We start from the raw sequence: 144,179 nt of genomic DNA, 5'->3' as shown, positions 1-144,179 counted from the left end.
CGATTGAAAAATTTGTCATCTACGGTAAGAACTGAGGGTTGGGCTTCTCAAGAATTCTCGTTTCGAGGTCTTCGAAAGCAAAATGAATTTCAAAAAAAAAAAAAAGCAAAGAACAATTTTCAAAAATTGCATGTAGTTAAGCCCTGTCTTGTCTTTTTGATCCCTTTCTTTCATGTTTCAGGACTAATCTCGAGGCATGCGAAGGGACGGGAATCGTGGACCCTCATATATGTGATGCAAGCCAATCCAATGACTCAGATGATTCTAATCCGAATGATGAAGAGATACGACGGAACTTGGAAATCCATGAGAAATCTAAGCCTCTGACCGCCGAAGAAACCGTGGTGATCAACCTTGGCGACACGGAGAATCCTAGAGAGGTGAAGATTGGGGCATGTTTTCCTGAAGATGTGGCCAAACGCTTGACCCAGTTGTTGAAGGATTATCAAGACATCTTTGCCTGGTCTTATGCTGATATGCCGGGTCTTGATCGATCGATCGTCGAACATTGTCTACCGACTGATCCTTCGGTTGAGCCTGTGAAACAAAGGCCGCGAAGAGCTAAGCCAGAACTGGCGAAGAAAATCAAGGAAGAGGTCATGAAGCTTCTTGACATGGGATTTATTGAGACTACCCAATACTCAGAATGGGTCGCTAATATAGTCCCAGTGATAAAGAAAGATGGTCGGGTTCGAGTATGTGTTGACTACCGAGATCTGAACAAAGCTAGTCCTAAAGATGATTTTCCACTCTCGCACATTGATGTGCTTGTGGACAGTACAGCTGGATTCGAACTATTCTCCTTCATTGATGGTTTCTCAGGTTATAATCAGATCTTGATGAATGAGGATGATAAGTTGAAAACTGCATTTACTACTCCTTGGGGGACATTTCATTACAAGGTGATGCCCTTCGGTCTCAAAAATGCTGGGGCAACTTACCAGCGGGCAATGGTCACGTTGTTCCATGACATGATGCATAATGAGATCGAGGTCTATGTTGACGATATGATTGCAAAAACTCGACGTGGAGAAGATCACATAGAAACCTTGACGAAATTATTCGACAGGCTTCGTAAGTTCAAATTGCGCCTCAATCCGGCAAAATGCGTGTTCGGGGCAGCCTCTGGCAAACTACTTGGCTTCATTGTTAGTAACAAAGGGATTGAGATTGACCCGTCAAAAGTGAAAACCATTTGTGAAATAAAATCTCCCTCTTCGGTGAAGGAAGTTCGTAGCTTAATGGGCAGACTAAACTATATTGCCAGATTTATTTCTCAGCTATCTGAGACAGCGAAGCCTTTCTTTAAACTCCTCAAAAAGAATGCGCTGGTTAGATGGGATGAAGAGTGTGAACTGGCATTCGACAAGATTAAACACTACTTGATGAATCCGCCAGTGCTTGTTCCACCAACGCCGGGGCAACCTCTGATCCTGTACCTTACAATCCACAGTGAATCCTTAGGTGCCATGCTTGCTCAGAAAAGTGAAGAGGATGGAAAGGAGCGTGCGATTTATTATTTGAGTAAGAAATTCGCCGCCTCTGAGATGAATTATTCCGAAGCAGAAAGAACGTGCGCAGCATTGGTTTGGGTACTACACAGATTGAGGCAATACACTTTGCACTATCAGATATTGCTTGTGACAGAGTGTGATCCCATCAAATACTTGCTCAATCAACCCGCTTTGGTTGGAAAACTGGCAAAATGGCAGATTCTTATCTCAGAATTTAATGTTCGATTCATGTCCCATAAATCAGTCAAAGGACGAGTAATTGCTGATGTCTTGGCTGAAAATCCTGGGAAAAATGAGGATCTGGATCCGTTAGAGGATAGAGTCATGCCAATTGATGAGTATGTATGGATCATGTATTTTGATGGAGCCGTAAACTTGTCAGGATCAAGTATTAGGGCAGTTTTAATATCTCCAGGCGGACAACATTATCCGGTCGCAGCGAAACTGATATTTCCTTGTACGAACAATATCGCCGAATATGAAGCATGCATCCTCGGGTTACAAGCTTCAATTGAAATGGGAGTAGCTCGATTTAAGGTGTTCGGGGATTCAACCCTCATTATTCTTCAGACCGTTGGTAAATGGCAAACTAGAGATGCTAAGTTGCAGCCCTATCACGTCTATCTGGAGGAGTTGGTGGAAGAGTTTGAAGACATTTCGTTTAAATACTTGTCAAGGACTCAAAACAGTTTTGCCGATGCTCTGGCTACGTTATCAGCAATGCTACGAGTGACAAGTGGTTTAGAAGTTGAACCTTTGAAGATAGAGGTCTTACAGAAACCAGCTTATTGCATGGCCACGACAGAAGAGCCTGACAGCAAGCCGTGGTATCATGATATCAAGGCATATCTTCAAACACAGGAATTTCCTGAGAAAAGTACCGCATCTAACCAAAAGTATATCAGGAAAATGGCGTCGAAGTTCTTCTTGAGCGGGGAATACCTATACAAGCGGTCCTATGATTCGGTTTTATTAAGGTGTGTTGATTCAATCGAGGCTGTTCATTTGATGCTAGAAGTACACGAGGGAGTATGTGGTCCGCACATGAATGGTCATATGCTAGCAAGGAAGATAATGAGGATGGGTTATTACTGGCTCACTTTAGAAAGTGATTGCATTCAGTATGTCCGAAGTTGTCACAAATGTCAGATCCATGGTGACAAGATTAAAACTCCTCCGAATGAATTGCATCAAATGTCTAAACCATGGCCATTTTCTATGTGGGGCATTGATATGATTGGCCCAATTAATCCTAAAGCGTCAAATGGGCATCGGTTTATCCTGGTTGCTATCGATTACTTTTCGAAGTGGATCGAAGCTATGTCCTATACGACAGTGACGGCCCGGATTGTGGTGAAGTTCATTCGTCGAGACATCATTGCTCGATATGGTACACCTGAGACTATAATTACTGACAATGGGTCGAATCTAAATAATAAATTGGTGGATGATCTGTTCAAGGAGTTCAAGATCAAGCATTTGAATTCCTCTCCATATCGTCCGCAGATGAACGGAGCGGTCGAAGAAGCCAACAAGAATATCAAGAAAATTTTGGCTAAAACAGCTGAGAACTACCGTGATTGGCATGAGAGATTACCTTTTGCACTTATGGCATATCGGACTTCTATCCGGACATCTACAGGGGCAACTCCATATTCTCTTGTGTACGGTATGGAAGTAGTTCTACCTGTTGAGGTTGAAATTCCTTCGTTGCATATTCTTTCACAGGTACAATTGTCAGAAGCAGATTGGATCCAGTAGAGATTAGACCAGTTGAACATGATTGATGAGATAAGGCTTAGAGCTCTATGTCATGGCCAGTGCTACCAACAACGAGTTGCTAAATCTTTCAACAAGAAAGTCAAGCCTCGACATTTTCAGGTAGGCGACCTTGTCCTGCGGAAGTTATTGCCGATAGTTCCTCTTGCAAGAGGAAAATTTGCCCCAAATTATGGCGGCCCGTACATTGTGAAGAAAGTCCTTCCACGAGGTGCTTTGATTTTGGCCGAGATGGATGGTCGTATTTTTTCCAGTCCAGTTAATTCTGATTCTGTGAAGAAGTATTATACTTGATTTGTACTTATTCTGACTTTGTTTCTATCAAGTATCAAGTTGAATTTCATGAATCAATTTATGTTACCAAGTTTTGTTTGAGGAAGGCTTTTGATTTGGCAATCTGTTTTTGTCCTAATAAAGCGATCATATTGCATGAGAGACTTCAAGATGACGAAAGGCAAGACATTTCCATACATGTTCTGAATAATAATCCCTAGTGCGAGTTGAGTGAAAATTCCGTGCTGACAAGGTAAAGGATTATCTCACGAAAAGTATGACGACCAAAATGATGAGAGGCGTTCATTTCCTCTATCTAAACACTACATGTTATCATTTGCTTAACCCCTTTAAACGAAGTTTCATTTCTTACCCCTGTCAGGAACAACCCCATACCGGGGCAATTTCTTAGAAAGTTCAAAATGGTTAGAATTTTCTTGCTTTCACTTGCATCAATCTTCAAGTATATTTATTGCATGCAAGTTCTGTGTTAGCTCGAGTGCCTTAGATATGACGAAGAGCATTTCTTTCTATATCCCTACACATTATACCCTTTGCATACCCAATTTGAGCGGTGAATTCATTTCAACCTGATTGGTGATCATTCTGGTGATAAACAAATGAAATCATCTCAAAGCAAGTTCAAGGTGACTTGAGGCAAATGGGAGTTAGAAAGAAAATTCATCAGAAAGGACGCAAAAGGACTCCATTAAATTGAAGTTCTCTCTCTCGGAAAAATCTCTCGAAAAGAAAATCTCTTTAAAAAAAAAGAGAGAGAGAGAGAAAAAGGAGGGAAAGAAAAGCTTCAGCAAGAACTGAGTCGACATACAAGATCAGTCTTCAAGGAAAAGACCGTTTGAAGGTTTATTTGTGGAGTAATTGCTAGAGATAGGTCAATGGTACCAGTAGCATAATTGGATGATCACCAATCTCCATGTTCATAATACCCCCCTTTGATGAAATAAGCCATTCATTTCAAGCCTACCCGAACATACGTTACAACCCTTACCGAAGTCTCTTCAGAATAAGGCACTTGAGTTAACGTAGAGTTTCAAATGCTTATAAATGTTGCTCGAAGAAGTGCGAGCAAGATTTTTCTATCTCATTTTTGCAGCATTCCTGACTTGTAAACCGGAGCAGCTGGTGATATCAATTCTTTCAATAGCCTCGACTCGAAGAGTCCCTTTTGCTAAGCCATTGACCAAACCCACGTTTTAGTCCTTATAAAGACCTCTCAGATTGATCAAGTCATACTGATTTTGAGAATATCTGAACCCTTATTAAGCACGATGAAGAGAGTTTGAGTGATTCTTATACCTGCATCAAAGGTCGGGTCAAAAGCCTTTCATTGAGAGTGAGTAGAAAGTCCTTTCTGATTAAAAGTCTCTCATTTAATGTGATCAAATTGTCAAAAGGACGAAATGGTTGTTCTTATTGATAAATTCCCCAGTAAAGCTTGGTAATGCAAGCAGATTCATGAATTATGTTTTCTCTGCCCCTGCGCATGTGTTGTTTTAGCCTTTTCTCAGGTAAAAACAGGTGCAATGCAATTGGCTTTGCCATTTTTATAACACAAGAAGAAATCAGGTGACATATCATTTGGTGTTGCCAAGTGGAGTACGCGGCACACCCCATTTTATGTTCGCCCAGTAGGACAGGCAGCATAATATCTCATTTGGTGTTGCTAAGTGGAGTACGCGGCACACCCCATTTCATGTTTGCCCAGTAGGACAGGCAGCATAATTTCTCATTTGGTGTTGCTAAGTGGAGTACGCGGCACACCCCATTTCATGTTCATCCAATGGAAGAGGTGACATGATCCTTTTCGTGATTGCCCAGTGGTATGGGCAACACATCCCATTCTTTCTTTATATCATGCGCTATTTCGCATCTATAGGAAACTACAGGTAACAGATAGGCAATCCAGTACCTCGAGAACCTTACTTCCAGTGGACCAGAAGTTTGGAGATCAAGGGAATCCAAAGCATTATAAAGCTTTCCCTCACTTGGACGCTTTTTGTGCGATCCGTATGTAAGGCTCTTTCACCGCTCTACACGAAGTGAGAAGCCTTACATACGTTCTTTATTGTTTGCATATCATGCATCATTGCATTAAAAAAAAAAATCATTCATCATTTTGCTTAGTTTAAATTTAGGTCTAAGTTTTTGAGCGAAACCTCTGCGAGCCTCCACTCAAAGAGGGGCAGCTGTTGACACCTAAATTTCGACGCATCATTTAGTGGTTAATTGCATAGAAAATTAGGGATTAATTTTAACCCCTGAACAAAAATATTACAAATCGCATAGCATAAAGTTTAGGTTCATATAGATTAACTGCATTTCGCATCGGATCGGCGGTGGTAAGCGAGCTTAAAATTCATCACGTAAATCGAGCTCGGGCATCGAACGAGACTCGGCTCACTCGGAAAGCATGGGCCGAAAATCACACGCAAAAGGGCTTGGTTGTCTTAATTTGAGCTTAAATTAGCCCATTATGCTTAATTAAAGAAAAGCCCAAATTAATTCAGTCCACTTAGAATTAAATTAAAGCCTAAACCTAAGCCCATTAGGACTAGAAAGCCCGGCTAATTGACCTAAGTTTACACTATAAATATATGTTCATGTCTCATAATCTGGGGAGGGGGCTCTCATAATTTTTCAGATCGGATTTTTAGAGAGACATACGAGAGAATTTTGAGAAGAGAGAGAGAGAGAGAGAGAGAGAGAGAGAGAGAGAGAGAGAGAGAGAGAGAGAGAGAGAAGGAGACCGCCCGCCGCGCCGCACTGCACGCCTGCCGCGCCACCGCCTGCCGCACTACGCCGGAGCTGCTCCGCCCCTCAGCCACTGCACGCCTGCCGCGCCACCGCCCGCTGCGAAGCCTCGGTCTTCTCCCGCCGCGCGCTGCTGCCCCCGCCGCGTGCCACCGCCGCGCTTGGCCTGCCTCTCTAGCGCGCGCTGCCGTCTCTCGCCGTGTGCCACCGCGCTGCCTCGTCGCACACCACCGCCGCGCCGGTGCCACCGCCGCGCCGGTGCCACCGCCGCCTGGACGTCCCTGCTTCGCCCGCTTGTGTCGCCGCTGCTCGCTGCATAGCCGCTGGAGAGCTGCCCTGCACCGCCGCTTGCTAGCCAGAGCTGCCCTGCACCGCCGCTCGCCAGCCGGAGCCGCCTACACCGCCGTTAGCCCACCGCCTGTGCTGCCGCTGTTCGCTGCACAACCGCCGGAGAGTCGCCCGTCCCCGCCTGTTGGCCGCTGCCCGGAGACACCCGCCGCGCCGCCGTTCCCGTTGTGTCACCGTCGCTCGCCGCCACTGTTCCCGACGTCACGCCGCCGCTCCCGACGCACCGCCGATCCGCAATCCCGATCCGCTACAGATTCAAATTAGGAAAGAAATCTGCAAATCAGGTAATTATCATATCCCGATTTGATTCGAATATTTGGTTGTCTAATTTGTGCTTATTGATATCTAATTTTGCATATTTGGATAATAAGCATTATTTCAATTAGGATTTTATTTCCTTTTTTGAAATCTTGGATATCTATTACTTTTCAAATTTGGATAGAATTTAGAATTTTCAAAATCTTTTGAATATATCCAAGATATTTAAGATATCTAATTTTTTTCAAGATGTGATCGATTAGGAAAATTTCCTAATCCGCAACCGCACACGTGGAAATAAATCTATCTATCAGGCTTTAGATAGAGTTATTTCCATAGCGGGTATTTCGAATTTTAGGATCGATCTGTCAGGCTTCAGATCGAAACTTAATTCGAAAGATTTAGCGGTTATATTTTTTACTTGATTTTAATTTCGAATTTTGATAAAAAATGCCAAAAAGATTACTCTAGAATAGGTTAATTTCTTTAGTTTAAAATTGCATGTTTAGATAATTGGCATTTTTAATTCCGAATTTCATTAAAGAAAAAATACAAAAAAAATAATATGCCCGTCATTAGAAATAGATCACGTCGTCGCATGACATATAGTTTGCATGTTAGGTTGCATTAATCACATGTCAATTTTTGCACGTCATTACATATAGGTTAGCTTTCATTTAAATAAATAAAAAATCAAAAAAGAAAATTTCTGCAGCTCTGATCTCTAAGTCAGGATTTATCAAAATTGTCCAATTGAGTATTTCTCTTAAAATTGGTACCGAAAGGGCGTTAGGGAATCTAGCGTAACCAAGTCCCCGAATTTATAATTTCTGGTTCGCAGAAATAAAATAGTACTCCCGCTATTTTATTTAGGTTTCTAATCAACCTACCTTAAATGATTAGTGGCAACTCCAATTGAAAATATTTGCATGCTCACAATTGGACCTAAGTTGCGATTTGGTAGAGTTTGGGAGAACTCGAGCTAGGTTAGTTAATTTAATTGATCTAGTAATCCATTAGCCTAAGATCGAAAACCCGATTTTTTTAGGTCGCGACACATATGGGCGCACATGTTTATTTTTGAACTAATTGTTGATGACCGTATCTCAAATTATGTTATGTCATCCATATATGTTGTTTTTGATTTCCTTCGATATATCATGATACGAAAGATAATACATTTACTCTTCGACCAGTCATATGTGGTGATTTTGTATTGCTTTGAACTCACGCTGCTTTGCACCATGTTTAGTGGTAAGGTGATTTCCTACCTTATACTTAGAGATTCCATTTGCTGGATTTCGGCTCACTCCTTATTTTCCACCATATGGGTCGACGTGGAGTTTCTAGAGTGGATTCCCCATTGATTTTTTGCTTGGTAATTGAACATCGACGGTTGGTTGAACCGTTGCGGGGTTTTGATGGTGATGGCGACACGTCGATGGGCGAGATTATCGATCCATAATATCGATCTAGACTTTTATACGAGCAATATTTTGGGCATAGGAATGATTTTGGAGATAGGTAACCCTGACCCTTCTCAGGACTTTTGTATTTGGTGTTTTGCTTGGACGCTGTATTAGGATTGTGATGCCAATATTAATATAAAGAAGATGCATAAATACTTTATTTAAAGTCACAAAATTCATTTGGTGAGATGATGTGAATGTTTGCTCATGCTTCCACATGCTAATAATAATGATTACAATATATAATCGGAAACGACACGTTTGCGAGTGACGTTGTGGGGCGTTATAATTACAAAGCTAGCTTCTTCCAGGAATCAATTACAGAAGTAGAAAAGTTTAATCTTGAGTAGATTTGGAATGATGCTTGTGCATGAACACAAGGCAAAAGGATAATTAAGGTTATACATATCCATAAGAATCAACCTCGCCTATATTGGCAAATTCCTGACTGATGGGCTTATTTCGCAATAGATCCGATGGACTCCGCTTTCTAACATGGACAGGGAACCTGTGTATCTCATCCATCCAGGGGTTCTTCTCCTTTGTCGGGTCGATGGTCCTTAGCGCTCGCCAAACGGCGCTGTTGCACTTGAATCCGGCCCCGAAAGCGATCTGCCATGTCCTATTGCGTTTCCTAATCCTTCCTTTGGCCTCCAAATAGGCCAATTCGTACCACAATGAGCTACTCGATGTGTTTCCGAATCGGTATAGAGTCATTCGTGATGGCTCCATGTGCCAATCGGTGAGTTCGAGGTTCTTCTCCATCTCGTTGAGAACAGCTTGGCCTCCCGCATGGATGCAAAAATGCTCAAAGGCCAGCTTGAAGTCGGGGATGTACGGCCTAATTTTTATCTTGAACACCTTCCTCGCGACCAAGGTCATGAAGAACAAGAGCTGCTCTGACATCGGGAGCACTAACGTGCTGAGGGTCGTGATGTTAGTCTTCAGGGCTTCCCCGGCAACCTCTATCAAGTCCTTGGAGAGCAACACGCGGATCTTCTTCTTCTAGTCCTCTTGTTGGAATGCGCAGCTGTAGCTCCTGTCATCCGAGCCTTTGTGGGTGCGCACGGTGTGGATGAGCTGGTACTTGGAGCGGTAGCGGTCAGAGGACCAGTCGGAGAGGAGGATCGCTGCACCACCCATCCGGAAGAGGCAATTCGAGATGAGCAACGACTGGTCATGGCCGAAGTACCAGTTGAGGGTGAGGCTGTCCGTGCTCACCACTAGGGCATAAGAGTTAGGGTGTACCTAGTGATTAATTCATAAGAGAAGTAATAAGATTAGGCCGAAGTTTCATTTTCATGAGATCAAAATTAAATTTCCCTAGTAAGAAGACCTAGAAACTTTTGTACCTAGTAGATAGAAAAAGATAGTAAATTAGAATGAACAAAGCTAATGTTCAATTCCGAGTTCAAACCACACACTAACTCCCACTTCCCAACCAACCAAAGCGTAAACTAGGGAAAGAATTACCTGAAGTCTTACTGTCAGCACAACAAAAATAAAATTGGTTTTGTTTTTTTGTCATGATTCTAATTTTTATGAAATGTTTTTAAATTACATGACACACTATCAACAAAAAATGACCTGCTATTCGCTAGTGAACCTCATAAAATGCCTATTACCCAACTTATATTTAGCATTTCGCTCGTCGATGAAAGTTTTCATTCCTTGTTTGCTTGGATAACAGAGGGTGTTGTTCATAAAAAGTTCCTATTATCAATTCAGCACTGCAAGAAAACAAGAAACCAAACCTGTAATAACTGCTTAGCAAGGTCGATAGAAATCAATCCAGCGCTGCAACCCATACCACCGAGATTGTAGCTCAACACATTCCCTCTGAGCTTGTAGTGGTTCACGATCATCGCCGACAGGGATGGCGTCGGGTTGAACAAGCTACAGTTCACGACGAGGATCCCTATGTCCTTAACCTTGACCCCGGTCTTAGTCAGCAGCTGATCGACGGCCCCGAAAATGACGGTTTCAGCCTCCGCCCGCGCTTCTGCCATGCACGGGTTCGGTGGGACCCGGAGCACGGCCTCGGGTAGGTACGTCCGCTGCCCGAGCCCGGACCGCTCGAGGATCTGCCGCTGGAAAGCGAGGCTCTCCTCAGTGAAGGCGGTCGTGAGCTCCGACCTCTTCATGTAGGTCTCGGGGGTGCATATCTGGGCCGGGTCGGGCTTGCAGCAGGCGAAGTCGACGAGGTAGACTTTTCTGGGTCGGGTCATGAAGTGGAGAGTGACCAGGAACACCATGAGGGTCGAGCAGAGGACAACGGTGACGAGATTGAATCTGAGTTGGTCCCAGAGCTGGGCCACGTCTCGGGCCGTGAGGGTCGACAGGTGGGTGTAGGAGATGCCGAGGAGTGGCACGAGGAGTAGATACATGGCTTTGGAGATGAGGTAGTGGTAGCCGAGCTTCACGTACTTGAGGTTCACTGACAAGAGGAAGTTTGGGAGTTTGTGCTTCGATGGTCTGTTCGAGTCTTGGCTTCGAGGTTCGACTGAGACGGGGACTGTCTGATCTGGGTTTTGTCGACTGATCTCTGTTATTGTGGGTCGGCCATTTCTGCGGAAAAGACAAGATCTTTGCAGCTTGTGTGTCTTCTTCAGAGGGGTTTCCCGAAGAAGCAAAGGACGAGAAGTTGGTGCTTCAAAAGCAAACGGAGGGAAATGGGAGAGAGAGAGAGAGTCTTAACAATGCATGGGGAAGACTGGGGAGTGTTTGGGGTGGATTTAAAGAGAGTGCGTGGGGAGCGTAGAGGAGTTATTAATACGCAGTATAGCCACGATTAATTTAATTATTAGATGATAAAGTGGAAAATGGTTTTTCTTAAATCTTGGTAGATCCTCTCGCGAGGCTTGATGATTTGGAAACCAATAATTGAGGGAAAGAAGGTGTGGGAAATCGGATTGAGAACTCTATCGATGGATGAGGTTGCGACGTGTCCACCATTCCGGGAGGACCCTTAATGTGGAGAGGCTGTCATGGGCTGAAACCTGTGTACCTCCCGAAATTGTTTTGTATACATATACTTGCTATCAAAATACGATGAAAAGAACATGATGCGGTAAAAATGTGGTAAATACTAATTTAGAAGAAAAATAAATTTGCAAACACGAGGAAAAATTTCTCTCTCGAGTGTATATTGATTAATGATGAAGAAGCTATCTATTCTCGATACATATATAGCAGAGAAAAGTATACCCTAAAAAAGACAAAATATCGAATCCGTAGTTCAAAATAGCAGCAAATCAAAATTCTTTTTTGTTAAAAAAATTCCCTAAACTCGATAATCTAGACAAAGAAGATAACGAAAGTATATTTAAATTTCTATTCTAGAATATCCATCATATCACGATATCTTCTTGAAAACTCTCGCCTAAATCTTCATCCAATTCCTCTCCTGGGCTCGTTGACTATGTTTCCAGCTTATCTAAACACTCTAGAAAATTTCTCGGCAATCACGTTCGCATCAGAATATATTGATATTTAAAAACACTTCTTTTCATGAGAAAATTGATTTAATGATGAAGGTGTTAAGATGTATATAAAGAATGAAGCTCACAGGTGGGCGAAAGGTACACAAGAAATCCAATTTGAAACCTCTAAGTCAGATATACCAACTTGAAACTTAGTATTTATTACAGTATGACACGAAATTAACTTCATATTTTAACAATATCGACTGCATATTAAAATTATATTTTAACAGTCCCATAAGAAATCATAACAGGTTTAGTTAACAAATTATTCAAGTGTAGCAATTAAAACTACTGCAAATGATAAAACCGCATATATACACATTTTGAAATTTTGAAACAAACACATTTCAAGAAATCACCTACTTCAAATGTAAAAATTTACATTTCAAAAGTACAATCAAATATCGTTAACATGTGCCCTAGGGCACCTTATTGACATTTTGCAATTTCATAGTAAATTCTCATATAATTTCTTTTTATTGTCATGTAATTCACAAAAGCATAGTATATTTGAGAAAGAGAGAGGAAGCAACTACTCCAACGGACAATTAATTGGTCAGACAAGCAGAGGGCATTGAATAGTTTGACAACGGGGGAAACAGTCACGTCATCACCGGTTTGACATGCAGCCGCGTGAGCCAAAGTGTAATAATTTCATGCAAGACGGCCAGCCGATCCACGTGTTGATTGGCATCGATAGGAATGCTGAACTCCGAGACCCTTGCTTCCCAAGTCGGGTCGACTCTTTAGTAAGGATGAGCAGTTTCAGGTTCCTTACAAGTTCTACTTGAAATCTAAAACCTATCTTCGGGTACAGATTCCTCATTTTTTGAAACTTGGAACCTACCTATTGGAACCTAGAACCTAGAACCTACCCTGTCATAGGTTCCAGGGTAGGTTCCAGAGTCTAACATGTTCTTTTTATTTATTTATTTTATTTTTAGCTAAACAAAACAAAAATAAATGCAATAATATTGAACAAGCTTGTCATTCACCAAAGAGAATACAAAAGACTAGTTTTCTTGGCATTATGATTCAAATAAATACAATTAAAATTTGAAGTCATTACATGATTCGATATTAGAGGTGAGCAGTTCCATGTTCCGTACAGTCCACTTAGAACTCACCATGAGAATATGTTTATCATTTTTTGGAACCTGAAACCTACCCTACCACAGGTTATAGGGTTTACCTAAATTCCGCTTGTATTATTAATGGGTTAATACCACAAAAAACCTCAAACTGGTACACCTGTGACAAATTTACCCCAAACTAATTTTTTGACCACCAAAAACCCCAAATTGGTACACCTGTGATAATTTTACCCTGCGTTAGTTTCCGTTAAATTTTACTGTTAAATTGCTTTGTTAAATGACACTCGGTAGTTGATAGATATACTAATTTTGGGTTTTACCCTCCATTTATCACAAGTATATTAGTTTGTGATTTTTTTTTGCATTAATCCAATTTAATTGAAATTAACGGAGGGTAAGTCACAAATGTGCCAGTTTGGGGTTTTTTTTTGTCAAAAAATTAGTTTGGCGTAAAATTGTCACAAGTGTACCAGTTTGGAATTTTTGGTGGTCAAAAAATTAGTTTGGGGTAAATCTGTCACAGATGTACCAGTTTGGGGTTTTTCGTGGTATTAACCCATTATTAATTGAATAATTGCAATGAACCATCACCTTTAATGACTACCACTTGCTGCTATTATCCACTGACCATAACTTATATTTAGACACAAGAAGAATATGAAATATTAACAAGTCATATAATGAAAGCTCAAACTAATGATTCCAGATTATACACTTATCATCTAACGCCATGAAAAACCGTAGGATCACGTGAAGATATAGACCAAGAAAAAACACAACAAACTTGTTTAGGTTTCAAGTTTCAAGTTCCATGTTTCAAGTTCCACTACTTAGAACCTAGAATCTACCCGTCGAAACAGGTTCCTCAATTTTTGAAACCTGGAACCTACCCTGCATATCTTGAAACCTGGAACCTATAGGTTCCTACAGGTCATGCTCTCAGGTTCCAGGTTCTATCCTGGAACCAAGCTCACCCCTACTCTTTAGAAAGGTGGGCGTACCCTGGTTAGGCCGACCTCTCCAATGATTGAATGAAGAGCCTAAAGCACAATCAGTATCCCATTTTGCGCTACATCTTACCAAAAAATGTGCTAGATGCTGGTGCGAGTCTCCTCTTCCGTCGAACATTTTGAAGTCTAGCTGAGAGAACCTTGGCATATACGGCACAGAATCTATCCAAGCCGGAGTTGGTTTGGTGATCATGTGTTATCCTCACCGGTAGGAATGCTACGATGGGGGTACTATGTCGTGGAACGATGCATGATTACCACCCCCATCGAAATTGATTGAGATTAGAAGTTTGATCACGTAAACTATGGCGATGATGCCTCTCTTGACCGCATCCATCATGCGCTCATGGGTCGTAGTCATGGGACAAGATTGCACAGTTAGGTTTGGGTGGGGACAAGTGTAGAATCGGTTCTTAACGTTTTGGCCATCGGTCAATTCACAACTCAGCTATTATTTTGATCAATTAGTCTTTAATATTTGCAAAAAGATGTTCGATCGAGTCCTAAACTAGATTTCCAACATTGAAAATTGTGGTCAATTTAATGGTTTGCGGCTACATGGCATTAGAGAAAGGCCACGTGAGAGGCGTGAAGGTTTTTCAGCATCGGAGACTCAAAAGCCCATTGAGAATGAGCTCAGGAGTTAGATTATTGCGTTTTTCAAACGTTAAGGACTTAATTAATGAAAATAAGATATTAGGGACTCAATTAATCGCCAACAAAACATTGAGGATCGGAGACGCCCTTATCCCAACTTTAGTAGGCAATGGATGAGCACGGCTTTTTACTTTTGGTTTCGACTTTGGAACAACCTATAGATGGGTTTAGTTTAGACATGCCGGTATAGATTTAAAGACCCTTTTGTTATTTTCCTGTTTTTAGTGCCAGAATCTTGAATTCTTAGATCAGGGAAAAGAGAAAGGAAGGAGCGGGTAAACATATCCTACAATTTATTTGCGCGGTCGAAGATGATGGCTCATCTCGTACCAAACCTTTTATCGGACAATTCATATTTAATGTTTGTATTACACCTCCTAAAACAACGTATGTTAATGTTTAGATTATTAACTATGAAATACTCCAAAATAAAAATTAGGACTTAACTAATTTCCATGAATATATGTCAGCTCTTGGATGTGACTAAGAGGTCACTTGATATGATCCTATCAACAACGAATTAGAATTAGGGTTTTTGATTTATCAAAGTTGCTATGTGTTAACTTAACGCGAGAAAACTTTCCACAATGGGTATCTAGTGTACTCGAGAAGTAAAAAACAATGCTTGTTAGAAAGAGATTTGTCATGGATTGTTTTTATTTTTCCCCTTGATAAGCATCTTTAGTCCTGAGCAGGACTTTAAAATGCTTAAAGGAGGCAGGGATATGAACTTCTCGGGACGATGGACTCATATAGTTCCCTCCTTTATGAATGTACTTGACCCAAATTATGTCGGCACTTAACTCAGTTCATAATGGGTGGAAATGCACTTACAAATTACACTCGAACCATCAAATCGCTCATTTTGTTTTTTTCCAAAGTTCACGCCGAAAATTTTAAACACGAACATTAATATTATGTCCTCTCTCTCCACCACTCATCTAGCTCATTTATTGCACCTCACCACCGTTGCCAACTTGCCGTCACATCACTCCCATTGTTGCGCCATTCAGCCCCCATGAGTCATCCCCGGAAGGTCACACTTGTCACCAACCCTCCATCACTCCCTCCATCAACGAGGTAAAGGGGTACGTGGTGGTTGCGACCGTCACAATTGGCGAGGCCTACGACGTTGGCTTTGAGCTTACGGCTTATGACCCGACGTTGCAAGCTCTAACCCCTGGCCAGGGAGCCCTTACCTAAGGCAGAGAGAGAGAGAGGGGCCACGACCCTCTTCTTTTTTGTCGGAGGGGAAAAGAGAAAGAAAGTTTCGAGGTAATGTCTAAAGACGAGCCGACGACTCTCAATTAGGCGCGGGCTCTCCCAAGGTTTTATCTCGCACGATGTTGGTTTTTATTTTGAAGTTTGATTTAGGCTAAGGGATTCAGTGTAAGACGGGAGTCGCCACTATCCTTTCGGAGTTGACTAGAAACTAAGTGAGACACGAGAGTTTATCTCGTTTTCCACGTAACCAAAAATTATTTAGGTTCGGGGACTTGATTACGCTAATAGTTTAACTAGCATCCTTTCGGTATCTCTAACTTGGTGGGATTATTCATCTAAGTGATCAAATGGTTTTCTTTATCAATTATGAGTCCTAAAGGTCCTTCGAGTCAGTACTTGCTCGCGTAATGTTCTTTAAGGGTTTTAATGAACCTATATTTATCCTAACAATTTAAATAAGAAAAATGAGCAAACAATGTATTGAAATTGTGGGAATTAAGCACCTAATTATTGAAAACTTGAAGTAAAAGAGCATAAATAAATCATGATACTAGTCGAGCAAATAATTATTGAAAACTTGAAGTAAAAGCACAGAAATGAATCATGATACTAGTCGAGCAAAGAATATTACATCGGCTTGTTATAAGCCTCAAGATATGAACCCCCATAAGCTTGATCCAATACTAACACGGGCAAAAAATGTTACATCGCCTTATTATAAACCTGAGGATATGAATCCCCACAAACTTGAAGCTAAAGGTAATTTCTAATTCTAGATTAAGGTGAGCCTAAATTCTACTCGTTCTATTAAGGATGGTTTTGAAAATATGTCTCGAGTTTGAACCCGAATAGGAAAGTTTCCTATTTCAAGTAGGTTTCCTATTATGAATAGGTTTCCTAATTATATGGTTTCCTAATTGGAAAAGGCTTTCTAAAAGGTGGTTTCCTAATTTAGATCCAATTCTTGCCTATAAATAAGTAGGGGATGTTATTTGTGAAAATTATCAAAGAGGAGCTTCTGCTGGGGAATTACACCCTGAAGATATTTGAGTGTTTGCAGTGATTAAATCTTGTATTAAGATTTGTGTATAATTCCTTTGTGAGATTGAGAGATTATTTCGTGAGGAATTGTTGAGCTAAATACTGTGCGAGTTATTGGATGTAATTGGAACTTGAGAAACACTTTAAGTGTTTGAGTAACTCGAGTGGGGTTATAATCTCCGTTGTATCGCTTGATCTATAGTTGAATTTCGTGCTGCTCTCCTCTTGGACGTAGGTCATTACGACTGAATCACGTAAATCTGGTGTTCGATTTATTTTCTTGTTCCGTCTATTTTACTGTTCGATCACTTGGCTTCCGCAACAATTGGTATCAGAGTTAGGCTTGGCTAAGTTGAAGCGAATCGATGGCAACAGAAGAAGGGAAAGTGAGAATCGACAGAATTGATGGGAAGGATTTTGGTTTATGGAAGATACAGATTGAGGATCACCTATATCAGATAAAATTGCACTTGCCCTTATCTGGGAAGAAGCCAGAGACGATGAAGTAAGCTGATTGGGAATTGTTGGATAAACCAGCTTTGGGTGTTACTCGGCTGACGTTGGCTTGTAACGTTACGTTTAACATCGTGAAAGAGACGACCATTGCAGGTTTGATGGAAGCCCTGTCGGACATGTATGAGAAGCCCTCTGCGATCAATAAGGTCTATTTAATGTGACGTTTGTTTAACTGGAAGATGAGCGAAGGTGCGTCAGTTGCTAATCATATCAATGAATTCAATGTGATTGTTAGTCAAGTGAGTTCTGTTGAGATTGACTTTGAAGATGAGGTACATGCTTTGATTCTATTATCCCTATTACCTGATAGTTGGAATATTATTGTCACTGTTGTTAGTAATTCCTCTGGGTTAACAAGTTCGACATTTGATGGTGTTCGAGATTTAATTTTAAGTGAGAACATCCGTAGAAGAGAATCTGGTGAACATGTATCTGCTGCTTTAGTAGGTGAAAATAGAGGAAGAACTGGTACACGTGTTAGCAAGAGTTGTATAAACCTGAATAGACGAAGTTAGTCTAGGACTGATGGTGTTGTCTATTGGAGTTGTGGCAAGAGGGGGCATCTTAGAAGGAATTGCTTTAAGCTAAAGAACGAGAAGGGTAAATGAATTAGAGTTGAGTTTGCGGATGATGTTGCAGCTATAGCAAACAGTAATTCAAATAGTGCTAATTTTGTCTTGTCCATCACTAATTATTCTTTGTATGATGGATGGATTATGGATTCTGGTTGTTGTTTTCATACTACACCAAATAGGAACCGGTTTACTACTTATCAGTGCACGGATAGTAGTAAAGTGTAATTGGGGAGCAACGCGAAGTGCGATGTTGTAGGTGTTGGTGATGTTAGAATCAGAATGTATGATGATATTGTGTAGACATTGATTGGAGTGAGACATGTTCTAGAGTTGAAGAAAAATATGATTTCCTTGAGTGCCCTAGATTCAACAGGATGTCAGTATTCTTTAGAATGTAGAATTCTAAAGTCGTTCGAGATGCCGTAGTAATAATGAAAGAAATCAAGCATAATAGCTTGTATGAACTTCAAGGTGAGATAGTGACGGAATTCACCGCAGAGACATTTGTGAAAGGAATGTGCCCCAAACGCATATGTCACAATTCAGACTCTCGAACTGAGGCATCGGTTCGAGAGTCTGAATTGTGGCATATGCGTTTAGGACACACTTGCGAGAGAAGCTTTAAGGTTCTAAGTTAAAGGAATTTGCTATGTGGTTATGTAGCTAATGAACTGAATGTATGCAGGTGTTATGACTTAAATCAACGGCGAAAAGTGCAGTTCAGTACGATTGTTAAAGAAACCACATAAATTGCAGAATTAATTCACTTAGATGTTCGCAGGTTGTCGCGGTTTCTTTCGAGGAAGAGTGCCAAATTTATGCTAATAGTTGTGGATGACCACTTGAGGAAGACACGGGTGTTTGTGCACATGCACAAATTTGATGCTGTTGTCAAGATCAGGTAGTTGAGAGCTTTGATCGAAAAGAAGACTGGTAAAACGATCAAGTATTTGCGGACTGACAATAGTATGGAGTTTTGCCCGAAACTGTTAAACGAATTTTGCATGAAGAAAGGTATAGTGAGACACCGCACTAGGGCTGGTGAATCACAACATGTTGCAGAGTTGATGAGCAGAACATTACTAGAGACGGCTCATAAAATGCTTTCTAGTGCTGGTATGGCTAGGAGATTTCTGGCGGATGCGTTTAGTACGACGAGTTACCTGGTGAATAGATCCCCATCGATTGCGATTGGATGTCGGACTCTCGAAGAAGTGTGGTCAGGTAACGTTGCTTTTTATTCTGTTCTTAGAATTTTCGGTTGCCTGTGTTATGTTCGAGTTAGTGATGGTAAGCTCGATGGAAAAGCAAGAAAGTGCATTTTTCTAGGTTATGCACAAGGTGAGCGAGGCTATAAGTTGTGGTGCCCGGAATTAAATTTACCTGTTGTCAGTAGAGAAGTTACATTTGACGAGTCTCCAGTACTTCTAGCAATGAGTGATTATAGCAATATTTATACGAATTTGGACGGTATTCAGCTTGAAGTGGAGTTACAATCAGAAACTCCTGAGGTAGCGGGCACTAGCAAAGTAATCAACACAGATGGTGCTTGTAGCAAGGTGGAGCCTATAAAGCCAACAGTTGTTGTAACTGCTAATATTGACAAGGTGAGTATTTGATCTCCTCGTAGATATGAATGCAATGATGGTTTTGCTTTATCTGCAATTGAGGAGGTTGTGTCGGAAAATCCTTGTAGAGCAGTTAAAGGTGCATGTGGAGTTGGTGTTCCGATGAGGTCCACGGTTATGGCGAAGTTCAAGCGAGGCTTGGACTTGGAAGATATCTATGGCGGTTGAGCCCATTGGGGCTGTGGGAGAATAGTAGCAAAGTTCCAACGAAGCGATTGTAATTTGGCTCAAACGTCCAGCCAAGGTGGAGATTGTTGAAAATTTGTCTCGAGTTTGAGCCCGAATAGGAAAGTTTCCTATTTTAAGTAGGTTTCCTATTTTGGATAGGTTTTGTAATTATATAGTTTCCTAATTGGAGAAGGTTTCCTAAAATGAGGTTTCCTAATTTAGATCCAATTCTTGCTTATAAATAAGTAGGGGATGTTATTTGTGAAAATTATCAAAGAGGAGTTTCTGCTAAGGAATTACACCATGAAGATATCCGAGTGTTTGTAGCGTTTAAATCTTGTGGTAAGATTTGTATACAATTCCTTCATGAGATTAATAGATTATTTTGTAAGGAATTATTGGGCTAAACACTTCGTGAGTTATTGAATGTAATTAGAGCTTGGGAAACACTTAGAGTATTTTAGTAACTCGAGTGTGGTTGTAATTTTCGTTGTATCACTTGATCTATAGTGGAATTTTGTGCCGCTTTCCTCGTAGACGTAGGTCATTACGACTAAACCGCGTAAATCTAGTATCTAATTTATTTTCTTGTTCCGTCTATTTTACTGTTCGATCGCTTTGCTTCTGCAAAAGATGGTGATGCCAATAAACTAATCATCCATTAAGAGAGTGATCCTAAGACTAAATTGGTTTTGTTCCTTAACTAGCCCATATTAACTAAACACTAAGCTATTTGGTTACTAATTCCTATATGTATTAACTAAACTAACCTAATTGATTGTAAGCTAGGCTAATGAACCTAATACTATCCACCATGGACCGCCACCTCCTAGCTTCCGACCACCGACCTTCGGTCTTCGACAATTACATCCACCATAGGAACATGCAACCACTCAACTCAAATAATTAACAAGTTCACCCAATCAACCATCAATCAAGAATTTCGGGTTTGGTCCAATAATAATCATGCAATTCGATTTCCAATCAACCTTGTAATCAACTAAGGGGCTAATTTATTAATGCTAAGTGATTATTAACCCCTACTTGCGTTTCACAAAGCCGTAGACTAAGTCACTAGCACCTAATCAACATATAATCCTCATTCCTAATCTACCTGCCGAAGAATCATGCATTGATAATCAAAATAAAGGGCAATCAACCATCATTTATTCACCAGCAAGGTCACATTGTCATGCAATTAGACCAATTACCCTCACAAATCACAAAATAAATTTATGGACGAAAAGGCCAATTTCAGACCAATTAAGTTTTAATCCAATTAAGGGCCTTAATGATCTCCGATTTAAGAAATTTCAGTTGCCAATTCAGGCATAGGATGTCCACTTAAAATTTTATTCAGATCGCTTTGCCTATTTTTAGCCCCATCAATACAGTAAATTCAATTAAGTTCTAGAACTGAGGATTTGACCCTTTTCATTCCCGGTTTTTGAAAATTCAGGAAAAATAGCAAATGAACTCCAATTAGTGCCACAATTGACAGACAGCAAGCTTAGGATGCGCTTTACAATTTTTTTTTATTTAATTTTTTTGGTAAAAAGCCCTCCTCCGATGAGCAGTTACACAGTTTACCCGGAGGACTCAATCTGAAACAGTCTTTGAGGCCATCCCGACTTTGACCTTGAAGATTCAAATTGACCGACAAAATCTTCTTAGAGTTTTATGAAATTTTAGGTATCTGCAATTTAGGACCTCCCCTATAACTTTTATGTTTTGAGTTTTTGCAAATTAATCCTCCAAGTATTTATTAATTGCAAAACAAGTTTAGCCGACACTAGATTAGTTTTCATGGATCAAACCGTAGTCTACTTCGGTAATTTCGGACGCGAGTTTCACTGACCAAAAAGATGTTTAAATTCTACGTTCTTTATATCAATCAAAAGCTATTAATCTCAAATACATTCTATTTGAAGACAAATTTTCCTAATTTATTGTATATATTTCTGAAAATAATTGAAGAACACAGAAATATCAGATTAGGTTACGATTTTCCAAAAAACCTTCACATCTTTAACCACTTTCAACCTATGTTCTTAACATTTTTTTTTCAGAATTAGAACATCTTCCAACTCTACCTTGCGAACATCCAAACATTCTTCATACATTCAACTTCAATGAACATGAAAATCATCAGACAACTCATTAGAATTCTAAGAAATCAACACAAAAACACATTCCATTTACTCCTAATCATCATTTCAGATAGGACTATTAAACAAACAAACGAATATCATATTTGGTCCTATAGGATTCGACTAACTTTAATTTCACAAGATATTGAACAGCAAAGCTTCATTTGACTTTGAGCTAATTCGTAAGGATTTTTATCTAATAATGCAAGGCCTAGTTCGACTGACATTTTATTATAAAAAATTAACATTAATGTTCATCTATAATGATTCAGCCAAGTAAGAATTGAAGTCCTAGAGCAATCTAAACATGCAATTGGTTTCAATTTTCAGAAATTCAACTAATTCTAACTAGAAGTAATTAGTCAATTTCATCACATCTTACCTTGGACTTCAACCATAAATTGAAGCTATGACTTTTATTTTTTACCATAGTTGAATCAAGGATCATTGGATGATCACTTGAAACGAGTATTTCACATTTTAGTAACCTACCTTAGATTAAGATCGCCAACGAGTAATAACGAGAAACGACCAATTTTGGAGAGTTCCGCAATGACCAAGCTATGCTCCAACCTTAATGGACTTAAGGACACTTTGGGGGATTCGGTCACAAGAATAACTAGGTGGTGGAAGGCCGAAATTTGGCCAACAAGTGGCCGGGAACTTGCCGGATGAAGGACGGTGGAGAGAGAGAGAGAGAGAGAGAGAGAGAGAGAGAGAGAGTGCTAAATTTTTTTTTTGTAATTTTTGTGTGTAATGAGCGATGAGGCACCCCAAGTGAGATTAGGGAGGAAAAAATTTGGAGGGAAACATGAAATAAGAGTTCGTCTTGGTTGTACATCTCATTATGATGTAAGCGCTCTAATTCATGCCTTAATGGTTAAGAATATATATATTGATTGCTGAATTTTTTTTGTAATTTTTGTGTGTAATGAGCAATGTGGCCCGCTAAGTGAGATTAAAGAGGAAAGATTTGGAGGGAAACTTGAAGTAAGAATTCATTTTGGTCATACATCTCATTATTTGATCTAAGCGCTCTAATTCATCCCTTAATGCTTAAAAGACGCTTTCATTGACTCAAGCTTGAGCACATGGATGGGTGACATGGCACCCTCCATGGCTATGATTAAATGAGGAATGAAGGACCAAGATTTGATCACACAAGAATTGGTGACATGGATTTTTATTGGAAATTAGAGGAAATAGCAATTTGGTTATATATAGGTGAGGGGGCCAGCCAAATGAGCTAAATAGGATGGATGGGTTGACCTAATCAACTACTTGGGCCATTCAACCCTAATTGGGATTTGGCCCAATGGGTCGAACTGGTTTGGGTCCAACCAGGTTGACCCAAGGTTTTCCAATTGTCTTAATTCTATCTAAGTTACACTATGGGCTTGGCCATTTCAATTGATTCGGTTCATAGGCCAAATTGAGCTTCGGCCCAACGGGCTGAATTGGGTCGGGTCAACCGGTAGACCTGACCCAACCCCACCCTATTGGTCTTGATTAGTTGTTTTTGCTTAATTTCCCCAAATTACAATGATTTTTCCAAAATTGATGTTGAAATTGAATGAATTTGGCTTAATCAAATTGAAATTGTGCAAATTGATTTTATCGTGAAAGGTGAATCACATCCCTAACTTTGTGCTTGAACATTGACCGACTTGTTTGAACTTGAATTCTTGAAATTGGGCTTGAAATGTTGAATTGTCATTATCCCTGAATCGAATGTTTAAAAAAATCAAAAAATCAAATCAATGATTTAGGAATTTTTCGATAGAGGGCCAAAGTTCTGGGTTTGATCGAAAAGCCACCCTTTAACTTATTAAGAAAATGTTGTCAATATACAATTGAAATGAAATAGCACTTGACAGACATAAAAAAAAAACTCCTTTTGGTCGAAAAATGGACTCCATCGCGATCGAGATTCCAAAGTCTTGAGTTTTTACCATATTGAACTTGTCGGTGAAAATTCAGATGTCAACATGAGGGGACGGGGAGTGGAAAGGGGATAGGGGCGATCTCTCTGGCAGTCCAGTGACTTTGTGGTAAAGTGTCAATCTCTTAAGAATGTAAATTTAAAACGCAAATCCTTCTTTAGAGAATTCACGTGCATTCATAGTAAACTATTTAATTATGGATTAACATCAAGTTAATATCTTTGGTGAAGTGAAAATTCACTTAAATGTTGTTGATGGCCCAATGGTTTAGAGAATTAATTATGGTAAACGAGTCTCTAAAGCCCCCTCCATCTTTAGTTCCACCTACCCCAAAAAAGGAGAGATCAATGTGGACCAGCCATGATCCTCCCCCTTCTCATCAATGTGAAAGCTAATTAATGCCTACTTAGACAAGAAAGTGTCCCCAGCAGATTAGTGCGCAACTGCTAACACAACAAGTGGGTGCCTGTCTAATATGAATTAACGTGTATATATCCAAGCCATCACTTTCATGTCGCGTATGAGATTGGATTTTGGTTTTGCTTTGTATTTCTCTTTTCTTGGTTTTTTTGGGTTTGTATAAAATTTGGACTGCATGGACCACTGCGGATATTTATAACGTGCTTTATGAAATTGAAAGTGATCGTCTTTTGTGAATATTTCAAGTGAAGTGCATGCAATTTATTTGTATCTATGAGAACTTGGTTAAATTAGGGATGTAAGTTGTTGGACCCGATCTACATGCTCTGACAAGTTTAGTGACTTGACGCATCAAGAACAAAACTTTGTCAAGAAAATTACCAAAGTCTTAAATTTATTATACGGTGGCCAGTTTTAGACATTTCGATTATGCCAATTTAGTTCTAAACCTTTTGACGTTTTGTCAATGTAGTTTTTTCGGCCAATTTTGACTGGAAAGTTCTGATATGGACGCCAACCGTACCACGTGACACGGCCAGCGTTAACGTAGGCAACTTTTCCATTTTTAATTTTTCTAAGTTTTTTTTTTGTACGCTGGCCCAGAATTGGAATAAAAAGAAGAAAGACAAGAAAAAACAAAAAAAAAACATTCAAACACATAGATAACCACAAGTATTTGAAAATTTCATGAAACAAGCACTCGCACAGGCGACATGGCTTAAAAAGAACGTACATGGATAACCACAAGTCCATAAAACATTCAAAGCAATAGAATAACATAAGTATTTGTAAATTTCCGTATACGACATTGTACAAGCGATAGGGTTTGAAAGGGAAGCATCCGGATAACCATAAGTACTTGAAACATTCAAACACTTAGATAACCGCAAGCATTTGAAAATTTCTGAAGAATTATCAATTTGAAGTAAGTCCAGGTAATGATGTTCTTACTAGGCATATGTGGGAACAATTTGATCTTCAGGGAAACATTTCCTGTCAGATATGATTACAGCAAGTATATATGCATTCATAAAAAAAAATATACAATCAAGAATATTCTAGAACACACATTTCAAGATTCAATTTAATTGAGGTTTATGCATAAGGATTTCACCATCTCTGCATCACAAATTCCACTTAGGAGAATTAATACTAAGACAATTTTCGCTCATAAAGTGGAATTCTTGAAAATGCTAAATGAAGAAATTTTCAATCAGAAAGGGCTTTTCGCTCACTCTCATTTAGAAGGCTACTTTGTCCCGTCCACTGAAGTGGGAAAAGTGAAAAACACTCGATCTTATTGACAAAGGTTTGAGTTTTTTCGAAAACGGTACGACCTTGCTAATCTGATAAAGTCCAACACTTTTAAGAGTTTGAAGCTAGTGATCTCTTGTATTCTTTCTTCACTTTGGATTGTCTTCCCGTGTATATACTTCATCGGCCACAAGACTCCAACACTAATTCTTAGCGGACTTTGTGAAATAATTACCTTCACATTGTGGTCCATCTTCACGCTCTTGACAAACACTTTTGACTTTTCATTTCCATTGACAATTGGGCTTCATATCAACATTTTTCCACTCTTTTTTTCTCTCTATTTTTTTTCACTTTTCTTTCTGTTTTTTCCTCTCATTTTTCTATCATTTTTTGGAATTTCATCGCAACACATTTCCTTGCAAAAAATTTAAAGACTTATCAGACTCTAATTTTCATTTCGATTGGCTAATGAACAGTTTAGCACTTTGGCTTCTCGAGATCTTCATCTTCAACTGACACTCTAGATTATGCCGATTTATCGTGGCAACTCATGTGCCTTGCCCCAGTGTTGAGGATGACCGTCAACTTGGTGGGGAAATGAATTTGCAGGGCTCAATTGGGTTGTACAAAGGATAAGAGCGTGTACGATAGAAAAAAAAATGCTCTTCATCATCTTAAGGTACTTAAATTCTCATTTGAGTTCATCTGCAACAAAGATACCCGAAGATTGATTCAAGTGGGGGCAAGAAAGTTCTATCCATTTTTCTCACCTTGTAATGTCAATTATACCTCCATTTTGCCCTAATGTAGAGTGGTTCTTGACAGGAGTAATTTAAAAGAATTCTCCAAATACTCAGGCTCAAATGGTTTAAACAACGATTTACCTGCGGTGTTTAAGATAGAGAAATGAAAGGCCTCTCATCATTTCGGTGTGCATACCTTTCGCAAGAAAACGATTTACCTTGAGGACATGAAAATTTTCCATTCATCTCATTGTGTATAAACAAGGATTGTGTATAAGACAAGGTTTGCTTTTCATCATCCTGACACGTCTCATTTAGCAAACTCAAGTAATTCCACATCAATTCATTAAATTATGGGTTAATACCATGACAAATCCCAAACTGGTACATATGTGGCAAATTTACCCTAAACTAATTTTTTGATTACTGAAAGCCCCAAACTGGTACACCTATGATAAATTTACCATCACTTTGTTTCATAAGATACAAGGCACACATTGAAAAGAAGCAAAGAAAGAGACGCAGGAGAGGAATCGTCCACCCCAAAAAAAAAAAAGATACTGACTGAAAAATACACACGATACACAATGGCGGAGGCACACTTTGCAAAAAGGAAGACGACGAGGAATCATTCTCAATAGCGAAAATTCATCCACTGATTTCAGATTTTCTTCTCTGCAACGCCCTATGATTTCCAGTCGCACCATCATCGATTTATGTTCAAGGAGTCCTCCGTAAGGCAATCACCGAGCACAAACCACAGCAGCCTTCCAGTCCTTGATGAAACCAGCAGCTCACCACCGTGCCAAGTTATCGTCTTTCGCTGTCAAAAGCCTAGTTGCCGCTCTTACTGAATCGTAGCGCGATGGCCGCCTTACGACTATCATTGCAGAATTGTTGAACACCTTCGTCACCGCTGGGCGAACTCAAGCCATCGTCATAAATCGGCGGTTGTGCTGGAAGAATAAGTAACACTTTCATTTCGTTTATTTCGCGAGAAATGAATAATTTAGAAAACGTTTTCCTAAAACTGAGCGCTTAGATTTCTTGAAATAATTAGCCATTGGAAATTATTTTCCTTTTCAGCAAAAATTTATGTCTACATATATTCATGAAAAATGAAAATATTTTTCATTCATTCAAATTTATAAGCGATACAAGTTTAAAAAATATATTTTTCAAAGTATTCATTTTCTGCTGAGAAATAGTCTTTGTCTTGAGTTATTTTCCAATCAAACTCCCGGATTCCAATTCTTAAAATAGTTGAATTCCATGCGTTGATTTTGCCGTGGTCTGATTCCTCAATTCAATGGAAGTGACGTTGAGATTTGCATGTTGGAACTTTAAAATCAAGAGAGGTTATTAGGTCAATTTGTTCTTGACTAATTTTGTGCTTATTTTAAGATTTGCATGTTGGAATATTGAGACTTCCCTTTTACACGCGAAACATGTTTCCTGCCTTGATTATTCATGGTCACTCACTTCTCTGGGCACATCAAGTTTCGGTTATATTGTTTCTCTTGGTAATTGCAATGTCTTCACCATGCTTAAAGCCAAGCAACCTTGGTATGGTAATTTCTTGTTATAGTTGCTCTGGGTCTTTCATGTGGTTCTATTACCTCATGCATATTAGGTGGTTTATCGCATATGTTTTTTTAAGCGTGATTGATTAGATAAACTTACCTTGCTTAAAATAATTTGTCATTAAATCATATAAACAAATTATGGACAAAAAGACATATTTCAAATGCATCAAGAAATTTATTAATATCACTTATATATTACATATAATATGTCACACGCATGCTCAGAACTTAAGGCACGTTCATAACTCAGTAGGGCAGTGCATGTTAATTTTAGAATTCATATAAGTAAAATGTCATTTAAACCATATAGATTGCATTTAGGTATAGAAATAATGGGTCTTATAATGTGCATGTCACGTAGTGCGCGTCATTTAGTAAGCCGAACGTTTTAGGGTCAATATTTTAATGATAACATTATGTAAATTAATAAATGCATGTCATGCATATCATATAGTTTAATTCTTTATAAAAAGAACATACCAAAAATAACTAAGGTTGCATCATTAAGTCGTCTTTTAATAAAAGTCACTTTGGTTATGTTTAGTGTCCTAGAGTTTAGTCTTTCAACTAATAAAAAGAAAACACAAAAAATAGTCTCACGCGTAGTTAAATAATAGGGTTTATTTCATGATTAATCGTACCTTCATTTCATTAAAATTGCATATAGGTTGCATAGCATACATGTCATTTAAATTTCAGGTTAGTTCATTAATGCATCTTAGTTTAGAATTCACAGTCCTGTTATTTAAATTAGATCATGTTCGCAGCAACACTTTACTTGGATTTTTAATCAACTCATAATAGATTAGTAGCGACTCCCGAATAACTCGAATTGCAAGTTTAATTTGATTAAATTAAAACCTGAAAATTGTGGTTAGTATGTCCTTGGAAAAATCTGTGCTATATAAGTCTCTAGGCTTAGTAATCCACTAGCTTTCTTTTTTATGGTTCATCTCGAGGGAGGTTGCGACAAGAGGTAATAACATCTAAAAGCCTTCATGGAATATAAAGTTGGTAGTCTCGATTTAACTATTCAATATAGGTGAACTACACAATAGTTTCTTCAAGTAATCCAGCTATAAAATATTTGCTTTGACCGGTCATATGGACAATTACAAAGCTAAATGCACACTTCTTCCGGGAATCGATTCCAAGAGAAAAAAAGTTTAATCTTGAGTAGATTTGGAATGACGCTTATGCATGAACACAAGGCAAAAGGATAATTAATGTTCATGTATCCTTCAGGATCAACCTCGCCTATAGTGGCAAAATCCCGACTGAATGCTTATTTCGCGGTAGATCCGATGGACACCGCTTTTGGAACAAGGACGGGGAACTCGTGAATCTCGTCCATCCATGGGTTCTTCTCCTTCGCCGGATCGACGGTCGTCAATGCTCGCCAAACTACGCTATTGCACTTGAATCCGGACCCGAAAGCGATTTGCCACGTCCTATCGCCTTTCCTAATCCTTCTTTTGGCCTCTGAGTAGGCCAATTCGTACCACAATGAGCTACTCGATGTGTTCCCAAATCGGTATAGAGTCATTCGAGATGGCTCCATGTGCCAATCGGTAAGCTCGAGGTTCTTCTCTATCTCGTCGAGAATAGCTCGGCCTCCAGCGTGGATGCAAAAATGCTCGAAGGCCAGCTTGAAGTCGGGAATGTACGGCCTAATTTTCATCTTGAACACCTTCCTCGCGACCGTGGTCGTGAAGAACAAGAGTTGCTCCGACATTGGGAGCACTAACGGGCCAAGGGTTGTGATGTTGGTCTTCAGGGCTTCCCCGGCAACCACCATCAAGTCCTTGGAGAGCGACACGCCAATCTTCTTCTTCTCGTCCTCTCGCTGGAACACACAGCCATAGCTCTTGTCATCCGAGCCTTTGTGGGTGCGCACGGTGTGGATGAGCTGGTACTTGGAGCGGCGGCGGTCAGAAGGTCGGTTGGAGAGGAGGATCGCTGCACCGCCCATCCGAAAGAGGCAGTTCGAGATGAGCATCGATCGGTCATTGCCGAAGTACCAGTTGAGAGTGATGTTCTCGATGCTCACCACTAGGGCATAAGAGTTAGATTGTACCTGGTGATTGATTTATAAGAGAAGCAATAAGATTAGGCCTGGGTTTCATTTTCATGAGACCAAAATTAAATTTGCCTAGAAAGAAAACCTAGAAACTTTTGTACCTAATAGATAGAACAGATAGTAAATTGAGCATGTACAAAGCTTATGTTCAAATCCGTTGTCATATATCGAATTCATAAATGCGAAAAGTCCTATTTTAACTCTAGGTATATTCTGTGGCACAATGAATCTTGGATTGACTTATTTGTGGATCATTTTGTTCGACGTCATCTAGATTTCGAGGGTTCCGAGTTCAAACCACTCACTGACTCCCACTTCCCAACCAACCAAAACGTCAACTAAGGAAAGAAAATACCTGAAAGTTTTACTGTCAGCACAACCTAAATAAAGTTGGTTTTCTTTTTGTGTCATTATTCTATTTTTTTATGAAATGTTTTAAAACTACCGGACACACTATCAACATAAAATGGCCTGCTATTCACTAGTGAACCTAATAAAATTTCTATTACCCAACTTATATCTAGCATTTCGTTCGTCGACGGAAAGTTTTCTGTCCTTGTTTGCATGGATAACACTGAGGGTGTTGTTCATAAAAAGTTCCTATTATCAAACTTACACTTTGAAGAACAGAAAAAGAGAGAGGAAAAAAGAAACCAAACATGCAATAACTGCTTCGCAAGGTCGATAGAAATCACTCCAGCGCTGCAACCCATCCCACCAAGATTGTAGCTTCTAACATTCCCTCTGAGCTTGTAGTGGTTCACGATCATCGACGAAAGCGATGGCGTCGGGTTGAACATGCTACTGTTCACGATGAGGATCCCTATGTCCTTGGCCCTGACCCCAGTCTTGGCCAGCAGCTGGTCGACTGCCCCGAACATGACGGCCTCAGCCTCCGCCCGTGCTTCTGCCATGCACTGGTTCGGTGGGACCTGGAGCACGGCATCGGGCACGTAAGTCTGCTGCCCAAGGCCAGACCGCTCGAGGATCCGCCGCTGGAAAGTGAGGTTCTCCTTGGTGAAGGCATTCGTGAGCTCCGACCGCTCCATGAAGGTCTCGCGGGTGCAAATCCGGGCCGGGTCGGGCTTGTAGCAGGCGAAGTCGACGAGGTAGACTTTTCTGGGTCGGGTCATGAAGTAGAGAGTGACCAGGAACACCATGAGGGTCGAGCAGAGGACGACGGTGACGAGATTGAACCTGAGTTGGTCCCAGAGCTGGGCCACGTCTCGGGCCGTGAGGGTTGAGAGATGGGCGGAGGAGATGCCGAGGAGTGGCAGGAGGAGTAAATACATGGCGTTGGAGACGAGGTAGTGGTAGCCGAGCTTCACGTACTTGAGCTTCGCTGACAAGAGGAAGTTTGGGAGTTTGTGCTTCGATGGTGTGTTCGAGTCTTGGCTTCGAGGTTCGGCTGAGAAGGGGACTGTCTGATCTGGGTTTTGCCGACGGATCTGTTCTTGTGAGTCGGCCATTTCTGCGGAAAAGACAAGATTTTTGCAGCTTGTGTGTCTTCTTCAGAGGGGTTTCCCAAAGAATACCAAAGGACGAGAAGTTGGTGCTTCAAAAGCAAACGGAGGGAAACGAGAGAGAGAGAGAGAGGGATTCTTAGCAATGCATGGGGAAGATTGGGGAGTGTTTGGGGTAGATTTAAAGAGAATGCGTGGGGAGCGTTGAGGAGTTATTAATACACATATTGCTATGATTAATTTAATTATCAGATAATAAAGTGGAAAACGGTTTTTCTTTTATCTTGATAGATCCTCCCGCGAGGGAATCGATTTGATGATTTGGAAACCAATAATTGAGGCACAGAAGATGTGGGAAATCGGATTGAGAACTCTATCGATGGATGAAGTTGCAACGTGTCCCCATTCCGAGAGGACCCTAAATATGGAGAGGCTATCATGGGTTGAAATCTATGTACTCCCGAAATTGTTGTGTACACTTATACTTGCTATCAAAATACAATGAAAAGAACATGATGCGGTGAAAATGTGCTGAATACTAATTTAGAAGAAAAATAAATTTACAAACATGAGTAAAAATTTCTCTCTCCAGTGTATACTGATTAAGGATGAAGAAGCTATCTATTCTCAATACATATATAGCAGAGAAAAGCATACCCTAAAAAGAACAAAATATCGAATGCCTAATTAAATATAGCAGCAAATCAAAATTCCTTTTTGTTAAAAAATTCCCTAAACTCGATAATCTAGACAAAGAAGATAACAAAAGTATATTTAAATTTTTATTCTAGAATATCCATCATATCACGATATCTTCTTGAAAACTCTTGCCTAAATCTTCATCAAATTCCCTTGTCCCGGGCTCGTTGACTATGTTTCTAGTTTATCTAAACGCTTCAGAAAATTTCTCGGCAATTACGTTCGCATTAGAATATATTAATATTTGAAAACACTTCTTTTCATGAGAAAATTGATTTAATAATGAAGGTATTAAGGTGTATATAAAAAATGAAGCTCGCAGGTGGGTGAAAGGTAGACAAGAAATCCAATTTGAAACCTCTAAGTCGAATATACCAACTTGAAACTTAGTATTTATTACAGTATGACACGACATTGACTTCATATTTTAACAATATCGACTGCATATTAAAATTATATTTTAACTGTCCCACAAGAAATCATAAAAGGTTTTGTTAACAAATTATTCAAGTGTAGCAATTAAAACTACTGCAAATGATAAAACAGCATATATACACATTTTGAAATTTTGAAACAAACACATTTCAAGAAATCACCTCCTCAAATTTAAAAATTTACATTTCAAAAGTACAATCAACGATCGTTAACATGTGCCCTAGGGCACCTTATTGACATTTTCCAATTTCATAGTAAATTCTCATATAATTTTTTTTTATTGTCATGTAATTCACAAAAGCAGAGTATATTTGAGAAAGAGAGGAAGCAACTACGCCTACGGACAATTAATTGGTCAGACAAGGAGAATGCATTGAATAGTTCAACAACGGGGGAAACAGCCACGTCATCACCGGTTTGACATGCACCAGCCGAGTGAGCCAAAGCGTAATAATTTCATGCAAGATGGGCAGCCGGTCCACGTGTCGATTGGTACTGGTAGGAATGCCGAACTCGAAGACCCTTGCTTCCCAAGTCGGGATCGACTCTTTAGAGAGGCGGGCGTACCCTGGTTAGGCCAGCCTCTCCAATGATTGAACGAAGAGCCTAAAGTACAACCGGTATCCCATTCTGCGCTATTGGCCCACATCTTACCAAAAAATGTGCTAGATGCTGGTGCGGGTCTCCTCTTCCGTCGAACATTTTGAAGTCTGGCTGAGAGAATCCTAGCATATACGGCACGGAATCTATCCAAACCGGAGTTGGTTTGGTAATCATGTGTTATCCTCACCGGTAGGAATGCTACAATGGGGGTACTATGTTGTGGAATGATGCATGATTACCACCCCCATCGAAATTGATTGAGATTAGAAGTTTGATCACGTAAACGATGATGCCTCTCTTGACCGCATCCAATCATGTGCTCATGGGTCGTAGTCATGGGACAAGATTGCAAAGTTAGGTTTGGGTAGGGGAAAATTGTAGAATCGATTCTTAACATTTTGGCCATTGGTTAATTCACGGCTCAGCTACTATTTTGATAAATTGAGTCTTTAATAGTTTGCGAAAAGATGTTCGATCGAGTCCTAGACTAGATTTCCAACGTTGAAAATCTAAGTGATTTTATGGTCTGCGGCTACACAGCATTAAAGAAAGGCTATGCGAGAGACGTATGTTAATGTTTAGATTTTTAACTATGAAATTACTCCAAAATAAAAATTAGGACATAACTAATTTCCGTGAACAAATGTTAGTTTTTGGACGTGAATAAGAGGTCACTTGATATGATCCTGTCAACAACGAATTAGAATTAGGGTTTTTGATTTATCAAAGTAACTAAACACGAGAAAACTTTCTTACGCCACGATGGGTATCACTTTCTTACGTCACAATGGGTATCTAGTGTACTCGAGAAGTAAAAAACAATGCTTGTTAGAAAAGAGATTTGTCAAGGATTGTTTTTTCTTTTTTCCTTGGTAAGCATCTTTTAGTCCTGACTAGGATTTTAAAAGGCTTAAAGGAGACAGAAAAAGGAACTTTCCGATACGATAGAATCACGTCATTCCCTCCTTTATGAATGTAGTTGTACCAAATTATATTGGCATTTAACTCAATTCATAATGGGTTGATATGCAAGTGCAAATTATTCTCGAACCATAAAAAAACTCATTTTGTTTTGTTCCAAAGCTCACGCCGAAAATTTTAAACACAAACATTAATATTATGTCATCTCTCTCTCTCCACCACTCATCTAGCTCATTATTGCGCCCCACCTCTGATGCCAACTTGTCGAAAAGGAACATTCCGGTGTGATGGATTCATGTAATTCCCTCCTTTATGAATGTAGTTGAACCAAATTCTATTAGCAATTAACTCAATTCACAATGGGTTGAAATGCAAGTACAAATTATACTCGAACCATCAAATCGCTTATTTTGTTTTTTTCCAAAGTTCACGCCGACAATTTTTAACATGACCATTAATATTTTGTCCCCTCCCTCTCTCCACCACTCATTTTGGTCATACATCTCATTATGATATAAGCGCTCTAATTCATCCCTTAATGGTTAAGATGAGATATATATATATATATATATTGCTGAATTGTTTTTGTAATTATTGTATGTAATGAACAATGCGACCCGCTAAGTGAGATTAAAGAGGAAAATTTTGGTGGGAAACTTGAAATAAGATTTCATTTTGGTCATACATCTCATTATTTGATCTAAGCGATCTAATTCATCCCTTAATGGTTAAAAGACGCTTTCATTGACTCAAGCTTGAGCACATGCATGGGTGACATGGCGCCCTCCATGGCTATGATTAAATGAGGAATGACGGACCAAGATTTGATCACACAAGAATTGGTGACATGGATTTTTATTGGAAATTAGAGGAAATAGCAATTTGGTTATATATAGGTGAGGTGGCCAGCCAAATGAGCTTAATGGGATGGATGGGCTGACCTATTCAACTAATTGGGCCGAATGCCCCTAATTGGGATTTGGCCCAATGGGTCGAACTGGTTTGGGTCCAACCAGATTGACCCAAGGTTTTCCAATTGTCTTAATTCTATCTAAGTTACACTATGGGCTTGGCCATTTCAATTGATTCGGTTCATAGGCCAAATTGGGCTTCGGCCCAACGGGCTGAACTGGATCGGGACAACCGGTGGACCCAACCCAAACCCACCCTATTGGTCTTGATTCGTTGTTTTTGCTTAATTTCCCCAAATTACAATGATTTTTCCAAAATTGATGCTGAAATTGAATGAATTTCGCTTAATCAAATTAAATTGTGCAAATTGATTCTATCGTGAAAGGTGAATCACATCCCTAACTTTGTGCTTGAACATTGACCGACTTGTTTGAACTTGAATTCTTGAAATTAGGCTTGAAACGTTGAATTGTCATTATCCCTGAATCGAATGTTTAAAAAAATCAAAAAATCAAATCAATGATTTAGGAATTTTTCGATGGAGGGCCAAAGTTCTCGGTTTGACCGAAAAGTCAACCCTTAACTTATTAATTGTCACGCCCCGAACCCTACGGACGCGCAACATCCCGCTATGATCGTTATGATGCGACGACCCAGGACTCGTCGCCGACCCTTTTCTTTTTATCTTTGAATTACGCAAGCGAAAACGATAATCAACACAATAAACCCCAAACAACAATCAAATCAGGGATAACAGAGGAAACACAGTCATAACAAAAGCTATTTTTTTTTTATATAATCGATTAACCCTGGAAACAAACTTACAAGCCCACTTCGGGCGTTTCCACAAAAAGCAAGCAAAAAGATAAAGGCTAAGGTTAATCTACTCCATCCAAAAGATCAGCTTTCAGGCCTAACCCTCAAGGACCAACCGAAATATGCAGTACTCCAAACCGCATAGGGAGCAACAACATGCTAAGGTCCTGAAAAAGGTTTAACAACAACAAATGAGATAAAATCTCAATAAGTTAACGGCCTAAGCCTCGCTTAGGAGACCAACTTGCCTCAGGGGTCCCTAATCAGGCAATACAGCATCAACAGCAACATCATTAAACAACCACAGGCATCCTTACCTCGCCTTGATACACCCGTTAATGAAATGAACATGTCACATACTCGAAGCATTTAAATAGATTTCCCATGCATCAATGCATCACAGGCGTGCGTGTCTCAATTATAAGACAGAATCCACTTGGGCACGTCCCATACCATGCCTAGCAGTTTCTATCACATAATCAGGCACGATGCATCACACGTATTCCAGTTATTATGCCCCCTCGGGGCCACTACACATCAAGCGATCTGCAGCAAGATGGCAGTCTTCCGGCATGACCGGGCTCCGTCCCGCCCCATCGGGCACGGCTACATCAAATGATCTACAGTAAGACGGCATTCCAATACGGCAACATCAAACGATCTAGAGTAAGATGGTATCCCGTAAGGAGCATCGAATCCGCCATCGAGCCGCGATTCAGCATCCGGAGTATCGGCTATCCATATAATCTCCAGGCATTCGATAAAATCGAGCGCGATCTACAGCAGATCTCGATAAATTGGGCATCGTCAAGCGATCTACAGCAAGACGGCTCCGACGTGTGACCACACGAGCACACAAGCATTCCGACCAATTATTATCTTTTCAATTAGCCCATGCATCCATGAATAGTGCTCACACAATGCTGCATAACAAACCAAGTGGTCACACATGCAAACAATCAATCAATCCTTGCAAGCTTTGATGCCAAGCACGTTTATCAACCACAAAGCATCACTATCATTTCTAGGCATAACCATATAATAGTTTAATTCCAAAAATCTCATAAGTTTGTCCATGGAAACTTCCGTTCAAAACAATTTGTCATATAATCAAATTAATACGACGATTCACGGCATAATCGCCACCATTCAAGCACAGAAATCATAATTTGAGATTAAAAATTTTCCGAAATAATAATAAATAAATTCGGAAATTAATTATTTAATAATAATATATTAACATTTAAATCCGAAAATCATTTATTTTCAAAGATTCAAATTATTTTCTCGAATCAGAATCATTCAAATCATTTTCCATATACGCCAACTTATACAGCGAAATTCAACATTGGCATCACAATTTGTGCATAAAACAATCACAATTCCATATTAAAAATCATTGCGAAAATATTAATATTTAATTTTCGGAAATCAAATATTTTATTAATAAATATATTTTTTGAATAAAATATTATTATTTAATTTCGAAAATTAATTTATTTAATAAAATAAATATTAATGATAAAATAATCGATAACTTATCATCAAAATAGCGATAACTTATCGTGAACACAACAATAGCCTATCACACAAATAATCATAACTTATCGAACGTACCGATAACCTATCACATAATCCCACTTAACTAGCCATAAACTTAGCTTAAACTTAAACTAAACTACCCTAAGCAAGTTTAACACCCTAAACGAGGGATTAGGAGTTAACTTACTCGCTTAACGACGGCGTTAACACGAGAATGATGGCGACGACGTGGGCTCGCTCGTGGCGGCTATGGTTTTGCGTTATGAGCGATGAACGGTGGCGATCCGGGCGCAGCAAAGGAGCGGCTGCTGTGGTGGCTGGTGGGGGCTGCTTGGGGGCTGTTCCGGGAGTGAAATGGTGGCTGGTGGTGGCGTCTAGGTGGCTGGACAGTGGCGATGAGCAGCTGCAAGGCAAGGTGAACCGGCAAGCGACGAATGGCGATGAACAGGCGCGACGGAGGAGCGACTGTGGGCGGCTAGTGGCGGCGCTACTCGGCCAGGGAGGAGCTGGGGTGACGGGGTGGTGTGGTGCATGGCGGTGGCTGGTCTGGCACAGCTTGGTCTGGTCGGTGGCAGCAGAAATGGAGAAGCCGATGAAGCAATAGCACTCGGGAGCAAAAGCCGAAGAAAAGAAGCAGAAGAAGAAGAAGCAGCAGTAGCAGAAGACACGAAGCAGAAGCCGAAGGAAAAGAAGAAGCAGAAGTAGTGGAGTCAATGATGGGGAGTGGGCGAGAGTGGGGGAGGGAGTCAGAGGCATGGGGGAGGTCAGTGAAGAAGGGGGAAAGGTCAGCCGGGAGAGAGAGAGAGAGAGAGAGAGAGATTATCCCCACCAAAATTCTTCCCAAATTTTCCATTTTCTTTTGTAATTATCTCAAATTTTTGTCCCCAAATTACCACTTTGTCCTTGACTCGTGTACCAATTTACGGACCGACTTAACCGTATCGAGCCTTGATGGCCGACCTATCTTGGGCACGAAGCCCAATGAGCTTTGCTCGGCCCACTTCCGTTTCTCGCGTCAAATTTCCGATTCTCTTATTCTTTTCCAATATTGAAATTTTTGATGGCCAACTCGTGAAATTATGAGGCAACGTCCTAAGGTTCGGTCTGTAAATCCTTGAGAATTCGATACCAAAATCGGATCATACTTCGTGGCCGAATTCGTTTAATCGCAACTATAATTCATCTCAAACTAACGGGCGGCCTTTAAGAATAAATCGTCGGTAGCCTTTTCCCTTTGATTAGTATTCCCTGAATGATCAAGTCAGGGTGAGAATTAACTACTAGAGTGTTGACGAAATCACCATTTCATAAATCACCAAATTGAGTCGAATTTTTAGGATATCACATTAATAAAATGATGTCAATATACAAATGAAATGAAATAGCACTTCACAGACATGAAAAAACTCCTTTTGGTCAAAAAATGGACTCCATCGCAATCGAGATTCCAAAATCTTGAGTTTTTACTCTATTGAATTTGTCGGCGAAAATTCAAGTGTCAACATGAGGGGAGGGGGAGTGGAAAGGGGATAGGGGCAATCTCTCTGGCAATTCAGTGGCTTTGCGGTAAAGTCTCAATCTCTTAAGGATGTAAATCTGAAACGTAATCCTTCTTTCGAGAATTCACGTCCGTTCATAGTAAACTATTTAATTATGGATTAACATCAAGTTAATATCTTTGGTGAAGTGAAAGTTCACTCAAAAGTTGTTGATGGCCTAATGGTTTAGAGAATTAATTACGGCAAACGAGTCTCTAAAGCCCCCTCCGTCTTTAATTCCTCCTACCCCAAAAAAGCAGAGATCAATATGGACCAGCCATGATCCTCCCCCTTCTCATCAATGTGAAAGCTAACTAATGCCTACTTAGACAAGAAAGTGTGTCCCCAGCAGATTAGTGTGCAACTGCTAACACAACAAGTGGGTGCATGTCTAATATGCATTCGCGTGTTTATATCCAAGCCATCACTTTCATGTCGTGTATGAGATTGGATTTTGGTTTTGTTCTGTATTTCTCTTTTCTTTTCTTTTTTGTGTTAAATATGTCTTGAAATTTATGTACTCGGTCCGGTTTATCACCCGACCCGACATATTTTTTGTGCGATCCGAAAGTGAAGAAAAAATTGAGATTTGATTCGCGACGCGGAGGGTTGCGCCGATAGGCCCAACTCGTAGCAAGCGAACAAATCTTTATGGCGGTCCGCTCGAGCTGGAGAAAGCGAACAGATGTCTCGAAGGGTTCAGGGCCGTAGCCCGAGGAAATTTTTTTTTGGGGAGCACTATTTATACCGCGGCTAGGTTTTCTCATTGATGTACAAAGAGAATTTTGTTTTCGGAGAGTTTTGTGAGCCGTGAGCTTTTGTCGTTGTTTCGACTTCTGAAAACTGTACTCTCTTTGATTATAGTGGAATCTTGTCTTGCCTTGCCCGTGAACGTAGATCACGTTATGATCGAACCACGTAAATCCTCGTGTTCTGTGTTTGCTTTTCCGCGTTTGCTACCACATTTTGGGTTTGTGTAAAATTTGGACTGCATGGACCACTGCGGATATTTATTACGTGCTTTATGAAATTGAAAGTGATTTGTCTTTTGTGAATATTTCAAGTGAAGTGCATGCAATTTATATGTATCTATGAGAACTTGGTTAAATTAGGGATGTAAGTTGTTGGACCCGATCTACATGCTCTGACAAGTTTAGTGACTTGACCCATCAAGAACGAAACTTTGTCAAGAAAATTACCAAAGTCTTAAATCTATTATATGGTGGCTAGTTTTAGACATTTCGATTATGCCAATTTAGTTCTAAACATTTTGACAATTTGTCAATGTAGTCTTTTCCGTTAATTTTGACTGGAAAGTTTTGATGTGGACACCAACCGTACCACATGAGACGCCCGGCGTTAACGTCGGCAATTTTTCCATTTTTAATGTTTCTAAGTTTTTTTTGTACGCTGGCCCAGAATTGGAATAAAAAGAAGAAAGACAAGAAAAAACAAAAAAAAAACATTCAAACACATAGATAACCACAAGTATTTGAAAATTTCATGAAACAAGCACTCGCATAGGCGACAGGGCTTAAAAAGAACGTACATGGATAACCAGAAGTTCATAAAACATTCAAAGCAATAGAATAACATAAGTACTTGAAAATTTCCGTATACGACATTGTACAAGCGAAAGGGTTTGAAAAGGAAGCACATGGATAACTACAAGTATTTAAAACATTTAAATACCTGGATAACCACAAGTATTCGAAAATTGATATAAACAAGCACTTGCACGAGCGACAGGGTTTGAAAGGGAAGCACTCGGATAACCATAAGTACTTGAAACATTCAAAAACTTCGATAACCGCAAGCATTTAAAAATTTATGTAGAATTATATATTTGAAGTAAGTCCGGGTAATGATGTACTTACCAAGCATATGTGGGAACTATTTGATCTTCAGGGAAACATTTCCAGTCAGATATGATTACGGCAAGTATATATGCATTCATCAAAAAAATATACAATCAAGAATATTCTAGAACACACATTTCAAGATTCAATTTAATTGAGGTTTATGCATAAGGATTTCACCTTCTCTTCATCACAAATTCCACTTAGGAGAAGTAACACTAGGACAATTTTCGCTCATAAAGTGGAATTCTTGAAAATGCTAAATGAAGAGATTTTCAATCAGAAAAGACTTTTCGCTCACTCTCATTTAGAAGGCTACTTTGTCTCATCCGCTAAAGTGGGAAAAGCGAAAAACACTCGATCTTGTCAACAAAGGTTTGAGTTTTTTTGAAAACGGTACGATCTTACTAATCTGATAAAGTCCAACACTTTTAAGGATTTGAAACCAGTGATCTCTTGTATTCTTCCGTCACTTTGGATTGTCTTCTCGTGTAAATACTTCATCGGCCACTAGAGTCCAACACTAATTCTTAGAGGACTTTGTGAAATCACCACCTTCACATTGTGGTTCATCTTCACGCTCCTGACAAACACTTTTCACTTTTCATTTCCATTGACAATTGGGCTTCATATCAACATTTTTCCACTCTTTTTTTCTCTCTATTTTTTTTTTCACTTTTCTTTCTATTTTTTCCTCTCATTTTTCCATCATTTTTTGGAATTTCCTCACGACATATTTCCTTGCAAAAAATTTAAAGACTTATCAGACTCTAATTTTCATTTCGATTGGCTCATGAACAGATCGGCACTTTGGCTTCTCGAGATCTTCATCTTCAGCCGACGCTCTAGATTATGCTGATTTATCATGGCGCTTTAGATTATGCCGATTTATCATGGTAACTCATGTGCCTTGTTCCAGTGTTGAGGATGATCATCAACTGGGTGGGGAAATGAATTTGCAAGACTCAATTGGGTTGTACAAAGGATAAGAGCGTGTATGATAGAAAAAAAAATGCTCTTCATCATCTTAAGGTACTTAAATTCTCATTTGAGTTCATCTACAATAAAGATACCCAAAGATTGATTTAAGTGGAGGCAAGAAAGTTCTATCCATTTTTCTCACTTTGTAATGTTAATTATACCTCCATTCTGTCCCAATGTAGGGTGGTTCTTGACAAGGGTAATTTAAAAGAATTCTCCAAATACTCAGACTCAAATGTGTTAAACAATGATTTACCTATAGTGTTTAAGATAGAGAAATGAAAGGCCTCTCATCATTTCGGTGTGCATACCTTTCGCAAGAAAACGATTTACCTTGAGGACATGAAATTTTTCCATTCATCTCATTGTGTATAAACAAGGGATCGATTTTCGGTTTTTTTTTTTTTTTGGTTTTTATTCACAGCTTGGTTTTTCGGTTTTGGGTCCCTCTTCTTCCTCCTCCTCGTCTCCTTCGTCCTCTTCTCCTTCTTCTTCATCGTCATCCTCTTCTTCCCCCTGACTACCATCTTCTTCCTCATCGTCATCTTCGTCGAAATCCTCATCGCCGTCGCTATCGTGGGTGGATCTGGAGCGACTGGGGGCAGCACCGTCGGGGTAAATCTTGGGATCGTGAACGAGCAAGGTGCTGAGCCCATTGTGGAGACGGATAAGTTTAAGGAGCCGTCGGTCATTGGGCGACTTGATGACGCCGTCGTCCGGCGAGAATGCAGGAGGGAGCCCCATGGTTCAGCACAGTCAAGGCCTGGTCAGGTCTTCTCTCTTGCTTTGCGTGTGGAGAGGAAGAGAAGCAAAGGGTCTGTCGGGTGAGGGAAGAGGAGGAGAGAGAATGAAGAAGAAAAGGGCAAGAGAGAGAGAGAGAGCGAGGGATACAGGAAGAGAGAGAATAAAGCAGAAAGGAAGAGAGAGAGGGGGATAGAGGAGAGAGAAAAGTAAGTGAGAGGACGGCTACTGACAGTGAAAGCGAGGAGAGAGAGAGTGTACGCGAAAAGAAAAAAACAATACAAAGAAATCGAGATCCGATCGTATCCGATCCGAATCAAACCGACCTATCAACTAACCAAAGCTTTTTACTTATTATCCTAGCCGAAACCGAACCGAACCAAAAATTCAACCAAAGTTTTTTACTTATTATCCTAACCGAAACCGAAATAGAATCGAAAATTCACGAATTTTTGGTTCGGTTCGGTTTCGGCTTCGGCTTCGGTTCGATTTTTGACACCCTAGGTGGGCGTACCTTGGTTAGGTCGGCCTCCCCAATGATTGAACGAAGAGCCTAAAGCACAATCGGTATTTCATTCTGCTCTACCGGCCCACATCTTACAAAAAATGTGCTAGATGCAAGTGCAGATTTCCTCTTCCGTCGAACATTTTGAAGTCTGGCCGAGAAAATCCTAGCGTATACGGCATGGAATCTATCCAAACCGGAGTTGGTTTGGTAATCATGCGTTATCCTCACTGGTAGGAATGCTACAATGGGGGTACTATGTTGTGGAACGATGCATGATTACCACCCTCATCGAAATTGATTGAGATTAGAAGTTTGATCACGTAAACGATGATGCCTCTCTTGACCGCATCCATCATGTGCTCATGGGTCGTAGTCATGGGACAAGATTGCAAAGTTAGGTTTGGGTAGGGGAAAATTGTAGAATCGATTCTTAACGTTTTGGCCATTGGTCAATTCACGACTCAGCTACTATTTTGATAAATTGAGTCTTTGATAGTTTGCGAAAAGATGTTCGATCGAGTCATAGACTAGATTTCCAATGTTGAAAATCTAAGCGATTTTATGGTCTGCGGCTACACGGCATTAGAGAAAGGCTATGCGAGAGACATATGTTAATGTTTAGATTATTAACTATGAAATTACTCCAAAATAAAAATTAGGACATAACTAATTTCTGTGAACAAATGCCAGTTCTTGGACTTGATTAAGAGGTCACTTGATATGATCCTATCAACAACGAATTAGAATTAGGATTTTGGATTTATCAAAGTAATTAAACACAAGAAAACTTTCTTAAGCCACAATGGGTATCTAGTGTACTCGAGAAGTAAAAAACAATGCTTGTTAGAAAAGAGATTTGTCAAGGATTGTTTTTTTCTTTTTCCCTTGATAAGCATCTTTTAGCCCTAAGTAGGATTTTAAAAGGCTTAAAGGAGACAGAAGGAACTTTCCCATACGATGGATTCATGTAAATCCCTCCTCTATGAATGTAGTTGAACTAAATTATATTGGCATTTAACTCAGATCATAATGGGTTGAAATGCAAGCACAAATTATACTCGAACCATCAAATTGCTCATTTTTGTTTTTTTTCCAAAGTTCACATCGAAAATTTTAAACATGAAAATTAATAGGGTTAATACCACGAAAAACCCTAAATTGATACACCTGTGACAGATTTATCCCAAACTATTTTTTTGATCACAAAAAACCCTAAACTGGTACATCTGTGACAATTTTACCCCGAACTATTTTTTTGACAACCAAAAACCTCAAACTGGTACACTTGTAACAATTTTATCCCAAACTAATTTTTTAATATTATCTTTTATTTTTCAAATTTTTTTAGTTTTTCTTTTCTTTTCTTTTCTTTTTCCTTTCCTTTTCTTTTTTTTTCCTTCATCTTCAACCTCTGGCAGGTCGCCGATTCGGTAACCGGCTAGAGGCGGGGGCCGGTGAGGTCGGCCCCCGCCGGCCGCTGGCGAGGTCAACCTTGCCGTTGCTGGGCGAGGCCGACCTCGCCGACAACTGGCAAGGTCGGCCTTGCCCCACCCCTAGCGAGATTGGCCTTGCCCACCCCTGGCGAGGTTCGACCTCGTTAGTTGCTAGCGAGGGGTCGTCCTCGCCGTCACTGGTGAGGTTTGACCTCGTCGCTTCTAGGCGAGGCTGACCTCACTAGTTGCGGCTGGGCCGAGCCTTGCCAACGACAGCGAGGACGACCCCTCGCCGGCAACTGGCGAGGTCGAACCTTGCCAGGGGTGGGGCAAGGCCGACCTCGCCGGCCAGAGGTTGAAGATGAAGGAAAAATAAAGAAAAGGAAAGGAAAAAGAAAAGAAAAACTAAAAAAATTCGAAAAAATAAAAAAATAATATTAAAATATTAATTCGGGGTAAAATTGTCATAAATGTACCAGTTTGGGATTTTTGTTGGTCAAAAAAATAAGTCGGGGTAAAATTATCACAGATGTACCAGTTTGGGATTTTTTGTGGTCAAAAAAATTGTTTTGAGTAAATCTGTCATAGGTGTACCAGTTTAGGATTTTTCGTGGTATTAACCCAAATTAATATTATGTCCTCTCTCTCCCCCACTCATTTGGCTCATTTATTGCACCTCACCTCCGCTGCCAACTTGCCATCACATCCCTCCCATTGTGGCGCTATTTAGCCCCCATGAGTCATCCCCGAAAGGTCGCACTTGTCACCATTTCTCCATCGCTCCCTCCATCAACGAGGTAAAGTAACGGGGTTTGTGGTGGTTGCGACCGTCACAATTGGCAATGCCCACGACGTTGGCTTTGAGCTTACGGCTTATGACCCGACGTTGCAAGCTCTAACCCTAGGCCAAGGCGCCCTTACCTAAGGCAGAGAGAGAGAGAGAGAGAGAGAGAGAGAGAGAGAGAGAGAGAGGTCGCGACCCTCTTCTTTTTTGTCGAAGGGAGGTAATGCCTAAAGATGAGCCAACGGCCCTCAATTAGGCGCAAACTCTTCCAAGTTCTTATCTTGCGCAACGTTGGTTTTCATTTTAAAGTTCGATTTAGGCTAAGGGATTTAGTGTGAGACAGGAGTCGCCGCTATCCTTTCGGGGTCGGCTAGAAACTAAGCGAGACACGAGAGTTTGTCTCATTTCCTACGTAATCAGAGATTATCTAGGTTCAGGGACTTGATTACGCTAATAATTTAATTAGTACCCCTTCGGTATCTCTAACTTGGTGGGATTGTTCATCTAAGTGATCAAAATGGGTTTCTTTATCAATTATGAGCCCTGAAGGTCCTTCGAGTCACTACTTGCTCACGTAATGTTCTTTAAGGGTTTTAACGATCCCATACTTGTCCTAACCATTTTAAAAAAGAAAAATGAACAAGCAATGTACTGAAATTGCAGGAAATAAGCACCTAATTATTGAAAACTTGAAGTAAAAGTGTAGATATAAATCATGATACTAGTCCAGCAAAGAATATTATATTGCGTTGTTATAAGCCTCAAAATATGAACCCCCATAAGCTTGATCCAATACTAACTTGGGCAAAAAATATTACATCGCCTTATTATAAGCCTGGGGACATGAATCCCCATAAGCTTGAAGCTAAAGGCCATTTCTAATTCTAGATTAAGGTGAGCCTAAATTCTACTCATTTTATTGAGGATGGTGATGCCAATAAACTAATCATTCGTTAAGAGAGTGATCCGAAGTCTAAATTGGTTTTATTCCTTAACTAGCCCATATTAACTACACACTAAGCAATTTGGTTACTAATTCCTATATTTATTAACTGAACTAACCTAATTGTTTGTAAGCTAGGCTAATGAACCTAATACTATCCACCATGGACCGCCACCTCCTAGCTTCCGACCACAGACTGTCGGTCTTCGACAATTACATCCACCACAGGAACATGCAATCACTCAACTCAAATAATTAACAAGTTCACCCAATCAACCATCAATCAAGAATTTTGGGTTTGGTACAATAATTTGACATTAATCATGCAATTCGATTGCCAATCAACCTCGTAATCAACTAAGGGGTTAATTTATTAATGCTAAGTGATCATTAACCCCTACTTGCATTTCGCACAGTAGTAGACCAAGTCACTAGCACCTAATTAACATATAATCCCCATTCCTAATCTACCCATAGAAGAATCATGCGTTGATAATCAAAATAAAGGGAAATCAACCATCATTCATTCACAAGCAAGGTCACATTGTCATGCAATTAGGCCAATTGGCCTCAGAAATCACAAAATCAATTAATTGACAAAAAATGGCAACTTCTCTATTTTCCCTTGATTCTGACTAATTAAGTTTTAATCCAATTAAGGGCCTTAATGACCTCTGATTTAAGAAATTCCACTTGCCAATTCAAGCATAGGATGTCCACTTAAACTTTTATATAGACCACTTTCCCTATTTTTAGCCCAATCAATACGGTAAATTCAATTAAGCCCGAGCACCGAGGATTTGACCCTGTTCAGACCCGGTTTTTCAAAAATTCAGAAAAAATAGCAAATGAACTCCAATTAGTGCCACAATTGACTGACAGCAAGCTTAGGATGCGCTTGACAATTTTCGTTTGTTTAATTTTTGCAAAAAAGCCTTCCTACTATGAGTAATTACACATTTTACCCCAAGCACTCAATCTGAAAGTTTTTGGGGCCAATCCCGACTTTGACCTTGTTGATTCAAATTGACGGACAAAATCTACTTAGCATTTTATGAAATTTTAGGTATATGCAATTTAGGACCTCCCCTACAACTTTTATGTTTTGAGTTTTTGCAAATTAATCCTCCAAGTATTTATTAATTGCAAAACAAGTTTAGTCGACACTGGATTAGTTTTCACGGATCAAACAGTAGTTTTCTTTAGTAATTTCGGATGCTGAGTTTCACTGACCAAAAAGATGTTTAAATTCCATGTTCTTTATATCAATCAAAAGCTATGAATCTCGGATACATTCTATTTGAAGACAAGTTTTCCTAATTCATTATATATATTTTCGAAAATAATTGAAGAATACAGAAAGGTCGGATTAGGGTACGATTTTCCAAAAAACCTTCACATCTTCAACCACTTTCAACCTATGTTCTTAACATTTTTTTTTTCAGAATTAGAACATCTTCCAACTTTACCTTATGAACATTCAAGCATTCTTCAAGCATTCAACTTCAATGAACATGAAAATCATTCGACAACTTATTAGAATTCTAAGAAATCAACACAAAAACACATTCCTTTTACTCCTAATCATCATTCATCTAATATAGGGCTATTAAACACACAAACGAATATCATATTTGGTCCTATAGGATTCGACTAACTTGAATTTCACAAGATATTGAACAGCAAAGCTTCCTTTGACTTTGAGTTAAACCTAATTCGTAAGGATTTTTATCTAATAATGCAAGGCCTAGTTCGATTGACATGCTATTATAAAAAATTAACATCAATGTTCATCTATAATGATTCAGCCAAGTAAGAATCAAAGTCCTAGAGCAATCTAAACATGCAATTGGTTTCTATTTTCGGAAATTCAACTAATTCTAACAACTAGTAATTAGTCAATTTCATCACATCTTACCTTGGACTTCAACCATAAATTGAAGCTATGACTTTTATTTTTTATTATAGTTGAATCAAGGATCATTGGATGATCACTTGAAGCGAGTATCTCACATTTTAATAACCTACCTTCTATTAAGATCACCAACGACCAATAGCGAGAAACGACCAATTTTGGAGAGTTCCGCTACGACCGAACTATGCTCCAACCGTAATGAACTTAAGGACACTTTGAGGGATTCGGTCACAAGAATAACTAGGTGGTGCAAGGCCAAAATTTGGCCAACAAGTGGCCGGGAACTTGCCGGATGAAGGACGATCAAGGGAGAGAGAGAGAGAGAGATATATATATATATATATATATATATATATATATATATATTGCTGAATTTTTTTTTTGTAATTTTTGTGTGTAATGAGCAATGAGGCGCGCCAAGTGAGATTTGGGAGGAAAAAATTTGGAGGGAAACTTGAAATAAGAGTTCGTCTTGGTCGTACATCTTATTATGACGTAAGCGCTCTAATTCATCTCTTAATGGTTAAGAAGATATATATATATATATATATATATATGTATTTTGCTGAATTTTTTTTTGTAATTTTTGTGTGTAATGAGCAATGTGGCCCGCTAAGTGACATTAAAGAGGAAAAATTTGGAGGGAATCTTGAAATAAGAATTCATTTTGGTCATACGTATCATTATTTGATCTAAGCACTCTAATTCATCCTTTAATGGTTAAAAGATGCTTTCATTGACTCAAGCTTGAGCACATGGATGGGTGACATGGCACCCTCCATGGCTTTGATTAAATGAGGAATGAAGGACCAAGATTTGATCACACAAGAATTGGTGACATGGATTTTTATTGGAAATTAGAATAGCAATATGGTTTTATATAGATGAGGGGGCCAGCCAAATGAGCTTAATGGGATGGATGGGCTGACCTATCCAACTAATTGGGCCGAATGGCCCTAATTGGGATTTGGCCCAATGGGTCGAACTGGTTTGGGCCCAACCAGGTTGACCCAAGGTTGTCTAATTGTCTTAATTCTATCTAAGTTACGCTATGGGCTTGGCCATTTCAATTGATTCGGTTCATAGGCCAAATTGGGCTTCGGCCCAACCGGCTGAATTGGGTCAGGTCAACCTGTGGACCCGATCCAATCCCACCCTATTGGTCTTGATTCGTTGTTTTTGCTTAATTTCCCCAAATTAAATTGATTTTTCCAAAATTGATGTTGAAATTGAATGAATTTGGCTTAATCAAGTTGAAATTGTGCAAATTGATTTTATCGTGAAAGGTGAATCACATCCCTAACTTTGTGCTTGAACATTGACCGACTTGTTTGAACTTGAATTCTTGAAATTGGGCTTGAAATGTTGAATTGTCATTATCCTTGAATCGAATGTTTAAAAAAATCAAAAGATCAAATCAATGATTTAAGAATTTTTCGTTGGAGGGCCAAAGTTCTTGGTTTGACCGAAAAGTCAACCTTTAACTTATTAAGAAAATGATGTCAATATACAAATGAAATGATATAGCACTTGACAGACATAAAAAAAAACTCCTTTTGGTCGAAAAATGTACTCCATCGCGATCGAGATTCCAAAGTCTTGAGTTTTTACTATATTGAACTTGTCGGCGAAAATTCAGGTGTCAATATGAGGGGAGGGGGAGTGGAAAGGGAATAGGGGCAATCTCTCTGGCAGTCCAGTGGTTTTGTGGTAAAGTCTCAATCTCTTAAGGATGTAAATTTAAAACGTAAATCGTTCTTTAGAGAATTCACGTGCGTTCATAGTAGACTATTTAATTATGGATTAACATCAAGTTAATATCTTTGGTGGTGTGAAAATTCACTTAAATGTTGTTGATGGCCTAATGGTTTAGAGAATTAATTACGGCAAATGAGTCTCTAAAGCCCCCTCCGTCTTTAGTTCGTCCTACCCCAAAAAAGGAGAGATCAATGTGGACCACCCATGATCCTCCCCCTTCTCATCAATGTGAAAGCTAACTAATGCCTTCTTAGACAAGAAAGTGTCCCGAGCAGATTAGTGCACAACTGCTAACACAACAAGTGGTTGCATGTCCACTATGCATTCGTGTGTGTATGTATATGTATATCCAAGCCATCACTTTCATGCCGCGTATGAAATTGGATTTTGGTGTTGCTTTGTATTTCTCTTTTCTTTTCTTTTTTTGGTTTGTATAAAATTTGGATTGCATGGACCATCGCAAAAATTTATTACGTGCATTATGAAATTGAAAGTGATTTGTCTTTTGTGAATATTTCAAGTGAAGTGCATGCAATTTATATGTATCTATGAGAACTTGGTTAAATTAGGGATGTAAGTTGTAGGACCCGATCTACATAGTTTAGTGACCTGAGCCATCAAGAACGAAACTTTGTCAAGGAAATTACTAAAAAAATCATAAACCTATTGTACGGTGGTCAATTTAGTTCTAAATCTTTTACGTATGTCACTTTAGTTCCAAACCTTTTGACGATTTGCCAATGTAGTGATTTCGGCCAATTTTAACCTGGAAAGTTCTGACGTGAACGCCAACCGTACCATGTGACATGGAGCTGACGTAGGCAATTTTTCCATTTTTCTAAGTTTTTATTATTTTTTTGTATGCTGGTCAGAATTGGAAAAAAAAAGAAGAAAGAAAAGAAAAAAGAAAAAAAAAATTCAAACGCATGGGCAACCATAAGTATTTGAAAATATCATGAAACAAGCAAGCGCACAGGGATGGGGCTTAAAAAGAAAGTACATGGATAACCACGAGTCCGTAAAACATTCAAACACATGAATAACCATAAGTATTTGAAAATTTCGGTATACAACACTGTACAAGCGACGGGGTTTGAAAAGGTAGCACTTGAATAACCACAAATACTTAAAACATTTAAATACCCGGATAACCACAAGTATTTGAAAATTAATATAAACAAGCACTTGCACGAGTGACAAGGCTTGAAAAGGAAGCACCTAAATAACCACAAGTACTTGAAACATTCACACAGTTGATATCCACAAGCATTTAAAAATTTCTATAGAATTATTAATTTGAAGTAAGTCCAGGTAACAATATACTTACCAGGCATATGTGGGAACTATTTGATCTTCAAGGAAACATTACTTGTCAGATATTATTACAAGTATATATGCATTCATCAAAAAAATATACAATCAAGACTATTCTAGAACACACATTTCAAGATTCAATTTAATTGAGGTTTATGCATAAGGATTTCACCACGTTTGCATCACAAATTCCACTTGGGAGAATTTACACTAAGAGAATTTTCACTCATAAAGTGGAATTCTTAAATTCAGTCAAAAATGGCTTTTCCCTCACTCTCATTTAAAAGGCTGCTTTGTCCCGTCCACTGAAGCGGGAAAAGTGAAAAACACTTGATCTTGTCAACAAAGGTTAGTGTTTTTTGAAAACGGGACAACCTCACCAATCTAACAAAGTCCAGCATTTTTAAGGGTTTGAAGCTAGTGATCTTGTATTCTTCCTTCACTATGGATTATTTTCTTGTGTAGATATTTCATTGACCACAAGAGTCCAACATTCATTCTTCTTAGACTTTGTAAAATCACCACCTTCACGTTGGGTTCGATCTTTACACTCTTGACAAACACTTTAACTTTTCATTTCCATTGACAATTGGGCTATATCAACATTTTTCCACTCTTTTTTTCTCTCTTTTTTTCTCTCATTTTTTCTATCATTTTTTGGAATTTTCTTGCAACACATTTCCTTGCAGAAAATTCAAAGACTTATCAGACTCTAATTTTCATTTGATTGGCTCATGAACAGTTCAGCACTTTGGCTTCTTGGGATCTTCATCTTCAATCCACGCTCTAGATTATGTTCATTCATTGTCGTAACTCATGTACCTTGCCCCGGTGTTGAGGATGATCGTCAACTGAGTGGGGAAATGAATTTGCAAGGCTCAACTGGGTTGTACAAAGGATATTAGAGTGTACAGTAGAAAAAGAAATGCTTTTCATCATCTTAAGTACTTAAATTCTCATTTGAGTTCATTTGCAATAAATATACCCGGAGATTGATTCAAGTGGGGGCAAGAAAGTTTTATCCATTTTTCTCACCTTGTAATGTCAATTATACCTTCATTTTGCCTCAATGTGGAGTGGCTTTTGACATGAGTAATTTAAAAGAATTCTCCAAATACTCAGGCTCAAATTGCTTAAATAACGGTTCACCTACAGTGTTTAGAATAGAGAAATGAAATGCGGCTCATCATTTCGGTGCGCGTATCTTTCGCAAGAAAACGCTTTACCTTGAGGACATAAAATTGTTCCACTCATCTCATAAGGTTTTCCTTTCATTATCCCGACACGTCTCATTTAGCAAACTCAAGTAATTCCACATTAATTTTTTAAATTTTCTGTCTGGATACATTTTAAAACAGAAATTGGTGATTTAGATAGGCAAAATATCATGCAAAAATCCACTTATAAAGATATTAGCATTTTATGAGGTTATCGCCTGGCGAAGGCTCCATCCCCATGGCCGGGCAAGGGCCGTCCCTCATCGGATATGGCGAGGGCTCGCCTGGGCGAGGAGTGCAACCCTCATCGGCCACAATGAAAACAACAATGCAAAGAAAAAAAAATAAAAATAGAAATATTTTTAAAAAATTATAAAAACTATCCACAACAGCATCGACGATGCCACGTAGGACGACTAGTGTCCACATCAGCGATTTTCGATCAAAATTGATTGAATGGATTGAATTGGCAAATCGTCTAAAGGTTTATGACTAAATTGGCACAAGTGCAATAGGTTTAGGACTTTTTTATAGTAATTTACTCATTCAAGAGGTGTTGACATCCTAAATTTCGATGACCCAATTAAGCATTCATTACATAGAAAACTATGAGTCAGTCTCAACTCTTAACAAAAAAAATATAATTAAATTGCATAATAGGAGCATTTGTCATTTAATAGCCTTAGTAACAATAAGCCCACATAAATTACATTGGAACGGAGTTGATGGACTCAAGCAGAGAGGTCTTGAATTTTTAGAATAAAGCCCACAAAGAACACAAAATTTGACCAAACCCATTGAAGATTATAGCAGCCGAGAGTTGCGCGTGAAAGACACATTGATAGTATTCAAAATTAGGACAGTAACTTAAGGAGCAAGGGTTCTAAAAATACATAAAAGGGTATATATATTTGATTATATTCTATGATTTAATAGGGTAAGAGTAACATCTAATCAATCTCGAATAGGAAAGAAAAGATTGAAAGAAAAAGAACAACTTGGGCACATAAAAGCATGAGATAGACCATTGCATAAAGGAGAGAGAGAGAGAGAGAGAGAGAGAGAGAGAGAGAGAGAGAGAGAGAGAGATTCGGTGGCCAAAGATGGAATATATGAAAAAAGAGAAAACAAGACAAGATCACAATTGGCCATATAAGAGTGATATTCCCGGCCAAATAAAGAAACATAAAAAAAGGAAAACATGGCCACAATGGTAGACCCAAAATACGTACGGATTCCCAGATCTCATGAGGTCTCCCACTCTCTCTTTCTCTAATATTTCACAACCCAATACAGAGGAGGTGGGGCTGAATTCATACGATACAAGACACGCATTGGAAAAGAAGCAGAGAAAGAGACGCAGGAAAGGAATCGTCCAGACTCGAAAAAGATATTGACTAAAAAATGCACACGATACACGATGGCGGAGGCACACTTTGCCAAAAGGAGGACGACAAGGAATCATCCTCAATACCGAAATTCATCCACTGATTTCAGATTTTCTTCTCTGCAACATTCTATGATTTCCAGTCGCACCGTCATCGATTTATGTTCAAGGAGTCCTCCGTAAGGCAATCACCGAGCACAAACCACGGCAACCTTCCAGTCCTTGATGAAACCAGCAGCTCTCCAGCGTGCCAAGTTCTCACCTTTCGCGGTCCAAAGCCGAGTTGCCGCTCTTACTGAATCGTAGCGCGATGGCCGACCTACGACTATCATTGCTGACTTGTTGAACACCTTCGTCGCTGCTGGGCAAACTGAAGCCGTCGTCATCAATCCGTGGTTGTGCTGGAAGAATAAGTAGTACTTTGACTGCGTTTGTTTCGCGAAAAATGTGAATGATTCAGACAACTTTTTCCTATAACTAATCGCTAAGATTGCTTGAAAAAGTTAATCAATAGATATCAGCAAAATTTTATTTCTTTTTTTTTTATAATCGAGGTGTCCGCGCGGCCGGCGAGCTAGAGCTCAAACCAACGGTGATGCCCGACTAGTCCTCGAGGGGGCTAGCGCAGCATCCCACCGCCACGACCCACCGCTTAAATCATCGATGGGCGAGTTTGAACCCAGGACCTCTCGTGAAAGGAACTGAGCGCAAACCAACGCGGCCACCGATGGGTGGGTGCAAAATTTTATTTCTATGTCTTCATAAAAATGAAAATATTTTTCATTCATTTGAATTTATAAGCAATACAAGTATTAAAAAAATATTTTTTAAATGATTCATTTTCTGCGAAACAAACAGAGTTTTTATTTTGAATTTTTTTTTTATCAAACTCCAAGATTTCAATTCTTAAAATAGTTGAATTCCATGCGTTGATTTTGCCGTGGTCTGATTCCTCAATTCAATGGAAGTGACGTTGAGATTTGCATGTTGGAACTTTAAAATCAAGAGAGGTTAATATTAGGTCAATTTGTTCTTGGCTAATTTTGTGCTTATTTTAAGATTTGCATGTTGGAATATTGAGACTTCCCTTTTACACGCGAAACATGTTTCCTGCCTTGATTATTCATGGTCACTCACTTCTCTGGGCACATCAAGTTTCGGTTATATTGTTTCGCTTGGTAATTGCAATGTCTTCACCATGCTTAAAGCCAAGCAACCTTGGTATGGTAATTTCTTGTTATAGTTGCTCTGGGTCTTTCATGTGGTTCTATTACCTCATGCATGATAGGTGGTTTATCGCATATGTTTTTTTAAGCGTGATTGATTAGATAAACTTACCTTGCTTAAAATAATTTGTCATTAAATCATATAAACAAATTATGGACAAAAAGACATATTTCAAATGCATCAAGAAATTTATTAATATCACTTATATATTACATATAATATGTCACACGCATGCTTAGAACTTAAGGCACGTTCATAAATCAGTAGGGCAGTGCATGTTAATTTTAGAATTCATATAAGTAAAATGTCATTTAAACCATATAGATTGCATTTAGGTATAGAAATAATGGGTCTTATAATGTGCATGTCACGTAGTGCGCATCATTTAGTAAGCCGCACGTTTTAGGGTCAATATTTTAATGATAACATTATGTAAATTAATAATTGCATGTCATGCATATCATACAGTTTAATTCTTTATAAAAAGAACATACCAAAAATAACTAAGGTTGCATCATTAAGTCGTCTTTTAATAAAAGTCACTTTGGTCATGTTTAGTGTCCTAGAGTTTAGTCTTTCAACTAATAAAAAGAAAACACAAAAAATAGTCTCACGCGTAGTTAAATAATAGGGTTTATTTCATGATTAATCGTACTTTCATTTCATTAAAATTGCATATAGGTTGCATATCATACATGTCATTTAAATTTCAGGTTAGTTCATGAACTCATGTTAGTTTAGAATTCACTTAGTCCTGTTATTTAAATTAGATCATGTTCGTAGCAACACTTTACTTGGATTTTTAATCAACTCATAATAGATTAGTAGCGACTCTTGCATAAATTGAATTGCATGTTTAAAATGATTAAATTAAAACTTGAAAATTGCGGTTAGTATGGGCTTGGAAAAATCCGTACTATATAAGTCTCTAGGCTTAGTAATCCACTAGCTTTCTTTTTTATGGTTCATCTCGCGGGAGGTCGCGACAAGAGGTAATAACATCTAAAAGCCTTCATGGAATATAAAGGTTGTAGTCTCAATTTAACTATTCAATATAGGTGAACTACACAATAGTTTCTTCAAGTAATCCAGCTATAAAAAATTTGCCTTGACCGGTCATATGGACAATTACAAAGCTAAATGCACACTTCATCCGGGAATCAATTCCAAGAGAAAAAAAGTTTAATCTTGAGTAGATTTGGAATGACGCTTATGCATGAACACAAGGCAAACGGATAATTAATGTTCACGTATCCTTCGGGATCAACCTCGCCTATAGTGGCAAAATCCTGACAGAACGCTTATTTCGCGGTAGATCCGATGGACACCGCTTTCAGAAGATGGACGGGGAACTCGTGAATCTCGTCCATCCATGGGTTCTTCTCCTTCGCTGGATCAACGGTCCTCAATGCCCGCCAAACTGCGCTGTTGCACTTGAATCCGGACCCGAAAGCGATTTGCCAAGTCCTATCGCCTTTCCTAATCCTTCCTTTGGCCTCTGAGTAGGCCAATTCGTACCACAATGAGCTACTCGATGTGTTCCCAAATCGGTATAGAGTCATTCGTGATGGCTCCATGTGCCAATCGGTAAGCTCGAGGTGCTTCTCTATCTCGTCGAGAACAGCTCGGCCTCCAACGTGGATGCAAAAATGCTCGAAGGCCAGCTTGAAGTCGGGAATGTACGGCCTAATTTTCATCTTGAACACCTTCCTTGCGACCGTGGTCGTGAAGAACAAGAGTTGCTCCGACATTGGGAGCACTAACGGGCCAAGGGTTGTGATGTTGGTCCTCAGGGCTTCCCCGGCAACCGCCATCAAGTCCTTGGAGAGCGACACGCCAATCGTCTTCTTCTCGTCCTCTCGCTGTAACACGCAGCCATAGCTCTTGTCATCCGAGCCTTTGTGGGTGCGCACGGTGTGGATGAGCTGGTACTTGGAGCGGCGGCGGTCAGAGGGCCGGTTGGAGAGGAGGATCGCTGCACCACCCATCCGAAAGAGGCAGTTCGAGACGAGCATCGATCGGTCATTGCCGAAGTACCAGTTGAGAGTGAAGTTCTCGATGCTCACCACTAGGGCATAAGAGTTAGATTGCACCTAGTAATTGATTTATAAGAGAAGCAATAAGATTAGGCCTGGGTTTCATTTTCATGAGACCAAAATTAAATTTGCCTAGAAAGAAAACCTAGAAACTTTTGTACCTAGTAGATAGAGCAGATAGTAAATTGAGCATGTACAAAGCTTTTGTTCAAATCCGTTGTCATATATCGAATTCATAAATGCGAAAAGTCCTATTTTAACACTAGCTATATTATGTGGCACAATGAATCTTGGATTGACTTATTTGTGGATCATTTTGTTCGACGTCATCTAGATTTCGAGGGTACCGAGTTCAAACCACTCACTGACTCCCACTTCCCAACCAACCAAACCGTAAACTAAGGAAAGAAAATACCTAAAAGTTTTACTGTCTGCACAACCTAAATAAAATTGGTTTTCTTTTTGTGTCATCATTCCAATTTTTTATGAAATGTTTTAAAACTACGGGACACACTATCAACATAAAATGGCCTGCTATTCACTAGTGAACCTAATAAAATTTCTAGTACCCAACTTATATCTAGCATTCGTTCGTCGATGAAAGTTTTCTGTCCTTGTTTGCTTGGATAACACTGAGGGTGCTGTTCATAAAAAGTTCCCATTATCAAACTTACACTTTGAAGAATAGAAAAAGAGAGAGGACAAAAGAAACCAAACCTGCAATAACTGCTTCGCAAGGTCGATAGAAATCACTCCAGCGCTGCAACCCATCCCACCAAGATTGTAGCTTGTCACATTCCCTCTGAGCTTGTAGTGGTTCACGACCATCGACGAAAGCGATGGCGTCGGGTTGAACAAGCTACTGTTCACGACGAGGATCCCTATGTCCTTGGCCCTGACCCCAGTCTTGGCCAGCAGCTGGTCGACTGCCCCGAACATGATGGCCTCAGCCTCCGCCCGTGCTTCTGCCATGCACTGGTTCGGTGGGACCCGGAGCACGGCATCGGGCACATAAGTCTGCTGCCCGAGGCCGGACCGCTCGAGGATCCGCCGCTGGAAAGTGAGGTTCTCCTTGGTGAAGGCGTTCGTGAGCTCCGACCGCTCCATGAAGGTCTCGTGGGTGCAAATCCGGGCCGGGTCGGGCTTGTAGCAGGCGAAGTCGACGAGGTAGACTTTTCTGGGTCGGGTCATGAAGTAGAGAGTGACCAGGAACACCATGAGGGTCGAGCAGAGGACGACGGTAACGAGATTGAACCTGAGTTGGTCCGAGAGCTGGGCCACGTCTCGGGCCGTGAGGGTCGAGAGGTGGGCGGAGGAGATGCCTAGGAGTGGCACGAGGAGTAGATACATGGCGTTGGAGATGAGGTAGTGGTAGCCGAGCTTCACGTACTTGAGCTTCACTGACAAGAGGAAGTTTGGGAGTTTGTGCTTCGATGGTGTGTTCGAGTCTTGGCTTCGAGGTTCGGCTGAGAAAGGGACTGTCTGATCTGGGTTTTGTCGACGGATCTGTTCTTGTGAGTCGGCCATTTCTGCGGAAAAGACAAGATTTTTGCAGCTTGTGTGTCTTCTTCAGAGGGGTTTCCCAAAGAATAGCAAAGGACGAGAAGTTGGTGCTTCAAAAGCAAACGGAGGGAAACGAGAGAGAGAGAGAGAGAGAGAGAGAGAGAGAGAGAGAGAGAGAGAGAGAGAGAGAGAGAGAGGGATTCTTAGCAATGCATGGGGAAGATTGGGGAGTGTTTGGGGTGGATTTAAAGAGAGTGCGTGGGGAGCGTTGAGGAGTTATTAATACACATATTGGTATGATTAATTTAATTATCATATAATAAAGTGGAAAACGGTTTTTCTTTTATCTTGATAGATCCTCTCGTGAGGGAATCGATTTGATGATTTGGAAACCAATAATTGAGGCACAGAAGATGTGGGAAATCGGATTGAGAACTCTATCGATGGATGAGGTTGCAACGTGTCCCCATTCCTAGAGGACCCTAAATATGGAGAGGCTATCATGGGTTGAAACCTATGTACTCCTGAAATTGTTGTGTACACTTATACTTGCTATCAAAATACAATGAAAAGAACATGATGCGGTGAAAATGTGGTGAATACTAATTTAGAAGAAAAATAAATTTACAAACATGAGTAAAAATTTCTCTCTCGAGTGTATACTGATTAAGGATGAAGAAGCTATCTATTCTCAATACATATATAGCAGAGAAAAGCATACCCTAAAAAGAACAAAATATCGAATGCCTAATTAAATATAGCAGCAAATCAAAATTCCTTTTTGTTAAAAAATTCCCTAAACTCGATAATCTAGACAAAGAAGATAACAAAAGTATATTTAAATTTTTATTCTAGAATATCCATCATATCACGATATCTTCTTGAAAACTCTTGCCTAAATCTTCATCAAATTCCCTTGTCCCGGGCTCGTTGACTATGTTTCTAGTTTATCTAAACGCTCCATAAAATTTCTCGGCAATTACGTTCGCATTAGAATATATTAATATTTGAAAACACTTCTTTTCATGAGAAAATTGATTTAATAATGAAGGTGTTAAGGTGTATATATAAATGAAGCTCGTAGGTGGGTGAAAGGTAGACAAGAAATCCAATTTGAAACCTCTAAGTCGAATATACCAACTTGAAACTTAGTATTTATTACAGTATGACACGACATTGACTTCATATTTTAACAATATCGACTGCATATTAAAATTATATTTTAACTGTCCCACAAGAAATCATAAAAGGTTTTGTTAACAAATTATTCAAGTGTAGCAATTAAAACTACTGCAAATGATAAAACCGCATATATACACATTTTGAAATTTTGAAACAAACACATTTCAAGAAATCACCTCCTCAAATTTAAAAATTTACATTTCAAAAGTACAATCAACCATCGTTAACATGTGCCCTAGGGCACCTTATTGACATTTTCCAATTTCATAGTAAATTCTCGTATAATTTTTTTTTATTGTCATGTAATTCACAAAAGCAGAGTATATTTGAGAAAGAGAGAGGAAGCAACTACGCCTACGGACAATTAATTGGTCAGACAAGGAGAATGCATTGAATAGTTCAACAACGGGGGAAACAGCCACGTCATCACCGGTTTGACATGCACCAGCCGAGTGAGCCAAAGCATAATAATTTCATGCAAGAGGGGCAGCCGGTCCACGTGTCGATTGGTACTGGTAGGAATGCCGAACTCCAAGACCCTTGCTTCCCAAGTCGGGATCGACTCTTTAGAGAGGCGGGCGTACCCTGGTTAGGCCAGCCTCTCCAATGATTGAACGAAGAGCCTAAAGCACAACTGGTATCCCATTCTACGCTACCGGCCCACATCTTACCAAAAAATGGGCTAGATGTTGGTGTGGGTCTCCTCTTCCGTCGAACATTTTGAAGTATGGCTGAGAGAATCCTAGCGTATACGGTACGGAATCTATCCAAACCGGAGTTGGTTTGGTAATCATGCATTATCCTCACCGGTAGGAATGCTACAATGGGGGTACTATGTTGTGGAATGATGCATGATTACCACCCCCATCGAAATTGATTGAGATTAGAAGTTTGATCACGTAAACGATGATGCCTCTCTTGACCGCATCCATCATGTGCTCATGGGTCGTAGTCATGGGACAAGATTGCAATGTTAGGTTTGGGTAGGGGAAAATTGTAGAATCGATTCTTAACGTTTTGGCCATTGGTCAATTCACGGCTCAGTTACTATTTTAATAAATTGAGTCTTTAATAGTTTGCGAAAAGATGTTCGATCCAGTCCTAGACTAGATTTCCAACGTTGAAAATCTAAGCGATTTTATGGTCTGCGGCTACACGGCATTAGAGAAAGGCTATGCGAGAGCCGTATGTTAATGTTTAGATTATTAACTATGAAATTACTCCAAAATAAAAATTAGGACATAACTAATTTCCGTGAACAAATGTCAGTTCTTGGACGTGAATAAGAGGTCACTTGATATGATCCTATCAACAACGAATTAGAATTAGGGTTTTTGATTTATCAAAGTAACTAAACACGAGAAAACTTTCTTACGCCACGATGGGTATCACTTTCTTACGCCACAATGGGTATCGAGTGTACTCGAGAAGTAAAAAACAATGCTTGTTAGAAAAGAGATTTGTCAAGGATTGTTTTTTCTTTTTCTCTTGGTAAGCATCTTTGAGTCTTGAGCGGGATTTTAAAAGGCTTAAAGGAGACAGAAAAAGAAACTTTCCGATACGATGGAGTCACATCATTCCCTCCTTTATGAATGTAGTTGTATCAAATTATATTGGCATTTAACTCAATTCATAATGGATTGATATGCAAGTGCAAATTATACTCGAACCATCAAAAAGCTCATTTTGTTTTGTTCCAAAGTTCTCGCCGAAAATTTTAAACACAAACATTAATATTCTCTCTCTCTCTCCACCACTCATCTGGCTCATTATTGCACCCCCACCTCCGTTGCCAACTTGTCGAAAAGGAACATTCCGGTATGATGGATTCATGTAATTCCCTCCTTTATGAATGTAGTTGAACCAAATTATATTGGCAATTAACTCAATTCATAATGGGTTGAAAAGCAAGTACAAATTATACTCGAACCATCAATTCGCTTATTTTGTTTTTTTTCCAAAGTTCACGCCGAAAATTTTAAACACGACCATTGATATTATGTCCTCTCCCTCTCTCCACCACTCATTTTCGTCATACATCTCATTATGATATAAGCGCGCTAATTCATGCCTTAATGGTTAAGATGAGATATATATATATATATATATATATTGCTGAATTTTTTTTGTAATTTTTGTGTGTAATGAGCAATGCGACCCGCTAAGTGTGATTAAAGACGAAAATTTTGGTGGGAAACTTGAAATAAGATTTCATTTTGGTCATACATCTCATTATTTGATCTAAGCGCTGTAATTCATCCCTTAATGGTTAAAAGACGCTTTCATTGACTCAAGCTTGAGCACATGGATGGGTGACATGGCACCCTCCATGGCTATGATTAAATGAGGAATGAAGGACCAAGATTTGATCACACAAGAATTGGTGACATGGATTTTTATTGGAAATTATAGGAAATAGCAATTTGGTTATATATAGGTGAGGTGGCCAGCCAAACGAGCTTAATGGGATGGATGGGCTGACCTATTCAACTAATTGGGCCGAATGGCCCTAATTGGGATTTGGCCCAATGGGTCGAACCGGTTTGGGCCCAACCAGATTGACCCAAGGTTTTCCAATTGTCTTAATTCTATCTAAGTTACACTATGGGCTTGGCCATTTCAATTGATTCCGTTCATAGGACAAATTGGGCTTCGGCCCAACGGGCTGAACTGGATCGGGACAACCGGTGGACTCGACCCAAACCCACCCTATTGGTCTTGATTCGTTGTTTTTGCTTAATTTCCCCAAATTACATTGATTTTTCCAAAATTGATGCTGAAATTGAATGAATTTGGCTTAATCAAATTTAAATTGTGCAAATTGATTCTATCGTGAAAGGTGAATCACATCCCTAACTTTGTGCTTGAATATTGACCGACTTGTTTGAACTTGAATTCTTGAAATTGGGCTTGAAATGTTGAATTGTCATTATCCCTGAATCGAATGTTTAAAAAAATCAAAAAATCAAATCAATGATTCAGGAATTTTTCGATGGAGGGCCAAAGTTCTCGGTTTGACCGAAAAGTCAACTCTTAACTTATTAAGAAAATGATGTCAATATACAAACGAAATAGCACTTGACAGACATGAAAAAACTCCTTTTGGTCAAAAAATGGACTCCATCGCGATCAAGATTCCAAAGTCTTGAGTTTTTACTCTATTGAATTTGTCGGCGAAAATTCAAATGTCAACATGAGGGGAGGGGGAGTGGAAAGAGGATATGGGCAATCTCTCTACCAATCCAGTGGCTTTGCGGTAAAGTCTCAATCTCTTAAGGATGTAAATTTGAAAAGTAAATCCTTCTTTCAAGAATTCACGTCCGTTCATAGTAAACTATTTAATTATGGATTAACATCAAGTTAATATCTTTGGTGAAGTGAAAGTTCACTCAAAAGTTGTTGATGGCCTAATGGTTTAGAGAATTAATTACGGCAAACGAGTCTCTAAAGCCCCCTCCGTCTTTAGTTCCTCCTACCCCAAAAAAGCAGAGATCAATATGGACCAGCCATGATCCTCCCCGTTCTCATCAATGTGAAAGCTAACTAATGCCTACTTAGACAAGAAAGTGTCCCCAGCAGATTAGTGCGCAACTGCTAACCCAACAAGTGGGTGCATGTCTAATATGCATTAGCGTGTATATATCCAAGCCATCACTTTCATGTCGTGTATGAGATTGGATTTTGGTTTTGCTTTGTATTTCTCTTTTCTTTTCTTTTTTGGGTTTGTATAAAATTTGGACTATGGACCACTGCGGATATTTATTACGTGCTTTATGAAATTGAAAGTGATTGTCTTTTGTGAATATTTCAAATGAAGTGCATGCAATTTATATATATCTATGAGAACTTGGTTAAATTAGGGATGTAAGTTGTTGGACCCGATCTACATGCTCTGACAAGTTTAGTGACTTGACCCATCAAGAACGAAACTTTGTCAAGAAAATTACCAAAAAAGTCTTAAATCTATTATACGGTGGCCAGTTTTAGACCTTTTGATTATGCAAATTTAGTTCTAAACCTTTTGACAATTTGTCAATGTAGTTTTTCGGCCAATTTTGACTGAAAAGTTCTGATGTGGACGTCAACCGTACCACGTGACACGGCCGGCGTTAACATAGGCAATTTTGTCATTTTTAATTTTTCTAAGTTTTTTTTTGTACGCTGGCCCTGAATTGGAATAAAAAGAAGAAAGACAAGAAAAAACAAAAAAAAAACATTCAAACACATAGATAACCACAAGTATTTGAGAATTTCATGAAACAAGCACTCGCACAGACGATAGGGCTTAAAAAGAACGTACATGGATAACCACAAGTTCATAAAACATTCAAAGCAATAGAATAACATGAGTATTTGAAAATTTTCGTAGAAGACATTGTACAAGCGAAAGGGTTTGAAAAGGAAGCACATGGATAACCACAAGTACTTAAAACATTTAAGTGCCCGGATAACCACAAGTACTTGAAACATTCAAACACTTGAATAACCACAAGCATTTAAAAATTTCTGTAGAATTATCAATTTGAAGTAAGTTACCAGGCATATGTGGGAACAATTTGATCTTTAGGGAAACATTTCCTGTCATATATGATTACAGCAAGTATATATGCATTCATCAAAAAAATATACAATCAAGAATATTCTAGAAAACACATTTCAAGATTCAATTTAATTGAGGTTTATGCATAAGGATTTCACCATCTCTGCATCACAAATTCCACTTAGGAGAATTAATACTAAGACAATTTTCGCTCATAAAGTGGAATTCTTGAAAATGCTAAATGAAGAAACTTTCAATCAGAAAGAGCTTTTCGCTCACTTTCATTTAGAAGGCTACTTTGTCCCGTCCACTGAAGTGGGAAAAGTGAAAAATACTCAATCTTATTGACAAAGGTTTGAGTTTTTTCGAAAATGGTACGACCTTGCTAATCTGACAAAGTCCAACACTTTTAAGAGTTTGAAGCTAGTGATCTCTTGTATTCTTCCTTCACTTTGGATTGTCTTCCCGTGTAAATACTTCATCGGCCACAAGAGTCCAACACTAATTCTTAGCGGACTTTGTGAATCATTACCTTCACATTGTGGTCCATCTTCACGCTCTTGACAAACACTTTTGACTTTTCATTTCCATTGACAATTGGGCTTCATATCAACATTTTTCCACTCTTTTTTTCTCTCTATTTTTTTTCACTTTTCTTTCTGTTTTTTCCTCTCATTTTTCTATCATTTTATGGAATTTCCTCGCAACACATTTCCTTGCAAAAAATTTAAAGACTTATCAGACTCTAATTTTCATTTCGATTGGCTCATGAACAGTTTAGCACTTTGGCTTCTCGAGATCTTCATCTTCAACCGACGCTCTAGATTATGCCGATTTATCGTGGCAACTCATGTGCCTTGCCCCAGTGTTGAGGATGATCATCAACTGGGTGGGGAAATGAATTTGCAGGGCTCAATTGGGTTGTACAAAGGATAAGAGCGTGTACGATAGAAAAAAAAAATGCTCTTCATCATCTTAAGGTACTTAAATTCTCATTTGAGTTCATCTGCAACAAAGATACCCGAAGATTGATTCAAGTGGAGGCAAGAAAGTTCTATCCATTTTTCTCACCTTGTAATGTCAATTATACCTCCATTTTACCCTAATGTAGAGTAGTTCTTGACAGGAGTAATTTAAAAGAATTCTCCAAATACTCAGGCTCAAATGGTTTAAACAACGATTTACCTGCAGTGTTTAAGATAGAGAAATGAAAGGCTTCTCATCATTTCGGTGTGCATACCTTTCGCAAGAAAATGATTTACCTTGAGGACATGAAAATTTTCCATTCATCTCATTGTGTATAAACAAGGATTGTGTATAAGATAAGGTTTGCTTTTCATCATCCTGACACGTCTCATTTAGCAAACTCAAGTAATTCCACATCAATTCATTAAATTATGGGTTAATACCATGACAAACTCCAAACTGGTACATATGTGACAAATCTGCCCCAAACTAATTTTTTGATTACCGAAAGCCCCCAAACTGGTACACCTATGATAAATTTACCATCACTTTGTTTCATACGATACAAGGCACACATTGAAAAGAAGCAAAGAAAGAGACGCAGGAGAGGAATCGTCCACCCCAAAAAAAAAGATATTGACTGAAAACTACACACGATACACAATGGCGGAGGCACACTTTGCAAAAGGAAGACGACGAAGAATCATTCTCAATAGCGAAAAGTCATCCACTTATTTCAGATTTTCTTCTCTGCAACGTCCTATGATTTCCAGTCGCACCATCATCGATTTATGTTCAAGGAGTCCTCCGTAAGGCAATCACCGAGCACAAACCACAGCAGCCTTCCAGTCCTTGATGAAACCAGCAGCTCTCCACCGTGCCAAGTTATCGTCAACTTTCGCTGTCCAAAGCCTAGTTGCCGCTCTTACTGAATCGTAGCGCGATGGCCGCCTTACGACTATCATTGCTGAATTGTTGAACACCTTCGTCACCGCTGGGCGAACTCAAGCCATCGTCATAAATCGGCGGTTGTGCTGGAAGAATAAGTAACACTTTGATTTCGTTTATTTCGCGAGAAATGAATAATTTAGAAAACGTTTTCCTAAAACTGAGTGCTTAGATTTCTTGAAATAATTAGCCATTGGAAATTATTTTCCTTTTCAGCAAAAATTTATGTCTACATATATTCATGCAAAATGAAAATATTTTTCATTCATTCAAATTTATAAGCGATACAAGTTTAAAAAATATATTTTTCAAAGTATTCATTTTCTGCTGAGAAATAGTCTTTGTCTTGAGTTATTTTCCAATCAAACTCCCGGATTCCAATTCTTAAAATAGTTGATTCCATACATTAATTTTGTCGTGGTCTGATTCCTCAAATCAATGGAGTTGACGTTGAGATTTGCATGTTGGAACTTTAAAATCAAGAGAGGTTATTAGGTCAATTTGTTCTTGACTAATTTTGTGCTTATTTTAAGATTTGCATGTTGGAATATTGAGGCTTCCCATTTACACGCGGAACGTGTTTCCTGCCTTGATTATTCATGGTCACTCACTTCTCTGGGCACATCAAGTTTCGGTTATATTGTTTCGCTTGGTAATTGCACTGTCTTCCCCATGGTTGAAGCCAAGCAACCTTGGTATGGTAATTTCTTGTTATAGTTGCTCTGGGTCTTTCATGTGGTTCTATTACCTCATGCATGATAGGTGGTTTATCGCATATGTTCTTTAAGCATGATAGATTAGATAAACTTAGCTAGCTTAAAATAATTTGTCATTAAATCATATAAACAAATTATGGACAAAAAGACATATTTCAATGCATCGTGAAATTTATTAATATCACGTATATATTACATATAATATGTCACATGCATGCTTAGAACTTAAGGCACGTTCATAACTCAGTAGGGCAGTGCATGTTAATTTTAGAATTCATATAAGTAAAATGTCATTTAAACCATATAGATTGCATTTAGGTATAGAAATGATGGGTCTTATAATATGCATGTCACGTAGTGCGCGTCATTTAGTAAGCCGAACGTTTTAGGGTCAATATTTTAATGATAACATTATGTAAATTAATAAATGCATGTCATGCATATCATATAGTTTAATTCTTTATAAAAAGAACATACCAAAAATAACTAAGGTTGCATCATTAAGTCGTCTTTTAATAAAAGTCACTTTGGTTATGTTTAGTGTCCTAGAGTTTAGTCTTTCAACTAATAAAAAGAAAACACAAAAAATAGTCTCACGCGCAGTTAAATAATAGGGTTTATTTCATGATTAATCGTACCTTCATTTCATTAAAATTGCATATAGGTTGCATAGCATACATGTCATTTAAATTTCAGGTTAGTTCATTAATGCATCTTAGTTTAGAATTCACAGTCCTGTTATTTAAATTAGATCATGTTTGCAGCAACACTTTACTTGGATTTTTAATCAACTCATAATAGATTAGTAGCGACTCCCGAATAACTCGAATTGCATGTTTAAATTGATTAAATTAAAACCAAAAATTGTGATTAGCATGGCCTTGGAAAAATCTGTGCTATATAAGTCTCAAGGCTTAGTAATCTACTAGCTTTCTTTTTTATGGTTCATCTCGAGGGAGGTCGTGACAAGAGGTAATAACATCTAAAGCCTTCATGGAATATAAAGTTGGTAGTCTCAATTTAACTATTCAATATAGGTGAACTACACAATAGTTTCTTCAAGCAATCCAGCTATAAAAAATTTGCTTTGACCGGTCATATGGACAATTACAAAGCTAAATGCACACTTCTTCCGGGAATCGATTCCAAGAGAAAAAAAGTTTAATCTTGAGTAGATTTGGAATGATGCTTGTGCTTGAACACAAGGCAAAAGGATAATTAATGTTCACGTATCATTCAGGATCAACCTCGCCTATAGTGGGAAAATCCCGACCGAACGCTTATTTCGCGGTAGATCCGATGGACACCGCTTTCGAAAGATGGACGGGGAACTCGTGAATCTCGTCCATCCATGGGTTCTTCTCCTTCACCAGATCGACGGTCCTCAATGCCAGCCAAACTGCGCTGTTGCACTTGAATCCGGACCCGAAAGCGATTTGCCATGTCCTATTGCCTTTCCTAATCCTTCCTTTGGCCTCTGAGTAGGCCAATTCGTACCACAATGAGCTACTCGACGTGTTCCCAAATTGGTATAGAGTCATTCGTGATGGCTCCATGTGCCAATCAGTAAACTCGAGGTTCTTCTCTATCTCGTCGAGAACATCTCGGCCTCCGGCGTGGATGCAAAAATGCTCGAAGGCCAGCTTGAAGTTGTGAATGTACAGCCTAATTTTCATCTTGAACACCTTCCTCGCGACCGAGGTCGTGAAGAACAAGAGTTGCTCTGACATTGGGAGCACTAACGGGCCAAGGGTTGTGATGTTGGTCTTCACGGCTTCCTCGGCAACCGCCATCAAGTCCTTGGAGAGTGACACACCAATCTTCTTCTTCCCCTCCTCTTGCTGGAACACGCAGCCATAGCTCTTGTCATCCGAACCTTTGTGGGTGCGCACGGTGTGGATGAGCTGGTACTTGGAGCGGCGGCAGTCAGAGGACTGGTTGGAGTGGAGGATCGCTGCACCACCCATCCAAAAGAGGCAGTTCGAGATGAGCATCGACCGGTCATTGCCGAAGTGCCAGTTGAGAGTGATGTTCTCGATTCTCACCACTAGGGCATAAGAATTAGATTGTACCTAGTGATTGATTTATAAGAGAAGCAATAAGATTAGGCCTAGGTTTCATTTTCATGAGACCAAAATTAAATTTTCCTAGAAAGAAAACCTAGAAACTTTTGTACCTAGTAGATAGAACAGATAGTAAATTGAGCATGTACAAAGCTTATGTTCAAATCCGTTGTCATATATCGAATTCATAAATGCGAAAAGTCCTATTTTAACTCTAGCTATATTCTGTGCACAATGAATCTTGGATTGACTTATTTGTGGATCATTTTGTTCGACGTCATCTAGGTTTCGAGGGTTCCGAGTTCAAACCACTCACTAACTCCCACTTCCCAACCAACCAAAGCGTAGACTAAGGAAAGAAAATACCTGAAAGTTTTACTGTCTGCACATCCTAAATAAAGTTGGTTTTCTTTTTGTGTCATTATTCTAAATTTTTATGAAATGTTTTTGTCGCGACCGAACTCCCGAGCCCTTTTTTAAACAACATGCAAAAAAAAAGGGGGGCTCGCCTGGTACGTGCTAAGTCTAGGTTCGGGACTTAACTCGGGCTCTCCCAAGCCCATACCATATCGCGACTTAGGGTTTAAGTTTTTAACATGCAAGTGGTTTATATCGAAGAGTCGCCACTAATCGATTTGGGGTGGGTCGATTAGAAACCCAAATAGGGTGACGGGAGAATCACCCTATTCCAACGAACCAGAGATTAAATGAATTCGGGGACTTGGTTACACTAGTTGGATAACTAATGCCCTTTCGGTACCATTTTACCCTGTTCATTTCTGAAAACATTTATCAGGCAATTTGAATTGATTTTAGGACATTTCTCCTAACATGTGAGGTGATCAAGCGAGTGCATAATCAGAAACGATCAGCAGTCAGGAACACAACAATTCATGCAGCCTAAGGTTCTAACCTTAACTAAGTCAGATGACATTCAAAACACAACTCATGCAATTGTATTAAAAACATGCATAACAATACAACGGTAATAAAAACTAATATGCAAAATACTATCGCGCAACCTCAGGCTTGCCTAATTTAAACAAGACAAAAACTTACAAAATAATATCACATTAGATTAAAACAACAACAATATATCACACAAAATTTTTTTTTTTTTAAAAAATAAAATAAATAAATAAATAAAACAAAATACGAAATTTTTTTAATAAATAAAATAAAAAAAAGGAAGGAAAAAGAAAAAAAAAATTAATTAATTAATTTTTTTAAAAATAAAAAATAAAAAATAAAAAAAGCGGAACCGGACCGGGTCGGAACCGACCCGGGTCAACGGACCCGACCCGGGGCGTTGACCCGGGTCGGATCGGCTGAACCGGGTCGGTTGGGCTGACCCGGGTCAACGGATCCGACCCGGTCGTTGACCCGGGTCGGATCGGCTGAACCGGGTCGGTCCGACCGACCCGAGTCAACAGATCCGACCTGGGGCGTTGACCGGGTCGGGTCAACTGAACCGGGTCAGACCGAACCGACGGTCGCGGGCGCCGGAGAAAGCAGAAATCGGCCGCTCGCCGGCCTACCCAAGCCAACACCGCCCCCAAATCGGCTTCTGGGAACTTCACCGAGCCTCACCGGCTGCCTGGGGTCACCGTCCGACTGCCGCTCGCCGGCCGGCGAGGTAATTAAAAAACGGCCTCTTTGAGGCATTTTATCAAATAGACGGTGAGCAGCGCAAAAAAGGGGAATCCTGACCTGTTTTGAGGCCTCGCCGTCCTCGGGACACCCTTTCTTACATTTGACGACGATGCACGGACGGCGGGGGACGGCGGTATGGGCCGGGACTCGCGCGAAACGGCCGGCGCGGGTCCCGGCCAAACCGGGAGCAAAAACAGGGGAAAACAGAGCGGTTCGGGCCGGGGGGAGAGCTCACCGTCGACGGCGCGTCTGGGAGGCTTCCGGCTGGTCGGCGGCGTTGGCGAGGCGACGGGCTTCCTTCTCACGGCCTGAGGACTCTCAGTTCACTCTCTATCTCTCTATTTTCGCTCAATCTCTCCCTCTCCTCCGGTGCTCTGTTTTGGCCGAGAATGACCAATCGGTCGGGGACGTCGGCTCGGTGGATCGTTGGCGACTCTGGCTCGCCGGGGGCACTCCTGCAGCTGTGTTCTTCCACCTGTAAGCCAAAATATCGGAAAATTTTCACCCGATCTCTCTCTTTCTATCGGCTCACGCTCTCTCTCCCTCTGCTCTGTTTTTTCTTGAAAATGGCCGACCGGGGCTGCTTCCGGGGGTTGCCGGTCGGCTTGCTGGTGACGACGAGACCGGCTGGGACCTGTAAGACCCTCCGAGGCTTCTCGGTTTCTCTCTGATTCTCTTCGGCCTCTTTCGGACTCTCTCTCCCTTTCTCTCGAAATTCGGCCGACCGAGAAAAACCGCCCCTCTCTCTCTCTCTTCTGGCCTGTATAGACCGACGACCACGCTCACCCTCTGCTCCGTTGCGTCTGCTGACGACGGCCTGCACCGGCCTACCTGCCCCGCGACTTTCGCGGCCATGGCAGCCGGTGCAGAAAGTGTGCAGCAAAAGGAGGGGGGGCCGGTGCGCAGAGGGTGCGGAGAGACGGCCGAGAGGGAGATAGAGACCGGGAAATGGGGAATACGGACCGGCCTTAATGGCCGCTCCCCGTGGCGTGCTCGCTTGGGCCTCCTCTGACCAGATGACGACGATGAGGAGCGGCGCCGCCGTGCGTCACGCTTCGGTCGCGCACAGGGGAGAACAGGGGAGGAGAGAGCGACCGGCGCAGGGGGAAGGAAGGAAGGAAGAAGGGTCATGCGCCAGCCCAACAGGGGGGGAAAGAAGAAAAGAAAAGGAAAGCGGGCCGGGCCCACGCGAAGGGAAAAAAGAAAAGAAAAAGGGCCGGGCCCGGGGGAAAAAGGAAAAAAGAAATGGGCCGGGTCGGCCCAGCTCCAACCCGACCCGACTCGAATTTTTTTTTTTTAATTTTTGTTTAAAATTTAAGAAAATATGCTCTAATAGGCCCTATTAATGCACATATGCCTAATGTCTACATGCAATGCATTTAAATAGAAATATTTTTTTGTTTTAGGAATTAAAGAAAATTAATTCCTAAATTTTGTGTAATTAATTTTGGGCAAATTAAAAATAGGTGTCAACAGTTGCCCCTCTTTGAAGGTGAGCTCGCAAAGATTGAGCTCGCAGAGGTTACGTTCAAAGATAAAATGGCACCTAAATTTGGCCCATGCATGCTCGATGAATGCTATTTTTGGCGAGACTGGTGTCCCATTTTTATGATGCGATATAAGATGATGCATGCTAAAGCAAATAAAAACATACCTGGGGCTACTTACCTTGCCGAAGGGTAGAGTAATTCCAGATAGTTGATATTGTGTGTCGAGGACCCGAACCTGTCTTCGGTCGCCTTGACGGAAAAAATGGTTTGTCTAGGACCCGAACCTATCTTCGGTCGCCTTGACGGGGATTGTTTTTGTCTAGGACCCGAACTTTTCTTCGGTCGCCTTGACTGGGGAAATCGCTTGCCTAGGACCCGAACCTATCTTCGGTCGCCTTGACTGGATTTCATTTGTTTAGGACCCGAACCTTTCTTCGGTCGCCTTGACTGGGGGAAATCGCTTGCCTAGGACCCGAACCTATCTTCGGTCGCCATGACTGGATTTCATTTGTCTAGGACCCGAATCTACCTTCGGTTGCCTCGACTGGGAAAATCGCTTGCCTAGGACCCGAACCTTTCTTCGGTCGCCTTGACTGGATTTCATTTGGTCTGTCTAGGACCCGAACCTTTCTTCGGTCGCCTTAACTGACTGGATTTTGCCTGTCTAGGACCCGAACCTTTCTTCGGTCGCCTTGACTGATTTTTGTTTGTCTAGGACCCGAACCTTTCTTCGATCGCCTTGACTGACTGGATTTTGTTTTGACAAAGTACCTGGGGGTCCTCGCCCGAGGATTTGATGGTTTGCCTGGTGGGTCCTCGCCAGCAGTTCTTGAAAAGGCTCAAACGATGAGCACCTGGGGGTCCTCGCCCGAGGATTTGTTGGTTTGCCTAGTGGGTCCTCGCCAGCAGGTCTTGAAAAGGCTCAAACGATGAGCACCTGGGGGTCCTCGCCCGAGGATTTGATGTGAACATAGGGAGTCAGTTCCATGCTCAGAGGGTGAACAATGGGGTCAATTCAATGTTCAGTTGGTGAACAACGGGGTCAATCCGATGTTCAGAGGGTGAATAACGGGGTCAATCCGATGTTCAATTGGTGAATAACGGGGTCAATCCGATGTTCAAAGGGTACCATAACAATCGTAGGTACATGGATTTTTGGAATCGGCATGGGTAAAATGTACTTACCTGGGCACGTTCCTGCCTCTTAAGGGCGTGTCTCCTGTCAGACAAGTTTTTTTGTGCAAACACATACGCATTCATTGGAGAAATAGACAACTGAGGCTATTCTTGAATATCGTATGAAATATCTTGACCAGCTAGTCAAGATGCTTTTCTTTTTCAAAGGAACATCCGGTTACCTTCTGGGTAGTTTGAAAAGAAAACTGATGAAATACCTGGGATTTCTTACCCGGAGGTTTGATATATCATCTGCTGAATACCCGACCTTTTTCAGGGCATCTCTCTTGGAATGATAATGAGGGCTTCTCCAGCGCCCGAATTTTCGTGTTCTATCATTGAGGATTAGAACTTTGAGCTGCAAAAGCATGCTGTGTCAATTCCGCTTGGGGAACAGAAGAAATTTTTTGTGACATCTTTGGAGACGCTCCAAAGGGCATATGTTCTTTGAGTCTTTGAAGATATTTTACCTGTCAAAGAGAGTTAGCGCAAACATGCATGCATTCATCAAGGATAGACAAGCTAGGCTATCCCAGAATGTGTATTTGAAAGTTCATGCATGATGATTTTGCCATGTTTGCATCACCAAACATCCACCGAGGGTCAATCAAGACAATTTTCGCTTGGGATGTGGACTTCTCGAGATGCTGAACGAGGGATTCTCAGTCAGAAAGGACTTTCCACTCGCTCTCATTAAAAAGGGCTATTCGTCCCGTCCATTAATGCGGGAACATCGAAAACACTCAATCTGACCGTTATCACATCCGCAAGGGTCTGAGTTTTCTCGCAAGCGGTACGACGCTGCCAATCTGAGAGGTCTTCTTCAGGGTCGTAATGTAGGTTTGGTCAATGGCTTAATGAAGGTGACTGTCCAAGTCAAGGCCATGAAAGAAAATATTCTGCAATCATCTCCGGGTTTACAAGTCAAGAACCCTGCAAAACGAGATAGAAATAGTCTTGCTCGCACTTCCTCGAGCGTTGTTTATAAACATTTGAAATTTCACGTTAATTCAAGTGTCCTAGTCAGAAGAGACTTCATGAGGGACGTAACGTGGGCTCGGTTCACAGGTTGAGAAACGAAAGGATCGTTAGGCTCAAAAATGTGTGTAAGGGTGAGAGTTGGTGATCATCTTGGTATTGTCACCTGTCTTTTTCTTCATCATCAGGATCCTCTTGGACAACTCCCTGGATAATCCCGTGTTTTAGCATCTTTGATAACATTTTCTTAAGGAGCTTATGCGTCAAGCATTTTCCTGGATACCATTCTATCTCTGTTCCAATTGCTTTCTCAAGAGTAGTTTCGTCTTCATCTATCATGTGACAGATCTTTGTCAAGACAGAGTTCCTAAAGTAGGAATTTGTATCGAAGAAGAACTCAAGTTTAACCCTTTGGGGTCGTCTTTTCATCGTTTTTCTTCTTCTCCTTTTTCTTTTTCTTTATTTTTTATTCATGGGCATTGGCCTTGCTTTTACCAGGCACACTGCTTTTTCATGCCCCTAGTTTTCAGCATTTTATTGCTGCTCTTCTGGTGTTGTCAGGACTAGCCTAAATAAATTTGAGCAGAACAATGTTATTAGGCTCTTGGAGTCTTCATTTTGATTCGGTACTTTGGACCCTGATGCTCAAGCTGTAGTGACTTTTGCCTTGCCCCGGTGTAGGGGATGATCACCAACTGGGTTGGTACGAAATGAAATCGCCGGCTCAATTGGGCTAGCAAGGGATATAAGTGTATGGGATAGAAGAAGAACTGCTCTTCGTCATCCTAGGGCACTCAAATTATCGTGAGAGTTCACCTGCAATAATAACACTCAAAGATTAATGCAAGTGAGAGCAAGAAAATTCCTATTCATCTTTGTCACCTTGTGAGAGCTGTTGCAGCTGATGATCATAGAAAATTTTAGATATTACAAACTCCTCATCCTTCTTGTCTTGCTCATCACTGTTATCAATAAGATGTTGGCATTTTGGACAAGCTTTAGTTTGCTGCTTCTCTCTTGACAAAGCCCTCTTAGCCTCGACTGTCCGGCCGTCGATGGTGTGCTTGTCTTGGAAGACTCTGTCGAGGACCACCGGATCCGTGAAAACGACGAGGCCGAAGTCACAGGGGCGGTGATCGAAAAGGAGGGACGCTCTTCTTGCTCCCTCTGAATTTGAATTCTCCTTGTGATGCTGATTTACCTCAAGCTGCCCCAATGTGGGGTGGTTCTTGACAGGGGTGATTTAAAGGGAACCTCCAAGTGTATGGGCTTAAATGGTCAAGCAAGGGATTAATGGAAGTGTATGGGGCAGGGAAATGAACTGCCTCTTGTCATTTTGGCTACCGTACCTTATGCGAGAAACCCCTTTACCTTGTAGAAGTGGAACCTTTTCGCTCATCTTACATGGGTTTGGTACTTGAGAATGTGTATAGGCTAAGGATTGCCTCTCATCATCCTGACACACCTCGTTCAATACCTCGAAGTAGTTCGACACCATTCGTCGAATTGTCAAAATTTTCACAGGGAATTGGTGAATTAAACAGGTAAAATTACCATGCGAAATTCTTTCCAAAAGACATGCGATGCACTTGGAGGAGGGTTAAGCATTCATTTGCTTTAACATGTTTCCTCTTTCTTTTGATTCTTTCAACTCTTATGAGAAGAGTTTTAGGGAAAGAGATACTTACCTATGCTGCAGCAGCGACGAGGTAAACCTGTAAGGCAATAAGAAAGACCGTATTAATGAACGGCTCTTTGAGGGATAGGAATTGGGAACGATACAACATTACCCTTCGTGATTCCCCTCATTTGAGATTAAATTGACAACTCCTTGAGTTTCCTCGGATGTCGATAATTCTCTCCTAACAAAAACAGGAGCTTATGTTAGAAATGAGAGGATTGAGGGTAAATTGAGAACGATACAAATTACCCTTCTTCCATTTTGCCTTCAAAGCTAGCAGAGTCTTTTCTCCTCTTTACTTTGTTCAGCCTTCTTTGTCTCAATCTGCTCCTCCATATTCTAGGTCTCGAAGCTCGAATGAAATCCTCTATAATTAGGGGTGCTCCCGAATAGAGGGTTCTATTGTCAGCGGATGCTGTGTCAATGCGGCTCCGGTACGTCGGGGAGTTTCTCGGGGATCATAGGATTCCTGACATGCACAGGGTATGTGCAATTGCTTGCATGGGGATCTTCGCAGCAAAGCTAATCTCTACTTTAAAGGTCTTTGACGAACATGGGTATGACTACCATCGAGACTTCTGTGGTTGTCAGGATTTGCCTTGACGCCATTTTGTCATATGCAAAGTCCTTTCCAGCTGCTTGTACCATGAGTGTTCTTTACTCAATTTTATCCTATGTAAAAGGAAGAGATATGTCATTTCTATGCTAAAGTGGATGAACTTTAGGAACGAAATACACCCTTTTTGATGGACTGGGAGATCGCATGCCCCCTAGTCTACTCTTCCAATTAAGCACTTCTTCGTCATGTTTCATTCGAGAGGTCCCGGCATTGGTGCTCTATCCGGCTCGCTAGCACGTCAGAGTCTAGCATGTTCCCCAGTTCATCATCTGCAAAAGAAAAGGGATGGAATGTCATTTCCAAAATTTGTTAAGGAATTAGACATACCTTTTTCTTTCAAAAGGGGTAATCTTTTCTTGATCTGCCCCCGACTTTTGTACGAAATGATGTTTCGCTCATCATGGAGTCAAGGAATGCTCAGCATTCTCTTTGACTCTCTGGGGCTGATATCACCCACTGATAGTAATGAGATTTGCCCCATGCTTCATTTGAAGGTTGGATGATCTTCGCTTGGACTGCTCCTATCAGATGAGTTGGTCCGCGATCATTACCAGGGGCTAATGTGCTCTTCAGTTTGTGTCATTTCCAAATGTCCATTTCGTAATAATAAATCAAAAAGGAGTATGCTCTGAGACACGAAGTGAGCGCGTTAGAAAAACAAACAGGGCTATGAGCACGCATGCTTTTCCACTATTCTTTTTTGTCCTTTTGAAAAATGATAAAACATTTGTTTTATTTTCAAAAGCTTAGAAACAAGGAAGCATGAGGAAGCCCGGGCCTCAGAACACTTTCCTTTACATGGCTGGATATCATCAACGGGCCGGTTTGGGATACTTCCTCAGGCCCTCAAAACAAAACATTTGTAATTCTTTTGAATAGTTCAGGCGAATTACATTTGTTGGAATGGAAATTGCAATACTAAAATTCCAAGCATAATTACAAATTCAGAAAACTGGGAATCTTAGAAAACAACTGGGACTTTAGAAAGCAAGAAAAGCTCATACATAGGAGGATTCAAACTATTAAATATGCCTCTATTCTAAAGGAGGGAAATTGAGTCTACAGTTTACTCAATGACGACATCCGTGTCTCCTGCTTGATTGGGTGGTGCGTTGCGGAATGAAAACATCTTTGCATCCAGCAATTTCTGGACCTTATTTTTCAAGACAGCACAGTCATTGACGGAATGTCCCATTTCACCCAAATGATAGTCACATGCCTTGGAGGGATCGTAGTTGGGGAAACGCTCAGGATTTTCACGCTTTGGCTCTTTAGCAAGCAACCTCTTTTCCAGGAGAATAGGCAGGATCTGAGACATAGGCAAAGGGAGTGGCGTGAACTGCTTTTTGTTATTTCGCCTTTGGGGCGGCTTGCGGCCTGAGGCCGGTTGCTGTCCACTGCTCATCTGAATCATTGGGGAAGGACGAACGGTTTGGGTGTATGCAACATCCGCATCTGTCAGGGGTTCTTTCTCCTTCTTCATGCCGAGTTTCTTGCTTGTGGAAGTGGGGTCTGTAAACCACCCCTCACGCAATCCCATTTCGATTCGTTCACCCACAGGAACAAGACGATTAAGGGATTCAGCAGTGGCACCAACCAGACGGTGTCTGTATTCATATGGAAGAGACTTTATGAACAATTTCACTTGTTCATGATCAGTGAGTTGTGGGGTAACCTGGGCGGCCAAGTTTCTCCATCTGGTGGCATACTCTTTGAAGGACTCACTCTTCTTCTTCTCAGCGCGTTCCAGATCGTCACGAGTAAAGGTGACGTCGAGGTTGAATTGATAATGCTTGAGGAATGCATCAGCGGCATCATCCCAAGACTTAAAAGTATCCACATCCTTCGACATATACCATGTCAGGGCTGGCCCGGTCAAACTCGCTTGAAAGGTCTGAATCATGAGGGGTTCGTTGTCAACGTACTGGGTCATCCGCACATGATACATGTGCAAATGATGTCTGGGGCATGAGGTACCGTCATACTTCTCGAATTCCGGCATCTTGAATTTTTCTGGTACTTTGACCCGTTTGTATATTGACAGGTCAAGTGGGACAAGATTCTCGGGCCTTGTAGCGTTTCAAGATCTCCTCGACCTTTGCAAGGCGTTTGTCCCGTTCACATCATCGGTACGCTTCAAGTTCAGGCTTCCCGACAAGCAAGGGGAAGCGGATCGTCCTCTAGCGGGGGCATGTTGCTATCGCTGGCGGAGGTCTTGTCTTTTCCAGTAGACGGTGGTGGTAACACCACTTTAATTGCTGCAGGCGTGGGTGTGAGTTTGCCCTGAATGGATTCCACCTGTTTTGTGAGATTTTGGATCACATTGAAGACCATCTTTATCTCGTCCTCTATGTTGTTGAGACGGACGTTTTCTTCGGCCATTTTTTGTAGCTACCTGCGAAAACGCTGATATGAGTGAGTATAATGCCCAATAAAGAATCATTCTATTACTTAGTCATATTATTATTGCATATTTTCTTTATTTGCAAGGAAAAAATAAGTAAAAAGGGTTTTTATTAATATTAACATTACAGGCGGCGTCCCCGGGGTTCGAACCCCGGTCGCCTCGGACCGTGACGCTACATCCCCGGATACCACTGGGCCGAAGGCCGCGATGGTGTCATTAAGGGGCAAAAATTTTTATTTAAAGCATAAAAAAAACGGCCCGAGTTATATTAACATTTGTACAACCCATAAACATTTTTACAGGAGATAACCAAAATCCCTGAACATAATTACTAGGAAATATAAAAGACAGAGTCTTTTAACAAAAGGGTGCCCTTCCCAGATACTCATTTTATAAACGATGGGGAAATCACGGTCTCTCGGAGGCGCTTATTTTTACGGACAAGCTCTGCAATAAGCGTATCCCTGGTATATAGACTGCAATCAACGGGTGGCCTAAGAGTAACAAATCAATTGAATAAGCGTATCCCTGGTATCCGCAATAAGCGTATCCCTGGTATATAGACTGCAATCAACGGGTGGCCTAACAGTAACAAATCAATTGAATAAGTAGGCCGTATATATAAAAAAATGAGAAGGGATAGAATATATACCTTTCCTTGAACCATGGCAATCGCAACAACATGCACATGAGGAGTGAGGTTCGATTTCTATCTACACTGGCTCAGCAACATGAAGTTAAAAGGGTGCCTGACCGTTGCAGTCTCGCGTTGGTGTCAAGTCCTTTTAACCTCGGCCAAATCGAAAGGAATATCTTATAGTCACGCGAATATCGGCTAAAGATACTTCTTTACGATTTTTAGAAATAAATTTCGGGGAAAAGAAAGGCAACCTCTACATCGCGGGCTCGCGTTCGAGGTCGTATCTTTCTTAACACCATCCTAACATGCCCTATCGCGGCCCAGGTCCGGCAGCGTGGTTGTGTGTGCAACGGTGTAGTGCTAAATCATTAAAGCATGCACAACAAATTATAAACAATCAATTCGAACCTGCAAGACAAATAACACCTTAATGTCAGGATCATACCTGGAGTCCTTGCTGCCAAACAAAAATTATTTTGAACAAGATAAAAAATTTTGGCTTAAGTCCACTTTAAAAAAAATGCAAGTCCCCAGCGGAGTCGCCAGTCTGTCGCGACCGAACTCCCGAGCCCTTTTTTAAACAACATGCAAAAAAAAAGGGGGGCTCGCCTGGTACGTGCTAAGTCTAGGTTCGGGACTTAACTCGGGCTCTCCCAAGCCCATACCATATCGCGACTTAGGGTTTAAGTTTTTAACATGCAAGTGGTTTATATCGAGGAGTCGCCACTAATCGATTTGGGGTGGGTCGATTAGAAACCCAAATAGGGTGACGGGAGAATCACCCTATTCCTACGAACCAGAGATTAAATGAGTTCGGGGACTTGGTTACACTAGTTGGATAACTAATGCCCTTTCGGTACCATTTTACCCTGTTCATTTCTGAAAACATTTGTCAGGCAATTTGAATTGATTTTAGGACCTTTCTCCTAACATGTGAGGTGATCAAGCGAGTGCATAATCAGAAACGATCAGCAGTCAGGAACACAACAATTCATGCAGCCTAAGGTTCTAACCTTAACTAAGTCAGATGACATTCAAAACACAACTCATGCAATTGTATTAAAAACATGCATAACAATACAACGGTAATAAAAACTAATATGCAAAATACTATCGCGCAACCTCAGGCTTGCCTAATTTAAACAAGACAAAAACTTACAAAATAATATCACATTAGATTAAAACAACAACAATATATCACATAAAAAAAATTTTAAAAAAATAAATAAATAAATAAATAAAACAAAATACGAAATTTTTTTTATAAATAAAATAAAAAAAAAGGAAGGAAAAAGAAAAAAGAAAAAAAATTAATTAATTAATTTTTTTTAAATTTTTTTTAAATTTTTAATTTTTTTTTAAAAAAATAAAAATAAATAAATAAATAAAAGCGGAACCGGACCGGGTCGGAACCGACCCGGGTCAACGGACCCGACCCGGGGCGTTGACCCGGGTCGGATCGGCTGAACCGGGTCGGTTGGGCTGACCCGGGTCAACGGATCCGACCCGGTCGTTGACCCGGGTCAACGAATCCGACCCGGTCGTTGACCCGGGTCGGATCGGCTGAACCGGGTCGGTCGAACCGACCCGAGTCAACAGATCCGACCTGGGGCGTTGACCGGGTCGGGTCAACTGAACCGGGTCAGACCGAACCGACGGTCACGGGCGCCGGAGAAAGCAGAAATCGGCCGCTCGCCGGCCTACCCAAGCCAACACCGCCCCCAAATCGGCTTCTGGGAACTTCACCGAGCCTCACCGGCTGCCTGGGGTCACCGTCCGACTGCCGCTCGCCGGCCGGCGAGGTAATTAAAAAACGGCCTCTTTGAGGCATTTTATCAAATAGACGGTGAGCAGCGCAAAAAAGGGGAATCCTGACCTGTTTCGAGGCCTCGCCGTCCTCGAGACACCCTTTCTTACCTTTGACGACGATGCACGGACGGCGGGGGACGGCGGTATGGGCCGGGACTGGCGCGAAACGGCCGGCGCGGGTCCCGGCCAAACCGGGAGCAAAAACAGGGGAAAACAGAGCGGTTCGGGCCGGGGGGAGAGCTCACCGTCGACGGCGCGTCTGGGAGGCTTCCGGCTGTTCGGCGGCGTTGGCGAGGCGACGGGCTTCCTTCTCACGGCCTGAGGACTCTCAGTTCACTCTCTATCTCTCTATTTTCGCTCAATCTCTCCCTCTCCTCCGGTGCTCTGTTTTGGCCGAGAATGACCAATCGGTCGGGGACGTCGGCTCGGTGGATCGTTGGCGACTCTGGCTCGCCGGGGGCACTCCTGCGGCTGTGTTCTTCCACCTGTAAGCCAAAATATCGGAAAATTTTCACCCGATCTCTCTCTTTCTCTCGGCTCACGCTCTCTCTCCCTCTGCTCTATTTTTTCTTGAAAATGGCCGACCGGGGCTGCTTCCGGGGGTTGCCGGTCGGCTTGCTGGTGACGACGAGACCGGCTGGGACCTGCAAGACCCTCCGAGGCTTCTCGGTTTCTCTCTGATTCTCTCCGGCCTCTTTCGGACTCTCTCTCCGTTTCTCTCGAAATTCGGCTGACCGAGAAAAACCGCCCCTCTCTCTCTCTCTTCTGGCCTGTATAGGCCGACGACCACGCTCACCCTCTTCTCCGTTGCGTCTGCTGACGACGGCCTGCACCGGCCTACCTGCCCCGCGACTTTCGCGGCCATGGCAGGCCGGTGCAGAGCAGAGCAAAAGGAGGGGGGCCGGTGCAGAGAGGGTGCAGAGAGACGGGCCGAGAGGGAGATAGAGACTGGGAAATGGGGAATACGGGACTGGCCTTAATGGCCAGTCCCTGTGGCGTGCTCGCTTGGGCCTCCTCTGACCAGATGACGACGATGAGGAGCGGCGCCGCCGTGCGTCACGCTTCGGTCGCGCACAGGGGAGAACAGGGGAGGAGAGAGCGACCGGCGCAGGGGGAAGGAAGGAAGGAAGAAGGGCTGGGCCGGGCCAGGCCCAGCTGCGGGGGGGGAAAGAAGAAAAGAAAAGGAAAGCGGGCCGGGCCCGCGCGAAGGGAAAAAAGAAAAGAAAAAGGGCCGGGCCCGGGGGAAAAAGGAAAAAAGAAATGGGCCGGGTCGGCCCAGCTCCGACCCGGCCCGACTCGAATTTTTTTTTTTTTAAATTTTTGTTTAAAATTTAAGAAAATATGCTCTAATAGGCCCTATTAATGCACATATGCCTAATGTCTACATGCAATGCATTTAAATAGAAATATTTTTTTGTTTTAGGAATTAAAGAAAATTAATTCCTAAATTTTGTGTAATTAATTTTGGGCAAATTAAAAATAGGTGTCAACAGTTTTAAAACTACCGGACACACTATCAACATAAAATGGCCTGCTATTCACTAGTGAACCTAATAAAATTTCTATTACCCAACTTATATCTAGCATTTCGTTCGTCGATGAAAGTTTTCTGTCCTTGTTTGCTTGGATAACACTGAGGGTGTTGTTCATAAAAAGTTCCTATTATCAAACTTACACTTTGAAGAATAGAAAAAGAGAGAGGAAAAAAGAAACCAAACCTGCAATAACTGCTTCGCAAGGTCGATAGAAATCACTCCAGCGCTGCAACCCATCCCACCAAGATTGTAGCTTGTCACATTCCCTCTGAGCTTGTAGTGGTTCACGATCATCGACGAAAGCGATGGCGTCGGATTGAACAAGCTACTGTTCACGACGAGGATCCCTATGTCCTTGGCCCTGACCCCAGTCTTGGCCAGCAGCTGGTCGACTGCCACGAACATGACGGCCTCAGCCTCCGCCCGTGCTTCTGCCATGCACAGGTTCGGTGGAACCCGGAGCACGGCATCAGGCAAGTAAGTCTGCTGCCCAAGGCTGGACCGCTTGAGAATCCGCCGCTGGAAAGCGAGGTTCTCCTCGGTGAAGGTGGTCGTGAGCTCTGGCCGCTCCATGAAGGTCTCGCGGGTGCATATCCAGGCCGGGTCGGGCTTGTAGCAGGCGAAGTCGACGAGGTAGACTTTTCTGGGTCGGGTCATGAAGTAGAGAGTGACCAGGAACACCATGAGGGTCGAGCAGAGCACGACGGTGACGAGGTTGAACCTGAGTTGGTCTCATAGCTGGGCCACGTCTCGGGCCGTGAGGGTCGAGAGGTGGGCGGAGGAGATGCCGAGGAGTGGCACGAGGAGTAGATGCATGGCTTTGGAGATGAGGTAGTGGTAGCCGAGCTTCACGTACTTGAGCTTCACTGACAAGAGGAAGTTTGGGAGTTTGTGCTTCGATGGTCTGTTCGAGTCATGGCTTCGGGGTTCGACTGAGAAGGGGACTTTCTGATCTGGGTTTTGTCGACTGATCTGTTCTTGTGAGTCGGCCATTTCTGCGGAAAAGACAAGATTTTTGCAGCTTGTGTGTCTTCTCCAGAGGGTTTCCCGAAGAATAGCGAAGGACGAGAAGTTGGTGCTTCAAAAGCAAACGGAGGGAAATGGGAGAGAGAGAGAGAGAGAGAGTGAGAGTCTTAGCAGTGCATGGGGAAGATTGGGGAGTGTTTGGGGTGGATTTAAAGAGAGTGCGTGGGGAGCGTACAGGAGTTATTAATACCCGTATTGCTATGATTAATTTAATTATCATGTGATAAAGTGGAAAACGATTTTTTCTTTTATCTTGATAGATCCTCTCGCGAGGGAATCGATTTGATGATTTGGAAACCAATAATTGAGACACAGAAGGTGTGCGAAATCGGATTGAGAACTCTATCGATGGATAAGGTTGCAACGTGTCCCCATTCCGGGAGGACCCTCAATATGGAGAGGCTATCATGGGCTGAAACCTATGTACTCCCGAAATTGTTGTGTACAAGTATACTTGCTATCAAAATACAACGAAAAGAACATGTTGCGGTGAAAATGTGCTGAATACTAATTTAGAAGAAAAATAAATTTGCAAACATGAGTAAAAATTTCTCTCTCGAGTGTATACTGATTAAGGATGAATATGCTATCTATTCTCGATACATATATAGCAAATAAAGCATACCCTAAAGAGAACAAAATATCAAATGCCTGATTAAATATAGCAGCAAATCAAAATTCCTTTTTGTTAAAAAATTCCCTAAACTCGATAATCTAGACAAAGAAGATAACGAAAGTATATTTAAATTTTTATACTAGAATATCCATCATACCACGATATCTTCTTGAAAACTCTTGCCTAAATCTTCATCAAATTCCCTTGTCCCGAGCTCGTTGACTATGTTTCTAGCTTATCTAAACGCCCCAGAAAATTTCTCGGCAATCACGTTCGCATTAGAATATATTAATATTTGAAAACTCTTCTTTTCATGAGAAAATTGATTTAATAATGAAGGTGTTAAGGTGTATATAAAAAATGAAGCTCGCAGGTGGGTGAAAGGTATATAAGAAGTCCAACCTCTAAGTCGCATATACCAACTTAAAACTAAGTATTTATTAAAGTTTGACACGAAATTGACTTTATATTTTAACCATATCCACTACATATTAAAATTATATTTTAACAGTGCCAGAAGAAATTATAACAGGTTTTGTTAACAAATTATTCAAGTGTAGCAATTAAAAATACTACAAATGATAAAACCGCATATATACACATTTTGAAAATTTGAAACAAACACGTTTCAAGAAATCACCTGCTTCAAATATAAAAATTTACATTTCAAAAGTACAATCAAAGATTGTTAACATGTGCCCAGGGAAACTTATTGACATTTTTCAATTTCATAGTAAATTCTCATATAATTTTTTTTTATTGTCATGTAATTCACAAAAAGTAGAGTATATTTTAGAGGGAGAGAGAGGATGCAACTACTCCAATCGACAATTAATTGGCCAGACAAGTAGTGGGCATTGAATAGTTTGACAACGGAGGAAACAGCCACGTCATCACTGGTTTGACATGCGGCCGAGTGAGCCAAAGCGTAATAATTTCACGCAAGAGGGGCAGCAGGTCCACGTGTCGATTGGTACCGTAGGAATGCCGAACTCCGAGACCCTTCCTTCCCTCCCAAGTCGGGATCGACTCTTTATGGATGTAAATGATTCGGTTTGGTTCGATTTTCTTGAAAAATCGAATCGCTAGAGTTGTATCTTTGTACCGAATCAAATTTTGCTCGAATTGAAAAATTGATTTTATTCGGTTCGATTCGATTTTCGGTTTTTTTTTTTTTTCGGCTTTTTATTCACAGCTTGGTTTTTCGGTTTTGGGTCCCTCTTCTTCCTCCTCCTCGTCTCCTTCGTCCTCTTCTCCTTCTTCTTCATCGTCATCCTCTTCTTCCCCCTGACTACCATCTTCTTCCTCATCGTCATCTTCGTCGAAATCCTCATCGCCGTCGCTATCGTGGGTGGATCTGGAGCGACTGGGGGCAGCACCGTCGGGGTAAATCTTGGGATCGTGAACGAGCAAGGTGCTGAGCCCATTGTGGAGACGGATAAGTTTATGGAGCCGTCGGTCATTGGGCGACTTGATGACGCCGTCGTCCGGCGAGAATGCAGGAGGGAGCCCCATGGTTCAGCACAGTCAAGGCCTGGTCAGGTCTTCTCTCTTGCTTTGCGTGTGGAGAGGAAGAGAAGCAAAGGGTCTGTCGGGTGAGGGAAGAGGAGGAGAGAGAATGAAGAAGAAAAGGGGAAGAGAGAGAGAGAGAGAGAGCGAGGGATACAGGAAGAGAGAGAATAAAGCAGAAAGGAAGAGAGAGAGGGGGATAGAGGAGAGAGAAAAGTAAGTGAGAGGACGGCTACTGACAGTGAAAGCGAGTAGAGAGAGAGTGTACGCGAAAAGAAAAAAACAATACAAAGTAATAGAGATCCGATCGTATCCGATCCGAATCAAACCGACCTATCAACTAACCAAAGGTTTTTACTTATTATCCTAACCAAAACCGAAATTGAACCGAAAATTCACGAATTTTTGATTCGGCTCGGTTCGATTTCGGCTTCGGCTTCGGTTCGGTTTTTGACACCCTAGGTAGGTGTACCTTGGTTAGGCTGGCCTTCCCAATGATTGAACGAAGAGCCTAAAGCATAATCGATATTTCATTCTACTCTACCGGCCCACATCTTACAAAAAATGTGCTAGATGCTAGTGCGGGTTTCCTTTTCCGTCGAACATTTTGAAGTCTATCCGAGAAAATCCTAACGTATACGGCATGGAATCTATCCAAACCGGAGTTGGTTTGGTAATCATGCACCCTCACCGGTAGGAATGCTACAATGGGGGTACTATGTTGTGGAACGATGCATGATTACCACCCCCATCGAAATTGATTGAGATTAGAAGTTTGATCACGTAAACAATGATGCCTCTCTTGACCGCATCCATCATGTGCTCATGGGTCGTAGTCATGGGACAAGATTGCAAAGTTAGGTTTGGGTAGGGAAAAATTGTAGAATCGATTCTTAACGTTTTGGCCATTGGTCAATTCACGACTCAGCTACTATTTTGATAAATTGAGTCTTTGATAGTTTGCGAAAAGATGTTCGATCGAGTCATAGACTAGATTTCCAATGTTGAAAATCTAATCGATTTTATGGTCCGCGGCTACACGGCATTAGAGAAAGGCTATGCGAGAGACATATGTTAATGTTTAGATTATTAACTATGAAATTACTCCAAAATAAAAATTAGGACATAACTAATTTCCGTGAACAAATGCCAGTTCTTGGACTTGATTAAGAGGTCACTTGATATGATCCTATCATCAACGAATTAGAATTAGGGTTTTTGATTTATCAAAGTAATTAAACACGAGAAAACTTTCTTAAGCCACAATGGGTATCTAGTGTACTCGAGAAGTAAAAAACAATGCTTGTTAGAAAAGAAATTTGTCAAGGATTGTTTTTCCTTTTTCCCTTGATAAGCATCTTTTAGCCCTAAGTAGGATTTTAAAAGGCTTAAAGGAGACAGAAGGAACTTTCCCATACGATGGATTCAGGTAAATCCCTCCTTTATGAATGTAGTTGAACTAAATTATATTGGCATTTAACTCATATCATAATGGGTTGAAATGCAAGCACAAATTATACTCGAACCATCAAATTGCTCATTTTGTTTTTTTTCCAAAGTTCACATCGAAAATTTTAAACATGAAAATTAATAGGGTTACTACTACAAAAAACCCTAAACTGGTACACTTGTGACAGACTTACCATAAACTATTTTTTTGACCACAAAAAACCTCAAACTGGTACATCTGAGACAATTTTATCCCGAACTATTTTTTTGACCACCAAAAACCCCAAACTGGTACACATGTAACAATTTTACCCCAAACTAATTTTTTAATATTGTATTTTATTTTTTTCGAATTTTTTTAGTTTTTCTTTTCTTTTCTTTTTCCTTTCCTTTTTTTTTTTCCTTCAACTTCAACCTCTGGCAGGTCGCCGATCTGGTGACCGGCTAGAGGCGGGGGCAGGTGAGGTCGGCCTCGCCGGCCGCTGGCGAGGTCGACCTCACCGTTGCTGGGCGAGGCCGACCTCGTCGACAACTAGCGAGGTCGGCCTTGCCCCACCCCTAGCGAGATCGGCCTTGCCCACCCCTGGCGACGGCGGGGCCGACCTCGCCGTTGCCGGCGAGGCCGACCTTGCCCACCCCTGGCGAGGTTCGACCTCGCTAGTTGCCAGCGAGGGGTCGTCCTCGCCGTCGCTGGTGAGGTTTGACCTCGTCGCTTCTGGGCGAGGCTGACCTCACTAGTTGTGGCTGGGCCGAGCCTTGCCAACGACGGCGAGGATGACCCCTCGCCGGCAACTGGCGAGGTTGAACCTTGCCAGGAGTTGGGCAAGGCCGACCTCGCCGGCCAGAGGTTGAAGATGAAGGGAAAAAAAAAGAAAAGGAAAGGAAAAAGAAAAGAAAAGAAAAGAAAAACTAAAAAAATTCGAACAAATAAAAAATAATATTAAAATATTAGTTCGGGGTAAAATTGTCATAGGTGTACCAGTTTGGGGTTTTTGTTGGTCAAAAAAATAATTCGGGGTAAAATTATCACTTATGTACCAGTTTGGGGTTTTTTGTGGTCAAAAAAATAGTTTTGAGTAAATCTGTCATAGGTGTACCAGTTTAGGATTTTTCGTGGTATTAACCCAAATTAATATTATGTCCTCTCTCTCCCCCACTCATTTGGCTCATTTATTACACCTCACCTCAGCTGCCAACTTGCCATCACATCCCTCCCATTGTGGTGCTATTTAGCCCCCATGAGTCATCCCCGAAAGGTCGCACTTGTCACCATTTCTCTATCGCTCCCTCCATCAACGAGGTAAAGGGGTTTGTGGTGATTGCGACCGTCACAATTGGCAATGTCCACGACGTTGGCCTTTGAGCTTACGGCTTATGACCCGACGTTGCAAGCTCTAACCCTAGGCCAAGGAGCCCTTACCTGAGAGAGAGAGAGAGAGAGAGAGAGAGAGAGAGAGAGAGAGAGAGAGAGAGAGAGAGAGAGAGAGAGAGAGAGAGAGAGAGAGAGAGAGAGAGAGAGAGAGAGAGAGGTCGCGACCCTCTTCTTTTTTGTCGAAGGAAGGTAATGCCTAAAGATGAGCCAACGGCCCTCAATTAGGCGCAAACTCTTCCAAGTTCTTATCTTGCTCAACGTTGGTTTTCATTTTAAAGTTCGATTTAGGCTAAGGGATTTAGTGTGAGACAGGAGTCGCCGCTATCCTTTCGGGGTCGGCTAGAAACTAAGCGAGACACGAGAGTTTGTCTCATTTCCTACATAACCAGAGATTATCTAGGTTCAGGGACTTGATTACGCTAATAATTTAATTAGTACCCCTTCAGTATTTCTAACTTGGTGGGATTGTTCATCTAAGTGATCAAATGGGTTTCTTTATAAATTATGAGCCCTGAAGGTCCTTCGAGTCACTACTTGCTCAAGTAATGTTCTTTAAAGGTTTTAATGATCCCATACTTGTCCTAACCAATTTAAAAAAGAAAAATGAACAAGCAATGTACTGAAATTGCAGGAAATAAGCACCTAATTATTGAAAACTTGAAGTAAAAGTGTAGATATAAATCATGATACTAGTCGAGCAAAGAATATTATATTGCCTTGTTATAAGCCTCAAAATATGAACCCCCATAAGCTTGATCCAATACTAACTTGGGCAAAAAATATTACATCGCCTTATTATAAGCCTGGGGACATGAATCCCCATAAGCTTGAAGCTAAAGGCCATTTCTAATTCTAGATTAAGGTGAGCCTAAATTCTACTCATTTTATTAAGGATGGTGATGCCAATAAACTAATCATTCATTAAGAGAGTGATCCTAAGTCTAAATTGGTTTTATTCCTTAACTAGCCCATATTAACTAAACACTAAGCAATTTGGTTACTAATTCCTATATTTATTAACTGAACTAACCTAATTGTTTGTAAGCTAGGCTAATGAACCTAATACTATCCACCATGGACCGCCACCTCCTAGCTTCCGACCACAGACTGTCGGTCTTCGACAATTACATCCACCACAGGAACATGCAATCACTCAACTCAAATAATTAACAAGTTCACCAAATCAACCATCAATCAAGAATTTTGGGTTTGGTCCGATAATTTGACATTAATCATGCAATTCGATTGCCAATCAACTAAGGGGTTAATTTATTAATGCTAAGTGATCATTAACCCCTACTTGCATTTCGCACAGTAGTAGACCAAGTTACTAGCACCTAATTAACATATAATCCCCATTCCTAATCTACCCGCAGAAGAATCATGCGTTGATAATCAAAATAAAGGGAAATCAACCATCATTCATTCACAAGCAAGGTCACATTGTCATGCAATTAGGCCAATTAGCCTCAGAAATCACAAAATCAATTAATTGACAAAAAATGGCAACTTCTCTATTTTCCCTTGATTCTGACTAATTAAGTTTTAATCCAATTAAGGGCCTTAATGACCTCTGATTTAAGAAATTCCACTTGCCAATTCAGGCATAGGATGTCCACTTAAACTTTTATATAGATCACTTTCCCTATTTTTAGCCCAATCAATACAGTAAATTCAATTAAGCCGGAGCACCGAGGATTTGACCCTGTTCAGACCCGGTTTTTAAAAAATTCAGGAAAAATAGCAAATGAACTTCAATTAGTGCCACAATTGACTGACAGCAAGCTTAGGATGCGCTTGACAATTTTCGTTTGTTTAATTTTTGCAAAAAAGCCTTCCTACTATGAGTAATTACACATTTTACCCCAAGCACTCAATCTGAAAGTTTTTGGGTCCAATCCCGACTTTGACCTTGTTGATTCAAATTGACGGACAAAATCTACTTAGCATTTTATGAAATTTTAGGTATATGCAATTTAGGACCTCCCCTACAACTTTTATGTTTTGAGTTTTTGCAAATTAATCCTCCAAGTATTTATTAATTGCAAAACAAGTTTAGTCGACACTGGATTAGTTTTCACGGATCAAACAGTAGTTTTCTTTAGTAATTTCGGATGCTGAGTTTCACTGACCAAAAAGATGTTTAAATTCCATGTTCTTTATATCAATCAAAAGCTATGAATCTCGGATACATTCTATTTGAAGACAAATTTTCCTAATTCATTATATATATTTTCGAAAATAATTGAAGAATACAGAAAGGTCGGATTAGGGTACGATTTTCCAAAAAACCTTCACATCTTCAACCACTTTCAACCTATGTTCTTAACATTTTTTTTTTCAGAATTAGAACATCTTCCAACTTTACCTTATGAACATTCAAGCATTCTTCAAGCATTCAACTTCAATGAACATGAAAATCATCCGACAACTTATTAGAATTCTAAGAAATCAACACAAAAACACATTCCTTTTACTCCTAATCATCATTCATCTAATATAGGACTATTAAACACACAAACGAATATCATATTTTTTTTTTGGTAAGGTAAACGAATATCATATTTGGTCCTATAGGATTCGACTAACTTGAATTTCACAAGATATTGAACAGCAAAGCTTCCTTTGACTTTGAGCTAAACCTAATTCGTAAGGATTTTTATCTAATAATGCAAGGCCTAGTTCGATTGACATGCTATTATAAAAAATTAACATCAATGTTCATCTATAATGATTCAGCCAAGTAAGAATCGAAGTCCTAGAGCAATCTAAACATGCAATTGGTTTCTATTTTCGGAAATTCAACTAATTCTAACAACTAGTAATTAGTCAATTTCATCACATCTTACCTTGGACTTCAACCACAAATTGAAGCTATGACTTATATTTTTTACTATAGTTGAATCAAGGATCATTGGATGATCACTTGAAGCGAGTATCTCACATTTTAATAACCTACCGTCTATTAAGATCACCAACGACCAATAGCGAGAAACGACCAATTTTGGAGAGTTCCGCTACGACCGAACTATGCTCCAACCTTAATGAACTTAAGGACACTTTGGGGGATTCGGTCACAAGAATAACTAGGTGGTGCAAGGCCAAAATTTGGCCAACAAGTGGTCGGGAACTTGCCGGATGAAGGACGATCAAGGGAGAGAGAGAGAGAGAGAGAGAGAGAGAGAGAGAGAGAGAGAGAGAGAGAGAGAGAGAGAGAGAGAGAGAGAGAGAGAGATTGCTGAATTTTTTTTGTAATTTTTGTGTGTAATGAGCAATGAGGCGCGCCAAGTGAGATTTGGGAGGAAAAAATTTGGAGGGAAACTTAAAATAAGAGTTCGTCTTGGTCGTACATCTCATTATGACGTAAGCGCTCTAATTCATCTCTTAATGGTTAAGAATACACACACACACGCGCGCACACACACACACACACACACACACACACATATATATATATATATGTATGTATTTGGCTGAATTTTTTTTGTAATTTTTGTGTGTAATGAGCAATGTGGCCCGCTAAGTGACATTAAAGAGGAAAAATTTGGAGGGAATCTTGAAATAAGAATTCATTTTGGTCATACATATCATTATTTGATCTAAGCGCTCTAATTCATCCTTTAATGGTTAAAAGATGCTTTCATTGACTCAAGCTTGAGCACATGGATGGGTGACATGGCACCCTCCATGGTTATGATTAATTGAGGAATGAAGGACCAAGATTCGATCACACAAGAATTGGTGACATGGATTTTTATTGGAAATTAGAATAGCAATTTGGTTATATATAGATGAGGGGCCTGCCAAATGAGCTTAATGGGATGGATGGGCTGACCTATCCAACTAATTGGGCCGAATGGCCCTAATTGGGATTTGGCCCAATGGGTCGAACTGGTTTGGGCCCATCCAGGTTGACCCAAGGTTTTCCAATTGTCTTAATTCTATCTAAGTTACGCTATGGGCTTGGCCATTTCAATTGATTCGGTTCATAGGCCAAATTGGGCTTTGGCCCAATTGGCTGAATTGGGTCAGGTCAACCTGTGGACCCGATCCAATCCCACCCTATTGGTCTTGATTCGTTGTTTTTGCTTAATTTCCCCAAATTAAATTGATTTTTCCAAAATTGATGTTGAAATTGAATGAATTTGGCTTAATCAAGTTGAAATTGTGCAAATTGATTTTATCGTGAAAGGTGAATCGCATCCCTAACTTTGTGCTTGAACATTGACCGACTTGTTTGAACTTGAATTCTCGAAATTGGGCATGAAATGTTGAATTGTCATTATCCTTGAATCGAATGTTTAAAAAAATCAAAAGATCAAATCAATGATTTAGGAATTTTTCGTTGGAGGGCCAAAGTTCTCGGTTTGACCGAAAAGTTAACCTTTAACTTATTAAGAAAATGATGTCAATATACAAATGAAATGATATAGCACTTGACAGACATAAAAAAAACTCCTTTTGGTCGAAAAATGTACTCCATCGCGATCAAGATTCCAAAGTCTTGAGTTTTTACTATATTGAACTTGTCGGCGAAAATTCAGGTGTCAATATGAGGGGAGGGGGAGTGGAAAGGGAATAGGGGCAATCTCTCTGGCAGTCCAGTGGCTTTGTGGTAAAGTCTCAATCTCTTAAGGATGTAAATTTAAAACGTAAATCCTTCTTTAGAGAATTCACGTGCGTTCATAGTAAACTATTTAATTATGGATTAACATCAAGTTAATATCTTTGGTGAAGTGAAAATTCACTTAAATGTTGTTGATGGCCTAATGGTTTAGAGAATTAATTACGGCAAATGAGTCTCTAAAGCCCCCTCCGTCTTTAGTTCCTCCTACCCCAAAAAAGGAGAGATCAATGTGGACCACCCATGATCCTCCCCCTTCTCATCAGTGTGAAAGCTAACTAATGCCTACTTAGACAAGAAAGTGTCCCGAGCAGATTAGTGCACAACTGCTAACACAACAAGTGGTTGCATGTCCACTATGCATTCGTGTGTGTATGTATATGTATATCCAAGCCATCACTTTCATGTCGCGTATGAAATTGGATTTTGGTGTTGCTTTGTATTTCTCTTTTCTTTTCTTTTTTTGGTTTGTATAAAATTTGGATTGCATGGACCATCGCAAAAATTTATTACGTGCATTATGAAATTGAAAGTGATTTGTCTTTTGTGAATATTTCAAGTGAAGTGCATGCAATTTATATGTATCTATGAGAACTTGGTTAAATTAGGGATGTAAGTTGTAGGACCCGATCCCGATCTACATAGTTTAGTGACCTGAGCCATCAAGAACGAAACTTTGTCAAGGAAATTACCAAAAAAGTCATAAACTTATTGTACGGTGATCAATTTAGTTCTAAATCTTTTGCTTATGTCACTTTAGTTCCAAACCTTTTGACGATTTGCCAATGTAGTGATTTCGGCCAATTTTAACCTGGAAAGTTCTGACGTGAACGCCAACCGTACCATGTGACATGGAGCTGATGTAGGCAATTTATCCATTTTTCTAAGTTTTTATTATTTTTTTGTATGCTGGTCAGAATTGGAAAAAAAAAGAAGAAAGAAAAGAAAAAAGAAAAAAAAACATTCAAACGCATGGGCAACCACAAGTATTTGAAAATTTCATGAAACAAGCACTCGCACAGGGATGGGGCTTAAAAAGAAAGTACATGGATAACCACGAGTCCGTAAAACATTCAAACACATGAATAACCATAAGTATTTGAAAATTTCGGTATACAACACTGTACAAGCGATGGGGTTTGAAAAGGAAGCACTTGAATAACCACAAATACTTAAAACATTTAAATACCCGGATAACCACAAGTATTTGAAAATTAATATAAACAAGCACTTGCACGAGTGACAAGGCTTGAAAACGAAGCACCTAAATAACCACAAGTACTTGAAACATTCACACAGTTGATATCCACAAGCATTTAAAAATTTCTATAGAATTATTAATTTGAAGTAAGTCCGGGTAACAATATACTTACCAGGCATATGTGGGAACTATTTGATCTTCAAGGAAACATTACTTGTCAGATATTATTACAAGTATATATGCATTCATCAAAAAAATATACAATCAAGACTATTCTAGAACACACATTTCAAGATTCAATTTAATTGAGGTTTATGCATAAGGATTTCACCACGTTTGCATCACAAATTCCACTTGGGAGAATTTACACTAAGAGAATTTTCACTCATAAAATGGAATTCTTAAAAATGCTAAGCGAGAAACTTTCAGTAAAAAATGGCTTTTCCCTCACTCTCATTTAAAAGGCTGCTTTGTCCCGTCCACTGAAGCAGGAAAAGTGAAAAACACTTGATCTTGTCAACAAAGGTTAGTGTTTTTTGAAAACGGGACAACCTCACCAATCTAACAAAGTCCAGCACTTTTAAGGGTTTGAAGCTAGTGATCTTGTATTCTTCCTTCACTATGGATTATTTTCTTGTGTAGATATTTCATCGGCCACAAGAGTCCAACATTCATTCTTCTTAAACTTTGTAAAATCACCACCTTCACGTTGGGTTCGATCTTTACACTCTTGACAAACACTTTGACTTTTCATTTCCATTGACAATTGGGCTATATCAACATTTTTCCACTCTTTTTTTCTCTCCTTTTTCCTCTAATTTTTTCTATCATTTTTTGGAATTTTCTTGCAACACATTTCCTTGCAGAAAATTCAAAGACTTATCAAACTCTAATTTTCATTTGATTGGCTCATGAACAGTTCAGCACTTTGGCTTCTCGGGATCTTCATCTTCAATCCACGATCTAGATTATGTTCATTCATTGTCGTAACTCATGTACCTTGCCCCGGTGTTGAGGATGATCGTCAACTGAGTGGGGAAATGAATTTGCAAGGCTCAACTGGGTTGTACAAAGGATAATAGAGTGTACAGTAGAAAAAGAAATGCTTTTCATCATCTTAAGTACTTAAATTCTCATTTGAGTTCATTTGCAATAAATATACCCGGAGATTGATTCAAGTGGGGGCAAGAAAGTTTTATCCATTTTTCTCACCTTGTAATGTCAATTATACCTTCATTTTGCCTCAATGTGGAGTGGCTTTTGACATGAGTAATTTAAAAGAATTCTCCAAATACTCAGGCTCAAATTGCTTAAATAACGGTTCACCTACAGTGTTTAGAATAGAGAAATGAAATGCCGCTCATCATTTCGGTGTGCGTATCTTTCGCAAGAAAACGCTTTACCTTGAGGACATAAAATTGTTCCACTCATCTCATAAGGTTTTCCTTTCATTATCCCGACACGTCTCATTTAGCAAACTCAAGTAATTCCACATTAATTTTTAAAATTTTCTGTCTGGATAAATTTTAAAACAGAAATTGGTGATTTAGATAGGCAAAATATCATGCAAAAATCCACTTTTAAAGATATGAGCATTTTATGAGGTTATCGCCTGGCGAAGGCTCCATCCCCATGGCCGGGCAAGGGCCGTCCCTCATCGGATATGGCAAGGGCTCGCCTGGGCGAGGAGTGCAACCCTCACCGGCCACAATGAAAACAACAATGCAAAGAAAAAAAAATAAAAATAGAAATATTTTTAAAAAATTATAAAAACTATCCACAACAGCATCGACGATGCCACGTAGGACGACTAGTGTCCACATCAGCGATTTCCGATCAAAATTGATTGAATGGATTGAATTGGCAAATCGTCTAAAGGTTTATGACTAAATTGGCACAAATACAATAGGTTTAGGACTTTTTTATAGTACTTTACTCATTCAAGAGGTGTTGACATCCTAAATTTCGACGACCCAATTAAGCATTCATTACATAGAAAACTATGAGTCAGTCTCAACTCCTAACAAAAAAAATATAATTAAATTGCATAATAGGAGCATTTGTCATTTAATAGCCTTAGTAACAATAAGCCCACATAAATTACATTGGAACGGAGTTGATGGACTCAAGCAGAGAGGTCTTGAATTTTTAGAATAAAGCCCACAAAGAACACAAAATTTGACCAAACCCATTGAAGATTACAGCAGCCGAGAGTTGCGCGTGAAAGACACATTTATAGTATTCAAAATTAGGACAGTAACTTAAGGAGCAAGGGTTCTAAAAATACATAAAAGGGTATATATATTTGATTATATTCTATGATTTAATAGGGTAAGAGTAACATCTAATCAATCTCGAATAGGAAAGAAAAGATTGAAAGAAAAAGAACAACTTGGGCACATAAAAGCATGAGATAGACCATTGCACAAAGGAGAGAGAGAGAGAGAGAGAGAGAGAGAGAGAGAGAGAGAGAGAGAGAGAGAGAGATTCGGTGGCCAAAGATGGAATATATGAAAAAAGAGAAAACAAGACAAGATCACAATTGGCCATATAAGAGTGATATTCCCGGCCAAATAAAGAAACATAAAAAAAGGAAAACATGGCCACAATGGTAGACCCAAAATACGTACGGGTTCCCAGATCTCATGAGGTCTCCCACTCTCTCTTTCTCTAATATTTCACAACCCAATACAGAGGAGGTGGGGCTGAATTCATACGATACAAGACACGCATTGGAAAAGAAGCAGAGAAAGAGACGCAGGAATGGAATCGTCCAGACTCGAAAAAGATATTGACTAAAAAATGCACACGATACACGATGGCGGAGGCACACTTTGCCAAAAGGAGGACGACAAGGAATCATCCTCAATACCGAAATTCATCCACTGATTTCAGATTTTCTTCTCTGCAACATTCTATGATTTCCAGTCGCACCGCCATCGATTTATGTTCAAGGAGTCCTCCGTAAGGCAATCACCGAGCACAAACCACGGCAGCCTTCCAGTCCTCGATGAAACCAGCAGCTCTCCAGCGTGCCAAGTTCTCGCCTTTCGCGGTCCAAAGCCGAGTTGCCGCTCTTACTGAATCGTAGAGCGATGGCCGCCCTACGACTATCATTGCTGAATTGTTGAACACCTTCGTCGCTGCTGGGCAAACTGAAGCCGTCGTCATCAATCCGTGGTTGTGCTGGAAGAATAAGTAGTACTTTGACTGCGTTTGTTTCGCGAAAAATGTGAATGATTCGGACAACTTTTTCCTATAACTAATCGCTAAGATTGCTTGAAAAAGTTAATCAATAGATATCGGCAAAAATTTATTTCTATGTCTTCATAAAAATGAAAATATTTTTCATTCATTCGAATTTATAAGCAATACAAGTATTAAAAAAATATTTTTTAAATGATTCATTTTCTGCGAAACAAACAGAGTTTTTATTTTGAATTATTTTTTTTATCAAACTCCAAGATTTCAATTCTTAAAATAGTTGAATTCCATGCGTTGATTTTGCCGTGGTCTGATTCCTCAATTCAATGGAAGTGACGTTGAGATTTGCATGTTGGAACTTTAAAATCAAGAGAGGTTATTAGGTCAATTTGTTCTTGGCTAATTTTGTGCTTATTTTAAGATTTGCATGTTGGAATATTGAGACTTCCCTTTTACACGCGAAACATGTTTCCTGCCTTGATTATTCATGGTCACTCACTTCTCTGGGCACATCAAGTTTCGGTTATATTGTTTCGCTTGGTAATTGCAATGTCTTCACCATGCTTAAAGCCAAGCAACCTTGGTAAGGTAATTTCTATTACCTCATGCATGATAGGTGGTTTATCGCATATGTTTTTTTAAGCGTGATTGATTAGATAAACTTACCTTGCTTAAAATAATTTGTCGTTAAATCATATAAACAAATTATGGACAAAAAGACATATTTCAAATGCATCAAGAAATTTATTAATATCACTTATATATTACATATAATATGTCACACGCATGCTTAGAACTTAAGGCACGTTCATAACTCAGTAGGGCAGTGCATGTTAATTTTAGAATTCATATAAGTAAAATGTCATTTAAACCATATAGATTGCATTTATGTATAGAAATAATGGGTCTTATAATGTGCATGTCACGTAGTGCGCGTCATTTAGTAAGCCGCACGTTTTAGGGTCAATATTTTAATGATAACATTATGTAAATTAATAATTGCATGTCATGCATATCATACAGTTTAATTCTTTATAAAAAGAACATACCAAAAATAACCAAGGTTGCATCATTAAGTCGTCTTTTAATAAAAGTCATTTTGGTCATGTTTAGTGTCCTAGAGTTTAGTCTTTCAACTAATAAAAAGAAAACACAAAAAATAGTCTCACGCGTAGTTAAATAATAGGGTTTATTTCATGATTAATCGTACTTTCATTTCATTAAAATTGCATATAGGTTGCATATCATACATGTCATTTAAATTTCAGGTTAGTTCATTAACTCGTGTTAGTTTAGAATTCACTTAGTCCTGTTATTTAAATTAGATCATGTTTGCAGCAACACTTTACTTGGATTTTTAATCAACTCATAATAGATTAGTAGCGACTCTTGCATAAATTGAATTGCATGTTTAAAATGATTAAATTAGAACTTGAAAATTGCGGTTAGTATGGGCTTGGAAAAATCCGTGCTATATAAGTCTCTAGGCTTAGTAATCCACTAGCTTTCTTTTTTATGGTTCATCTCGCGGGAGGTCGCGACAAGAGGTAATAACATCTAAAAGCCTTCATGGAATATAAAGGTTGTAGTCTCAATTTAACTATTCAATATAGGTGAACTACACAATAGTTTCTTCAAGTAATCCAGCTATAAAAAATTTGCCTTGACCGGTCATATGGACAATTACAAAGCTAAATGCACACTTCATCCGGGAATCAATTCCAAGAGAAAAAAAGTTTAACCTTGAGTAGATTTGGAATGACGCTTATGCATGAACACAAGGCAAAAGGATAATTAATGTTCACGTATCCTTCAGGATCAACCTCGCCTATAGTGGCAAAATCCTGACAGAACGCTTATTTCGCAGTAGATCCGATGGACACCGCTTTCGGAAGATGGACGGGGAACTCATGAATCTCGTCCATCCATGGGTTCTTCTCCTTCGCTGGATCAACGGTCCTCAATGCCCGCCAAACTGCGCTGTTGCACTTGAATCCGGACCCGAAAGCGATTTGCCAAGTCCTATCGCCTTTCCTAATCCTTCCTTTGGCCTCTGAGTAGGCCAATTCGTACCACAATGAGCTACTCGATGTGTTCCCAAATCGGTATAGAGTCATTCGTGATGGCTCCATGTGCCAATCGGTAAGCTCGAGGTGCTTCTCTATCTCGTCGAGAACAGCTCGGCCTCCAACGTGGATGCAAAAATGCTCGAAGGCCAGCTTGAAGTCGGGAATGTACGGCCTAATTTTCATCTTGAACACCTTCCTTGCGACCGTGGTCGTGAAGAACAAGAGTTGCTCCGACATTGGGAGCACTAACGGGCCAAGGGTTGTGATGTTGGTCCTCAGGGCTTCCCCGGCAACCGCCATCAAGTCCTTGGAGAGCGACACGCCAACCGTCTTCTTCTCGTCCTCTCGCTGTAACACGCAGCCATAGCTCTTGTCATCCGAGCCTTTGTGGGTGCGCACGGTGTGGATGAGCTGGTACTTGGAGCGGCGGCGGTCAGAGGGCCGGTTGGAGAGGAGGATCGCTGCGCCACCCATCCGAAAGAGGCAGTTCGAGACGAGCATCGATCGGTCATTGCCGAAGTACCAGTTGAGAGTGAAGTTCTCGATGCTCACCACTAGGGCATAAGAGTTAGATTGCACCTAGTGATTGATTTATAAGAGAAGCAATAAGATTAGGCCTGGGTTTCATTTTCATGAGACCAAAATTAAATTTGCCTAGAAAGAAAACCTAGAAACTTTTGTACCTAGTAGATAGAACAGATAGTAAATTGAGCATGTACAAAGCTTTTGTTCAAATCCGTTGTCATATATCGAATTCATAAATGCGAAAAGTCCTATTTTAACACTAGCTATATTCTGTGGCACAATGAATCTTGGATTGACTTATTTGTGGATCATTTTGTTCGACGTCATCTAGATTTCGAGGGTACCGAGTTCAAACCACTCAGTGACTCCCACTTCCCAACCAACCAAAGCGTAAACTAAGGAAAGAAAATACCTAAAAGTTATACTGTCTGCACAACCTAAATAAAGTTGGTTTTCTTTTTGTGTCATCATTCCAATTTTTTATGAAATGTTTTAAAACTACGGGACACACTATCAACATAAAATGGCCTGCTATTCACTAGTGAACCTAATAAAATTTCTATTACCCAACTTATATCTAGCATTCGTTCGTCGATGAAAGTTTTCTGGCCTTGTTTGCTTGGATAACACTGAGGGTGTTGTTCATAAAAAGTTCCCATTATCAAACTTACACTTTGAAGAATAGAAAAAGAGAGAGGACAAAAGAAACCAAACCTGCAATAACTGCTTCGCAAGGTCGATAGAAATCACTCCAGCGCTGCAACCCATCCCACCAAGATTGTAGCTTGTCACATTCCCTCGGAGCTTGTAGTGGTTCACGATCATCGACGAAAGCGATGGCGTCGGGTTGAACAAGCTACTGTTCACGACGAGGATCCCTATGTCCTTGGCCCTGACCCCAGTCTTGGCCAGCAGCTGGTCGACTGCCCCGAACATGATGGCCTCAGCCTCCGCCCGTGCTTCTGCCATGCACTGGTTCGGTGGGACCCGGAGCACGGCATCGGGCACATAAGTCTGCTGCCCGAGGCCGGACCGCTCGAGGATCCGCCGCTGGAAAGTGAGGTTCTCCTTGGTGAAGGCGTTCGTGAGCTCCGACCGCTCCATGAAGGTCTCGTGGGTGCAAATCCGGGCCGGGTCGGGCTTGTAGCAGGCGAAGTCGACGAGGTAGACTTTTCTGGGTCGGGTCATGAAGTAGAGAGTGACCAGGAACACCATGAGGGTCGAGCAGAGGACGACGGTGACGAGATTGAACCTGAGTTGGTCCGAGAGCTGGGCCACGTCTCGGGCCGTGAGGGTCGAGAGGTGGGCGGAGGAGATGCCGAGGAGTGGCACGAGGAGTAGATACATGGCGTTGGAGATGAGGTAGTGGTAGCCAAGCTTCACGTACTTGAGCTTCACTGACAAGAGGAAGTTTGGGAGTTTGTGCTTCGATGGTGTGTTCGAGTCTTGGCTTCGAGGTTCGGCTGAGAAGGGGACTGTCTGATCTGGGTTTTGCCGACGGATCTGTTCTTGTGAGTCGGCCATTTCTGCGGAAAAGACAAGATTTTTGCAGCTTGTGTGTCTTCTTCAGAGGGGTTTCCCAAAGAATAGCAAAGGACGAGAAGTTGGCGCTTCAAAAGCAAACGGAGGGAAACGGGAGAGAGAGAGAGAGAGAGAGAGAGAGAGAGAGAGAGAGAGAGAGAGAGAGAGAGAGAGAGAGATTCTTAGCAATGCATGGGGAAGATTGGGGAGTGTTTGGGGTGGATTTAAAGAGAGTGCGTGGGGAGCGTTGAGGAGTTATTAATACGCATATTGCTATGATTAATTTAATTACCAGATGATAAAGTGGAAAACGGTTTTTCTTTAATCTTGATAAATCCTTTTGCGAGGGAATCGATTTGATGATTTGGAAACCAATAATTGAGGCACAGAAGATGTGGGAAATCAGATTGAGAACTCTATCGATGGATGAGGTTGTAACGTGTCCCCATTCTGAGAGGACCCTAAATATGGAGAGGCTCTCATGGGTTGAAACCTATGTACTCCCAAAATTGTTGTGTACACTTATACTTGCTATCAAAATACAACGAAAAGAACATGATGCGGTGAAAATATGCTGAATACTAATTTAGAAGAAAAATAAATTTACAAACATGAGTAAAAATTTCTCTCTCGAGTATATACTGATTAAGGATGAAGAAGCTATCTATTCTCCATACATATGTAGCATAGAAAAGCATACCCTAAAAAGAACAAAATATCGATTGCCTAATTAAATATAGCAGCAAATCAAAATTCCTTTTTGTTAAAAATTCCCTAAACTCGATAATCTAGACAAAGAAGATAACAAAAGTATATTTAAATTTTTATTCTAGAATATCCATCGTATCACGATATCTTCTTGAAAACTCTTGCCTAAATCTTCATCAAATTCCCTTGTCCCGAGCTCATTGACTATGTTTCTAGCTTATCTAAACACTCCAGAAAATTTTTCGGCAATTGCGTTCGCATTAGAATATATTAATATTTGAAAAGACTTCTTTTCATGAGAAAATTGATTTAATAATGAAGGTGTTAAGGTGTATATAAAAAATGAAGCTCGCAGGTGGGTGAAAGGTAGACAAGAAATCCAATTTGAAACCTCTAAGTCGGATATACCAACTTGAAACTTAGTATTTATTACAGTATGACACGACATTGACTTCATATTTTAACAATATCGACTGCATATTAAAATTATATTTTAACAGTCCCATAAGAAATCATAAAAGGTTTTGTTAACAAATTATTCAAGTGTGGCAATTAAAACTATTGCAAATGATAAAACCGCATATATACACATTTTGAAATTTTGAAACAAACACATTTCAAGAAATCACCTACTTCAAATATAAAAATTTACATTTCAAAAGTATAATCAACGATCGTTAACATGTGCCCTAGGGCACCTTATTGACATTTTCCAATTTCATAGTAAATTCTCATAGAATTTTTTTTTATTGTCATGTAATTCACAAAAGCAGAGTATATTTGAGAAAGAGAGAGGAAGCAACTACGCCTACAGACAATTAATTGGTCAGACAAGGAGAATGCATAGAATAGTTCAACAACGGGGGAAACAGCCACGTCATCACCGGTTTGACATGCGCCAGCTGAGTGAGCCAAAGCGTAATAATTTCATGCAAGAGGGGCAGCCGGTCCACGTGTCGATTGGTACTGGTAGGAATGCCGAACTCCAAGACCCTTGCTTCCCAAGTTGGGATCGACTCTTTAGAGAGGCGGGCGTACCCTGGTTAGGCCGGCCTCTCCAATGATTGAACGAAGAGCCTAAAGCACAACCGGTATCCCATTCTACGCTACCGGCCCACATCTTACCAAAAAATGGGCTAGATGTTGGTGCGGGTCTCCTCTCCCGTCGAACATTTTGAAGTCTGGCTGAGAGAATCCTAGCGTATACGGTACGGAATCTATCCAAACCGGAGTTGGTTTGGTAATCATGCATTATCCTCACCGGTAGGAATGCTACGATGGGGGTACTATGTTGTGGAATGATGCATGATTACCACCCCCATCGAAATTGATTGAGATTAGAAGTTTGATCACGTAAACGATGATGCCTCTCTTGACCGCATCCATCATGTGCTCATGGGTCGTAGTCATGGGACAAGATTGCAAAGTTTGGTTTGGGTAGGGGAAAATCGTAGAATCGATTCTTAACGTTTTGGCCATCGGTCAATTCACGGCTCAGCTACTATTTTAATAAATTGAGTCTTTAATAGTTTGCGAAAAGATGTTCGATCCAGTCCTAGACTAGATTTCCAAAGTTGAAAATCTAAGCGATTTTATGGTCTGCGGCTACACGGCATTAGAGAAAGGCTATGCGAGAGCCGTATGTTAATGTTTAGATTATTAACTATGAAATTACTCCAAAATAAAAATTAGGACATAACTAATTTCCGTGAACAAATGTCAGCTCTTGGACGTGAATAAGAGGTCACTTGATATGATCCTATCAACAACGAATTAGAATTAGGGTTTTTGATTTATCAAAGTAACTAAACATGAGAAAACTTTCTTACGCCACGATGGGTATCACTTTCTTACGCCACAATGGGTATCTAGTGTACTCGAGAAGTAAAAAACAATGCTTGTTAGAAAAGAGATTTGTCAAAGATTGTTTTTTCTTTTTCTCTTGGTAAGCATCTTTGAGTCTTGAGCGGGATTTTAAAAGGCTTAAAGGAGACAGAAAAAGAAACTTTCCGATACGATGGAGTCACGTCATTCCCTCCTTTATGAATGTAGTTGTACCAAATTATATTGGCATTTAACTCAATTCATAATGGATTGATATGCAAGTGCAAATTATACTCGAACCATCAAAAAACTCATTTTGTTTTGTTCCAAAGTTCACGCCAAAAATTTTAAACACAAACATTAATATTATGTCATCTCTCTCTCTCTCCACCACTCATCTGGCTCATTATTGCACCCCACCTCCGTTGCCAACTTGTCGAAAAGGAACATTCCGGTATGATGGATTCATGTAATTCCCTCCTTTATGAATGTAGTTGAACCAAATTATATTGGCAATTAACTCAATTCATAATGGGTTGAAAAGCAAGTACAAATTATACTCGAACCATCAAATCGCTTATTTTGTTTTTTTTCCAAAGGTCACGCCGAAAATTTTAAACACGACCATTGATATTATGTCCTCACCCTCTCTCCACCACTCATTTTGGTCATACATCTCATTATGATATAAGCGCGCTAATTCATGCCTTAATGGCTAAGATGAGATATATATATTGCTGAATTTTTTTTGTAATTTTTGTGTGTAATGAGCAATGCGACCCGCTAAGTGTGATTAAAGAGGAAAATTTTGGTGGGAAACTTGAAATAAGATTTCATTTTGGTCATACATCTCATTATTTGATCTAAGCGCTCTAATTCATCCCTTAATGGTTAAAAGACGCTTTCATTGACTCAAGCTTGAGCACATGGATGGGTGACATGGCACCCTCCATGGCTATGATTAAATGAGGAATGAAGGACCAAGATTTGATCACAAGAATTGGTGACATGGATTTTTATTGGAAATTAGAGGAAATAGCAATTTGGTTATATATAGGTGAGGTGGCCAGCCAAATGAGCTTAATGGGATGGATGGGCTGACCTATTCAACTAATTGGGCCGAATGGCCCTAATTGAGATTTGGCCCAATGGGTCGAACTGGTTTGGGTCCTGTCGCGACCTAAAATTTCTCTCAGGCTAATGGATTGTTAAGACTAAGCCTAACTCGGGCCCTCCCAAACCCTACCAATTCGCAACTTAGGGTTTAAGTTTTTTAACATGTAAAAGTTTTCATGCTTGGAGTCGCCACTAATCAATTTATGGTAGGTTGATTAGAAACCTAAATAAAACATAGGGAGATATGTTTTATTCCTACGAACCAGAGATTCTAAGCCCGGGGACTTGATTACGCTAGATCTGGTCTAACGCCCTTTCGGTACCTTTTCTTTTCAAAAATATTTTGGCAGGCAGTTTGGATCCATTTCAACTTAGTCACTAGCATGTGAGGTGATCATGCGGGTGCGCAAACCACCAATTTAACACCCAGAAAGTATTAAATAAATTGCAAGTTTGGAAGAATTACTTACCTGGAAGCAACGTAAGCATCTGCATTGTTAGCTAGAAAATCACATTGACACCCTAATATGATTTCTAATTAACAAGCAATTCACTCAATTTCTTTTTTTGGATTTTCACTTATTTAAATGAAATCTAGCCTATATGAAATGACATGCGAAAATGACATGCGATTAATGCAACCTAGCATGCAAACTATATGTCGTGCGACGACGTGACCTATTTCTAATGACAGGACGAATGATTATTTTTGGTATTTTCTCAATTTAAATTCGGAATAATAAAAATGCCTAAATTAACATGCAAACTATGATGACTTAATCTACCATGGCATGATTTCTTTTTTAGGATTTTTGTTAAAATTCGAAATAATGAATTAATTAAATTAAGAATACAATCTATCCTAATCTATCCTAAAACAATTCATTCTTCTTTTCTTGGGATTTTCATGGAAATTCGAAATAATAAAATAACCTGAATAATCTATTAAGATCAGAATATTACTTAATTTAAACTAGGAAATAAATCATCTCAAGTCCTAATTTAAATTAAATAACTACTCTATCTTCTAGATATATTTAGGATTCCTAGACATGCAAAAACTCTAATTCAAATCTAATTAATATTTTTTTGAATTTTCTGTTTATTTGAAAAAGGAAAGCAATTAAATAAACAAGGATAGCAACCACATTCAAAACGTCCACGCGATCCGCCATATTTGTTTCAAACTCGGATTAGGCACAAAAATCAAACTATCGGTCATATCTATAGGGTTATAGATATCGACGGAAAGCTGATTATTCAAATTTGGAAAACGGATAAAAATTATTATCGTACCCAAGTGGTTATGGATAGGATAATAATTTTCCGTATCGCCGCGTATCGAACCTTAGGGATAAGGTCGGATAGTCGTCCAGATACGTTGCTAAATTAGGAAGTTTTCCTAATTTTGAATATTTAAAAATATTGCGGATATATCGAACATTATCCTAAGATATCTAAATATCCACATGATATTCACGAAATATTCAAACACCCATATTAGGAAATTAAATATTCTGAAAATATCGGATAATGTTGAATTACCTAATTTGCAGATAACTTCCAAATTCAAATCGACTCGAGATCGAGTTTACGGATCGGGATGGACTCGGGCGGTGGCGTCCGGCGACGGGCGCGGTGGAGCGCGCGGTGGTGGCGGGACCAACGGCGGGAGACTCGCTGAGGCTGAATTGTCACTGACAAAGCGGCGTTGGGAGCAGCGGCGATATGCATGCAATGCTGTTCACGGACTAGAAAGATTCAATGAGGCTCGACGGCTGTGTTGTTGCAATATTGCAGCTCGAGTTGTTGCATTCGGGGCACGATTGCTTGTGCTTGTCACAGCAGGTTTAGCGAAGGAGCACAGGCGTGGACAAGGCTGCTGTACTGGACTGGGACTCGGCGTCGCTGAAGCAATGAACTTTGATGGCAGGAGCAACAAGGCGCTACGGATGGACCTGGTGAACGTCGGACTTGCTGTGTCCGTAAATCTGAGGAAGAAAGAACGTGATGATGGGATGTGAAAGTGAGCTCTTGGTGAAGAATTTGCACGAAGATCCTCTTGGCCCTCAGCTCTTTCAACTGTAGGCGCTATACATATTTTTCACTCACACACTGATCCACTCACCCAGCAAACCCACCGAAGCTTTCCCCAGAGAACTCCCTCTATCTTCGCGCCTCTCTCTTCTTTGACTCCCTCAATATTATGTGGTCTCTGAAAATTCTGAATCGAAAATTCTCTCCCCCTAAAATCCTGACCTAATGATGTATATATAACACTAATCTAGGTCAATTAGATGGGCTCTCTAGTCCTAATGGGCTTAGGCTTGGGCTTAGATTTTAATTTAATTTAAATGGGCTGAATTAATTAAGGATAATGGGCTGAATTAAGCTCAAATTAAAACAACCGAGCCCGTTTGACTTGTAATTCCCGGCCCTTGCCTTCCGAGCGAGCCGAGTCCCATTCGATGAAATTTAAGCTCGTTCGTCACCGCCGGTCCGATGCAAAATGCAATTAATTTAAAATGAATTTAAACTATATGTTATGCAACCTAAATATTTTTGTTTAGGGGTTAAAAATTTAATCCCTAATTTTCTATACAAATTACGACTAAATGATACGCCAAAATTTAGGTGTCAACAGCTGCCCCTCTTTGAAGGTGAGCTCGTAGAGGTTGCATTCAAAGACTAAATGATACCTAAATTTCAACCATGCAAATGCAATGAATGTTGTTTTTGTCGGGATTATGAGTCCCATTTTAAAATGCATTAAGAAATGATGCATGCTAACATGAGTGGAAAACATACCTGGAATTACTTACCTGACAGGAGTGAGATAGCGCAATTCGAGGCACGACTCGGACTTTGTATGTTGTTTGGCAAATGTCCGGGCTCATTTCCATAGGTATTGCACGATATACGTTGATGAACTTCGGTGATCTGCAGCTTAAGTCAAAACACACGAAGAAAGCTCGACGTATCCAATCATCATCTGGATTCGTGAGAACAATTCCGATCTTTACCAACTACCTATACATCTCCATAGGTGTTTGCAAAGATTTGGCCGCTTCACTTATACCTGCTCATAAGTGAATTGCGGGGAGAACTTTTGAAGTCAAGAGGATATTCCGACCTTTACATATACCTGCTCATATGCAAAGATTTGGCCGCCTCACTTATACCTGCTCATAAGCGAGTAGCGGGGGAACACCTGGGGTTGAAAGAATATTCCGACCTTTACATATACCTGCTCATATGCAAGGATTTGGCCACTTCACCTATACCTGCTCATAGGCGAGTAGCGGGGGAATACCTGAGATTTGGGGAGAATTCCGACTTTTACATATATCTGCTCATATGCAAAGATTTGGCCGCCTCACCTATACCTGCTCATAGGTGAGTAACGGGGGAATACCTGAGATTTGGGGAGAATTCCGACCTTTACATATACCTGCTCATATGCAAAGATTTGGCCGCCTCACCTATACCTGCTCATAGGTGAGTAACGGGGGAATCTTCTCGAGATTGTATGAAAATCTGTGATTTGGTGAACAAAGGGGCTAGCCCAAGTGTTCAAGGGTTCCTTGACAAAGTACCTGGATATCATCAGAGGTACCTGAAAAAGCTTGATCAATAGACACCTAAACATCATCAAAGGCATCTAGAGATCGCAAAAATGATCAAATGTGGGTCCTGACGATTGCTCGAACAGGTTAGGGACACCTAGATAGTCATAGACATCCTAGGGATAGAGATATACGTACTGGCGATATCTCCAACTCGAAGGTGTGTCTCCGTTAGACACGGATTTAAGTAACATGTAATATGCATTCGCACACTGTCAAGAACACATATACACATGCACTATGATTTTCAACTGATTTTCATGCACGATGGTTTTGTCAAATCGGTATTACAAACTCCGCTGGGGAACAATCATGACAAGACAATCCGAACTTACAAGTGGGTGTCTTGAAAATGCCGAATGAGGGACTTCCGATCTAAAAGGGCTTTCTCTCATTCTCATTGAAAAAGGCTGATTTATGAGAATCACTCCATCTCACCTTCATCATGTGGACAAGGGTCCGAGTATTCTCGCAAGCGGTACGACCTTACCAATCTGAGAGGTCTTTGTCAGGACCGTAACATGGGCTTGGTCAATGGCTTAGCAAAAGGGACTCTTTGAGTCGAGGCTATTGAAATAAAATACTCTGCAATTGTCTCCGGGTTTACAAGTCAAGAACCTGCAAAATGAGATAGAAATGGACTTGCTCGCACTTCTTCGAACTAAGCTTATGAACATCAGAAACTCTACGTTAGTTCAAGTGCCATAATATGAAGAGACTTTGCAAGGGACGTAACGCAGGCTAGGCTCATGGGTTAAGAAATGAATGGATCATTAGGCTCAAAATGTGTATAATTGGGGTGAATAAGTTGGTGATCATCTTGGCATTGTCACCGGTCTTCTTGTTCATTCTTGGGAGTTGTCTTTTCAACGAATGCTTCATTGGGCTTGAATTCACCACTTCTTTAAATTTGTAGGACTATGACTATCCCACTGGGGATGATTTTGATACACTTATCTTTCATCCTTGGGCATTGGCCTTACTTTTACTAGGCACACTGCTTTTTCTTGCCCACTGAACTCTTTTTTTTTTTTTACACTTGACATACGCTGTTTACAATGCATATGTTGGCCAACTATACTCTGACTGAATGATTCAACATTAGACTTCCAGGGGTAATTGCCTTCGATTGACATTCTGAATATGCTGCTCGGCGGTGACAACTTTTACCTTGCCCCAATGTGGGGGATGATCACCAACTGGTTTTAAGAAACGAATTTGCAGGCTCAATTGGGCTTAGCAAAGGATAAAGTGTGTATAGGATAGAGAAAGAAATGCTCTTCGTCATCCTAAGGCACTTGAATTTCGTGTGAATTCATCTGAAAAAAAAGCAACACTCGAAGATTGATGCAAGTGAGAGCAAGAAAATTTCTACTCATTTTTCACCTTATAATGCTGACTTACCTCCAGTTTGCCCCAATGTGGGGTAATTCTTGACAGGGGTAATTTGAAAGAATTTCTCCAAGTGTTTAGGCTCAAAGTGGCAAAACAATGGATAACCGTAGTGTTTGGGATAGAGAAATGAACCGCCTCTCGTCATTTCGGTTCTTGTACCTTTGCGAGATAACCCTTTACCTTACGGACATGAAATTTTTCCGCTCAACTCACTGGGGATTAGTGCATGGGACTGTGTATAGGATAGGGCTTGCCTTCCATCATCCCGATGTACCTCATTCGACACATTCAAGTCATTCCACATGAGTTATCAGATTGTCTAAATAGACTTCTCCTTTGAAATCAATGATACTGATCGACAAAATAACCATGCAGAAATTAAAGCCAATGCAAACATCTTAACTTGAAATTGGTTGAAACCATTTATTCATAAGTGAAATGTTTGTGACTCAGAGTATAAAACCAAACACCTGAAAACTTTTGCCGCAAAAATGTTAAATCCTATCAGAGATAATACATCTTCACAGCATCAGAATTAACAGGAGTAGAAAACTCACAACCTTCCATTTCTACGAGAATTAGGGCACCTTTGGGGAGCACCTTTTTAACCAGGTATGGACCATTGTAGCTTGGGGCGAATTTGCCCCCAGGAATAGGAAAGACTGGCAGTACTTTCCTTAGGACTAGGTCAATTACCTGGAAATGTCTTTGACGTACCTTTCAGTTGAAGGATCCAACTATTCTCATGTGGCAACTGGATCAAGCGTTTCGTCTTACTTTCAGGGAGATTTGCTCTTATCTTTACTTCCTTGGGTTCCTCCGTATCACTCAGGTTAACAGTGATGGTTCAGTCTGAAGTAAGAACTTTGGACCTTTCATGTCGTTCTAGGCCACGTGGCATTTCTGAGGGACCCTCAAGATCATCGAGATCATCAAGATGTCATCGACTGAATATAATGCACCAGATTGGACCGTTCCGTACTCTCGCATGTCATAAGATTGCCCCTGAAACATAAAGTAGGGGGTTCAGAAGGACAAACAGGGCTAAACAGTGTATCTTCATTTCTTTTGAATTTTTTTTTTGGTGACTTGTTTTCGAAATCATTTTCAAAAAAGTTCTAACACGAGGAAGCATGAAGAAGTCCAGGCCTCAGAATTCTCCTTGGACTATATTTTTCTTTTATCGGTTGGATATCATCACCGGGCTGGTTTGATGTACCTCAACATGCCCTCAAAAATGAAAATAATTTGTAATTTCATTGATTATCACCAAATGAATTACATTTATTGAATGAAAATTGCGACAATTGAGTCTTGGAAACGAAAAATCCTAAAAAGCAGTTCTTGAGACGGGGCAAGTCCTAAAAAGTAGTAAAAATTCCCACACAGGGTGAGTGTATGAAAAAATAAAGATGTCACTCTTGAGGGCCAGTGCCCATTCCCTCCAATAGTCCTTCCTCGATAGCTCCAATGAGCATGTTATTGAACAGGGCAGTGATTCCCTCCATCGCATCATCAGGATCTTCTGTCACTGGAGATGTTGGATCATCCATACCTCCCCATCCATCGGGGACAATATCACGCGGGTCAATATAGAAGCTCGGGGGAGCCGAGTATTTCACGTAGTAGTCGAACTTGCCGTTCGGTTGCCCCAGGGTGTCGATCACCTCTTTTTCTTCATCAGCTTTAGGTGTGCTCTCTACGATCTCTTCATCATCAGACGCATCTTCGAGCGGAGGCATGTCTTCAAGCAAAGGGTCGAACTTGTCCTTCCCGGTGTTCAATGTAGCAAACTCTTCTTCCCAATTAATAACCACTTCAGAAATAGTGGAAACAATGCCAGTGTGGTCAGCATAAACAATCATCCCAGCTTCTACCATCCTTGAGATTCTTTCTCTCATGACAGCCAGGGGAAGGGTCTCGTTACTCAGGTAATAACCGGCTTTCACCAACTCGCCATAGACGTCCGTAGTATACACCTTGACGTTCTTAATTCGACCAACATCGAAGCTAAAAATGGCATTCACATTGCCCGCGTGATCGGGGAGTGGGTTATTCTGAACATTCGGCTTAGCGGGTTGGAATGAGAAAGCCCTAGTGTCCAGGAGGTTCTGGATTCGGTGCTTGAGGATATAGCAATCATCGGTTGAGTGTCCCAGCTCACCCATGTGATAATCACATTTCTTTGACGGGTCGAAGTTATAGAACCGCTCAGGATTGGGCCGCTTTGGCTCAGTAGTAAGCAAGCCTTTCTTCTGAAGTACTGCCAATACTTGAGACAACGACCCGGGGAGGGAGGTGAATTGCCTCTTGTTGTTCCTCCTTTGAAAAGGTTGACGACCCGAGTTTTGTTGCTGAGCTTCCACTACTTGGATTGCTGGGGCGGAGTTAGTATTCCGCCGGCTCGGTTGGTTATAAGCCACATTCACTTCAGCTGCCGGTTCTTTCTCTTTTCTCACACCAAATCTTCTGGTCGAGAAGGACGGCTCAACAAACCATCCGTCTTTCAGCCCTATCTCAATCTGTTCGCCTATGGGGATGAGTTGGTTGAAGTTGTCAGCCGGAATGGCAACCATCCGATTACGGTATTCGAACGGGAGAGTTTTTACGAACATCCTCTTCAACTCACTGTCTATGGGTTCTGGGACAACCTGAGCAGCTAAATTCCTCCATCTGATAGCATAGTCTTTGAAGGACTCAGTCTTTTTCATTTGAGCACGTTCGAGATCATCACGGGTAGGAATGATGTCCGTTATGAATCTGTACTGCTTTAAGAATGCTTCACTGGCTTCTTTCCAAGTTTTGAGGCCATTTATCTTCTTCATGAGATACCAGTTCAAAGCAGGACCCGTCAAACTTGCTTGAAAGGCATGGATCATCAGGAGTTTGTTGTCAACATACGAAGTCATCTGTACGTGATAGAGCTGCAGGTGGGCTTTTGGACATGTGGTGCCATTGTACTTGTCAAAATCTGGCATTTTGAACTTCTTTGGGATTTTGATCTGTGAGTACAGGGACAGATCGATCGAAGGTGAATCCTGCGAACCTTCCAGCTGCTTCACTCTTTCTTCAAGCTTGTTGACTCGTTCGTCAGGTTTGTCTTTGTTGACGATAATCTGGACGGGGTCGTCTTCTAAATTAGGAATATCGTCATCTCCGTAAACATCGACACTTTTTCTAACTTTCTGCTTTGGGACTGATGTTTCGAGGGATGCCGGAACAGGGATCGACCGAAGAGCTTTGATCTCAGCGGACATTTGTTGCATCGCGATGACAAGTTGCTTCATCTGGTCTTCCATACCATCAACACGCTCTTGCAAGTCGGTTTGATCGGCCATTCTGGCTCTCGACCGTGTACGAATGGGCGATCGTGATCGGTCCGTAGTTACCTAATTTCGGAACGAAACAGGCATACATAAGTGTCAAGCAAAATCATACGCCGATCCATGACATTGGTCTAAACGCTTTGAATTGAAAAGACCCCTTTATTGAAATGGTGAAAATTTTTACACCAATTAATGACTTGAAATTGAACTAAATATAAAGACAAATGACTCAATTCCTAAACAAATTTAAAAACTGAAACTGAAATGAGAAAAGAACTTCGAGCTTATTATTTAGCTTGATCTATAGACATATGGGAGGCGACTTCCTTCTTCAATTGCTCATAAGCTCGAGCTATCTTGGCTGCCTTTTCTTAAGCTTCTTCGGCCTTCCTTTTGAGGCGATTGTTCTCTGAGCGATTGGCGGACTTGAGAGGCACCTTGGGTATCTTCGGGAGCAAATCCTGCGGGATTCTGTGCCGTCGAATGTACTGGGTCGTCGCGAAATAGGACTTCTGCTCTCCCTTTAGTTCTCCTTCGGGCTGAGCTATCTTTAACACACGGCACTTCTTCCACATCTTATTGAGCTGAGCTACGGTCCCTTCGTGGTCTTTGTCATCATCGGCGAAGTCGACCCGGAGGAGTTCCGGTTGTAACGCCGGAGGGAGTCCCTGGAGAATCTGGTACTGTCGGGACACTCTGGCAGGGTAGTACTCGATTGCGCCAGTGAAGCCCAAAAGTGGCACCGGTCCAACACCATTACACGTAAGCCGAGCTTCCTCGACCTTGAACCAATTAGCATGCCAATGGAAACCTTGGGGTCTAGCGTTTTTCATGAAAATGATCCATTCGGAATAATGATAATCAGGTGCATTTCCTTGTTTTTCTTTATAGCTTAAAATGGGATGGCTAGAATCACTAAGCTCGGATATTGTGAGTAAATTACCACACCCTTTTATGTGAGACAAAAACCAAATTTGCAAAAGTTCGAGGGGGGCATGAAACGTTTTGTCAACATGTTGCTTAAATTTAGTGAGTGAAATGAAAGTCTCGGCTAAAATGGTGTTGCCAAAATTCTTTTCAAGACAGACTTGTTGGACCAACCATGCGATTGACGGACTACGTGCATTCTTACAGTGAGGAAAAATCACGAACCCAAAAAAATGCTAACAAAAAGATTTTGCCCTTTTGAAAAGATGTGGCTTTTTCAAAACACTGACTCAGGAATGAAAAAGGACATGTGCCGCGATTTGCTTTTAAAACTTTTCCCAATTCATCTTTTCCAACATTCAAAAATTCAGCCAACATTAAAGTAGAATCAATTCCCAAAGGTGGTGTGACTAACTCCGACTCCAATGGTTTTCCAATGAGCACGCTATATTCTTCCAATGTCGGGGTGAGCTCGTGCTTACCGAATATAAAGGTAGAGGTCTCGGGACATCAGAAGTGCGCTAATGCTCGAACGAGGCCGGTACGGACTTTGACCTCCAGTAGGGGGAGCAGCCTCCCGATGTGGCCCTCAACTAGCTTGCGGTTGGTCGGACTGAGTAGATTCCACCAGGCACGGAGCTTGTCCTTAGGAGCATCAAGAATCCGGATGTCTGCCCCTCCCATAGTGTATAGACCAAGACTCACGACCGACCTAATGTCATGGACCAACCAAAGAAAATACGGAACATAAATAAATTGCGAAATAAAGGTTCAGAAAACTTACTTTACCCGATAGGACCATGGCAATCACATAGACATGCGCATGAAATGTGAAGTTCGATTTCTATCTAGACTCTGGCTTGCAAAATGGAGACATGAGGATTACCGGGCTAAACCAGTCATGGTTGTGGTTAGGCCGGGGTTCCCCTTACTCCGGCTTAGTCAAGGAGCCGACCCGGGTTGCAAAGGGTGCAACCGTGGTGGGAACTCAATGACACCGTGAAAGAACTTTCGGGACCAAGGAGGGCGACCCGTACCACGCGGGTGTGGTCGGGGTGTCCGCTGTCTCAGTACCATCCTAAACCTGTGCCGCCCAGGTCCGGCAGCGGGTAGTGTGTGCGGTGTAGTGTAAATGCAAGGCATGCACAGCAGGTTATATCATACAGCGCTTCGTGCATAAAATAAACCATACATCCAAACACCTCCCTGCAAAACAAGGGTTAACAATCACGCCTCCCCTTATACCTCCCATTCTGCAAAACATTTAACACCTAAAATGTTAGGGACGTACCTGGGATCCTCGCTGCCAAACAAAAATATTTTTTGAAAAGAAAAACTGGCCTAAGTCCACTAAGAGTTTTAACTCAACTCCCCAGCGGAGTCGCCAAGCTGTCGCGACCTAAAATTTCTCTCAGGCTAATGGATTGTTAAGACTAAGCCTAACTCGGGCCCTCCCAAACCCTACCAATTCGCAACTTAGGGTTTAAGTTTTTTAACATGTAAAAGTTTTCATGCTTGGAGTCGCCACTAATCAATTTATGGTAGGTTGATTAGAAACCTAAATAAAACATAGGGAGATATGTTTTATTCCTACGAACCAGAGATTCTAAGCCCGGGGACTTGATTACGCTAGATCTGGTCTAACGCCCTTTCGGTACCTTTTCTTTTCAAAAATATTTTGGCAGGCAGTTTGGATCCATTTCAACTTAGTCACTAGCATGTGAGGTGATCATGCGGGTGCGCAAACCACCAATTTAACACCCAGAAAGTATTAAATAAATTGCAAGTTTGGAAGAATTACTTACCTGGAAGCAACGTAAGCATCTGCATTGTTAGCTAGAAAATCACATTGACACCCTAATATGATTTCTAATTAACAAGCAATTCACTCAATTTCTTTTTTTGGATTTTCACTTATTTAAATGAAATCTAGCCTATATGAAATGACATGCGAAAATGACATGCGATTAATGCAACCTAGCATGCAAACTATATGTCGTGCGACGACGTGACCTATTTCTAATGACAGGACGAATGATTATTTTTGGTATTTTCTCAATTTAAATTCGGAATAATAAAAATGCCTAAATTAACATGCAAACTATGATGACTTAATCTACCATGGCATGATTTCTTTTTTAGGATTTTTGTTAAAATTCGAAATAATGAATTAATTAAATTAAGAATACAATCTATCCTAATCTATTCTAAAACAATTCATTCTTCTTTTCTTGGGATTTTCATGGAAATTCGAAATAATAAAATAACCTGAATAATCTATTAAGATCAGAATATTACTTAATTTAAACTAGGAAATAAATCATCTCAAGTCCTAATTTAAATTAAATAACTACTCTATCTTCTAGATATATTTAGGATTCCTAGACATGCAAAAACTCTAATTCAAATCTAATTAATATTTTTTTGAATTTTCTGTTTATTTGAAAAAGGAAAGCAATTAAATAAACAAGGATAGCAACCACATTCAAAACGTCCACGCGATCCGCCATATTTGTTTCAAACTCGGATTAGGCACAAAAATCAAACTATCGGTCATATCTATAGGGTTATAGATATCGACGGAAAGCTGATTATTCAAATTTGGAAAACGGATAAAAATTATTATCGTACCCAAGTGGTTATGGATAGGATAATAATTTTCCGTATCGCCGCGTATCGAACCTTAGGGATAAGGTCGGATAGTCGTCCAGATACGTTGCTAAATTAGGAAGTTTTCCTAATTTTGAATATTTAAAAATATTGCGGATATATCGAACATTATCCTAAGATATCTAACTATCCACATGATATTCACGAAATATTCAAACACCCATATTAGGAAATTAAATATTCTGAAAATATCGGATAATGTTGAATTACCTAATTTGCAGATAACTTCCAAATTCAAATCGACTCGAGATCGAGTTTACGGATCGGGATGGACTCGGGCGGTGGCGTCCGGCGACGGGCGCGGTGGAGCGCGCGGTGGTGGCGGGACCAACGGCGGGAGACTCGCTGAGGCTGAATTGTCACTGAGAAAGCGGCGTTGGGAGCAGCGGCGATATGCATGCAATGCTGTTCACGGACTAGAAAGATTCAATGAGGCTCGACGGCTGTGTTGTTGCAATATTGCAGCTCGAGTTGTTGCATTCGGGGCACGATTGCTTGTGCTTGTCACAGCAGGTTTAGCGAAGGAGCACAGGCGTGGACAAGGCTGCTGTACTGGACTGGGACTCGGCGTCGCTGAAGCAATGAACTTTGATGGCAGGAGCAACAAGGCGCTACGGATGGACCTGGTGAACGTCGGACTTGCTGTGTCCGTAAATCTGAGGAAGAAAGAACGTGATGATGGGATGTGAAAGTGAGCTCTTGGTGAAGAATTTGCACGAAGATCCTCTTGGCCCTCAGCTCTTTCAACTGTAGGCGCTATACATATTTTTCACTCACACACTGATCCACTCACCCAGCAAACCCACCGAAGCTTTCCCCAGAGAACTCCCTCTATCTTCACGCCTCTCTCTTCTTTGACTCCCTCAATATTACGTGGTCTCTGAAAATTCTGAACCGAAAATTCTCTCCCCCTAAAATCCTGACCTAATGATGTATATATAACACTAATCTAGGTCAATTAGATGGGCTCTCTAGTCCTAATGGGCTTAGGCTTGGGCTTAGATTTTAATTTAATTTAAATGGGCTGAATTAATTAAGGATAATGGGCTGAATTAAGCTCAAATTAAAACAACCGAGCCCGTTTGACTTGTAATTCCCGGCCCTTGCCTTCCGAGCGAGCTGAGTCCCATTCGATGAAATTTAAGCTCGTTCGTCACCGCCGGTCCGATGCAAAATGCAATTAATTTAAAATGAATTTAAACTATATGTTATGCAACCTAGATATTTTTGTTTAGGGGTTAAAAATTTAATCCCTAATTTTCTATACAAATTACGACTAAATGATACGCCAAAATTTAGGTGTCAACAGGTCCAACCAGATTGACCCAAGGTTTTCCAATTGTCTTAATTCTATCTAAGTTACACTATGGGCTTGGCCATTTCAATTGATTCGGTTCATAGGACAAATTGGGCTTCGGCCCAACGGGCTGAACTGGATCGGGACAGCCGGTGGACTCGACCCAAACCCACCCTATTGGTCTTGATTCGTTGTTTTTGCTTAATTTCCCCAAATTACATTGATTTTTCCAAAATTGATGTTGAAATTGAATGAATTTGGCTTAATCAAATTTAAATTGTGCAAATTGATTCTATCATGAAAGGTGAATCACATCCCTAACTTTGTGCTTGAATATTGACCGACTTGTTTGAACTTGAATTCTTGAAATTGGGCTTGAAATGTTGAATTGTCATTATCCCTGAATCGAATGTTTAAAAAAATAAAAAAATAAAAAAATCAAATCAATGATTCAGGAATTTTTCAATGGAGGGCCAAAGTTCTCGGTTTGACCGAAAAGTCAACCCTTAACTTATTAAGAAAATGATGTCAATATACAAATGAAATAGCACTTGACAGACATGAAAAAACTCCTTTTGGTCAAAAAATGGACTCCATCGCGATCAAGATTCCAAAGTCTTGAGTTTTTACTCTATTGAATTTGTCGGCGAAAATTCAAATGTCAACATGAGGGGAGGGGGAGTGGAAAGGGGATATGGGCAATCTCTCTCGCAATCCAGTGGCTTTGCGGTAAAGTCTCAATCTCTTAAGAATGTAAATTTGAAACGTAAATCCTTCTTTCGAGAATTCACGTCCGTTCATAGTAAACTATTTAATTATGGATTAACATCAAGTTAATATCTTTGGTGAAGTGAAAGTTCACTCAAAAATTGTTGATGGCCTAATGGTTTAGAGAATTAATTACGGCAAACGAGTCTCTAAAGCCCCCTCCGTCTTTAGTTCCTCCTACCCCACAAAAGCAGAGATCAATATGGACCAGCCATGATCCTCCCCCTTCTCATCAATGTGAAAGCTAACTAATGCCTACTTAGACAAGAAAGTGTCCCCAGCAGATTAGTGCGCAACTGCTAACCCAACAAGTGGGTGCATGTCTAATATGCATTAGCGTGTATATATCCAAGCCATCACTTTCATGTCGTGTATGAGATTGGATTTTGGTTTTGCTTTGTATTTCTCTTTTCTTTTCTTTTTTGGGTTTGTATAAAATTTGGACTATGGACCACTGCGGATATTTATTACGTGCTTTATGAAATTGAAAGTGATAGTCCTTTGTGAATATTTCAAATGAAGTGCATGCAATTTATATATATCTATGAGAACTTGGTTAAATTAGGGATGTAAGTTGTTGGACCCGATCTACATGCTCTGACAAGTTTAGTGACTTGACCCATCAAGAACGAAACTTTGTCAAGAAAATTACCAAAAAAGTCTTAAATCTATTATACGGTGGCCAGTTTTAGACCTTTCAATTATGCAAATTTAGTTCTAAACCTTTTGACAATTTGTCAATGTAGTCTTTTCGGCCAATTTTGACTGAAAAGTTCTGATGTGGACGTCAACCGTACCACCTGAAACGGCCGGCGTTAACATAGGCAATTTTGCAATTTTTAATTTTTCTAAGTTTTTTTTTGTACGCTGGCCCATAATTGGAATAAAAAGAAGAAAGACAAGAAAAACAAAAAAAAACATTCAAACACATAGATAACCACAAGTATTTGAAAATTTCATGAAACAAGCACTCGCACAGGCGACAGGGCTTAAAAAGAACGTACATGGATAACCACAAGTTCATAAAACATTCAAAGCAATAGAATAACATGAGTATTTGAAAATTTTCGTATACGACATTGTACAAGCGAAAGGGTTTGAAAAGGAAGCACATGGATAACCACAAGTACTTAAAACATTTAAGTGCCCGGATAACCACAAGTACTTGAAACATTCAAACACTTGGATAACCACAAGCATTTAAAAATTTCTGTAGAATTATCAATTTGAAGTAAGTTACCAGGCATATGTGGGAACTATTTGATCTTCAGGGAAACATTTCCTGTCATATATGATTACAGCAAGTATATATGCATTCATCAAAAAAATATACAATCAAGAATATTCTAGAACACACATTTCAAGATTCAATTTAATTGAGGTTTATGCATAAGGATTTCACCATCTCTGCATCACAAATTCCACTTAGGAGAATTAATACTAAGACAATTTTCGTTCATAAAGTGGAATTCTTGAAAATGCTAAATGAAGAAACTTTCAATTAGAAAGGGCTTTTCGCTCACTCTCATTTAGAAGGCTACTTTGTCCCGTCCACTGAAGTGGGAAAAGTGAAAAACACTCGATCTTATTGACAAAGGTTTGAGTTTTTTCGAAAACGGTACGACCTTGCTAATCTGACAAAGTCCAACACTTTTAAGAGTTTGAAGCTACTGATCTCTTGTATTCTTTCTTCACTTTGGATTGTCTTCCCGTGTATATACTTCATCGGCCACAAGAGTCCAACACTAATTCTTAGCGGACTTTGTGAAATAATTACCTTCACATTGTGGTCCATCTTCACGCTCTTGACAAACACTTTTGACTTTTCATTTCCATTGACAATTGGGCTTCATATCAACATTTTTCCACTCTTTTTTTCTCTCTATTTTTTTTTCACTTTTCTTTCTGTTTTTTCCTCTCATTTTTCTATCATTTTTTGGAATTTCATCGCAACACATTTCCTTGCAAAAAATTTAAAGACTTATCAGACTCTAATTTTCATTTCGATTGGCTAATGAACAGTTTAGCACTTTGGCTTCTCGAGATCTTCATCTTCAACTGACGCTCTAGATTATGCGGATTTATCGTGGTAACTCATGTGCCTTGCCCCAGTGTTGAGGATGACCGTCAACTGGGTGGGGAAATGAATTTGCAGGGCTCAATTGGGTTGTACAAAGGATAAGAGCGTGTACGATAGAAAAAAAAAATGCTCTTCATCATCTTAAGGTACTTAAATTCTCATTTGAGTTCATCTGCAACAAAGATACCCGAAGATTGATTCAAGTGGGGGCAAGAAAGTTCTATCCATTTTTCTCACCTTGTAATGTCAATTATACCTCCATTTTGCCCTAATGTAGAGTGGCTCTTGACAGAAGTAATTTAAAAGAATTCTCCAAATACTCAGGCTCAAATGGTTTAAACAACGATTTACCTGCAGTGTTTAAGATAGAGAAATGAAAGGCCTCTCATCATTTCGGTGTGCATACCTTTCGCAAGAAAACGATTTACCTTGAGGACATGAAAATTTTCCATTCATCTCATTGTGTATAAACAAGGATTGTGTATAAGATAAGGTTTGCTTTTCATCATCCTGACACGTCTCATTTAGCAAACTCAAGTAATTCCACATCAATTCATTAAATTATGGGTTAATACCATGACAAATCCCAAACTGGTACATATGTGGCAAATTTACCCTAAACTAATTTTTTGATTACTGAAAGCCCCAAACTGGTACACCTATGATAAATTTACCATCACTTTGTTTCATACGATACAAGGCACACATTGAAAAGAAGCAAAGAAAGAGACGCAGGAGAGGAATCGTCCACCCCAAAAAAAAAAGATATTGACTGAAAAATACACACGATACACAATGGCGGAGGCACACTTTGCAAAAGGAAGACGACGAAGAATCATTCTCAATAGCGAAAATTCATCCACTGATTTCAGATTTTCTTCTCTGCAACGCCCTATGATTTCCAGTCGCACCATCATCGATTTATGTTCAAGGAGTCCTCCGTAAGGCAATCACCGAGCACAAACCACAGCAGCCTTCCAGTCCTTGATGAAACCAGCAGCTCTCCACCGTGCCAAGTTATCGTCTTTCGCTGTCCAAAGCCTAGTTGCCGCTCTTACTGAATCGTAGCGCGATGGCCGCCTTACGACTATCATTGCAGAATTGTTGAACACCTTCGTCACCGCTGGGCGAACTCAAGCCATCGTCATAAATCCGCGGTTGTGCTGGAAGAATAAGTAACACTTTGATTTCGTTTATTTCGCAAGAAATGAATAATTTAGAAAACTTTTTCCTAAAACTGAGCGCTTAGATTTCTTGAAATAATTAGCCATTGGAAATTGTTTTCTTTTTCGGCAAAAATTTATGTCTACGTATATTCATGAAAAATGAAAATATTTTTCATTCATTCAAATTTATAAGCGATACAAGTTTAAAAAATATATTTTTCAGAGTATTCATTTTCTGCTGAGAAATAGTCTTTGTCTTGAGTTATTTTCCAATCAAACTCCCGGATTCCAATTCTTAAAATAGTTGATTCCATACATTAATTTTGTCGTGGTCTGATTCCTCAATTCAATGGAGTTGACGTTGAGATTTGCATGTCGGAACTTTAAAATCAAGAGAGGTTATTAGGTCAATTTGTTCTTGGCTAATTTTGTGCTTATTTTAAGATTTGCATGTTGGAATATTGAGGCTTCCCTTTTACACGCGGAACGTGTTTCCTGCCTTGATTATTCATGGTCACTCACTTCTCTGGGCACATCAAGTTTCGGTTATATTGTTTCGCTTCGTAATTGCAATGTCCTCCCCATGGTTGAAGCCAAACAACCTTGGTATGGTAACTTCTTGTTATAGTTGCTCTGGGTCTTTCATGTGGTTCTATTACCTCATGCATGATAGGTGGTTTATCGCATATGTTTTTTAAGCGTGATTGATTAGATAAACTTAGCTTGCTTAAAATAATTTGTCATTAAATCATATAAACAAATTATTGACAAAAAGACATATTTCAATGCATCGTGAAATTTATTAATATCACTTATATATTACATATAATATGTCACGCATGCTTAGAACTTAAGGCATGTTCATAACTCAGTAGGGCAGTGCATGTTAATTTTAGAATTCATATAAGTAAAATGTCATTTAAACCATATAGATTGCATTTAGGTAAAGAAATAATGGGTCTTATAATGTGCATGTCACGTAGTGCGCGTCATTTAGTAAGCCACACGTTTTAGGGTCAATATTTTAATGATAACATTATGTAAATTAATAATTGCATGTCATGCATATCATATAATTTAATTCTTTATAAAAAGAACATACCAAAAATAACTAAGGTTGCATCATTAAGTCGTCTTTTAATAAAAGTCACTTTGTTCATGTTTAGTGTCCTAGTGTTTAGTCTTTCAACTAATAAAAAGAAAACACAAAAAATAGTCTCATGCGTAGTTAAATAATAGGGTTTATTTCATGATTAATCGTACTTTCATTTCATTGAAATTGCATATAGGTTGCATATCATACATGTCATTTAAATTTCAGGTTAGTTCATTAAGGCGTGTTAGTTTAGAATTCACATAGTGCTGTTATTTAAATTAGATCATGTTCGCAGCAACATTTTACTTGGATTTTTAATCAACTCATAATAGATTAGTAGCGACTCTTGCATAAATTGAATTGCAAGTTTAATTTGATTAAATTAAAACCTGAAAATTGTGGTTAGTATGTGCTTGGAAAAATCTGTGCTATATAAGTCTCTAGGCTTAGTAATCCACTATCTTTCTTTTTTATGGTTCATCTCGAGGGAGGTTGCGACAAGAGGTAATAACATCTAAAAGCCTTCATGGAATATAAAGTTGGCAGTCTCGATTTAACTATTCAATATAGGTGAACTACACAATAGTTTCTTCAAGTAATCCAGCTATAAAATATTTGCTTTGACCGGTCATATGGACAATTACAAAGCTAAATGCACACTTCTTCCAGGAATCGATTCCAAGAGAAAAAAAGTTTAATCTTGAGTAGATTTGGAATGACGCTTATGCATGAACACAAGGCAAAAGGATAATTAATGTTCACGTATCCTTCGGGATCAACCTCGCCTATAGTGGCAAAATCCCGACCGAATGCTTATTTCGCGGTAGATCCGATGGACACCGCTTTCGGAACAAGGACGGGGAACTCGTGAATCTCGTCCATCCATGGGTTCTTCTCCTTCGCCGGATCGACGGTAGTCAATGCTCGCCAAACTACGCTGTTGCACTTGAATCCGGACCCGAAAGCGATTTGCCACGTCCTATCGCCTTTCCTAATCCTTCTTTTGGCCTCTGAGTAGGCCAATTCGTACCACAATGAGCTACTCGATGTGTTCCCAAATCGGTATAGAGTCATTCGAGATGGCTCCATGTGCCAATCGGTAAGCTCGAGGTTCTTCTCTATCTCGTCGAGAACAGCTCGGCCTCCAGCGTGGATGCAAAAATGCTCGAAGGCCAGCTTGAAGTCGGGAATGTACGGCCTAATTTTCATCTTGAACACCTTCCTCGCGACCGTGGTCGTGAAGAACAAGAGTTGCTCCGACATTGGGAGCACTAACGGGCCAAGGGTTGTGATGTTGGTCTTCAGGGCTTCCCCGGCAACCACCATCAAGTCCTTGGAGAGCGACACGCCAATCTTCTTCTTCTCGTCCTCTCGCTGGAACACACAGCCATAGCTCTTGTCATCCGAGGCTTTGTGGGTGCGCACGGTGTGGATGAGCTGGTACTTGGAGCGGCGGCGGTCAGAAGGTCGGTTGGAGAGGAGGATCGCTGCACCGCCCATCCGAAAGAGGCAGTTCGAGATGAGCATCGATCGGTCATTGCCGAAGTACCAGTTGAGAGTGATGTTCTCGATGCTCACCACTAGGGCATAAGAGTTAGATTGTACCTGGTGATTGATTTATAAGAGAAGCAATAAGATTAGGCCTGGGTTTCATTTTCATGAGACCAAAATTAAATTTGCCTAGAAAGAAAACCTAGAAACTTTTGTACCTAATAGATAGAACAGATAGTAAATTGAGCATGTACAAAGCTTATGTTCAAATCCGTTGTCATATATCGAATTCATAAATGCGAAAAGTCCTATTTTAACTCTAGCTATATTCTGTGGCACAATGAATCTTGGATTGACTTATTTGTGGATCATTTTGTTCGACGTCATCTAGATTTCGAGGGTTCCGAGTTCAAACCACTCACTGACTCCCACTTCCCAACCAACCAAAACGTCAACTAAGGAAAGAAAATACCTGAAAGTTTTACTGTCAGCACAACCTAAATAAAGTTGGTTTTCTTTTTGTGTCATTATTCTAATTTTTTATGAAATGTTTTAAAACTACCGGACACACTATCAACATAAAATGGCCTGCTATTCACTGGTGAACCTAATAAAATTTCTATTACCCAACTTATATCTAGCATTTCGTTCGTCGATGAAAGTTTTCTGTCCTTGTTTGCATGGATAACACTGAGGGTGTTGTTCATAAAAAGTTCCTATTATCAAACTTACACTTTGAAGAACAGAAAAAGAGAGGAAAAAACAAACCAAACCTGCAATAACTGCTTCGCAAGGTCGATAGAAATCACTCCAGCGCTGCAACCCATCCCACCAAGATTGTAGCTTCTAACATTCCCTCTGAGCTTGTAGTGGTTCACGATCATCGACGAAAGCGATGGCGTCGGGTTGAACATGCTACTGTTCACGATGAGGATCCCTATGTCCTTGGCCCTGACCCCAGTCTTGGCCAGCAGCTGGTCGACTGCCCCGAACATGACGGCCTCAGCCTCCGCCCGTGCTTCTGCCATGCACTGGTTCGGTGGGACCTGGAGCACGGCATCGGGCACGTAAGTCTGCTGCCCAAGGCCAGACCGCTCGAGGATCCGCCGCTGGAAAGTGAGGTTCTCCTTGGTGAAGGCATTCGTGAGCTCCGACTGCTCCATGAAGGTCTCGCGGGTGCAAATCTGGGCCGGGTCGGGCTTGTAGCAGGCGAAGTCGACGAGGTAGACTTTTCTGGGTCGGGTCATGAAGTAGAGAGTGACCAGGAACACCATGAGGGTCGAGCAGAGGACGACGGTGACGAGATTGAACCTGAGTTGGTCCCAGAGCTGGGCCACGTCTCGGGCCGTGAGGGTTGAGAGATGGGCGGAGGAGATGCCGAGGAGTGGCAGGAGGAGTAAATACATGGCGTTGGAGACGAGGTAGTGGTAGCCGAGCTTCACGTACTTGAGCTTCGCTGACAAGAGGAAGTTTGGGAGTTTGTGCTTCGATGGTGTGTTCGAGTCTTGGCTTCGAGGTTCGGCTGAGAAGGGGACTGTCTGATCTGGGTTTTGCCGACGGATCTGTTCTTGTGAGTCGGCCATTTCTGCGGAAAAGACAAGATTTTTGCAGCTTGTGTGTCTTCTTCAGAGGGGTTTCCCAAAGAATAGCAAAGGACGAGAAGTTGGTGCTTCAAAAGCAAACGGAGGGAAACGAGAGAGAGAGAGAGAGAGAGAGAGAGAGAGAGAGAGAGAGAGAGAGAGAGAGAGATTCTTAGCAATGCATGGGGAAGATTGGGGAGTGTTTGGGGTGGATTTAAAGAGAGTGCGTGGGGAGCGTTGAGGAGTTATTAATACACATATTGCTATGATTAATTTAATTATCAGATAATAAAGTGGAAAACGGTTTTTCTTTTATCTTGATAGATCCTCTCGCGAGGGAATCGATTTGATGATTTGGAAATCAATAATTGAGGCACAGAAGATGTGGGAAATCGGATTGAGAACTCTATCGATGGATGAGGTTGCAACGTGTCCCCATTCCGAGAGGACCCTAAATATGGAGAGGCTATCATGGGTTGAAACCTATGTACTCCCGAAATTGTTGTGTACACTTATACTTGCTATCAAAATACAATGAAAAGAACATGATGCGGTGAAAATGTGCTGAATACTAATTTAGAAGAAAAATAAATTTACAAACATGAGTAAAAATTTCTCTCTCCAGTGTATACTGATTAAGGATGAAGAAGCTATATATTCTCAATACATATATAGCAGAGAAAAGCATACCCTAAAAAGAACAAAATATCGAATGCCTAATTAAATATAGCAGCAAATCAAAATTCCTTTTTGTTAAAAAATTCCCTAAACTCGATAATCTAGACAAAGAAGATAACAAAAGTATATTTAAATTTTTATTCTAGAATATCCATCCTATCACGATATCTTCTTGAAAACTCTTGCCTAAATCTTCATCAAATTCCCTTGTCCCGAGCTCATTGACTATGTTTCTAGCTTATCTAAACACTCCAGAAAATTTCTCGGCAATTACGTTCGCATTAGAATATATTAATATTTGAAAAGACTTCTTTTCATGAGAAAATTGATTTAATAATGAAGGTGTTAAGGTGTATATAAAAAATGAAGCTCGCAGGTGGGTGAAAGGTAGACAAGAAATCCAATTTGAAACCTCTAAGTCGAATATACCAACTTGAAACTTAGTATTTATTACAGTATGACACGACATTGACTTCATATTTTAACAATATCGACTGCATATTAAAATTATATTTTAACTGTCCCACAAGAAATCATAAAAGGTTTTGTTAACAAATTATTCAAGTGTAGCAATTAAAACTACTGCAAATGATAAAACCGCATATATACACATTTTGAAATTTTGAAACAAACACATTTCAAGAAATCACCTCCTCAAATTTAAAAATTTATATTTCAAAAGTACAATCAACGATCGTTAACATGTGCCCTAGGGCACCTTATTGACATTTTCCAATTTCATAGTAAATTCTCATATAATTTTTTTTTTATTGTCATGTAATTCACAAAAGCAGAGTATATTTGAGAAAGAGACAGGAAGCAACTACGCCTACGGACAATTAATTGGTCAGACAAGGAGAATGCATTGAATAGTTCAACAACAGGGGAAACAGCCACGTCATCACCGGTTTGACATGCACCAGCCGAGTGAGCCAAAGCGTAATAATTTCATGCAAGAGGGGCAGCCGGTCCACATGTCGATTGGTACTGGTAGGAATGTCGAACTCCAAGGCCCTTGCTTCCCAAGTCGGGATCGACTCTTTAGAGAGGCGGGCATACCCTGGGTAGGCCAGCCTCTCCAATGATTGAACGAAGAGCCTAAAGTACAACCGGTATCCCATTCTGCGCTATTGGCCCACATCTTACCAAAAAATGTGCTAGATGCTGGTGCGGGTCTCCTCTTCCGTCGAACATTTTGAAGTCTGGCTGAGAGAATCCTAGCATATACGGCACGGAATCTATCCAAACCGGAGTTGGTTTGGTAATCATGCGTTATCCTCACCGGTAGGAATGCTACAATGGGGGTACTATGTTGTGGAATGATGCATGATTACCACCCCCATCGAAATTGATTGAGATTAGAAGTTTGATCACGTAAACGATGATGCCTCTCTTGACCGCATCCAATCATGTGCTCATGGGTCGTAGTCATGGGACAAGATTGCAAAGTTAGGTTTGGGTAGGGGAAAATTGTAGAATCGATTCTTAACATTTTGGCCATTGGTCAATTCACGGCTCAGCTACTATTTTGTTAAATTGAGTCTTTAATAGTTTGCGAAAAGATGTTCGATCGAGTCCTAGACTAGATTTCCAACGTTGAAAATTTAAGCGATTTTATGGTCTGCAGCTACACAGCATTAGAGAAAGGCTATGCGAGAGACGTATGTTAATGTTTAGATTATTAACTATGAAATTACTCCAAAATAAAAATTAGCACATAACTAATTTCCGTGAACAAATGTTAGTTTTTGGACGTGAATAAGAGGTCACTTGATATGATCCTATCAACAACGAATTAGAATTAGGGTTTTTGATTTATCAAAGTAACTAAACACGAGAAAACTTTCTTACGCCACGATGGGTATCACTTTCTTACGTCACAATGGGTATCTAGTGTACTCGAGAAGTAAAAAACAATGCTTGTTAGAAAAGAGATTTGTCAAGGATTGTTTTTTCTTTTTTCCTTGGTAAGCATCTTTTAGTCCTGAGTAGGATTTTAAAAGGCTTAAAGGAGACAGAAAAAGGAACTTTCCGATACGATGGAGTCACGTCATTCCCTCCTTTATGAATGTAGTTGTACCAAATTATATTGGCATTTAACTCAATTCATAATGGGTTGATATGCAAGTGCAAATTATTCTCGAACCATAAAAAAACTCATTTTGTTTTGTTCCAAAGCTCACGCCGAAAATTTTAAACACAAACATTAATATTATGTCATCTCTCTCTCCACCACTCATCAGGCTCATTATTGCACCCCACCTCTAATGCCAACTTGTCGAAAAGGAACATTCTGGTGTGATGGATTCATGTAATTCCCTCCTTTATGAATGTAGTTGAACCAAATTCTATTAGCAATTAACTCAATTCATAATGGGTTGAAATGCAAGTACAAATTATACTCGAACCATCAAATCGCTTATTTTGTTTTTTTCCAAAGTTCACGCCGACAATTTTTAACATGACCATTAATATTATGTCCTCTCCCTCTCTCCACCACTCATTTTGGTCATACATCTCATTATGATATAAGCGCTCTAATTCATCCCTTAATGATTAAGATGAGATATATATATATTGCTGAATTTTTTTTGTAATTATTGTATGTAATGAACAATGCGACCCGCTAAGTGAGATTAAAGAGGAAAATTTTGGTGGGAAACTTGAAATAAGATTTCATTTTGGTCATACATCTCATTATTTGATCTAAGCGCTCTAATTCATCCCTTAATGGTTAAAAGACGCTTTCATCGACTCAAGCTTGAGCACATGCATGGGTGACATGGCACCCTCCATGGCTATGATTAAATGAGGAATGACGGACCAAGATTTGATCACACAAGAATTGGTGACATGGATTTTTATTGGAAATTAGAGGAAATAGCAATTTGGTTATATATAGGTGAGGTGGCCAGCCAAATGAGCTTAATGGGATGGATGGGCTGACCTATTCAACTAATTGGGCCGAATGCCCCTAATTGGGATTTGGCCCAATGGGTCAAACTGGTTTGGGTCCAACCAGATTGACCCAAGGTTTTCCAATTGTCTTAATTCTATCTAAGTTACACTATGGGCTTGGCCATTTCAATTGATTCGGTTCATAGGCCAAATTGGGCTTCAGCCCAACGGGCTGAACTGGATCGGGACAACCGGTGGACCCAACCCAAACCCACCCTATTGGTCTTGATTCGTTGTTTTTGCTTAATTTCCCCAAATTACAATGATTTTTCCAAAATTGATGCTGAAATTGAATGAATTTCGCTTAATCAAATTAAATTGTGCAAATTGATTCTATCGTGAAAGGTGAATCACATCCCTAACTTTGTGCTTGAACATTGACCGACTTGTTTGAACTTGAATTCTTGAAATTAGGCTTGAAATGTTGAATTGTCATTATCCCTGAATCGAATGTTTAAAAAAATAAAAAAATCAAATCAATGATTTAGGAATTTTTCGATGGAGGGCCAAAGTTCTCGGTTTGACCGAAAAGTCAACCCTTAACTTATTAATTGTCACGCCCCGAACCCTACGGACGCGCAACATCCCGCTATGGTCGTTATGATGCGACGACCCAAGACTCGTCGCCAACCCTTTTCTTTTTATCTTTGAATTACGCAAGCGAAAACGATAATCAACACAATAAACCCCAAACAACAATCAAATCAGGGATAGCAGAGGAAACCCAGTCATAACAAAAGCTATTTTTTTTTTTATATAATCGATTAACCCTGGAAACAAACTTACAAGCCCACTTCGGGCGTTTCCACAAAAAGCAAGCAAAAAGATAAAGGCTAGGGTTAATCTACTCCATCCAAAAGATCAGCTTTCAGGCCTAACCCTCAAGGACCAACCAAAATATGCGGTACTCCAAACCGCATAGGGAGCAACAACATGCTCAGGTCCTGAAAAAGGTTTAACAACAACAAATGAGATAAAATCTCAATAAGTTAACAGCCTAAGCCTCGCTTAGGAGGCCAACTTGCCTCAGGGGTCCCTAATCAGGCAATACAGCATCAACAGCAACATCATTAAACAACCACAGGCATCCTTACCTCGCCTTGATACACCCGTTAATGAAATGAACATGTCACATACTCGAAGCATTTAAATAGATTTCCCATGCATCAATGCATCACAGGCGTGCGTGTCTCGATTATAAGACAGAATCCACTTGGGCACGTCCCATACCATGCCTAGCAGTTTCTATCACATAATCAGGCACGATGCATCACACGTATTCCAGTTATTACGCCCTCTCGGGGCCACTACACATCAAGCGATCTGCAGCAAGATGGCAGTCTTCCGGCATGACCGGGCTCCGTCCCGCCCCGTCGGGCACGGCTACGTCAAATGATCTACAGTAAGACGGCATTCCAATATGGCAACATCAAACGATCTAGAGTAAGATGGTATCCCGTAAGGAGCATCGAATCCGCCATCGGGCCGCGATTCGGCATTCGGAGTATCGGCTATCCATATAATCTCCAGGCATTCGATAAAATCGAGCGCGATCTACAGCAGACCTCGATAAATTGGGCATCGTCAAGCGATCTACAGCAAGACGGCTCCGACTTGTGACCACACGAGCACACAAGCATTCCGACCAATTATTATCTTTTCAATTAGCCCATGCATCCATGAATAGTGCTCACACAATGCTGCATAACAAACCAAGTGGTCACACATGCAAACAATCAATCAATTCTTGCAAGCTTCGATGCCAAACACGTTTATCAACCACAAAGCATCACTATCATTTCTAGGCATAACCATATAATAGTTTAATTCCAAAAATATCATAAGTTTGTCCATGGAAACTTCCGTTCAAAACAATTTGTCATATAATCAAATTAATACGACGATTCACGGCATAATCGCCACCATTCAAGCACAGAAATCATAATTTGAGATTAAAAATTTTCCGAAATAATAATAAATAAATTCGGAAATTAATTATTTAATAATAATATATTAACATTTAAATCCGAAAATCATTTATTTTCAAAGATTCAAATTATTTTCTCGAATCAGAATCATTCAAATCATTTTCCATATACGCCAACTTATACAGCGAAATTCAACATTGGCATCACAATTTGTGCATAAAACAATCACAATTCCATATTAAAAATCATTGCGAAAATATTAATATTTAATTTTCGGAAATCAAATATTTTATTAATAAATATATTTTTTGAATAAAATATTATTATTTAATTTCGAAAATTTATTTATTTAATAAAATAAATAGTAATGATAAAATAATCGATAACTTATCATCAAAATAGCGATAACTTATCGTGACCACAACAATAGCCTATCACACAAATAATCATAACTTATCGAACATACCGATAACCTATCACATAATCCCACTTAACTAGCCATAAACTTAGCTTAAACTTAAACTAAACTACCCTAAGCAAGTTTAACACCCTAAACGAGGGATTAGGGGTTAACTTACTCGCTTAACGACGGCGTTAACACGAGAATGATGGCGACGACGTGGGCTCGCTCGTGGCGGCTCCGGTTTTGCGTTATGAGCGATGAACGGCGGCGATCCGGGCGCAGCAAAGGAGCGGCTGCTGTGGTGGCTGGTCGGGGCTGCTTGGGGGCTGTTCCGGGAGTGAAATGGTGGCTGGTGGTGGCGTCTAGGTGGCTGGACAGTGGCGATGAGCAGCTGCAAGGCAAGGTGAACCGGCGAGCGACGAATGGCGATGAACAGGCGCGACGGAGGAGCGACTGTGGGCGGCTAGTGGCGGCGCTACTCGGCCAGGGAGGAGCTGGGGTGACGGGGTGGTGTGGTGCATGGCGGTGGCTGGTCTGGCACAGCTTGGTCTGGTCGGTGGCAGCAGAAATGGAGAAGCCGATGAAGCAATAGCACTCGGAAGCAAAAGCCGAAGAAAAGAAGCAGAAGAAAAAGAAGCAGCAGTAGCAGAAGACACGAAGCAGAAGCCGAAGGAAAAGAAGAAGCAGAAGTAGTGGAGTCAATGATGGGGAGTGGGCGAGAGTGGGGGAGGGAGTCAGAGGCATGGGGGAGGTCAGTGAAGAAGGGGGAAAGGTCAGCCGGGAGAGAGAGAGAGAGAGAGAAAGATTATCCCCACCAAAATTCTTCCCAAATTTTCCATTTTCTTTTGTAATTATCTCAAATTTTTGTCCCCAAATTACCACTTTGTCCTTGACTCGTGTACCAATTTACGGACCGACTTAACCGTATCGAGCCTTGATGGCCGACCTATCTTGGGCGCGAAGCCCAATGAGCTTTGCTCGGCCCACTTCCGTTTCTCGCGTCAAATTTCCGATTCTCTTATTCTTTTCCAATATTGAAATTTTTGATGGCCAACTCGTGAAATTATGAGGCAACGTCCTAAGGTTCGGTCTGTAAATCCTTGAGAATTCGATACCAAAATCGGATCATACTTCGTGGCCGAATTCGTTTAATCGCAACTACAGTTCATCTCAAACTAACGGGCGGCCTTTAAGAATAAATCCTCGGCAGCCTTTTCCCTTTGATTAGTATTCCCTGAGTGATCAAGTCAGGGTGAGAATTAACTACTAGAGCGTTGACGAAATCACCATTTCATAAATCACCAAATTGAGTCGAATTTTTAGGATATCACGTTAATAAAATGATGTCAATATACAAATGAAATGAAATAGCACTTGACAGACATGAAAAAACTCCTTTTGGTCAAAAAATGGACTCCATCGCAATCGAGATTCCAAAATCTTGAGTTTTTACTCTATTGAATTTGTCGGCGAAAATTCAAGTGTCAACATGAGGGGAGGGGGAGTGGAAAGGGGATAGGGGCAATCTCTCTGGCAATTCAGTGGCTTTGCGGTAAAGTCTCAATCTCTTAAGGATGTAAATTTGAAACGTAATCCTTCTTTCGAGAATTCACGTCCGTTCATAGTAAACTATTTAATTATGGATTAACATCAAGTTAATATCTTTGGTGAAGTGAAAGTTCACTCAAAAGTTGTTGATGGCCTAATGGTTTAGAGAATTAATTACGGCAAACGAGTCTCTAAAGCCCCCTCCGTCTTTAATTCCTCCTACCCCAAAAAAGCAGAGATCAATATGGACCAGCCATGATCCTCCCCCTTCTCATCAATGTGAAAGCTAACTAATGCCTACTTAGACAAGAAAGTGTGTCCCCAGCAGATTAGTGTGCAACTGCTAACACAACAAGTGGGTGCATGTCTAATATGCATTCGCGTGTTTATATCCAAGCCATCACTTTCATGTCGTGTATGAGATTGGATTTTGGTTTTGTTCTGTATTTCTCTTTTCTTTTCTTTTTTGTGTTAAATATGTCTTGAAATTTATGTACTCGGTCCGGATTATCACCCGACCCGACATATTTTTTGTGCGACCCGAAAGTGGAGAAAAAATTGAGATTTGGTTCGCGACGCGGAGGGTTGGGCCGATAGGCCCAACTCGTAGCAAGCGAACAAATCTTTATGGCGGTCCGCTCGAGCTGGAGAAAGCGAACAGATGTCTCGGGGGGTTCAGGGGCGTAGCCCCCGAGGGAATTTTTTTTTTGGGGAGCACTATTTATACCGCGGCTAGGTTTTCTCATTGATGTACAGAGAGAATTTTGTTTTCGGAGAGTTTTGTGAGCCGTGAGCTTTTATCGTTGTTTCGACTTCTGAAAACTGTACTCTCTTTGATTATAGTAGAATCCTATCTTGCCTCGCCTGTGGACATAGATCATGTTGTGATCGAATCACGTAAATCCTCGTGTTCTGTGTTTGCTTTTCCGCGTTTGCTACCACATTTTGGGTTTGTGTAAAATTTGGACTGCATGGACCACTGCGGATATTTATTACGTGCTTTATGAAATTGAAAGTGATTTGTCTTTTGTGAATATTTCAAGTGAAGTGCATGCAATTTATATGTATCTATGAGAACTTGGTTAAATTAGGGATGTAAGTTGTTGGACCCGATCTACATGCTCTGACAAGTTTAGTGACTTGACCCATTAAGAACGAAACTTTGTCAAGAAAATTACCAAAGTCTTAAATCTATTATACGGTGGCTAGTTTTAGACATTTCGATTATGCCAATTTAGTTCTAAACCTTTTGACAATTTGTCAATGTAGTCTTTTCCGTTAATTTTAACTGGAAAGTTTTGATGTGGACGCCAACCGTACCACATGAGACGGCCGGCGTTAACGTCGGCAATTTTTCCATTTTTAATGTTTCTAAGTTTTTTTTGTACGCTGGCCCAGAATTGGAATAAAAAGAAGAAAGACAAGAAAAAACAAAAAAAAAAACATTCAAACACATAGATAACCACAAGTATTTGAAAATTTCATGAAACAAGCACTCGCATAGGCGACAGGGCTTAAAAAGAACGTACATGGATAACCACAAGTTCATAAAACATTCAAAGCAATAGAATAACATAAGTACTTGAAAATTTCCGTATACGACATTGTACAAGCGAAAGGGTTTGAAAAGGAAGCACATGGATAACTACAAGTATTTAAAACATTTAAATACCTGGATAACCACAAGTATTCGAAAATTGATATAAACAAGCACTTGCACGAGCGACAGGGTTTGAAAGGGAAGCACCCGGATAACCATAAGTACTTGAAACATTCAAAAACTTCGATAACCACAAGCATTTAAAAATTTCTGTAGAATTATCAATTTGAAGTAAGTCCGGGTAATGATGTACTTACCAAGCATATGTGGGAACTATTTGATCTTCAGGGAAACGTTTCCAGTCAGATATGATTACGGCAAGTATATATGCATTCATCAAAAAAATATACAATCAAGAATATTCTAGAACACACATTTCAAGATTCAATTTAATTGAGGTTTATGCATAAGGATTTCACCTTCTCTTCATCACAAATTCCACTTAGGAGAAGTAACACTAGGACAATTTTCGCTCATAAAGTGGAATTCTTGAAAATGCTAAATGAAGAGATTTTCAATCAGAAAAGACTTCTCGCTCACTCTCATTTAGAAGGCTACTTTGTCTCATCCGCTGAAGTGGGAAAAGCGAAAAACACTCGATCTTGTCAACAAAGGTTTGAGTTTTTTCGAAAACGGTACGATCTTACTAATCTGATAAAGTCCAACACTTTTAAGGGTTTGAAACTAGTGATCTCTTGTATTCTTCCGTCACTTTGGATTTTCTTCTCGTGTAAATACTTCATCGGCCACTAGAGTCCAACACTAATTCTTAGAGGACTTTGTGAAATCACCACCTTCACATTGTGGTCCATCTTCACGCTCCTGACAAACACTTTTCACTTTTCATTTCCATTGACAATTGGGCTTCATATCAACATTTTTCCACTCTTTTTTTCTCTCTATTTTTTTTTTCACTTTTCTTTCTATTTTTTTGTCTCATTTTTCTATCATTTTTTGGAATTTCCTCGCAACATATTTCCTTGCAAAAAATTTAAAGACTTATCAAACTCTAATTTTCATTTCGATTGGCTCATGAACAGATCGGCACTTTGGCTTCTCGAGATCTTCATCTTCAGCCGACGCTCTAGATTATGCTGATTTATCATGGCGCTCCAGATTATGCCGATTTATCATGGTAACTCATGTGCCTTGTCCCAGTGTTGAGGATGATCATCAACTGGGTGGGGAAATGAATTTGCAAGGCTCAATTGGGTTGCACAAAGGATAAGAGCGTGTATGATAGAAAAAAAAATGCTCTTCATCATCTTAAGCTACTTAAATTCTCATTTGAGTTCATCTACAATAAAGATACCCAAAGATTGATTCAAGTGGAGGCAAGAAAGTTCTATCCATTTTTCTCACTTTGTAATTTTAATTATACCTCCATTCTGCCCCAATATAGGGTGGTTCTTGACAAGGGTAATTTAAAAGAATTCTCCAAATACTCATACTCAAATGTGTTAAACAATGATTTACCTATAGTGTTTAAGATAGAGAAATGAAAGGCCTCTCGTCATTTCGGTGTGCATACCTTTCGCAAGAAAACGATTTACCTTGAGGACATGAAATTTTTCCATTCATCTCATTGTGTATAAACAAGGGATCGATTTTCGGTTTTTTTTTTTTTTTCGGCTTTTTATTCACAGCTTGGTTTTTCGGTTTTGGGTCCCTCTTCTTCCTCCTCCTCGTCTCCTTCGTCCTCTTCTCCTTCTTCTTCATCGTCATCCTCTTCTTCCCCCTGACTACCATCTTCTTCCTCATCGTCATCTTCGTCGAAATCCTCATCGCCGTCGCTATCGTGGGTGGATCTGGAGCGACTGGGGGCAGCACCGTCGGGGTAAATCTTGGGATCGTGAACGAGCAAGGTGCTGAGCCCATTGTGGAGACGGATAAGTTTATGGAGCCGTCGGTCATTGGGCGACTTGATGACGCCGTCGTCCGGCGAGAATGCAGGAGGGAGCCCCATGGTTCAGCACAGTCAAGGCCTGGTCAGGTCTTCTCTCTTGCTTTGCGTGTGGAGAGGAAGAGAAGCAAAGGGTCTGTCGGGTGAGGGAAGAGGAGGAGAGAGAATGAAGAAGAAAAGGGCAAGAGAGAGAGAGAGAGCGAGGGATACAGGAAGAGAGAGAATAAAGCAGAAAGGAAGAGAGAGAGGGGGATAGAGGAGAGAGAAAAGTAAGTGAGAGGACGGCTACTGACAGTGAAAACGAGCAGAGCGAGAGTGTACGCGAAAAGGAAAAAACAATACAAAGAAATCGAGATCCGATCGTATCCGATCCCAATCAAACCGACCTATCAACTAACCAAAGTTTTTTACTTATTATCCTAACCGAAACCGAAATAGAACCGAAAATTCATGAATTTTTTATTCGGGTCGGTTCGATTTCGGCTTCGGCTTCGGTTTCGGTTCGGTTTTTGACACCCTAGGTAGGTGTACCTTGGTTAGGCCGGCCTCCCCAATGATTGAACGAAGAGCCTAAAGCACAATCGGTATTTCATTCTGCTCTACCGGCCCACATCTTACAAAAAATGTGCTAGATGCTAGTGCGGGTTTCCTTTTCCGTCGAACATTTTGAAGTCTAGCCGAGAAAATCCTAGTGTATACGGCATGGAATCTATCCAAACCGGAGTTGGTTTGGTAATCATGCACCCTCACCGGTAGGAATGCTACAATGGGGGTACTATGTTGTGGAACGATGCATGATTACCACCCCCATCGAAATTGATTGAGATTAGAAGTTTGATCACGTAAACGATGATGCCTCTCTTGACTGCATCCATCATGTGCTCATGGGTCGTAGTCATGGGACAAGATTGCAAAGTTAGGTTTGGGTAGGGAAAAATTGTAGAATCGATTCTTAACGTTTTGGCCATTGGTCAATTCACGACTCAGCTACTATTTTGATAAATTGAGTCTTTGATAGTTTGCGAAAAGATGTTCGATCGAGTCATAGACTAGATTTCCAATGTTGAAAATCTAATCGATTTTATGGTCCGCGGCTACACGACATTAGAGAAAGGCTATGCGAGAGACATATGTTAATGTTTAGATTATTAACTATGAAATTACTCCAAAATAAAAATTAGGACATAACTAATTTCCGTGAACAAATGCCAGTTCTTGGACTTGATTAAGAGGTCACTTGATATGATCCTATCATCAACGAATTAGAATTAGGGTTTTTGATTTATCAAAGTAATTAAACACGAGAAAACTTTCTTAAGCCACAATGGGTATCTAGTGTACTCGAGAAGTAAAAAACAATGCTTGTTAGAAAAGAAATTTGTCAAGGATTGTTTTTCCTTTTTCCCTTGATAAGCATCTTTTAGCCCTAAGTAGGATTTTAAAAGGCTTAAAGGAGACAGAAGGAACTTTCCCATACGATGGATTCAGGTAAATCCCTCCTTTATGAATGTAGTTGAACTAAATTATATTGGCATTTAACTCATATCATAATGGGTTGAAATGCAAGCACAAATTATACTCGAACCATCAAATTGCTCATTTTGTTTTTTTTCCAAAGTTCACATCGAAAATTTTAAACATGAAAATTAATAGGGTTAATACCACAAAAAATCCTAAACTGGTACACTTGTGACAGACTTACCATAAACTATTTTTTTTACCACAAAAAACCCCAAACTGGTACATCTTAGACAATTTTACCCCGAACTATTTTTTTGATCACCAAAAACCTCAAACTGGTACACATGTGACAATTTTACCCCAAACTAATTTTTTAATATTATCTTTTATTTTTTCGAATTTTTTTAGTTTTTCTTTTCTTTTCTTTTTCCTTTCCTTTTCTTTTTTTTTTCCTTCATCTTCAACCTCTGGCAGGTCGCCGATCCGGTGACCGGCTAGAGGCGGGGGCAGGTGAGGTCGGCCTCGCCGGCCGCTGGCGAGGTCGACCTCGCCGTTGCTGGGCGAGGCCGACCTCGTCGACAACTGGCGAGGTCGGCCTTGCCCCACCCCTAGCGAGATCGGCCATGCCCACCCCTAGCGACGGCGGGGCCGACCTCGCCGGCAACTGGCGAGGTCGGCCTTGCCCACCCTTGGCGAGGTAGAACCTCGCCAGTTGCCGGCGAGGGGTCGTCCTCGCCAGTTGCCGGCAAGGGGTCGTCCTCGCCGTCACTGGTGAGGTTCGACCTCGTCGCTTCTGGGCGAGGCTGACCTCACTAGTTGCGGCGTGGCCGAGCCTTGCCAGCGACGGCGAGGACGACCCCTCGCCGGCAACTGGCGAGGTCGAACCTTGTCAAGGGTGGGGCAAGGCCGACCTCGGCGGCCAGAGGTTGAAGATGAAGGGAAAAAAAAGAAAAGGAAAGGAAAAAGAAAAGAAAAGAAAAACTAAAAAAATTCGAAAAAATAAAAAATAATATTAAAATATTAGTTCATGGTAAAATTATCATAGGTGTACCAGTTTGGGGTTTTTGTTGGTCAAAAAAATAGTTCGGGGTAAAATTATCACAGATGTACCAGTTTGAGGTTTTTTGTGGTAAAAAAAAATAGTTTGGAATAAATCTGTCACAAGTGTACTAGTTTAGGGTTTTTCGTGGTATTAACCCAAATTAATATTATGTCCTCTCTCTCCCCCACTCATCTGGCTCATTTATTGCACCTCACCTCCGCTGCCAACTTGCCATCACATCCCTCCTATTGTGGCGCTATTTAGCCCACATGAGTCATCCCCGAAAGGTCGCACTTGTCACCATTTCTCCATCACTCCCTCCATCAACGAGGTAAAGGGGTTCGTGGTGGTTGCGACCATCACAATTGGCAATGCCCACGACGTTGGCTTTGAGCTTACGGCTTATGACCCGACGTTGCAAGCTCTAACCCCAGGCCAAGGAGCCTTTACCTAAGGCAGAGAGAGAGAGAGAGAGGTCGCGACCCTCTTCTTTTTTGTCGAAGGGAGGTAATGCCTAAAGATGAGCCAACGGCCCTCAATTAGGCGCTAACTCTTCCAAGTTCTTATCTTGCGCAACGTTGGTTTTCATTTTAAAGTTCGATTTAGGTCGATTTAGGCTAAGGGATTTAGTGTGAGACAGGAGTCGCCGCTAACCTTTTGGGGTCGGCTAGAAACTAAACGAGAAACAGGAGTTTGTCTCATTTCCTACGTAACCAGAGATTATCTAAGTTTAGGGACTTGATTACGCTAATCATTTAATTAGTACTCTTTCGGTATGTCTAACTTGGTGGGATTGTTCATCTATGTGATCAAATGGGTTTCTTTATCAATTATGAGCCCTAAAGGTCGTTCGAGTCACTACTTGCTCACGTAATGTTCTTTAAGGGTTTTAATGATCCCATACTTGTCCTAACCATTTTAAAAAAGAAAAATGAACAAGCAATGTACTGAAATTGCGGGAATTATGCATCTAATTATTGAAAACTTGAAGTAAAAGTGTAGATATAAATCATGATACTAGTCGAGCAAAGAATATTATATTGCCTTGTTATAAGCCTCAAAATATGAACCCCCATAAGCTTGATCCAATACTAACTTGGGCAAAAAATATTACATCGCCTTATTATAAGCCTGGGGACATGAATCCCCATAAGCTTGAAGCTAAAGGCCATTCCTAATTCTAGATTAAGGTGAGCCTAAATTCTACTCATTTTATTAAGGATGGTGATGCCAATAAACGAATCATTCATTAAGAGAGTGATCCTAAGTCTAAATTGGTTTTATTCCTTAACTAGCCCATATTAACTAAACACCAAGCAATTTGGTTACTAATTCCTATATTTATTAACTGAACTAACCTAATTGATTGTAAGCTAGGCTAATGAACCTAATACTATCCACCATGGACCGCCACCTCCTAGCTTCCGACCACCGACCGTCGGTCTTCGACAATTACATCCACCACAGGGAACATGCAATCACTCAACTCAAATAATTAACAAGTTCACCCAATCAACCATCAATCAAGAATTTCGGGTTTGGTCCGATAATTTGACGTTAATCATGCAATTCGATTGCCAATCAACCTCGTAATCAACTAAGGGGTTAATTTATTAATGTTAAGTGATCATTAACCCCTACTTGCATTTCGCACAGCAGTAGACCAAGTCACTAGCACCTAATTAACATATAATCCCCATTCCTAATCTACCCGCCGAAGAATCATGCGTTGATAATCAAAATAAAGGGAAATCAACCATCATTCATTCACAAGCAAGGTCACATTGTCATGCAATTAGGCCAATTAGCCTCAGAAATTACAAAATCAATTAATTGACAAAAATGGCAACTTCTCTGTTTTCCCTTGATTCTGACTAATTAAGTTTTAATCCAATTAAGGGCCTTAATGACCTCTGATTTAAGAAATTCCACTTGCCAATTCAAGCATAGGATGTCCACTTAAACTTTTATTTAGACCACTTTCCCTATTTTTAGCCCAATCAATACGGCAAATTCAATTAAGCCCGAGCACTGAGGATTTGACCCTGTTCAGACCCGATTTTTCAAAAATTCAGGAAAAATAGCAAATGAACTCCAATTAGTGCCACAATTGACTGACAGCAAGCTTAGGATGCGCTTTACAATTTTCGTTTGTTTAATTTTTGCAAAAAAGCCTTCCTACTATGAGTAATTACACATTTTACCCCAAGCACTCAATCTGAAAGTTTTTGGGGCCAATCCCGACTTTGACCTTGTTGATTCAAATTGGCCAACAAAATCCACTTAGCATTTTATGAAATTTTAGGTATATGCAATTTAGGACCTCCCCTACAACTTTTATGTTTTGAGTTTTTGCAAATTAATCCTCCAAGTATTTATTAATTGCAAAACAAGTTTAGTCGACACTGGATTAGATTTCACAGATCAAACAGTAGTTTTCTTTGGTAATTTCGGATGCTAGTTTCACTGACCAAAAATATGTTTAAATTCCATGCTCTTTATATTAATCAAAAGCTATGAATCTCGAATACATTCTATTTGGAGACAAGTTTTCCTAATTCATTATATATATTTTCGAAAATAATTGAAGAATACAGAAAGGTCGGATTAGGGTACGATTTTCCAAAAAACCTTCACATCTTCAACCACTTTCAACCTATGTTCTTAACATTTTTTTTCAGAATTAGAACATCTTCCAACTTTACCTTACGAACATTCAAGCATTCTTCAAGCATTCAACTTCAATGAACATGAAAATCATCCGACAACTTATTAGAATTCTAAAAAATCAACACAAAAACACATTCCTTTTACTCCTAATCATCATTCATCTAATATAGGACTATTAAACACACAAACGAATATTGTATTTGGTCCTATAGGATTCGACTAACTTGAATTTCACAAGATATTGAACAGCAAAGCTTCCTTTGACTTTGAGCTAAACCTAATTCGTAAGGATTTTTATCTAATAATGCAAGGCCTAGTTCGATTGACATGCTATTATAAAAAATTAACATCAATGTTCATCTATAATGATTCAGCCAAGTAAGAATCGAAGTCCTAGAGCAATCTAAACATGCAATTGGTTTCTATTTTCGGAAATTCAACTAATTCTAACAACTAGTAATTAGTCAATTTCATCACATCTTCCCTTGGGCTTCAACCATAAATTGAAGCTATGACTTTTATTTTTTACTATAGTTGAATCAAGGATCATTGGATGATCACTTGAAGCGAGTATCTCACATTTTAATAACCTACCTTCTATTAAGATCACCAACGACCAATAGCGAGAAACGACCAATTTTGGAGAGTTCCGATACGACCGAGCTATGCTTCAACCTTAATGAACTTAAGGACACTTTGGGGGATTCGGTCACAAGAATAACTAGGTGGTGCAAGGCCAAAATTTGGCCAACAAGTGGCCGGGAACTTGCCGGATGAAGGACGATCAAGGGAGCCACGCTAAAAGAAAAGAAGAAAAAAAAAAGGAAAAAAAATATTTAAAATTAAAAATGCTAACTGTACACGCTAAAAAAAA

General features: G+C 40.2%; 5 protein-coding genes and 1 pseudogene across 5 annotated transcripts; all 6 read right to left on the bottom strand.

Moving 5' to 3' along the window:
- Nucleotides 1-8,812: 8,812 nt before the first annotated feature.
- Nucleotides 8,813-17,558, bottom strand: LOC115663086 (3-ketoacyl-CoA synthase 11-like; annotated as a pseudogene).
- An 11,515-nt stretch (nt 17,559-29,073) lies between these two features.
- On the bottom strand, nt 29,074-31,647 carry LOC130140295 (3-ketoacyl-CoA synthase 11-like). The gene is made up of 2 exons (XM_056319323.1): nt 30,650-31,647; nt 29,074-29,987 (listed from the first exon to the last, which is right to left on the bottom strand). The coding sequence occupies exons 1-2, from the start codon at nt 31,457-31,459 to the stop codon at nt 29,196-29,198; spliced, it is 1,602 nt and encodes a 533-aa protein (XP_056175298.1). The 5' UTR covers nt 31,460-31,647; the 3' UTR covers nt 29,074-29,195.
- Nucleotides 31,648-56,003: 24,356 nt separating this feature from the next.
- Nucleotides 56,004-58,700, bottom strand: LOC130140292 (3-ketoacyl-CoA synthase 11-like). The gene is made up of 2 exons (XM_056319317.1): nt 57,740-58,700; nt 56,004-57,079 (listed from the first exon to the last, which is right to left on the bottom strand). The coding sequence occupies exons 1-2, from the start codon at nt 58,547-58,549 to the stop codon at nt 56,288-56,290; spliced, it is 1,602 nt and encodes a 533-aa protein (XP_056175292.1). The 5' UTR covers nt 58,550-58,700; the 3' UTR covers nt 56,004-56,287.
- A 9,173-nt stretch (nt 58,701-67,873) lies between these two features.
- On the bottom strand, nt 67,874-84,147 carry LOC115669729 (3-ketoacyl-CoA synthase 2-like). The gene is made up of 2 exons (XM_056311595.1): nt 83,112-84,147; nt 67,874-68,949 (listed from the first exon to the last, which is right to left on the bottom strand). The coding sequence occupies exons 1-2, from the start codon at nt 83,610-83,612 to the stop codon at nt 68,158-68,160; spliced, it is 1,293 nt and encodes a 430-aa protein (XP_056167570.1). The 5' UTR covers nt 83,613-84,147; the 3' UTR covers nt 67,874-68,157.
- Nucleotides 84,148-99,501: 15,354 nt separating this feature from the next.
- On the bottom strand, nt 99,502-102,425 carry LOC130137388 (3-ketoacyl-CoA synthase 11-like). The gene is made up of 2 exons (XM_056308406.1): nt 101,238-102,425; nt 99,502-100,577 (listed from the first exon to the last, which is right to left on the bottom strand). The coding sequence occupies exons 1-2, from the start codon at nt 102,045-102,047 to the stop codon at nt 99,786-99,788; spliced, it is 1,602 nt and encodes a 533-aa protein (XP_056164381.1). The 5' UTR covers nt 102,048-102,425; the 3' UTR covers nt 99,502-99,785.
- Nucleotides 102,426-124,734: 22,309 nt separating this feature from the next.
- On the bottom strand, nt 124,735-127,751 carry LOC130140735 (3-ketoacyl-CoA synthase 11-like). Its single transcript, XM_056321007.1, has 2 exons — nt 126,308-127,751; nt 124,735-125,648 (listed from the first exon to the last, which is right to left on the bottom strand). The coding sequence occupies exons 1-2, from the start codon at nt 127,115-127,117 to the stop codon at nt 124,857-124,859; spliced, it is 1,602 nt and encodes a 533-aa protein (XP_056176982.1). The 5' UTR covers nt 127,118-127,751; the 3' UTR covers nt 124,735-124,856.
- Between the last annotated feature and the right edge of the window lie 16,428 nt (nt 127,752-144,179).

This window comes from Syzygium oleosum, unplaced genomic scaffold (genome assembly GCF_021117445.2).
Source record: "Syzygium oleosum isolate NSW1041296 unplaced genomic scaffold, Sole_v2.1 Sole_v2.01, whole genome shotgun sequence".
Classification (NCBI taxonomy): Eukaryota; Viridiplantae; Streptophyta; class Magnoliopsida; order Myrtales; family Myrtaceae; genus Syzygium; species Syzygium oleosum.
The sequence above is the reverse complement of the archived record's forward strand: the minus strand, read 5'-3'. Positions and strand labels throughout refer to the sequence as shown.

What these genes read in the sequence shown, in the direction of transcription:
- LOC130140295 (XM_056319323.1), bottom strand. Translation starts at nt 31,459, where the DNA reads ATGGCCGACTCACAAGAACAGATCCGTCGGCAAAACCCAGATCAGACA. An exon ending in TTGCGAAGCAGTTATTGCAT is followed by an intron (nt 29,988 to 30,649) that starts GTTTGGTTTCTT and finishes ATCAATCACCAG; the next exon opens with GTACAATCTAACTCTTATGC.
- LOC130140292 (XM_056319317.1), bottom strand. Translation starts at nt 58,549, where the DNA reads ATGGCCGACTCACAAGAACAGATCCGTCGACAAAACCCAGATCAGACA. An exon ending in TTGCGAAGCAGTTATTGCAG is followed by an intron (nt 57,080 to 57,739) that starts GTTTGGTTTCTT and finishes ATCAATTACTAG; the next exon opens with GTGCAATCTAACTCTTATGC.
- LOC115669729 (XM_056311595.1), bottom strand. Translation starts at nt 83,612, where the DNA reads ATGGTGTTCCTGGTCACTCTCTACTTCATGACCCGACCCAGAAAAGTC. An exon ending in TTGCGAAGCAGTTATTGCAG is followed by an intron (nt 68,950 to 83,111) that starts GTTTGGTTTCTT and finishes ATCAATCACTAG; the next exon opens with GTACAATCTAATTCTTATGC.
- LOC130137388 (XM_056308406.1), bottom strand. Translation starts at nt 102,047, where the DNA reads ATGGCCGACTCACAAGAACAGATCCGTCGGCAAAACCCAGATCAGACA. An exon ending in TTGCGAAGCAGTTATTGCAG is followed by an intron (nt 100,578 to 101,237) that starts GTTTGGTTTCTT and finishes ATCAATCACTAG; the next exon opens with GTGCAATCTAACTCTTATGC.
- LOC130140735 (XM_056321007.1), bottom strand. Translation starts at nt 127,117, where the DNA reads ATGGCCGACTCACAAGAACAGATCCGTCGGCAAAACCCAGATCAGACA. An exon ending in TTGCGAAGCAGTTATTGCAG is followed by an intron (nt 125,649 to 126,307) that starts GTTTGGTTTGTT and finishes ATCAATCACCAG; the next exon opens with GTACAATCTAACTCTTATGC.